The sequence below is a fragment of the Bos indicus x Bos taurus genome, chromosome 28 (genome assembly GCF_003369695.1).
Source record: "Bos indicus x Bos taurus breed Angus x Brahman F1 hybrid chromosome 28, Bos_hybrid_MaternalHap_v2.0, whole genome shotgun sequence".
Lineage (NCBI taxonomy): Eukaryota > Metazoa > Chordata > Mammalia > Artiodactyla > Bovidae > Bos > Bos indicus x Bos taurus.
Window position 1 is genome coordinate 6,485,871 of NC_040103.1, and position 144,179 is coordinate 6,630,049.

Consider the following 144,179-nt stretch of genomic DNA (forward strand, 5'->3'; position numbering starts at 1 on the left):
CAGAAGGGAAAATCCTAACATCACTAAGATCATTAACTAGCTCATCAACTCCAAGAGCCAGAACTATAGGAGCCAGTGCATCCCCTCACCCACCCCCAGCTCTAGGCTCCACCCAACAGATCTCACTCTTCAGGGAAGGTGTCATACCACATGTATGGTAATTTCATTTCTATATGTAGTGTGAAAGCAACAGGTAATTTTGTTTTTTTGGATTTTTTAATTTAACATTTATGTTATTTTAAAATATAGTGGATTTACAATGTGGTGTTAGTTTCAGCTGTCCAGCAAAGTGATTCAGGCTGCTGCTGCTGCTGCTGCTAAGTCGCTTCAGTCGTGTCCGACTCTGTGCGACCCCATAGACAGCAGCCCACCAGGCTCCCCCATCCCTGGGATTCTCCAGGCAAGAACACTGGAGTGGGTTGCCATTTCCTTCTCCAATGCATGAAAGTGAAAAGTGAAAGTGAAGTCGCTCAGTCATGTCCGACTCTAGCGACCCCATGGACTGCAGCCCACCAGGCTCCTCCGCCCATGGGATTTTCTAGGCAAAAGCACTGGAGTGGGGTGCCATTGCCTTCTCCGGTGATTCAGGCTAGCTCGCATAAAACTCAACATTCAAAAAATGAAGATCATAGCCATCCGGTCTCATCACTTCCTGGCAAATAGAAGGGGGAAAAAGTGGAAACTATGACAGATTTTATTTTGGGGGGCTCCAAAATCACTGCAGACAGTGACTGCAGCCACAAAATTAAAAGACACTTGCTCCTTGGAAGAAAAGCTATGACAAATATAGACAGTGTATTTAAAAGCAGAGACATTACTTTGCTGATAAAGGTCTGGTGGTCAAAGCTATGGTTTTTCCAATAGTCATGTATGGGTGTAAGAGCTGGACTATAAAGAAGGCTGAGAGTTGAAGAATTGATGCTTTTGAATTGTGGTGCTAGAGAAGACTCTTGAGAGTCTCCTGGGCTGCAAGGAGATCAAACCAGTCAATCCTAAAGGAAATCAACCCTGAATATTCATTGGAAGGACTGATGCTGAAACTGAAGCGCCAATATTTTGGCCACCTGATGCAAAGAGCCAACTCATTGGAAAAGACCTTGATACTGGGAAAGATTGAGGGCAGGAGAAGGGGGCAACAGAGAATGAGATGGTTGGATAGCATCACTGATTTAATGAACATGAGTTTGAGCAAACTTCAGGAGATAGTAAAGGACAGGGAAGTCTCATGTGCTGCAGTCCATGGGGCTGCAAAGAGTCTGACATGACTTAGCAATTGAACAATTCTTTTTCAGATTCTTTTCCCACATATGTTATTACATAATGTTCAGTAGAGTTCTCCGAGCAGCAAGTCCTTGCTCTTTATCTATTTTATATATGTAATAGTGTGTATCTGTTAACCCCTAAACTCCAGAAAAAAACATAATTTGAAAGGATACATGCACCCCAATGTTCATTGCAGTGAAGACATGGAAGCAATCTAAATGTTCATCGATGGAGAAATGGATAAAGAAGATGTGGTACATACATACAATGGAATATTAATCATAAAACAGGTAGCTTTAAAAATTTTTGTTGTTGATTTCTTTTTGATATGGATCATTTTTAAAGTCTTTATTGCATTTGTTACAACATCGCTTCTGTTTTATGCTTTGCTTTTTGGCCACAAGGGATGTCGGATCTTAGCTCCTGGACCAGGGATTGAACCCACACCCCGTGTACTGGAAGGAGAAGTCCCCACCACTGGACTGCCAGGGAAGTCCCCAGAGAGATGATTTTAAAGTATTAATATTTGGTATCCCGGGCCTGGTTGTTATATGAAACTAGGCAAGAGTCTCAGCCAGATTAGTGAAATATGGGAAAGGAACAGCCAACACATTGGCAGAAAACATCTAATGACAAGTTTTAAAGTTTGGTATCATCCAGATGCATGCTGTCCAGGGTTTTTTATCATTACGTGAAAAGCTCCCCCAAAACTTCATGGCTGAAAACAACACCCACTTCATTACAGCTCATGATTGAAACCAAATTAAGCTGGGGGACTTTTCTGTTGCGGGGGGCACTGACTCCCTGGGTGGTGTTCAGGCAGATGACCAGATCTGGAGGGCTGAGCCAGGCTGCACTCATGTCCCACGCCTCAGTGAGGATGGTGGAAAAGCTGGTTTAACTCGAACTGTCACCTGGAACACCTCCAGCTTGGCAGTTTACCTTGACTAACCTCAAGGTAACAAGACACTTTAAGTGGCGGCTTCAGGCTGCGAGAGAGGGGTGTTCCAGTGAATGATGTCTGAAGCTTGGGCCTTTTATGTGCCAACCTTGAAATCACCGAGCATCATCTTTGTTGATTGAGTCACAAGCCCACACAATTTCAAGAGTAGGAAACACAGAACTCTACCCTTTGACGAGAAAAGGGTCCAAGAATTTGCAACCATGTGTCAAAGCTGGCATACATGTGTGTGTATATTTGAGTGTGCGATGATCAAACCACACTTGTGTTATGCAGTTGTTAACCCCATGTATGCCACAAAATGTAGTGTTCCAAGGGTCCTAGGGACTTCCCTGGTGGTCCAGCTGCTCAGAAGCTCCCAGTGCAGGGGGCCTAGGTTTGATTCTTGGTCAGGGAACTAGATCCCACATGCCACAACTAAGAGTTTGCATGTTGCAACTAAAGATCCCGCATGTTGAAAGTAGGACTGAGGATCCCATGCACAGCAACTAAGACATGGTATGGCCAAATAAATATTTAACAACAACAAAAAAAGGATTCTGTGGATTGGGTTGTTGTTCACTCAGCTGTGTCCAACTCTTTGTGATCCCACGGATTGCAGCACACCAGGCTTCGCTGTCCATCACCATCTCCCAGAACTTGCTCAAACTCACATCCCTTGAGTTGGTGATGCCATCCAACCATCCCATCCTCTGTTGTCCCCTTCCCCACCCGCCTTGAGTCTTTCCCAGCATCAGGGACTTTTCTAATGAGTCAGCTTTTCACATAAGGTGGCCAAAGTATTGGAGCTTCAGCTTTAGCATCAGGCCTTCCAATGAATATTCAGAATTGATTTCCTTTAGGATTGACTGGTTTGATTTCCTTGCAGTCCAAGGGACTCTCAAAAGTCTTCTCCAACACCACAATTCAAAAGCCTCAATTCTCTGGTGCTCAGCCTTCTTTATGAGGAGGAAGAAATCACATCCCCTCGGGGCATTGGCAGTGTTGTGGATGAGGTATGGCATTTAAGCTGGGCACTGAAGGACAGGTACATGCAGTACGTTACAGATGGAGATTGGGGCAGGGACTGTGTGAAATACATGAGCAGAGACATTGAGGCCAAACAAGACAAAGAAACAAAAACCGAGAAAATAATGACACTGGGAGAAAAGCCATCATGATATACAGAAGGACAACGAGTGTGCTGCAGGAGAAGGTGACCTCAGGAGTAAGGAGGTCCCCTGACATGTCACACTGGCAGTGATCGAGAAGAATGGGGTAGGAAGAGCAAGCATTACAAAGCAAGTTGGAGAGCATGTTACAAGATAGTGTAGACTTGAGGTGATATTTTGCAGAGAAAGGAGCTAGCAGACCAGGAGGGAATCAGGTTCTGAAAGAGCAGGGGACTGACTAGGGAGGTCACAGTTCCTGGAGACTGAGGAGCTCAGAGTGGTGGGTTAAAGACTTCACCTTGAAAATAAGCAGGAGCTGTTTTCCTCAGGGGTAAGAGGACAGAGGAGCCTGGAGGACTACAGTCCATGGGGCCACAGAGTCAGACATGACTTAGTTTTTAAACAACAACAAGAGGAAAGAAAAGAAGTGGATTACTGATTAAGACATTTTGAAGTGCAAAGAAGTAAAGGGGAGAGATTGTTTCAATCCTCTGAGTAAAGTAGGAGGTAAAGCTCACTTATTGAAAGCAAAAAAACCAACAATAATAACAATTAAAAAAAAAACTGATGAGGATGTTAAAGATTTCCATGAAAATTTCTAAGTAAGTGAACACAAAATGTTTTTCATTTTGTTATTTTTTATTAATTTCTTAAAGTAGGCACATAGGAATTCTACTAAATAATTTTGTTTACTTTTAATGTTTCTTTGAATTATAAAAATAGGTTCACTGTCAGGAATTCCCTGGTGGTCCAGTGGTTAGGACTCTGTGCTTTCATTGTTGAGGGTGCAAGTTCAATCCCTGGTCAAGGAACTAAGATCCTGAAAGTCACATAGCACATAGCTTTAAAAAAAAAAAAAAAAAAAGGTTTTTCTAGAAAATTTGAAAAATAAAAAAATGTCAAAGAAATAAATGTCACCTATATACTCCACAGTTCCACTCATCTCACACGCTAGTAAAGTAATGCTCAAAATTCTCCAAGCCAGGCTTCAGCAATATGTGAACCGTGAACTTCCTGATGTTCAAGCTGGTTTTAGAAAAGGCAGAGGAACCAGAGATCAAATTTCCAACATCCACTGGATCATGGAAAAAGCAAGACAGTTCCAGAAAAACATCTATTTCTGCTTTATTGACTATGCCAAAGCCTTTGACTGTGTGGATCACAATAAACTGTGGAAAATTCTGAAAGAGATAGGGATACCATACCACCTGATCTGCCTCTTGAGAAATTTGTATGCAGGTCAGGAAGCCACAGTTAGAACTGGACATGGAACAACAGACTGGTTCCAAATAGGAAAAGGAGTACGTCAAGGCTGTATATTGTCACCCTGTTTATTTAACTTATATGCAGAGTACATCATGAGAAACGCTGGACTGGAAGAAACACAATCTGGAATCAAGATTGTCGGGAGAAATATCAATAACCTCAGATATGCAGATGACACCACCCTTATGGCAGAAAGTGAAGAGGAACTCAAAAGCCTCTTGATGAAGGTGAAAGTCGAGAGTGAAAAAGTTGGCTTAAAGCTCAACATTCAGAAAACAAAGATCATGGCATCCAGTCCCATCACTTCATGGGAAATAGATGGGGAAACAGTGGAAACAGTGTCAGACTTTATTTTTCTGGGCTCCAAAATCACTGCAGATGGTGATTGCAGCCATGAAATTAAAAGATGCTTACTCCTTGGAAGGAAAGTTATGACCAACCTAGATAGCATATTCAAAAGCAGAGACATTACTTTCCCAACAAAGGTTCGTCTAGTCAAGGCTATGGTTTTTCCTGTGGTCATGTATGGATGTGAGAGTTGGACTGTGAAGAAGGCTGAGCAGTGAAGAATGGATGCTTTGGAACTGTGGTGTTGGAGAAGGCTCTTGAGAGTCCCTTGGACTGCAAGGAGATCCAACCAGTCTATTCTGAAGGAGATCAGCCCTGGGATTTCTTTGGAAGGAATGATGCTAAAGCTGAAACTCCAGTACTTTGGCCACCTCATGGGAAGGGTTGACTCATTGGAAAAGACTCTGATGCTGGGAGGGATTGGGGGCAAGAGGAGAAGGGGACGACAGAGGATGAGATGGCTGGATGGCATCACTGACTTGATGGACGTCAGTCTGAGTGAAGTCCGGGAGTTGGTGATGGACAGGGAGGCCTGGAGTGCTGCGGTTCATGGGGTCGCAGAGTCGGACACAACTGAGCAACTGATCTGATCTGATCTGATCTGATAATGTATTTAACCATTCCTCTATTTTGGAATAGTTCAGTTGTTCCTGACTCTTCATTACTTCATATATAATATAGATATACATTGTTTATGTATCTATATATAGCCTTGTCTATAAATCTTTGCCTCCCAGGTTATTTTTTTCTTAGGACACATCATGGAGTCAGAGCACATAATTGAAACCTGTCTTCAAAGGGCCTTTGTAAAAACGGTACACGGACTTTGACTCTCACCCACAGTAAGGGCGTTCCCTTGAAAAGAAATGCCACTTGGGAAAGCTCAGTTGCTTCTGGTAGTTGGCATACTGGGACCTTTCTTCACTCTTCATGTTTTAAAGAATTAGGATTCAGAAGTGTGACGTCCAAAACTCTGCCGTACTCTTCAGGTTCAAGGTGCCTGCCAACCTTGAGATTCCAGGATGCCGGTATTTTCACCATCATCAGATCGCTCAATCCTTAGGCCAGTAAAAGAAGAGGCAAAGTATCCATCCCAGCACTTGCTTTGTTGTAACTGTGGCTTTGATTAAGAAGAAATAGGTGGGAAAGTGTGTAGCTGGGAACCAGGGGCCTGGGTCCACAGAGCACAGCCCAGAGGTGTACACGCACCCACACACACACCGACACCCACACTGACCTCCAACGCGGAGCCTATAAATGTACACCACCCACACTCCCTCCCTTCGTTCCTCCCACCCCGCCGCGTGCACTCTGGTGCGCCGGGGTGGGTGAACCCCGGCGGGTAGCTGGAGGAGCCCGGGGGCGGGGCTCCTAGAGGCCCGGGGGGCGGAGCCCAGGGCGGACGCTGCCAGGCAGCGCGCGCAGCCCCCAGCTCAGCCTCCAAGTTTGCCGGGCGGTTTGGGGCGACTCTCTGATTACCTGAGCCCGTCACCACGTCAGCGCCACATCATCTGGGCCCTTTCTGTTTGCAAGGAAACAGGAAAAGAAGGGAGGAAAAGCTCTCCAGAGCGGCAAGCCAATCGCGGGCAGCAGGCGCTGCGGGCGGAGCGCGCGCGCGAGCAGCGGGGCGGGCCCGAGGGGGCGGCGGGCATCCGGCGAGCGGCGGTCCGGTGTGCAGCGCGGGCCTTGCGGCAGGGCGGCGGGGAAGATGCTGCAGTCCCTGGCCGGCAGCTCGTGCGTGCGCCTGGTGGAGCGGCACCGCTCGGCCTGGTGCTTCGGCTTCCTGGTGCTCGGCTACCTGCTGTACCTGGTCTTCGGCGCGGTGGTCTTCTCGTCGGTAGAGCTGCCCTATGAGGACCTGCTGCGCCAGGAGCTGCGCAAGCTGAAGCGGCGCTTCCTGGAGGAGCACGAGTGCCTGTCGGAGCCGCAGCTCGAGCAGTTCCTGGGCCGGGTGCTGGAGGCCAGCAACTACGGCGTGTCCGTGCTCAGCAACGCCTCGGGGAACTGGAACTGGGACTTCACCTCCGCGCTCTTCTTCGCCAGCACCGTGCTCTCCACCACAGGTAGGAGGCCCGCCCCGCGCCCCCGACCCCCGATCGGCCCTTCGATCCGCCTGCCCCTTTCCGCCCTCTGTCCCTGTGCTCCTCCGGCGCTGCTCGCGGGGGACCGGCTCCGCGGCGCCGGAAGCCGGCGAGGTGGCCTTAGAACTTGGGGGTGGCCTCCCGGAGCTCTTGGATCGTGGTCCCTAAACCTTCAGCCTGGGCAGCAGCAGGGGTCCCCTCCCTGGGCTGCCTTCTTTGGTTCGCGACACTCTACCTCGAACTGCCCTCTTGGAGTCGTGCAGTCCTGGCGGCCGCGCGGTGAGGCCGGGGCTGATGGAAACTCTCGGGTGCTCCGAGGGCGCTCACCTTCCTCCCGCCCGCGTCTCGGCGGCGGAAGGCTGCCGAACCTTTAACGCGCTGAAGGGTCACTTTCCTGAGGGAGCCTGTCTTTTCATGATACGGTGGTGTTTCGGCTCTTTCCTACGTGGGGGCCCTTTCAGGGTAAGCCGAGTGACATCATTCTGCTCTTCGCAGGTGACCTTTGAGCGCAAAGGCGTATCCGATTTCTTTTCGGAGCGGGAGGAGGGGTGAGGGAAAGGAGCATCCGATAGCCCGTGAGCAGGCAAAATGGGGGCACCCTGATTCAGCAGTTTTGGGGTTTTCCAACTTTTCGTGTCCGAGGCCACCCTTCAACTTCCAAGCACCACTTGGTTCACATGGCTCACCTGGCGGCACATTGGCGAATGGTGGGTGTCCTGGGGGCGGGCGAAGGCCGTCCCTACGCCTCAGGGCGTCGTAACTGTGCCACGTTGGGTGGAGAAGGCTGAGTTGTCCCAGCCATGGCTAAGTGGGGCACGGACACCTAAGGGGAGTTGTTATCCATTGGAATTTGGACCCCGGAAAGTGGTCTCGAGCATCCAGCGCAGATCAGTTCTTTGAACAGTCTGTCTTGGCTTCCACAAGGTCACCGGCTTCCTAGTTGCCAGCGACGTCCTGGAACCTAAGCCTTGTGATTTCCCTGCCAGGGACGTGTGGTACCCCACCCCCACCTTTACAGGTGAATCAGCTTTCCGTTTCTCGGACTCTTCCTTCTCCCCACCCCCTCTCTGCCTCTCGCGGTTTATTTCTTTATAATCCCCTTGGGCTAAACCCAGCTGATTGTTCTGGTAGTTATTTGGTAATGAATAGTGGTAAGCCATCCAGGTATCCTGTGAAACAGTGATTCAGAAGTGTGGGGTGAATTACTAAACTGATTTGAATTTGCCCTGCAATAAAAAGAAGTAGAATTCTAGTTTGTATTGAGACACTTTTTAAAAGTAGCCTTAAGACAGACCTGTTATGTTACTTTTTAACTTTTCCAGCAGTCCTCTTGAGCTTTTTTTTTTCCCCTCCCCTCCTCGACCAGTTCTGCTTTCTTTGTCTTTCCTGGCTCTGTTCCCCAGAACTCAGGGTGCCTTTCCTTGGAGTATGTGCTAAATTGGGAATCGTTTTTTTCTGTGCAAAAGCAAGTGGTTTCACAGAGCTGCAGAAGATCTACAACTGGGTCACAATGTTGGGTAAATATTATGGAGAATGATGATAACTTTTAGTACTTTCTAAGTAACAGAGTAAGGACAGTGTTATGAGGAAAAGGACAGGTTTGCTGCTCCTGGGCAGCACACTTCATCACTGACACAGCCCATGTATAATCTCAACATCACGGGCACGTAGTTAAATGTCAAATATGTTAGTTTACATCTTGAACAGACTATTATTTCCCAGATTCCCTTCTGTCCCTTTTTTCAATTACTAAAACCCACAGTTCTTGTTAAAAAAAAAGATGGAGAAAGATGTCTTATTATTGGTATTCAAATTGCATTGTAGTTCCTAAGAAAGTATGTATTCAGACAAAACAAGAGTTCATTTAGGAAATCAGTGCAAGGAGCACTTAAGGATAAACTAGATGAAAAAGGATTGCCTCTTGGTTTGTAAAATTAGCAAAGCAATGAATTCTTGTTATTGATAAAATAGAAATTATTGATTCAAATAGAATTCTATTAAAATGTAGAATTGTATTCTGAATCAGATACTCTTCTCTTGGCTTGTATTGACCCATCCCCTGGTTTTGTATTGACTCATCCTCTGCCATGTTTGATGTTCCATGTGTTTACTGGTTTTGTAGCAGAGGATCAGGTGATTTTTAGTCAATACATTATACTTCCTTACCAGCAAAGTGTTTTCCAGAAAAGTACCAGGCAATTCAAATCAATTGGAATTGTGGTTTATGCTTTTCTTCAGGTAGTTTTTTTTTTTTTTTAATTTTTAAAATTTATTTTTTATTTTTGCTGTGCTAGGTCTTTTTTAAGGCACTTGGGCTTGGTTGCCTCATGCCATGTGGGATCTTAGTTCCCTAACCAGGGATTGAACCTGCATCTGCTGCGTTGGAAGGCAGATTCTTAATGACTTGTCCATCCCCTAGACATGCTGTAATTTTTTTTTTTTAACTCTCCCACCATAGTGGATGGCATCTCACAGAGATTATCATTGCCCAGTCAATCAGTGTGGTCAGCTCTTGGCCTGGCCAGAATGATAACAATTCCTGTTACAAAAATGTGGTTCTTGGTAGTCATCGTCATAATACGGAACATGAACATTTTATGGCAGAACCTTCTCATCCCAGAAAGCACAAGCTTCCATTTATGGAAAGAAGTGGGTAAAGTCTTCATGGTCTGTTTGGAAGAAGCCTTGAGTTGATAATTCAGTCATGTTCTTTTCATTCTCTTCTCTGCCAAAGACTCTGAATAATTTCCAGAAAATCATTTAACATCTCTTTATTTTTTGATTTAGAAAAAAAAAAGATATAGCAACGTCCACATAGAAATCATGAGGATGGAAAAAGTACAGTTTCACTTTTTCAAAGGGAAGGAGATGTGGACTTAAGAAATATTCACAATCTAAAAGTTGAGAGTTATGTTTCACTTGGTGGGAATTTTTAGGACTTCAAGCCCAGGAGACAGCATCTCAAGCAACCGTGAGAGAACTGCTCTGAGGAGGCAAGAGGGGGAGCCAGGTTATGCAGAAGTTTTGCAACCAAGGGCCTTGAACATCAAAAGATTAATGCTATGAGTTAAAGGAAAACTAGATATCTCAGGTTAAAGAATTTAGTGCTTGTCTAGGTATGGGAAGATGCAAGAGTCTGGGCTCATGGAAATCATGACTTTGATATGTGCCTCATCTATCTCGGGCCAGTACCCTGTACTCCCATCCTGAGTTTCCTCACTAGCTCACGCTCCATGCTGGCTGCAGTGGCTGATGATGTCCTTCTTTACTGTTATGGCAGGAAAAATTCCATTTCTCAGAGGTTATTTTAGACTCAGCTATTTCCCACTTAGAACTTCCCAGGTGGTACAGTGTTAAAAAATCCGCCTGCCAGTGCAGGAGATGCAACAGACAGAGGTTCCATCCTTGGGTCAAGAAGATCCCCAGAAATAGGAAATGGCAACCCACTCCAGTATTCTTATCTGAGAAATTCCATGGACAGAGGAGCCTGGCGGACTATAGTCCATGGGATCGCAAAGAGTTGAACACGACTGAGTGTGTGCATGCATGTGTTGAGGTGCACGCACCTTTGAGGTGATGCTTGGAGAGTGAGAAGTCACTTTTATTAAAGTTGTCTTTAGTAGCCAGATAAAATGATGATTGATCTCATTCGTTCTTAAGAAGAGTTTGTCATGTCAGTTACTATGATTTGCTTCTTTTTCTTCCAATTTTATTTGTTTATTTATTTATTTGGATGTATCAGGTCTTAGCAGCACATGGGATCTTCTTTTCATCATGCAGGATCTTTCCCTGCCACCCATGGACTCTCCAGTTGTGGTGTGTGGGTTCAGTAGTGCAGTATTTGGGTTTAGTTGCTCCTCATGTGGAATCTTAGTTCTTTGACCAGGGATCGAACCCCAGTCTCCTGCATGCAAGGCAACTTCTTACCCACTGGACCACCAGGAAAGTCCCACATTTGTTTCTTTATTCATTCCCCTAAACAGGGGTCTATCATGATGGTGGATGATGGAAATGCAGTTTACGACCTTTGCTGCTTTGTGAGCCTGGGGCTTACACGATTGCTGAGTCCCCCTTTCTGCCATTGGTAGCATGCTGCCTTATCAGTGTTTACGAAGAGATGTTTTGAAACTTGTTATTTAAAGAACTCAGAAAAGGAACTTAATTTACCTTATTTTACAGTGGCCTTTGTTTTAGCCAGGGTGATAGCATTGGTATTTTTCAAAAAGAGAAAGACGGAAAAGGTAATAGGAGATACTTGATGGATCCTTAGTCTTCAAATTATTTTCAGAAGGAGAAATGTATTATCACTAACAGCAAATACTTAATTGAGCCTTTAGAATAGAATCAGTTCAGTTCAGTTCAGTCGCTCAGTTGTGTCCGACTCTTTACGACCCCATGAATCGCAGCATGCCAGGCCTCCCTGTCCATCACCAACTCCCGGAGTTCACTCAAACTCACGTCCATCGAGTCCATGATGCCATCCAGCCATCTCATCCTCTGTCGTCCCCTTCTCCTCCTGCCCCCAATCCCTCCCAGCATCAGAGTCTTTTCCAATGAGTCAACTCTTTGCATGAGGTGGCCAAAGTACTGGAGTTTCAGCTTTAGCATCATTCCTTCCAAATACTCCCAGGGCTGATCTCCTTCAGAACGGACTGGTTGGATCTCCTTGCAGTCCAAGGGACTCTCAAGAGTCTTCTCCAACGCCACAGTTCCAAAGCATCAGTTCTTCGGCGCTCAGCCTTCTTCACAGTCCAACTCTCACCTCCATAGGGATGGGTAAACTGTGACTTCTGGGCCAAGTCTGACCCATCACCTGTTTTTGTGTCTCCTAAGAATGGTTTTTACATTTTCAAACAGCTTTCTAAAAAGTCAAAAGGAAAAAAGTACTTCCTGATCTGCTAAAGTTCTATGAAAATCACATCTCAGTGTCCATAAACAAATTTTACAGATGCACAGGCACATACCCATTTTCTTCTGTATTACAGTTGTTTTCCACCTGCAGTGGCAGAGTTGAGTAGTTGTGACAGAAACCAGAGGGCTCCGGGACATGAAATATTTACTGTCCAACCTTTTGTAGAAAGTTTGCTGCTGCTGCTGCTGCTAAGTTGCTTCAGTCGTGTCCGACTCTGTGCGACCCCATAGACGGCAGCCCACCAGGCTCCCCTGTCCCTGGGATTCTCCAGGCAAGAACACTGGAGTGGGTTGCCATTTCCTTCTCCAGTGCATGAAAGTGAAAAGTGAAAGTGAAGTCACTCAGTCGTGTCTGACTCTTAGTGACCCCATGGACTGTAGCCTACCAGGCTCCTCCGTCCATGGGATTTTCCAGGCAAGAGTACTGGAGTGGGGTGCCATTGCCGAAAGTTTGCTAATACCTGCTTAAAATAATGCTTGGAAGAAACGGTTCAGTCAGAGGAGTTCTAAGTGCCTGACTTCTTTTTAGAAAACTTTCTAGAAGACAGTTTAGCTCTTCAGGTTTCTTTGTGGTTTTTTAAGTGGTTTGCTATATTTAAATTACGTACTGCCACCCACAGCTGCTTCTAGAACAAATGATTATTATAGGATGTCACTAGGTTTGGTCAAATTTGTGACACTTTTTTAATGGTAACAAAGTTACACTTCCCATTGGGATTACCTTATTTAAAATGTGTGGTGAATCTATATATTTTGTCCAGAGAAGAAATGACAAGGACAGGAATTCCACCAGAAACAAGAAGTAAACTGGCAGTCAGAAGAGAGATCTGACATCCCACACACAGAAGTTTCTGTTCTTTCTTTGCAGGAAAGGCTTTGGCCTTGCTTCTGAGCCTTTATACTAATTCTAACAAGTTAAATGATCTGGTTTTCAAGCCTGTAACAGCTAAAGACAGGAAAGGCACAGCTCTAGGCAAATCTAAGTGAAAGGTCATGAAAAGGTATATACCTTAAAAACCAGGAAAATAAAAGGATCCTGTGTGCCAGGGAGTGTTTCCACGGATTACCTTCCGTGTATTGCCAGGAAGTGATGAGGTGTAGTCATTATACTCACTTTACAGAGGCTGAGGCAGAAGTTTTGCTTGAGTGACGTCTCTAACTAGGTCACAGAGCTAGAAGTGATTGGCCTTGATTTGAATCCAGTGTCCGACTCTTTGGACCCCATGGACTGTAGCCCACCAAGCTCCTCTGTCCATGGAATTCTCTAGGCAAGAATACGCTCACATTGCAGGCAGATTCTTTATCGTCTGAGCCACCAGGGAGGCCCTCTGAATCCAGACGTGTCTGAATTAAGAACTTGAGTTGCACCTGGTATCTGGGCATAGCAGGTTGTTTCCAGATGCATCCGGTTTCCCCAGATTTGGAAGTCGAAGTCATCATCCCCATAGTTCAACGTGTATGTTTAGAGGTAGGGCCTTTAAAGAGGTAATGAAGTTAAAATGAGGAGCCAGTGAGAAGGTGGCTATCTATAAGCCAAGGGAAGTGGCCTCAGAAGAAACCAACTTTGTAGACCCTTTGATCTTGGACTTCCAGCCCCCAGAACTGGGAGCAAATACATTTCTTGGTTTTAATCACCCAGTCTGTGGGACTTTGTTGTGGCGGCCCGAGCAAACTAACATAGAATTACTCAGGTAATTATTTTTTAGTTGCATAAACAGAAATAACACCCCTCCCACAAGGAAATCAACCTTGGATATTCACTGGGAGGACTAAAGCTGAAGCTCCAATACTTTGGCCACCTGTTGTGCAGAGCTGACTCATTGCAAAAGACCCTGATGCTGGGAAAGGTCAAGGGCAGGAGGAGAAGGGGACGACAGAGGATGAGATAGTTGGATCACCATCACCAACTCAATGGACATGAGTTTGAGCAAACTCTGGGAGATAGTGAAGGACAGGGAAGCCTGAAGTGATACAGTCTATGGGATTGCAATGTGCTGGACATGACTTAGTGACTGAACAATACAAATATATGAGTACAAAGATAAATAATTTTTAAACTTCTTTTTTTATTGAAGGATAATTGCTCTACAGAATTTTGTTGTTTTCTATCAAGCCTCAACATGAATCAGCCATAGGTATACATATACCCACTCCCTTGAACTTCCCTCCCAATCCTACTCCTCTAGGTTGATACAGAGCCCCTGTTTGAGTTTCTTAGCCATACAACAAATTCCTGTTGGCTATCTATTTTACATATGGTAATGTAAGCTTCCAGGTTACTCCTTCCGTACATCTCACCCTCTCCTCCCCTCTCCCCATATCCATATGTCTATTCTCTATCTCTGTTTCTCCACTGCTGCCCTGTAAGTAAATTCTTCAGTACCATTTTTCTAGATTATGTATATATGCCTTAGAATACGATATTTATCTTTCTCTTTCTGACTCACTTCACTCTGTATAATAGGTTCTATGTTCATCCACCTCACTATAACTGACTCGAATGTGTTTCTTATATGTACCACAACTTCTTTACCCATTCGTCTGTTGATGGGCATCTAGGTTGCTTCCATGTTCTAGCTGATGGAAATAGTGGTGCAATGAACAATGGGATATATGTGTCTTTTTCAATTTTGGTTTCCTCAGGGTATATGCCTAGGAGTGGGATTGCTGGGTCATATGGTGGTTTTATCCCTAATTTTTTAAGGAATCTCCATACCATGGTCTTCCACAGTGGCTGTATCAATTTTCATTCCCACCAACAGTGCAAGAGCTTTCCCTTTTCTCCACACCCTCTCCAGCATTTATTGTTTGTAGACTTTTTGATGATGGCCATGCTGACCAGGGTGAGATGATATCTCATTGTAGTTTTGATTTGTATTTCTCTAATAATGAGCGATGTTGAGCATCTTTTCATGCATTTGTTAGCCATCTGTATGTCTTCTTTGGAGAAATGTCTGTTTAGGTCTTTTTCCCACTTTTTGATTGGGTTGTTTGTTTTTCTGTCATTGAGTTGTATGAGTTGCTTGTATATTTTGGAAATTAATCCTTTGTCAGTTGTTTCATTTGCTATTATTTTCTCCCATTTTGAGGGTTGTCCTTCCACCTTGCTTATAGTTTCTTTTGTTATGCAAAAGCTTTTAAGTTTAATCAGGTCCCACTTGTTTACTTTTGTTAATGGCACCCCACTCCAGTACTCTTGCCTGGAAAATCCCATGGATGGAGGAGCCTGGTAGGCTGCAATCCATGGGGTCGCTAAGAGTCGGACACAACTGAGCAACTTCACTTTCACTTTTCACTTTCATGCATTGGAGAAGGAAATGGCAACCCACTCCAGTGTTCTTGCCTGGAGAATCCCAGGGACAGGGGAGCCTGGTAGGCTGCTGTCTATGGGGTCACACACGACTGAAGTGACTTAGCAGTAGCAGCAGTAGGAGGTGGATCTTAGAGGATCTTACTTTGATTTGTGTCAGCAAGTGTATTCCTGCCTGCATATTCCTATTAAGAGTTTGTTTCTGGTCTTACATTTAGGTCTTTAATCCATTTTGAGTTTATCTTTGTGTATGGTATTAAGAAGTGTTCTAATTTCATTCTTTTACATGTAGCTGTTCAATTTTTCCAGCACCATTTATTGAAGAGGCTGTCTTTGCCCAAGAGGCTGCTCTTGCCTCCTTTATCAAATATAAGGTATCCATAGTTACATGGGTTTATTTCTGGGTTTTCTGTCTGGTTCCATTGGTCTATGTTTCTATTTTTGTGCCAGTACCATACTGTCTTGATGACTGTAGCTTTGTAGTATAATCTGAAGTCAGGAAGGTTGATTCCTCCAGCTCCATTCTTCTTTCTCAAGACTGCTTTGGCTACTCCGGGTCTTCTGTGTTTCCATATGAATTGTGAAATTTTTTCTTCTAGTTCTGTGAAAAATGTCATTGGTGATTTGATAGGGGTCACATTGAATCTGTAGATTGTGTTTGGTAGTATAGTCATTTTCACAATATTGATTCTTTCTACCCAGAAACATGGAATATGTTTATGTCATCTTAGATTTCTTTCATTAGTGTTTTATAATTTTCTGTGTACAGTTCTTTTGTCTCTTTAGGTAAGTTTATTCCTATATATTTCTTTTTGTTGCAATGGTGAATGGGATTGATTCTTTAATTTTCCTAAAATCTTTCTGATATTTCTTTCTTAGTATATAGAAATGCAAGTGATTTCTGTGTATTGATTTTGCATCCTACAACTTTTTAAAATTCACTGATTAGCTCTAGTAATTTTCTGATACTATCTTTAGGGTTTTCTATGTACAGTATCATGTCATCTGCAAATAGTAAGAGCTTTACTTCTTTTCCAATCTGGATTCCTTTTATTTCTTTTTCTTCTCTGATGCTGTAGCTAGGACTTCCAGAACTATGTTGAATAATAGTGGTAATAAAATAATAATAAAAGTGGAAACCCTTGTCTTGTTCCTGATCTTAGGGGGAATGTGTTCAGTTTTTCACCATTGAGAATAATTGCTGTAGGCTTATCATCTATGGCCTTTATTATGTTGAGGTAGATTCCTTCTATGCCCATTTTTTGAAGAGTTAATCATAAATGGGTGCTGAATTTTGTCAAAGGCTTTTTCTGCATCTATTGAGATGATCATATGGTTTTTATCTTTCAATTTGTTAATATGGTGTATCACATTGATTGATTTGCATATGTTGAATAATCCTTGCATCCCTGGAATAAACCCAACTTGATCATGATGTATGAGCTTTTTGAAGTGTTGCTGAATTCTGTTTGCTAAAATTTTGTTGAGGATTTTTGCATCTATGTTCAACAGTGATATTGGCCTGTAGTTTTCTTTGCTTGTGCTGCCTTTGTCTGGTTTTGGTATCAGGGTGATGGTGGCCTCGTATAATGAGTTTGGGTATGTTTCTTCCTCTGTACTTTTTTGAAAGAGTTTTAGAAGGATAGGCATTAGCTCTTCTCTGAGTGTTTGATAGAATTCTCCTGTGAAGCCATCTAATCCTGGGCTTTTGTTTTTTGGGAGATTTTTTAAATCACAGCTTCAATTTCAGTGCTTATAATTAGGTTTTTCATAATTTCTATTTCTTCCTGGTTCAGTCTTGGAAGATTGAATTTTTCTAAGAATCTGTCCATTTCTTCCAGGTTATCCATTTTATTTCCATATAGTTGTTCATAACAGTCTCTCATAATCCTTTGTATTTCTGCATTGTCTGTTGTAACCTCTCCTTTTTCATTTCTAATTTTGTTGATTTGATTCTTCTCTCTTTTGTTCTTGATGACTCTGGTTAAAGGTTTGCCAATTTTGTTTATCTTCTCAAAGAACCAGCTTTCAGTTTTATTAATCTTTACTATTGTTTCTTTCATTTCTTTTCCATTTATTTCTGCTCGGATCTTTATGATTTCTTTCCTTCTACTAATTTTGGGTTTTTTTGTTCTTCTTCCAGTCGTTTTAGGCATAAAGTTAGGCTGTCTATTCAATGTTTTCTCTTGTTTCTTGAGGTAGGATTGTATTGCTATAAACTTCCCTCCTAGAACTGCTTTTGCTGCATCCCATAGGTTTTGAGTTATCGTGTTTTCTTTGTCATTTGTTTCTAGAAATTTTTTGATTTCCCTTTTTGATTTCTTCAGTAACCTGTTGGTTATTTAGAAACATATTGTTTAATCTCCATGAGTTTGTGTTTCTCACAGTTTTTTCTTGTAATTGATATCTAGTCTCAAAGCATTGTGGTGAGAAGATGCTTGGTATAATTTCAACTTTCTTAAATTTACTGAGGTTTGATTTGTGACCCAAGATGTGGTCTATCCCGGAGAATGTTCCATGTGCACTTGAGAAGGAGGTGTATTTTTATGCATTTGGATGGAATGTCCTGAAGATATCAGTGAGAGCCATCTCATCTAATGTATCATTTAAGACTTGTGTTTCCTTATTCATTTTCTGTTTTGATGATCTGTCCGTTAGAGTGAGTGGGGTGTTAATGTTGCCTACTATTTTTGTGTTACTGTCAATTTCTCCCTTTATATCTCTTCGTGTCTGTCCTATGTATTGAGGTGCTCCTATGTGGGGTCCATAGATATTTACAATTGTTATGTCTTCCTCTTGGATTGATCCCTTGACCATTATGTAGTGTCTTTCCTTATCTCTGGTAATCTTTATTTTAAGGTCTATCTTGTCTGATATGAGGATTGCTACTCCAGCTTTCTTTTGCTTCCCATTTGCAGGGAATGTATTTTTCCATCCTGTCACTTTCAGTCTATACATGTCTTTAGGTCTGAAGTGGGTTTCTTGTAGACAGCATATAGATGAGTCTTTTTTTTTTTTTGTATCCATTCAACCAGTCTGTGTCTTTTGGTTGGAGCATTTAATCCATTTACATTTAAAGTAATTGTTGATATATATGTTCCTATTGGCATTTTCTCAATTGTTTGGGGTTGATTTGGTAGATCTTTTTCCTTCTCTTGTATTTCTTGGCTATATAAGCCACTTTAACATTTGTTGTAAAGCTGGTTTGGTGGTACTGAATTCTCTTAACATTTGTTTGTCTGGCAAGCTTTTGATTTCTCCATCAATTTCGAATGAGATCCTTGCCGGGTACAGTAATCTTAGTTGTAGATTATTCCCTTTCAGGACTTTAAATATATCCTGTCATTCCCTTCTGGCCTGCAGCATTTCTGCTGAAAGATCAGCTGTTATACGTATGGAGTTTCCCTTATGTGTTACTTGTTGCTTTTCCCTTCTGCTTTTAGTATTCTTTCTTTGTGTTTAGCTTTTGTTAGTTTGGTTAGTATGTGCCTTGGCGTGTTCTCCTTGGACTTATTCTGTATGGGAGCCTTTGCACCTCTTGGACATGATTGGCTATTTTTTTCCATGTTGGGGAAATTTTCAACTATAATTTCTTCAAAAATTTTCTCATACCCTTTTTTTTTCCTCCTCTTCTTCTGGGACCCCTGTAATTGTCCCAGAGGTCTCTGTGACTATCCTCAGTTGTTTTCATTCTTTTTACTTTATTCTGCTCTTCAGAAGTTATTTCTACCATTTTATTTCCAGCTCACTGATTCCTTTTTCTGCTTCAGATATTCTGCTATTAATTCCTTCCAGAGTATTTTTAATTTCAGTAATTGTGTTGTTTGTCTTTGTATGTTTATTCTTTAATTCTTCTAGGTCTTTGTTAATTGATTCTTGTATATTTTCCATTTTGTTTTCAACGTTTTTGATCATCTTTACTACCATGATTCTGAATTTTTTTTCAGGTAGTTTGCCTATTTCCTCTTCGTTTATTTGGACTTCTGTGTTTCTAGTTTGTTCCTTCATTTGTGTAATATTTCTCTGCCTTTTCATTTTATATATATATATATATATATATTTTTTTTTTTTTTTTTTTTTTTTTTTAACTTATTGTGTTTGAGGTCTCCTTTTCCCAGGCTTCTAGGTTGAATTCTTACTTTCTTTTGGTATCTGCTCTCCTAAGATTGGTCCAGTGGTTTCGGTAAGCTTCCTATAGGGTGAGATTTGTGCTGAGTTTTTTTGTCTGTTTGTTTTCCCTCTGATGGGCAAGGCTGAGTGAGGGGTAATCCTGTCTGCTGATGACTGGGTTTGTATTTTTGTTTTGTTTGTTGTTTAGGCGAGGCGTCCTGCACAGGGTGATCCTGGTGGTTGGGTGGTGCCGGGTCTTGTATTCACGTGGTTTCCTTAGTGTGAGTTCTCACTATTTGATACTCCCTAGGGTTAGTTCTCTGGTAGTCTAGGGTCTTGGAGTCAGTGCTCCCACTCCAAGGGCTCAGGGCTTGATCTCTGGTCAGGATCAAAGATCCCACAAGTGGTTTGTTATGGCATTAAATGGGATTAAAACAAATACCCCAAAATGAGAAACTAAAGATGAACCTCAGACAAATGGCAGTTACAAAATCAGGCAAATAGTAATTAAAATAATGGAATATATGCATATACATATACACCCATAAGCAAAGTCAAAACAGTCCAACAAAAATAAAGTACAGTAGATTGATGCATTGAACAGAGAAATCAAAAATTATATCTATCAGTTAAGAATAAAACTAACTAAAGCACAAAATGGAAAACAAAACTAAAGCAAGGTGCCAAGTGGGGAATGAAAATAAAACTAACAAATATGTTAAGAGGAAAGGAAAGAAAGAAAAGAAAGAAAGAACAGATGTGCAAAGTTAAACAGAGGTAGATAAAGAAGATTTATATACATTAAAGGTTAACTGCACCAGAAAAGAATAGTAAGAAAAGCAAACAAAGGAATAAATATAGAAAAAATAATAAGAAGTTTAAAACTTTAAAAAGGAGAAAGAAAGAAAAAAGGAAAACTCCACAGAGCTGCAAAAGCCCAACATAGAGGCAAAGTTTTATAACTACAATAAAAAAAAAAAATGTGACTGAGGGGGGAAAAAAAAAAGCTCAAAAGGTTAATTAGATTTCATAGTGCCAAGAAATTCGACAACTACAACAGAGGGAGAAAGAAAAAGGAAAAAAAAAAAATCCAAAAGAATCTATAGAACACGTACAAACATAGGAATAATAAATGTTTTTCTTGAGTCACTGCTGTCAGAGTCCTTCCCCTCGCTGGGAGTCACAGTCCGCCTCACCTCCCCAGGATGCTCGCCAACACTGTGCTGATCTCTGGACCTGCTGTGGGAGCAGCTCAGATTCTAGTCTGGTCCTACTTCTGTGTGTGCTTGCCTCCAGTGTCCACAGCTATCAGAACTAGTGCGTTTTCTTTTGTGGGAGCTCTCAATGTCCTTTTATGTATTCCATAGACACAGAGTCTGCCTAGTTGATCGTGTGGATTTAATCTGCAGCTTGTGCAGCTGATGGGAAGGTTTTGGGTCTTCTTCCTTAGCCACACTGCCCCTGAGTTTCAATTGTGGTTTTATTTCCACCTCTACATGTGGGTCATCTACTGGGGTTTGCTTCTGAGGCTGCCCTGGAGGGCTTGGGTCTGCCCCTGTGAGGGCCAGGTGTGGAGGTGGTGCAGCTGCTTGGGTTGCAGGGGTTCTGGCAGCACCAAGTACTCAGGGCTGTTGGCAGCTACAGCAGCAGAAAATAATAGTGTTCTAGAAGGGTATAGGAACCAGTACTGGCCAATGCGCTCCAGTATTCTTGCCTGGAGAACCCCCCTGACAGAGAAGCCTGGCAGGCCACAGTCTACAGGATTGGAACAAGTTGGACACGACCGAAGCAATCCTGTGAGCACAGACTCAAGGGTTTTTTTTTTTGTTGCCTGTGGCAGCTCTGCATGAAGGTGATACAGCTGCTTGGCTTGCAGGGACCCTGGTGGTGCAAAGTGTGCAGGGACATGGACTGCCTCCGCTGCAGGAGTTATGGCCCTTTTTTTGAGCCTCTTGTAGCTGGTGATCAGAAGGCCTCTTTGGCCAGTCTTTCTCTGTAGCTCCCCTCATTCAGACACTTAGAGGGCTCCCTTGCCTGGGGTCCTTCTCTGTTGTTCGGCGCATCAGGCCCATAGAGGGGCCCCATGGCTGGGGTCCTACTCTGTAGTTTGGCGCATCAGGCACTTAAAGGGGCAGCCTGGGTGGGGTCCTACTCTGCAGTTCAGTGCTGGCGTGTGGGCTCTGAGAGGCTCTGGTGGTGGCTCATGACTCAGCAGTATTGCCTTGCTTCCATGGCTGCCTGGTTTTCCTCCACAGGCATTTCCCACCACAGTCTCCTCCCTCACATCCCCTTGATCTGTCTCTCTGTGGTCAACAGCAGCGCTAGCCCTGGGATTGCTCCACAATCCCTAAACTCCAGCTCCCAGCCCTTGTGCCTTCCAGGGGATCTGCATCCCTATCCAGGGTACGTATGGCTGCGTCAAGGACTGTCTGATTCTCATTCCATTTAGGCTGCCACAGATCAGCTGTTTCACTCTCGGCCTTAAATGGTTCTCCTCTGACTCACACAGTTGCCCCGATGTGGGGATCGGACCCCTGCCTCAGTTCCCCAACCGCTGAGGGCAGGTCCAGTCCTACTAACACTCCTGTTTTTCCCCCTAGATCCTTCATCCTACTGAGTTTTGCATGGTTCTATATATTCTTTCCTCTGGTCAGGTACTCCTGTCCTCTCTCAGCTGGTGTTCTGTATGCACTTCTGTGTCTGAAGATGTATTCCTGATGTATCCGTGGAGAGATGTACTCCACATCCACCTACTCCTGCACCATCTTGTTCTCCCTCAGAAATAACTTTTAATGTCCTTAGTATTGTGGCCAACATTTTCATATGCTTGGTTTGGACATCCTTGTTTTATTATAGAACACAGTCTTGTAATTGATAGAACTGAAATATATTGAATTGATTATTGAAATCTCAAGAGCAATACTATAACGTGCTTAAGAAAGCAGAGATGCGTGTGATAAATTTTAGAAACATTTCCACCCAGTGATGATCAGAGTAGATACCAATGTTTAATGTGTAAACTCAGACCTGTCTATATTACATCAGTCCTTTAGTATTTTTTTTCAAGACTATAAATATGCTGTTATCTGTACCTATTTTATGACATCTGGTTATAAATGACAGTATCTTCAAAGAAATGATGTGTTGCTTTTATGACATAACTGTACGTCTTGGGAAGGATACAATCTTCAATTATCCCAGGAGCCTCGGCGGAAGTCTGATGCATGTTAGGGCAGGTAGTTTTATGGCACCGCTTGTCAGATGACAGTTGGGGCGGTGCACCTGTTGTGTGTGGAGGAGGAGTGTGCTGGAAGGTTGAAGCAAGTGGGACTGCTGATGCTGAGCTGTTTGGACCCATAACAACGTCCACTTCACATAGGTCGACTCACTACAGTGTGGTTTGAAGCATAGAGACGAATCACCCACAGTCTCTCTTTGGCTGAGTGTCTCTCCCCTGAGTGTCCCAGGGTAGATTTTGTCCTCAAGAGACATCATCTGATCCCAGCTGTGGCCAAATCCATGTCTGCTGTGTCATCACACTGCCTGTTACTGGCGGGAGACAAAGGCTCGCTCTCTCTTGAAAAGCATGCAACTTTGAAGGTGTCTTCTTCACCCTCTGATGTTTCTTTTTCTCTTTGGGACTCAGTTGGTGCTCTGACTTTCTTTGTTTCTTCGAGATGGATTCCTTGTCCTTAGAGTTGGTGGCCACTCTGTGTCAGGGCAGGGCCATGCCCCTAACCTGAGGCTAAAATGGAGAAGCGGGGGAGGTTGTCAGATTACCTGTTCCACATTTTCAACAAATAAAAACTATAGTTTTCCCCAAAAATACCATATTTTTGCTTGACTCTCCTGGGTTTCTACTTGCTCTTTTCCGATAAATGTCTTTTTTTTTTAATTTAAATTTATTTATTCCGATAAATTTCTTTAATCATTTAAGTCAGGATAGTGGAGGTATAATTTATATATTGGAAAGTATATCCTTTTTTAAAAACTGGAGTGTAAGTGCTTTACAATGTTGTGTTAATTTCTGCTGTACAGCAAAGTGAATCAGCTTTATGTATACATATGTCCCCTCCCCCTTGGACCTCCATGCCATCCCTTTAGGTCATCACAGAGCACCCAGCTGAGCTTCCTGTGCTGTATATATAGCAGCTTCCCGCTAGCTATCTATTTTACAGACGGTAGTATGTATTTGTCATTTCCAGTCTTCCAGTTTGTCCCACCCTCCCTCTCCCCCCATGACAATATGTCTACATATGAGAAAATATATAAAGTATATACATAGGGCTTCCCTCATAGCTCAGTTGGTAAAGAATCTGCTTGCAATGCAGGAGACCCCGGTTTGATCCCTGGGTTGGGAAGATCCACTGGAGAATGGATAGACTAGCCAGTCTAGTATTCTTGGGCTTCTCTGGTGGCTCAGCTGATAAAGAATCCACCTGCAATTCAGGAGACCTGGGTTTGATCCCTGGGTTGGGAAGATCCCCTGGAGAAGGGAAAGGCTACCCACTCCAGTATTCTGGCCTGGAGAATTCCATGAACTGTGGGGTCGCAAAGAGTCAGACATGACTAAGCGACTTTCACTTTCACTTTTAAGTATAGCTGTATGGTGGGAAAATGCATACAGCTGTATACTTCAAAAGGATATATTTTCCCATTTGTATGGGCATGTGACATGGGGGAAAGGGAGGTTGGGAAGAGCTGGAAGTTTAGGATTTTCCCACCAGGGCCTTCCCAAGTGGTGCTAGTAGTGAAGAACCTGCCTGCTATTGCAGGAGACATAAGAGACGTGGGTTCCATCCCTAGGTTGGGAAGATCCCCTGGAGAAGGAAATGGCAACTCACTCCAGTATTCTTGCCTGGGAAATTTCATGGACCAAGGAGCCTGGCGGGGCTACCGGCCACGGGGCCGCAAAGTGCTGGACACTGCTGAAGCAACTTAGCACACACGCATGCCTTTGTTATGCCTGTGTGTGTGTGAGAGAGAGATGATGATGATTTTCCCACCAACATGATCAAGATACAGAATACATCCATCACCCTACAATTTCTTTACGCCCTTTTGTAGTTTACATTCTCTTACCCTAAGTCAGAAACTGGCAACTGCTTTGCTTTATCTTTTCTAGAATGTCATATAGACGAAATTATATGGTATGCCAAAAAAAGTGCAGCAGCAAAAAAAAGTGCAGCAGGGGTTGGAGGTTTAGAGGGGTTGCATCTGAAAGGGTTGTATGATTTTTCTGCTTGAGCACAAATCAGACCAGCAGGGCTTGTCTGTTATTTTTTTTTAGCTGTGTTCATGTTTCCCTTCTTGATCCTATAAAACAGAATCAATTCTTATATTAAAGAGATTAATTGGGTTCTGTTAGACATGGGTAGTGTTTTTTAATTGGCTTCCATATGCTCAATCCCAGATCAGAGTCTCATTGTTTGCCTTAACTACTTGGGCTCAGGTTGACTTGTTCTGTGAAACCAAAGCCTGCCCTCTGAAGCCTGGGTGGATTGGTAGCCAGTGATGAGATTTAGGCAGAAAGCTTCTAGGGGGCTCAGAGACCCAATTCACACAGTGTCAGTAAAATCCTGACTGGTGGGTGCACAGCAGAGACAACAAAATCACACAGAATTTTAGAAAGTGCTAGTTTTCATTTCTCTTGCGTGTCATCCATAGATTACTCATGAGAATAAGAGTTGGAGTCTCTGATGATAAAGTCTGGCCCTTGATGCTGTGGTGCCTCCATGAAGCAAGTTAAGCTGTTTAATCAGGTCAGTGCCTCAGCACCCCCTGGTTTATTTGGATCTTCTAAAGCCGAACATGCCTGATTGGTGAGCCCTCTGCTTCCTGGCTCCCAAAACGCCCTGTGTACCACCTGTGTGTGTGTGTGTGAGTGCGTGTACACGTGTAGTAACGTGTACCACCTTCTATCTGAATCTTCCATTCTTCTGTTACAGCACTTACCACCTGGTACTGACATCATTTGTTTTCCTATCTCACCTCCCCCAAGAGCCGTCTTGAGGATAAGCACATTCTCAGTCTCCTTTGCATCCCCAGCCTCAGCAGGTCCTCAGGAAATGGCAGCCCACTCCAGTATTCTTGCCTGGAGACTCCCATGGACAGAGGAGCCTGGCGGGCTACTGACTTAGCAGCAGCATGTGCAATTTAAGGCACACTTCACGCATCAGAGCCCATTTCCTCTTCTGGAAAATGAGGAAGCTTCTAAAGATGTTTCAGGAGACCTTAGATATAATCTTGTTGCCTTAATGGGGAAACAATAGTCCCAAAGTGCTTTAATAACTTTTGAAATTATTCATATTATTGACTGTAAAGTTTTACACCATCTGAAAATTGAGAACTGTGTTTTATTCTGTGGTCATATTGAGGACTTCAAGCCTGGGGCACATCTCAGATAACTTTGAGAGACCACTCTGAAGGAGGAACCAGGATATAAGGGAGTTTTTGCAACAAAGACCAGGTGGTCAGAACATCAAGAAGTTACCGTTAATTAAGGAAAACCAGACACCTCAGGTTAAGGAATTTAACGCTTTTCTTTGTATGGGAAGATGCACAAGTCTGGGCTCATTGAAATCATTCCTTTGATTATGATCTCAATTCTCTGGGGCCAGAATCCTGTGCTTCTCTCAAATCCTGAATCACCTCCAGGGTGCACGGTTGGGCGGCTGTAATTGATGGCTTGATGGCTGCAACAACCTTTGTTTACTGATATATAGCAGGCAACATTTTTTACCCACAATATAAAAGCAGTTGTATTATAATATTGTACCTATTATATTACTGTATCTTGTGTCTACTCAGTGCCCTGTGGAGGGCCTTAGCTTATCTATAGGAAAGACAAGGGGATTCTTCACCCAGAGTTTTTTGTTTCTTGGGTCTTTTTTTTTTGGCTGTGCTAGGTCTTTGTTGCAGCTCTCAAGCTTGCTCTAGTTGGAACACGGGTTTAGTTGCCCCGCTGCGTGCGGGATCTTAGTTCCCCGACCAGGGATCAAACCCACATCTCCTGTGTGGGGATCTTGCCTTCTTAGATGTGTCCGTCTAGCAGCGGGAGAAATGCAGGAAACAAGATAACTAAAATACGTAGTACTTCTTGTGGGGAAATCCAAGGAGAGCCACCCTGCAGCAGAGGAGACCAGGGTGCATTAGTGTGTGCTCCAGGTGGAGCGGGGTCTAGGAAATGGGGTCTGTGATGAGGAAGCCAAAAAAAAGCCTTACCGAGGAGGTGGCATTTGAGTAAAGAGCCGAAGGAGGTGGGAGGGCATTATACAGCTATTTGGCGAACTGTGTTCCAGGACCAGGTCCCCATGTAGGAGGGGCTGGAAGCCACTGTGACTGGAGCCCAGTGTGCAGGGAGTGATGGGGCACATGATGAAGGATGTCATGTTATTGTTTAATTGCCAAGTCGTGTCCAACTCTTTTGCATCCCCAGGGACTGGAGTCCGCCAGGCTCTTCTGTCCATGGGATTTCACAGGCAAGAATGCTGGAGTGAGTTGCCATTTCCTTCTCCAGGGGATCTTCCCGACCCATGGATCGGACCCATGTGTTCTGCATTGGCAGGTGGATTCTTGACCACCGAGACACCACAGAAGCCCTGGAGGATGGCACAGGCCACTGCCAAGCCTTGGGCTGTTCCCTCAGCGAGGTGGAGAGCCCTGGGAGATTTTGAGCAAAGGGCGGTGGAAGTTGGTGGTGAGAGTGGTTGGATTCTGTGTACCTATTGATAATAGAACCAAGAGGGTTTGCTGATGGATTGGACATGATTTGTGAGACAGAGTGGTCAAGAGGGACCCCAGGGTTTTGGGTCTGAGCCCCTGACCATATGGAGATGGAAGGAAAGCTGGGGAAGGATTAGGTGTTGGGTAGAGCTCAGATGTTGGCCTGCTGAACTTGAAATCTCTCCTGGTTGTCCAGGGGTCCCCAGGAAGCATGCTCTCACCCTAGCGTTGGTGGTCCTAAGGAGAATGTAACTGTGTTTGCTCAGTGGGCCGAGATTTTAGGTTACGTTGGTTTATCTGATGGCAAGAGGTTGTAGACTTGGACGGGGTGATATCTGAACTTGTCCTTGAAGGAGACAGAGTATCCTAAAATAGAAAAGAGGGAAAAGAACTCAGATTGAAAATGTGAATTCTTTGGGCTGAGTTATCCTTTGATGATTGCATTTAACCTTAGTTTAAACTGTGTACTTCAACCACCAGGCTAGGAAAGAGCATCTAAATTATCATATTGTTTTTTTTTTTAATTTATTTGTTTTCTACTTTAGTATTGCATGTGGGAAAATGAGGGGGAAAGGGCAGAAGGATTTGCTTCATATTTTCTTAAGTTTAACAATAGTATATTTAGTACTTGATAATAGTTCAATGGAAAATTTGTTATATATTTTCAAAGAAACAACACATACAATGTACAATCTTTAGTACATTTTTTTTTCTTTTAGGAGCAGCTAACATCAAAGTTAGATGATGTTAACCAACATCAAAGTTAAGATGATGTTAACTAACATCAAAATTAGATTATGTTAACTAACAGTCAGCTCCCGGTCTTGTTTTTGCTAGTCAAGGCTATGGTTTTTCGAGTAGTCATGTATGGATGTGAGAGTTGGACTATAAAGAAAGCTGAGCATCAAAGAATTGATGCTTTTGAACTGTGGTGATGGAGAAGACTCCTGAGAGTCCCTTGGACTGCAAGGAGACCCAACCAGTCCATCCAAAAGGAAATCAGCCCTGAATATTCATTGGAAGGACTGATGTTGAAGCTGAAACTCCAGTACCTTGGCCACCTGCTGCAAAGAGCTGCTCATTTGAAAAGACCCTGATGCTGGGAAAGATTGAAGGCAGGAGGAGAAGGGGACAACAGAGGATGAGATTATTGGATAGCATCACGGACTCAATGGACATGAATTTGAGTAAACTCCAGGAGTTGGTGATGGGCAGGGAGGCCTGGCGTGCTGCAGTCCATGGGTTTGCAAAGAGTCGACTGAGCTGAACTGAACTGAACATCAAAGTTACTGTTCTATCAAAGTTACTAGGTCATTTCTGTTTTTAGGAAGTAAATAAGAAAAAAGTGAATTTTTTTTTCCCCACAAGGGATCTAGACATTTTAGGAGTCTATCAGCTTCAAATAAACACATTTTCAGTTTGTAACAGATGGGAAAATTATCATGTGACTCTGAAAACCACAAGTAATTTTCACTTCTTCAGAGTATTTTGTTTTTATGTTTACTGAATTACCACTCCAAATGATCCCATTTGTATAATATAGCTCCCTGCTCATGGCTGATCCTGGTCTAAGTATCCTTTTCTTTTTCTAAAAAAAAAAAAAATTTTTTTTGATGTCTCCTTCACTTGTGCATAGCAGGAAGGGAAATGGAAAGTTTGAAACTAGAATTAAAAAGTTAAAGCAGTCTTGTAACTAAAATTCTTCAAATATTTGAATACCAGTTGCCAAGGCATTCAATTATTTAAAGACTGGTTAGGTGGATTATGTTAATTAAAGCAGCAGGAGAGGCTGTTCCACAGCTGCCTGGGTGTCAGACGCCCCACTGAGAAGTTCTGGAGCCCCCAGGTCACAACCTACCTGCCCCCAGTGCTGTGACATGAGCCAGGGCAGCAAGATAGCGCCCGGGGCAGTGACACATGCAGCGCCTGCCGGGGTATGCAGAGCCCAACCTCACCCCCACCAAGGGGACCGGAGTCTGCCACCTCCTGTGCCCCACCTCCATGATACATCTTGTGTTTAAAGATGGAGAGAAAGGACAAAACTGAAATTAACAACAGCAACAAAAGTGCAAACTCCTATTAGTTTATGGAACACGATCTACATCTGCATTTGTTCTCGCGGCTCTGGCTGAACACCTGTGACTCGAAAAAAATCATCTGAAAGAGGCTAAAAAGACATATTTGCCCCTGAATTTCCTCTCTTACTTCAGTCACAGCTGTGTTTTGTGTGTTGATCATCGCTGGCCATCCCCTGCCCTCTCAGGGCTGTTTCATGCCACCTCGGGCTGGTGGGGGAGAAGGCAATGGCACCCCACTCCAGTACTCTTGCCTGGAAAATCCCATGGACGGAGGAGCCTGGTGGGCTGCAGTCCATGGGGTCGCTAAGAGTCGGACACGACTGAGCAACTTCACTTTCACTTTTCACTTTCACGCATTGGAGAAGGAAATGGCAACCCACTCCAGTGTTCTTGCCTGGAGAATCCCAGGGACAGGGCAGCCTGGTGGGCCGCCATCTATGGGGCCGCACAGAGTAGGTCACGACTGAAGTGACTTAGCAGCAGCAGCAGCAGGGCTGGTGGGGGGAGTATGTGTCCAGGAGTTTTTCTTGCTGACCCTGTGTGACCCTCTCCAGTGTCCACATGGCCAGCCAAGGGCAGGGGCACCTCTGGGCAGTGTCCCTCGTCGTCACAAGCAGGGCTGGCTTTCCCTTACTAGCCCGGGGAGTGGAGCTGTGGAATAGGATTCTCCTCGGTGATACCAGACTGAATGAATATGACAGAGTATTAGAGCAGTGAGTGAAAAAGTGAGAATCGCAAATTATTTAATACTTTTAGGATTTTTCAGATGTACTGAGTGACTCAATATAGACTTCAGTTCAGTGTTTCTTAAAGTGTTCTTTGAAGAACTTTAAAAAGTGAGCCCAGGGGCTTGAGTGAAAGGTGATGGGATGGGTGGTGCAAAAACCTTGATCCGGAGAACAGAAGGAGTCATCGTTAGCAGGAATCCATTGATGATTTCTCCAGAGGTCAGTTGTTTCTCTGTGCAATGAAGGGGCTAAGCTTCTCCTCCAGCTCTGAAGTCCTATATGGTCCTAGGTCTTGGGAGTGTCTACTGAATGCTTATATACTGCGCCCCACATGTGGAGCCACATACAAATGCTAAAAGTCGGGCTTCTCTGGTGGTCCAGTGGTTAAGACTGCCTTCCAGTGCACAGGGTGCAGCTTCAGTCCCTGGTTGGGCAGCTGAGATCCCACATGCCTTAGGGCCAAAAATCCGGAACATAAACAATAGAAGTCACATGGTAACAAATTCATTAAAGGCTTAAAAAAGATCTTAAATGGTCCACATCACACAAAAAATTCTGAAGAAACAAAAAAGACCTCAAAGGGACAACCACTGGTCTCACAAAGCCTGCAGCCCAGCTATAGAGGCAAAACTCAAACATAAAGTCCTCAGAGAGCCAGACTGGTGTAGACACCTGACTATTGAATTGGGTGGGCCCTGGGGGCATCTGGGCTTTTCCAGTGGCTCAGCTGCAAGGAATCGCCCTGCAATGCAGGAGCCACAGGAGGTGCTGGTTTGATCCCTGGGTTGGGAAGATCCCCTGGAGGAGGGCATGGCAACCTACTCCAGTATGCTGGCCTGGAGAGTTCCATGGACAGAGGCCTGGTGGGCTACAGTCCACAGGGTCACAAAGAGTCAGAGACGACTGAGCAACTTAGCATGCGTGCACAATGGGGGCAACTGCAAGATTTTGCGGAGAACAGGTTGGGCTTAGGTGTTCAGAGAAGCCTTATGTAGGTGACTGAGATGAACAAGCACGTTGTGTGGCCCAGAGGAAAGGGGATCAGAAGGAAAGGCGTTTGTGCTCATGCAGGTGCCCAAAGAGGAACTGAGCCTGGCCTTCAAGAGAGTGTGGGTGGCCAGTCTCTTCCAGTCCAGAGCCATCTGTGGGCAAGGGGCTGAGAAGGACCTGCAGGTGGAGGCAAGAGCCTCAAATGTGAGAAGCCGAGTTTGCTCTGGACTCTGGGGGTTAATAGGGAGCCACTGCCAGTTCCTGTGCCTGTGCTGTGATGAACAGCCTGGTCTGCAGACTGGCTTACAATGGGGGAAGCTAGATGTGGGGACCATGGCTCTGAGGCTTCTGCAGACATTCAGACATAGGTAGGTTGCACTGAAGCAGAGACAGAAGTGTCCAAAGGACCACCAGAGTATGGAGAGTTGCAGGCATGTTGTATCTTCCTGGACCATGGATCGAACTGATATCCCCTGCATTGGCAGGTGAATTCTGGACCCCTGGACCACCATGGAAGTCTGCTCATAAATGCTTGGAGGCAAATGCACCCCTTAGTATACGACTTTAAATTCATGATCTTACTCTGTTTTTCTTCCTCATCAGATGTGAGATAGATAGATAGATAGATAGATATTTTTTTTTTAACCACACACGTGATCACATTTGCCAAGTCTACTTTTTCTTGCTGCCGCCTTATTGGAAAGCTGTGAACTCAAGAAATGAGTTCCATGTTGTTCTCGTAGCCAAGATAGTTCTACAGTTCCTAGGTGAGTCTGAAAGAGATTCCCATACATGGAAATGTTAAAAACTAAAGCAAAGTTTATCACATTTTTTTATTCTTTTCAAAGTCTGCCAAGACAAAGTTATGGTTACTAAGGGGGAAAGGGATGGGCGGGGGGAGGATAAACTGAGAGTCTGGGATTAATCTATGCATGCTGCTGCTGCTGCTGCTGCTGCTAAATCGCTTCAGTTGTGTCCGACTCTGTGCGACCCCATAGATGGCAGCCCACCAGGCTCCCCCGTCCCTGGGATTCTCCAGGCAAGAACACTGGAGTGGGTTGCCATTGCCTTCTCCAATGCATGAAAGTGAAAAGTGAAAGTGAAGTCACTCAGTCGTGACCGAGTCTTCGTGACCCCATGGACTGCAGCCTACCAGGCTCCTCCGCCCATGGGATTTTCCAGGCAAGAGTACTGGAGTGGGTTGCCATTGCCTTCTCCGCTATGCATGCTACTATATATAAAATAGATAAACAGCAAGGACCTACTGTATATAGCACAGGGAATTCTACTCAGTACTCTGTAATGACCTATACGGGAAAAGAATCTAAAAAAGAGAGGATATATGTATATGTATAAAGAATTCACTTTGCCAAACAGCAGAAGCTAATACAACATTGTAAACCAACTATACTCCAATAAAAATTAATTTTAAAAAAGAATCTGCCATTTAACCCCTGAGGATCCACCCTGGTGCATTTCAGGGTTAGACACCACTTCAGCTGCACCTCCCTACCCCACCCCCCACCCCAACCAGCTCTCCTTTGTCATATGTGCTCTCAGGGCAGTAAGAGCCCAATAGAAAGTCAGTACAGAGCTCTCCTGGGAGTTCTCTGGTGGTCCAGTGGTTACAACTCCATGCTCCCAACACAGAGGGCTCGGGTTGGATCCCTGGTTGAGGAACTAAGATCCCACATGCCACGCAGCATGGCCGAAGCACACACACAAAAATAAAAGTCCAGAGCTCTCGTGCAGCAGGTGAGAGGCAAGGCTTGCTTGTTTCCAGAAGACTAAATTAGCATAGGTTAAATATTATTCTTACAATAATGTTACCCTTGCTGCTAAGTCACTTCAGTCGTGTCAGACTCTGTGCGACCCCATAGAAGGCAGCCCACCCGGCTCCCCCGTCCCCGGGATTCTCCAGGCAAGAACACCAGAGTGGGTTGCCATTTCCTTCTCCAATGCATGAAAGTGAAAGCTGAAAGTGAAGTCGCTCAGTTGTGTCCAACTCTTAGCGACCCCATGGACTGCAGCCCACCAGGCTCCTCCGTCCATGGGATTTTCCAGGCAAGAGTATTGGAGTGGGGTGCCATTGCCTTCTCCCAATGTTACCCTTACTTCCATTCTAATATGCTTTCTTGAGTAGGAAAAAAAAGTGTTACCTCTGGCCCGGAGAATTTTGCACCATCCACAGTTTGTTTTGTTTATACTAGTGTTGAGAATTCAAAATTCTAAAAGACACAATGGTTACTGATTATCAGTGCTTCCTTCCCTGTGTCACCAATTGGATATCACGTCAGGATGTATGCCCATGAGAGTGTGCTGTTCACTGGGTAGCTGATGTCTGTTTAGCTGTAGGGGAAAAGGAGAAGAATCATTGCTGGAAGACATGAAGTTTGATTAGCCCCACCTCATTATGTTTCTTCTTAATGCATAGGCTTTTAAACCCAAAAGTTATCAGCTCAAAAGCAGAAAATACTAACTCTAGCTTGTGCCCTGATACCTTAAAGAGGGTATGCAATGTGTTAACTCAGCGTGAATGTAATTGAATTCCCCCTTGCTTGTACACATGATGGTTTTCAAAGCTACTTTCTCTTTTACCGAAAAGTGCAATAAAGCCACCCATCTTCATCTACCCACTTGGCATGTTTTAGAAGGTGAGCACATTCAGGAACCCAGTGAGACAATTCCTTTGTTTCTGAGTATTTCCAGCCTCCTGTCTTTCCCCCTCACCTGTGCAATGAGTCTGGGCTGGGATCTAGCGATGTGTTCCTGTAGAAGAATCCTCACCCTTCTCACACAGCCTGCTCATTCCTATGTGTGGTCTCATCAAAGGCTGATGTTGTTCGGTTGCTAAGTTGTGTCCAACTCTTTGCCACCCCATGGACTGCAGCACACCAGGCTCCCCATCCTGCACTGTCTCCTAGAGTTTGTTCAAATTCATGTCCATTGAGTCGGTGATACCATCCAACCACCTCATCCTCTGCCACCCCCTTCTCCTGCCCTCAAACGTTCCCAGCATCAGAGTCTTTTCCAGTGAGTTGGCTCTTTGCATCAAGTGGCCAAAGTTTTGGACCTTCAGCTTTAGCATCAGTCCTTCCAGTGAATATTCAGGGTTGATTTCTTTTAGGATGACTGATTTGATCTCCCTACAGTCCAAGGGACTCTCGAGTCTTTTCCAGCACCACAGTTTGAAAGCATCACTTCTTTGGCATGCAGCCTTCTTTATGGTCCAACTCTTATATCCATACATGACTACTGGAAAAACCATGGCTTGGACTATACAGGTTTCATAAAAGGCCGATAGGTTCAGCCTTTTCCCTAGCAGGTAATCTGCATTTCCCCTTCAATGCAGAGGTAGTGAGAGTGTGTCTTCCAGAAGCTTCAGTGACTGATCCTGTCTTCTGGTTTGATGATCCCCTCAGATTCATGCAGAGCCCTGTCCTGGACCCTGGAGAGGGACTGTAGCTCAGCTTGTCTCTGCACCTGAAGCCCACTCTGACTTCCAGTCCCACAGACCAGTGTCTGCCCCAGATGCCGGGACCCTCGAATCTTGGCATGTGTGCTGCTGTGCTCATTGCAGGAGGAAAGTCTGGCTTTGTGGACTAAGTAGGAACCAGACATTTGAAACAAACTTGAAACACTTAATACGTGTTTTGTCTCCTTAGTTCAGGCCAGGTTCTTTTCGTTCCCCTCAGGCCTCCTGCCAAAGTTAATGATTCCTCTCATGATACGTTCTGCATGACTTCACTTTTACATGGACATACTTGACCTGTTTCCTACTTTTTTCCCCTAAAAATACTATAACTTGAAGCTAATGAGTTTTGACATGCATACAACCCAGTCAGGATGATATCAGGAGAATGTTTTTTAGTGCTATTGACCAGGTAGGATGAGAAGGTCAATTCGTGGACGAGAAGCCTCAAGGGTCCATTTTTTCATAATCCTCCAGTACTGACACTCATCTTTTCTTTTTTAACTGCCTGCAGTCCCTGCTGAGATCCATTGGCAACATTGCTGTGGGCTCTCCTGGCAACGATTTGTCCTCTGTTTGCTGCTTGGACTTCACCAGTGGATCTGGTTTGATGGCCCCGGTAACTACTGCTGCTTGTTGACCACATTCTGCGGGCCGTACACAGAATGTGGCTTGTCTTGCACTTAACTGGGTCCTTCTGCTGTTCTACTTGGTGGTCTTGGTCACCTTTCCTGATTATCCTGGGTTTGTACCTCATCCCAGAAGCAACTCACTGTTTCGTTGTCCTGACCTGCCTGCCAGCTGCTCTCTCTGTCCTCCAGGTTTTCTTCCACACCAGATTCCTTTGCCATTCAGCTCTCAGAACTTAGCTTTTGGAAGCTTCTCATCTCTTAAAGGCAATGGCACCCCACTCCAGCACTCTTGCCTGGGAAATCCCATGGACGGAGGAGCCTGATAGGCTGCAGTCCATGGGGTCACGAAGAGTCGGACTGAGCGACGTCACTTTCACTTTTCACGTTCATGCATTGGAGAAGGAAATGGCAACCGACTCCAGTGTTCTTGCCTGGAGAATCCCAGGGACGGGGGAGCCTGGTGGGCTGCCGTCTATGGGGTCGCACAGAGTTGGACACGACTGAAGCAACTTAGCAGCAGCAGCATCTCTTAAAACAGTCTTTGCATTTGAAGATAAGAGCTGGGAGACCATACTGTCTGTTCTTAGAGATATTTTGAAACCTATCTTTCCAGGGTCCAGTGTCTGCCTGTAGCTCAGCGTCAGAGCTTCCTCCTTGGCCTTTACAGAGTTAGCTCTTTCTAACTTTGGTTCGATTCCATGTATCATTTCAGTGGAAACTCTATTCCTTGCCAGTGAGTGAATTGTATGAAAATAGTTGTGGGATCCTTGAGACACGGGGGTGCAGGGTTGGGGGGTGGGAGGTAGAGAGAAGGTTGTAAGCAATTCAGGTTCATTTTGTGACTCTTAGAAAAATCTGCCCTGTGGTAGAGGGACTTGTCATTTGCATCCTCTGTCAAGTATGAAACAGTAAAAGCACTGTAATGAAAATTAACATTTTAAGAGGAAAACTCCATTTAGAGTATGTATTTTAGGGCTCTTCCCCAGGGCATTCTCATGTAGGTCAGTACATTTTAAAAAGCCAGATTAACATAATGTACTTGGGAAATGTTGATGGCTCATTAAACCTACTGTTTGGAATTCAGAAATATTCTTGAATCTAAGAATATTTACTGCTTTCCTTAAGCTGCCAATTTTATAAGACAATTTGGATGCCCATTTGATCCTTCTCTATAGAAGAACAAAAGTGTACTGCCAATTTATCTAAAATCTTGAATAATACCCTGTAAAATATTAAATTTCCTTAGTGTTTAGGGACAGTCTGAGAAGGAGACACATTTTGGTAGTTTCCAGTGTCTAAAATTCTGTGTTTTGTTTTTTGGGGCATACATTTTTTGTTTATTTTTGTTTGAGGGTGGGAAAGACAATTTGAAATGAAATGAAATCAGATGCACAAGATTTACAAAGAAAATACCCAGCCTCATTAATGGTAGGTGTCAAGGGAGAACCATTTTAGCTTTTTGTACCCAGAAGGAGTTTTAGAATAGTCCAGTACACAGCAAAACAATAGCTCCATTTATTCATTCATTTACTGAGTGTTTGCTGGTACAAGAAATTGTAAAGACCAGTGTTCAGCAGTGACAATGAATTAAATCTGGAGATAGCAAGAAACACAAACACTCAATAAGGATATTTACATTTTTTCCTTTGCAGTTTGTATATTGTTTTTCAGTTTTCAGAATTGTTATCACTGTGTTGCCTCCTTAAACCTGGGTTCTGTAGACTTAAAGATGTGAATGTAAATATCCTGTTTAACTGGAAGCAGTTGGGAATGGAGTATGGGACTCAAACCCCAGTGCCCAGACAGTCCTGGGGGCTCTTTGAGAGAGTGAGGTGTGAGCGCCTGAGTGTCCAGAAGCAGGACTCATGGGATTGTTACGGCCATGCAGTACCTTGTGTATAGTGACTTCAAGTTCCTCCGGTTCTTCTTTGGAAACTTCTGCTAAAGATCCTGTGTTTACCCTTCCTTCAAATCCCTAGTGTCTTAGCTGGTAAAGAATCCACCTGCAATGCAGTGGAGACCCTGGTTCAAATCTTGGGTTGGGAAAATATTCTGGAGAAGGGATAGGCTACCCACTCCAGTATTCTTGGGCTTCCTTGGTGGCTCAGCTGATAAAGAATTCGTCTGTAATTCGGGAGACCTGGGTTCGATGCCTGGGTTGGGAAGATCCCCCGGAGAAGGGAAAGGCTACCCACTCCATTATTCTGGCCTGGAGAATTTCATGGACTGTATAGTCCATGGAGTCACAAAGAGCTGGACACAACTGAGCAACTTTCACTTTCACACTTTCACTTTGGAATCACTTAATGCAAAGCTGAAAGAAAATCCAGACCATCTCTTGAGCATCTGAGTCTGAAGTGGTCACTTTGTCCAGATGGAACACTTTAAATATTGATAGAAAGAAAGAATTGTTTCTTTCCAAAGTTAAATTGATGTTTCATAACCCTTATTAGTACTTAAGACTCCTATCCTTTGTTCTAATGAGGAAGGAAGAGTGTTTAAATGGAAATGGTTCTCTGACCCAATCTATCCATTGTTTAGGCCAAGTCTTTAAAATGGAATTGTCTTTTGGTAGGGGGAGGGGTGAATGCAGCAAAGCACAGAGGATTTTTAGGACAAATAAACTACTCTGTATGACTCTCTAATGATGGACTCATGCTCAAACCATAGAATGTACAGCACCAAGAGTGAACCCTAATGTAAACCCTGGGTGTAATTTAATGTAAACCCTGGGTGGTGATTTTATGTGAGGGATGATGATGCTCGGGGAGGCTGTGCATGTGTCAGGGCAGGAGGTATGTGAGAATCTTTGTACCTTATGCTCAATTTTTGCTGTGAATCAAAAGCGAACAGCTTTTTAAAAAAATCTTTTTAAAAAAATGGAATTCTCAACAGCTGAAGTAGGTAAACACCCGTATTTTATTCTTTTTCAGGGACCACTTTAATATTCTGTTAATAGCAATTATCAATTTGTGAATGGAAAAATAATCACCTTTCCCATATAAATGGTTTACATATATACCTACTGCGTTGTATATAATATAATACCTACCTGAGGTTGTATTCACCCTGGCATAGCTCAATAAATAATGACACTGTATTGTAAAATAAAAGCCTTATTTAGTGTTCATTCAGGCCACAGATATCTTTTGAGTTCCTGCTGTGAACCATCCTCTGCTAGGCTTGAAATATGGGGGAGAAACAGAGTAAATACAATCCTTGCCCAAAGGGAACCCAGAGTCTATCTCCAGGACCGTTAAATTTTGTTGCTTTTCATATTTTTGAGTGGTTGAATAAAAATGGAAAATTTAAGCCAGTAGAACATCACAGCTATGTATTTTTTACTTGACATTTTGAAACATCACATATGATCTGGTTAATAATGTACTAATGAGCCAACAAAACCAGTACCTTGGTTTTTTGTTAAAGATTAATCTATAAATGTGCTTCTGCCAAGTGAAGTATTATTTCATTTGCTCATTTATTCATTCATATGGAACGAAATACCTTTTGGATACCTGCCATGTCCCAGGAACATATTTAGGTGCTGAGGGAACATCAGGGAACAATGTAGACTGAAATTCCTACTGTAGGGTATACAGTCCAGAAAGGATGAATGATAATAACTAATATAAGTGACTTACAAAATTATAAGATATTTTACATGAAATAAGTAAGAAGGAAAAATATAGTAGAGCAGAGAAGGAAGATACAAGGTTCTCGTTGAGGAGAAGATATTTTATTTTTTAAATATTCATTTAATTCATTTATTGTGGCTGCACTGGGTCTTGGTTGTGGCCGGCAGGATCTGGTTCCTTAACCAGGGACTGAACTCAGGCCTCCTGCATTGGGAACATGGAGTCTTAGCTACGGGACCACCAGAGAATTCCCAGCATTATTTTACATAAGGTGCCTTGCTGAGGCTCCTCGAATAGGCCACTTTTGAATAAAGACCTGAAGTTGGTGACTACACCAGCCAAATGGATACTAGAGGAAAGACCATTCCAGACAGCCAGGACTGCACATGCAAAGGCCCTGAGTCGGGACTGAGCCTATCATGGAGCTAGGAGGCTGGTCTGGCTGGAGCTAAGTAAAAGTAGGGTGTAGTAGCAGATGAAATTGGAGAGATATGGGAGTCATATTAGGTAGGACCATATGGGCCATAATAAAGACTTGGGTTTTATTGTGAGAGAATGAGGCAAAGAACTGCTGGAGGATTGGAAGCAGGAAAAAACACCACGTGTCTCGTTTCCCAGAGTCACCGTACTGCTGTTTGAAGAGCAGAGTGTATGGGTCTGGACAGAGCAGGGAGTCCAGTTGGTGGACCATTACTGTGATCATCAGGAAGATTTTGGTGACTTGGACCATAGTAGTAGAGTGGAGAATGGTGAGACGTGTCCAATCTGGGCATCCTTTAATGATAGAGACATATGTAAGATTTGCTATTAGATTGGATGCATGTGAAAGGGAACACAAAGAGATGAGCATGACTGTAGGGCTTTTGACCTGGATACAGGGAAGTGGAGTTGCAGCTGCCACCGACAGAGCGGGTAAACCCATGTAGAAGCAAGGTGGAGCTCAGCTGTGGAAGTGTTAAGTTTGGATGCCTGTGTAATGGCCACATGGAGATACTAGTAGGTGGCTGGATGTATGAGTCTGGGCTGTTCCACATTAGAGGTCAGAAAGAGGAGGAATCGAATGAAAGACTCAGAGGTGGTCAGTGACGTCATAGGAAAACCAGGTGATTGCCGTGGCCTGGAGGTCAAGTGATCAGTGATAGAGTTGTTGTGAGGAGGTGAAGGCTGAGACTGGCTGTCGTATTTAGCAATGGCAAGGTCAGTGAGTCGGTGTGGAGCCCAACCTGAGTAAGACTGGAAAGAAAATGAGAGCGTGTCCTTCAGTGGGTGAATGGATAAATCGTGGAACCTCCAGACAATGGAACATGATTCATTACTAAAAAGAAATGAGCTATCGAGGCATGGAGAGACATAGAAGAACCTTCACTACATATTGCTAAGTGAAGGAAGCCAATCTGAAAAGGCCACATACTGTATGATTCCAGCTATAGGACATTTTGGAAAAGATGAAACTATAGAGACAGCAAAAATTAGTGTTCAGGGGATGGGAAAGAGGTGAATAGGTGAAACACAGGATTTTTAGGGCAAGGAGCAGCTATTCTGTATGGTACTATAATGATGGATACATTTATCAAACCCACAGAATGTGCAACACCAAGAGTGAACCCCAGGGTAAACTCTGGATGTCTGATCATAATGATATGTCAGTGCAGGTCCATCAGTTGTAATAAATACATCACTCTGATAAGGGATGCTGATCACGGGGGAGCTGTGTGGAATCAGGGCATCTATGGGGACTCTCTGTACCTTCTGCTCAAATTTGCTGTGAATGGTCCTGCTCTACAAAGTAAAGTCTATTAAAGAGAGAGAGAACATAGGAATTGGAGGTAGGCGGTGGATAATGGTTTATAGTTTTGCTCCAGAGAGGAGCAGGAAACTGAGCAGTAGCTGGCAGGAAAGTGGAGGATCAGGTGAACGGTTACCTGCTTCTTTTGAGATGAGAGAGCAGCAATGTTTGTGGAAAGAAGGTCGACCTGCTGTGGCGGGTACTGGTAGGTGCATGGGCCTGGGACCTCCTACCTGGGTGGAAAGCTAGCCTCAAAAACAGAAAAATTGGCAGTCATTTTCCAGGTGGGGAAATATGCTTCTGGGTTTTTGTGGGAAGTCTTTTCTGTTGGCTTATGTTTGCTCAGTGGGATGAAAATGTAAGGAGAATGTGGAACAAAAGAACTTAAAAACTCATGCTTAACCAGTGTTTCTGCCTATCTCTCAGTTTTCACCAAGCTAGCCCCCTCAGGTCATTCAAATTAAAATTTCCATTTGGCAATGTTTGTTTATCTTTTCCTGAGCACAGAATTACCAAGCTTGCAAAGGGATCTCTGTGACTGTGGTGTATTTCCCAGGGCTGACCAGCGATGAGATTTCACCTTTCCAAAACCTGCACAGTAGGAATTCTGCTTTATCATTTAGTTAGGAATAGTTAGAATGTAATATTGCTTTGGGAAAATCTGGATTAAAAGTAAATCAATTCAGGACTTCCCTGGTGGTCCAGTGGTTAAGACTCCTCCTGCCAATGCAGAGGACATGGGTTCAATCCCTGCTTCAGGAAGATTCCACATGCTGTGCGACAACCAGGCCCATGTTTCACAACTGCAGAGCCCACGCTGTACAGCCCATGAGCCACAGCTACTGAAGCTCATGAGCCCTGGAGCCAGTGCTCTGCAAGAAGAGAAGCAACTGCAATGAAAAGCCTGTGCACTGCAACTAGAGAATAGCCTCCAATCACCAAAACTAGAAAAAGCCGCACGCAGCAAAGAAGACCCAGTGCAGCCAAAAAGAAAAAATATATATACACAAATACATATTAAATTCAGTCATTTGGGGAACAAGAAATTCATTTTGCATTTTAAGTGGTTCTATTTATTGGACTGATTAGAAACAACATTTAAGGCCTTTAAGAGCAGAGATTCTCAGTGGCTACATAGGGAGAGAGAGATACAGTTTGAATACTATTGTATTTTATAATTATTATTTATCATGCTGTTAACCAACTCAAAGTTCATACTACTTACCACACAACAGGGCATTAAATTGAGAGAGAAGTTGTTGGGACAAGGAACATTGACTTTATTTGGAAAGTCAGCGGACTGAGAAGATGGTGACTAGTGTCCCAAAGAACCATGTTGATTAAGTTAGAATTCAGGCTTCCTTTATACCAAAAGGGGGTGAGGTGGCTGATTGGTGCAAACTTCTTGGTGTGGGAATCCTTTGTTCTTGCAGCTATCCACATAGGTCAGGTTGTGATGTTCCTGTAAATCTCCAACAAGGCAAATTTTGTGTTCTACAACTTTTTATCTCTTTAGAAATGGGAAAGTATTAGCTTTTAAGGGTCAGAGCCTTGGGTTGTCCTGTGTATTTCAGGGTATGAGACAACATTCTTTAACTTGTAGCAAAAGCAATAGAAGACAAAGGTGAAAGTAAAAAAAAAAAAAAAAAATCCAGGTCCAAATGGAGTCAGATTTGTTCTTCCCTATTACAATACAGATTACAGAAATTAATGTTTGAGGGAATATTCTGGGCTGTGGAAGAACACAGTTATCCCTTCCCTCCCCACCCCATCATGGATTTCTTATCCTAGTTTTGTTTATCCAAAGAGGGCATTGATTTTTCAAATTAATGAAGCCCTGATTTGGATATTCACTCTTACTGTCTTAAACAGTAAAACAAAGCCAAGTTAGCGTCAGATTTGAGGTGCTTAAAAGTGGGGGGACTGCAGACTACGGTGAATGTGCCCACCCTAAACAGGAGGCTCTCTGCTTCTCTTTAATGAGGTCATACAAAGATGTGGGTTAGGAAGACAAAGTGACTCTTTCTCTCTTTGTGTTTTATTTAATGGTGTTTCCAAAAAGAAATCTATTGCGGAAATGATGGCTTAGTAGAAGTGAGAATGTTTGCTAAGACAGATGGGCGGAAGCACTGCAGAAGGAACTCTGTGGCGCAGTGCTGTGAATGGTGACAGATTCTGCAGGCTGCTGTGCAGCGGGGCACCGAGACCACCCGCCTCCACCGGCTCCCGGCCTCCCGGGCCTCCTGGCCTCCTCTCCACGAGGCGCTCTGTGCGCTTTCTGGCCGAGCCGCCCTACTGCGCAGGTGCAGGCCGTGGGGACCCAGCTGGTGGGAAGCAGGACATGATGACTATCCCAGCTCTGCTCCGTCGGCTCCATGACTAAGTTGAACCACACTCGGGAAAGTGTTTTATGCCAGAAACTAATATTTTTAGAAAGGGAAGAATTCATGTGATTCTGTCAAGCAGCTTGTCCTTCCTACGTCTGGCTCTGTGCAGTAGCGTATGTGTCCACAGAAATGGCAGATACATCTTCCTGCTCCCTCAGGGTAATTGCCCATAAAACAAATGATGCTTTCATTTGTTTTATGGGAATAAAATAGAAACTTTTGGGGAAAATAAAATAGAAACCCAGTGATGATTAGTTTCCTCTGACCAAAGTCTTCCAAAGTCTTTATGTATTTCACCCAGGTATATATTCACTCAAGACCGTTGACTCTGGGATTGGGCTTCAATCCTGAGGCACCAAAAGCAGAGGTAAATGTGTAGGATTTGAGCTTTTCAGCCATATAACCCTAAATCGAGTTTCCCAGGTGGCACAGTGGTAAAGAATCCACACGCCGGTTCACGAGACGCGGGAGTCGAGGGTTCAATTCCTGGGTCAGGCAGATCCTCTGGAGGAGGAAATGGCAACCCACTCCAGTATTCTTGCCTGGAAAATCCCATGGACAGAGCATCCTGGTGGGCTACAGTCCATTGGGTTGCGGAGTCGGACACAACTGAACGACTGAGCGTGTCATGGGCTTCACGTGCCTACCTCTTTTTTTCCTTATATAGAGCATTTCTAACCACTCACTTTTCCCCTAATAATAGTTTTTTGTTTTCAGTGTTCTCTTTCGTTTCAATAACTATATCTTTCATAAGACAAGAAGAGTGTAGAGTCGTTCCTGTGTCTCTTTGAACAACCTGTAGCATCTCTGTGTGTTTGGTATATAACAGGTGTGTCATATAGAAAGAACATCACAACCAAAGCACGGTTCCTGATTTTTTTGAGCCATTTATGAGAAGGGTTGATTTTCCACCTTTTATGTTGCTTGGTTGAATCGCTCTCTCCCATTAGATAGCTATACCTTGTATTTTAACACCAAATTGCTTCTCATTTATCTGCCAAGAATATTTAAAGTAGGAGAATCTGAGAGATTATAATCATTCCCTGTGTGTTTGTGTTTGATACTTGATCCTTTTCCCGATAATATCTAGTGGGGGAATCAATGCTTTTTAGACTGTCCAGTGTTTAAAACGGAGAAGGCAATGGCACCCCACTCCAGTACTCTTGCCTGGAAAATCCCATGGGCGGAGGAGCCTAGTAGGCTGCAATCCGTGGGGTGGCTAGGAGTCGAACACGACTGAGCAACTTCACTTTCACTTTTCACTTCCATGCATTGGAGAAGGAAATGGCAACCCACTCCAGTGTTCTTGCCTGGAGGATCCCAGGGACGGGAGAGCCTGGTGGGCTGCCGTCTATGGGGTCGCACAGAGTCGAACACGACTGAAGTGACTTAGCAGTGTTTAAAAGAAGAGAGGCAGTCAACTCATGAACTTGGTATTGTGGTTTTGTTACTGACCAGGGGTCTTGGCCTCCTTAATCAATAGAAATTGATCAGAGACCAGACAAATTCAGGCAAGGCTTTATTGGGGCCCCTGCTGAAGCCGGTGGAGGGGGGAGCAAGAAGAAACAACATGTTCTCTTGTTTGTTCACTCCCCAAAGGACGGTGAGGGTAGGGGTCTCCAGGAGTGTCCAGTGTCCAGGGGTGGAGCTGGAGGGTGACTTAGGTTGTTTGCCCACGCTTAGGTGGTGGTGTATGCAGGGGGAATGAGAGATACCCAGCTTTTGCTCCCAACCCCTGCTTTTGCTCCTGGCTCCTCAGAAGTGGCAGTTGGGTTTTTGGCCTTTTTGTATCTTGTTGTCCCTGGTTCACCCTTACTGTGCAGGGTGCAGGCAGCTATTTTTATTCACTTACAGTTTCTTTGTATTCTGTCTCTCGGGGAGCCCAGGAGGCATCTGTCCAGATGCAAGCACTGCACCAAGGCATCCCAGGTCCCAGCCGGTCTCAGTTTGTTCCTGTTCGCTGGGTCGTGGTTTGGGTTTAGTTTTGGTACTCCTAACTTTTATCCTGAAAAATCCTTCCTGAAAAGTACTGAATGCTGGTTCCTTCCTCTAGGTCGCACTCCCCTGACCAGATCCTCTGTGCCACTCTCCCTCTGCCTCATTCTTGCCCTCTGCAGCTGCTGACCTGGGGTTTCAGGGTGGATGGGGAAAAACTGACTAGAAATTGAGCTCTGGCTGGGGAGGAGTAGGTGATGAGTCGTGCTATTTTTTCACTAGTCTCATTTTTTCAAGGAGGATTTGCAAAAGGGACTGTAAGCTCTCTTTCCAAAGAGAGATCTGAGATAAGAATTCTCTTGTCCAAACAGAAAAACAAGTCTCCCAGGTGTGTGGAAAGCAATAAGGAGAGAAAACCATATGATACTGGTTGGAAGAGTTTTTGATAACATTGGAAATATGCTCCTCTGATAACATAGAACTTTTTTGCATCATGAATAGTTTTGAAAAGGTGAGGAAACACTTATAAGAACTACCCATTGTGCAGTATTATCAGTGTGGGCTGAACTCTGAGCCTGATTTATTGTAGGTGAGTAGATAAAGGTGAGGAATAAAGGAGCAATTGGAATTCTCAGTGCTGAACTCTCAGAAACTGTGTGGAAGTCCAGCTTGGCTTCTGACCTAGTAGACCCATTCTAGTTCTCATTTATTCTCCATGGAAAGACAAAACAGGCTTGGAAATCATTAATTAGAGCTAATGAATTGGCTCCAAAAGTTGTTTTCTTATCCAGTGAACTAATATCCCTATGATGGAAATTTGGTAATAGTGTACATACATATTTTAAAATTTTATTTTATTGAACTATGATTGATTTACAATGTTGTGTTAATTTCTGTTGCAGCAAAGTGGTCTAGTTGTACATATACATTCTTATTCTTTTCCATTACGCTTTATCACAGGATAGTGAGTATAACCTGTGCTGTATAGTAGGACCTGGTTGTTCATCCATCTTATATATAATAGTTTGCATCTGCTCACCCTGAAGTCCCAATTCATCCCTCCCCTACTTCCCTCCTCTGTTTTGGCAACCACAAGTCTGTTCTCTGCATATGTATTTTTAATCTCTGAAAGTACTCTTGTAAATTGCTCTGAAAGAGGTGATTTTCTGGGAAAATGTTGAGAATATGTGTCAGTTCCATCTCGTGTCTGCCTGGAACAGCCTCTTCTAACTGCTTTCCCCATAAGCAACACCTCTGAAGTTTCAAAGCCTTCATTAGATTGCCTTATGCAAGGCCTTGTGCTAGTATTTCAGAATTAGAAGAAAGCGAACATATCTTAGAGAAACATGTAGACTGATTATTATAATACAAGTGACTATCAATTAAGATTGCTTTCAGCTTCAGTAAATAAAAATCCCAATTTATAGTGGCTTAAATTGGTGTGTTGGTGGGGGGCGGTGATTTTTCTCCTAGCATCTGGCGGTGAGCAGTTGGTCTAGCTGGCACTGGTCTAAGCTGTTCAGCAAGGCAGATCCTTCCTGCCTGTCTCCCATCACCCTTGGGCCAGGCCCTCAGCATCACAGGATGGCTACCCGCTATTGGTGATAAAGCAGGAACAAAGGTCAGCCAGACCAACTTCCCTCCAGCACATTTCCATGTGGATCTGATTATGCAGAACTATGCTGTGAGGTCACTCCTGGCTTGCAGGGTGATGAGGACAAGAACTGGGTGCCTCTGCCAGCCTCTAGTAGGGACAGTCACGGGGGAAGGGCTGTGTGCCTCGGGGGTTGGCACAGCAATGCTGCAAGCACAGAGCAGAGACAAGGCGTAAGGGGACAGATCAGAAAGACGAAAGGGAGCAGCCATGTGAAATCAGGCAAGAGTGAAGGGCAGGAGGTGTTCTGGGAGCATTTCCAGGTTCTCTTTGATCAGGCCTGAGCAGGCAGTGAGGCTGCACTGATGGGCCCCAGGCGTTCACCCCGGGGTCTGAGCCTTCGCCTTTTGCAGTGAGAAATGGCAGCAAGATGGGTGGCAGAGTGGGAGGAAAGCCACCGAGGGCTCTGGGCACAGAGCAGGGATGATAAGTCCTCCACCTAATGACGACAGAAAAAGCAAGGAGCCGGAGCACTTCTCCCAAAGCCAGGGGCTCTGGGTGCCCCCTGCATGGTGGTGGCGGGCCATGAGTTGGGGATTATTCTCAGGCAGCTGGTGGGTGGACAGTGGAGCCGTCCCCAAGCTGGTTTGAGGGGTGAGCTTTCTGGTTCATTCGTGCATTTGCTGGGTCAGAGGTAGTCCAAATCTATTCGCCCCTGGGTGGTTGGGAACCGGCGACTGGGTTTGATGGGGGATATGTTGTTTCCCTATCTATTTGCCATAAAGTGATGAGACTGGATGCCACGATCTTCAGTTTTTGAATGCTGAGTTTTAAGCCAGCTTTTTCACTCTCCTCTCTCACCTTACCTTCATCAAGACTTGTACATTGATGGAATTCATGTCAACCTGAGTTCATAGTTTGACATTGCATTCTAGAGTATAAGGTTTTCTGATGAACTCCTGTTAGCAAACACTTTCCCCAGAGTGGGTTCCCTTTAAGCGCTGCACCTCCGCCCTAGCCGTGCTTCTCTTTCCTTACTGAGTATTCAGGCTGTGATACCTGTCATTCCTTGTTTACAGAATTCCTCTCTTACAGGGGAGGAGGCATGGAGACCTGGACTTCATATCTGGGTTCGGGCTGCTCATGGGGTCTTGGACCAGCTTGGCAGGAACCGTCATGACTCCTCCACACCCCTCTGCATTGCATGATGTGATGTGGTCAAATTCATATACATCACAGCTCAATGTCAACCCACTCCAGTATTCTTGCCTGGAGAATTCCACGGACAGAGGAGCCTGGTGGGCTGCAGTCCGTAGGATCACAAAGAGTTGGACACAACTGAGCAACTAGCACACACACATCGCTCACATCATCGTCTGAGTCCACCTGCTCTCCCCAGCCACTCTCAGTGTAGACTGTTTAGACTGCGGAGGGAGAGAATAAGACAACAGAATCATCTGTGCTGTCCCAGTCCCAAAGGAGCTTTCGCAGTTCGAATGTCTTGACAATAAAACTGCCGGCCATATCAGGGACATTCATGGTGCTTTTTAAACACATACGCTGTGAACTCCTATATATAGTCCACAAACGGTTATTCAGTGCTCCGTACTGATCAAGTGGCTCTTCTAGGCACTTAGGCTTGAAATAGTCGATAAGACATCTTAGTATGTAAATAAGTAAGATGATATTTGGTGCGATGGGAAACTGAGATGGGGTAGTGGCGTCAGAGTGATGAGAACGGGTGGGACCACGTTAGTGAGGGTGCCCTGAAGCCCTTTCTTGAGGCAGTGGTATTGGTCTGAGACCTGAGTGAAGAAAAGGAGCCGCTCCTGTGATAGACCTTGGACTTTTTGAAGAGGAGACAAAGGCCGGTGTGTCTAGAGGGTAGGATGTTAGGGAAGTGTAGTAGGAAGTTTGATCAGAGAAGTACTCGGGGTTCACATCCCATACAGTCCTATGAAAGTGAAAGTGTTAGTCGTTCAGTCGTGTCTCTTTGTGACCCCATGGACTATACAGCCTGCCAGGCTCCTCTGTCCATGGGATTCTCCAGGCAAGAATACTGGAGTGGGTTGCCATTTCCTTCTCCAGGGGATCTTCACAACCCAAAGATCTAACCCAGGTCTCCTGCATTGCAGGTGGACTCTACCATCTGGACCACCCAGGAAGTCCATGCAGTCCTGTATATCATGGCCGTGAATTTAAGATTGCGCTGTATTTCCAGTATTTGCACTGAAAAGTCGTTGGAGGAATTTAATCTGAGGAAAGATGGGATATGGTTTTCATTATAGAAAGGTAACCTTGGGCCTTCCCTCATGGTCCAGTGGCCGAGGCGCTGCACTCCCAATGCAGGGAGCCTGGGTTTGGTCCCTGGTCAGGGAACTAGATCGCACGTGTAGAAACAAAAAGATCCTGAGTGCCACAGCTAGGACCCAGCACAGCCAAATAAATAATCAATACTTTAAAAAAGACAACCTTATAGTACTGAAGTGGGATGAATGGTGGTCCCCAAGTGTACGTCAGTGTCCTCACCCTGGATCCTATCACCTTATTTGGAAGGAGTCCTTGCAGATGTCACTGGGTCACACATCTCACAGGGAGAGCACCTGGATGGGCCCTAACTGCCATGACAGGTGTCCTGATAATGACATAGAAGAGGGGATGAGGAGATGATGCTGAGGGAAGGCCCGATGGAGCTGTAGGCAGACATTGGAGCGACGTGGTCACAGACCTCCAGGAAGCTACCTTCCTGGAGCCCTAGGGCCACCAGAATCTGGGAGAGCAAGGAGGGAGCCTTCCCTGGAGCCTTTGGAGGCTGTACAACCCTGGCAGCATCTTGGTTCCAGACTTCCTGCTCCCAGAACTCTTAAAAAAAAGTACTTTTCTGCCATTTTAAGCCACCAAGTTGGTGGGAACTTGTGAAGGCAGCTACAGGAAAGTAACACAAGTGTCTCACAGCCTTGGCATACATCAGGGGCTGGAGGAGTGGAAGCGTGGGGAGGAGTGGGAGGTGGGTAAAAGGCTCCAGGAGAATAACCACGTGGCGTGCATCAGCAGCAGGGAGGATGATGAAGAGTGTTCTGATGTAGAACCCGTTTTGGAAGTAGAACCAATCAGATTTGCTGATAGATTAGAGGTTGGGGACACAGAAAAAAAGTTCTTAAAAAGATCTCCATGGTGTTTGGCCTGAAGAACCAGATGTCAGTCCTGTTACCTGAAACACGGAAGACTAGACCAGGGGAGGGACTCCCAGGTGGCATTAGCGGTAAAGAATCCCCCTGCAAACGCAAGAGATGAGAGAGACACAGGTTTCGTCCCTGGGCTGGGAAGATCCCCTGGAGTGGGGCATGGCAACCCACTCCAGTATTCTTCCCTGGAGAATCCAGTCCCATGGACAGAGGAGCCTGGCGGGCCACAGTTCATAGGTCACAAAGAGCTGGACACAACTGGAGCAGCTTGGCATGCATGCAGACTAGGGGAGGCACCAATTTGGGCTGGGTTTTTCTGAGTGAGAGGTGCTGGTGGGGCAGAGGTGGTTCTGAGTATGACATAATGGAGACATCTTTTTGGATATATTAATTGAGATACCTGTGTCACGTCTCTAAAGATGGGACTTTGAATAGGATGTTAGGCATGAATTTAAAAGCTCAGAATAGATGGGCTAAGTCGCTTCAGTTGTGTCTGACTCTTTGCAACTCCATGAACTGTAGCCCGCCAGGCTCCTCTGTCCGTGGGATTCTCCAGGCAAGAATAACTGGAGTGGGTTGACGTGCCCTTCTCCAGGGGATCTTCCCAACACAGGGATTGAACCCACGTCTCTTATGTCTCCTGCATTTCCAGGTGAATTCTTTACCACTGGTGCCACCTGGGAAGTTACCAGAATAGAGGGGAGGACAAGTAAACCTGGGAGTCATTACAATAGTAAAAAACATATACCAACATCTGCACTCCATCCCAGGCCAATTGAAATGAAATCTCTAAGGTATTTAAGAGTTCCCCAGGTGAGGCTAATGTGCAGCCAGGTCGAAGAGCCGTAGGTATAAAGATGGAACTTACAGCCTTGTGTCTGGATGAGCTCATCCAAGACAGAACTACCTCAAAGATGAGATGCTGCTGATGAGTCATAAGCAGACTTGGCTTATGGCTCTTGGGTGCCCATAGTTTGGGGTTAGTAGTGAGTATAGTTGAGGGCTAAGTCCTGGAGGTCTCAAGTCCGGCAGGCTCACCACAGAAAAGGACCCTGAGGAGGGTCTGTGAGCTGGGAAACATTGAATGGAAGGGAGAAGCCAAGGGAAGAGAGTGTTTCAGGAGGGGTTAGTCAGGGAGTGGGGAAGGGGCTGTCAGCTTGATCCAATGGCAATTAGAGGTTGAGAAACGTGAGAATGAAGCTACTTGGGGATTTTCACAAAATGAAAGCCACTGGTGACCTACCTCTTCAAAGGAGACAGACTCATTTGAACACAATGGTTTGGATGGAGCTCATGTTGAACCACAGTTCAAAAGCATCAATTCTTTGGCTTTCTGCCTTCTTTATGGTCCAAAAACATCCATATGTAACTACTGGAAAGAATTGATGCTTTTGAACTGTGGTGCTGGAGAAGACTCTTGAGAGTCCCTTGGACTGCAAGGAGATCCAGCCAGTCCATCCCTAAAGGAAATCAGTCCTGAATATTCATTGGAAGGACTAATGCTGATGCTGAAGTTCCAATACTTTGGTTGCCTGATGTGAAGAGCTAACTCATTGGAAAAGACCGTGATGCTGGAACAGATTGAAGACAGAAGGAGAAGAGGCTGACAGAGAATGAGACGGTTGCATGGTATCACCGGTTCGATGGACATGAACTTGTGCAGACTCCAGGAGATGATGAGAGACGGGAGGCCTGGAGTGCTATGGTCCATGGCATCACAAAGAGTCAGATACAACTTGGCAACTGAACGACAACATATGGAACCAGTGGAAAGAAATGCATTTTTTTGTTTCTTTCATGTTTATTTGGCTGCACCAGATCTCAGTTGCAGCATGTGAGATCTAGTTCCCTGACCAGGGATCGAACCCTGGCCCCCTGCATTGGGAGTGTGGAGTCTTAGCCATTGGGCCACCAGGGAAGTCCCAGGAGATCTTAGATTGGGCCCATAGATCTTCCCACTAAACCTGGAGGGAGTGAGGGAGCCTCTGATGGGCTTTTTCCTTCTGTTTTCCCCTCCTAAAATCCAGCTTATTATCTGTGAGCTAGAAAATTCTATCCAAAATGAGTCTATTGAGCCAAGTATTTCATCATTGGGAATGTGGCACCTGAATCCCCTTATGAATATGTCATCTTTATAAATGGTATGTCATCTGTTTTCGTTCATTTATATCTTTGTATTTTCCATCTGCCTGAGCTACAGAGGGAGCCTCTTTTGGGCCTGGGGGATTGGTGAGCTTTGAGTGATTTCTTTTGAGTGAGATGGTTTGAGCTGAATGAATTCATACCTGAATGTAAATGGAGTTGTCAAACCTCACTGCCTGGAACACAGTCGGAGTTCAGCAAACATTAGTTGAAACTTAGAGCTAAAATCACCTTAAAGGCCATCACAGCTGCCCCACCTGAGGGTGCCCTGAGGGGAGGGCCTCCAAGCTGCCGTGGTGGGTGGGAGAGGCTGACCCTTCATATGCCCCCCACTCCCAATGCCCTTACCCCCCCTCTCCCCTGCTCTGCCCTCAGGGGTCCCACTCCCCTTGATGCTGAGTTGGGAGGGCTGCCATGCCTTTGGTTTCCGCCTTCAACTCCTCTTGTTTCCTTCTGGCACTCAGCACCCCAAGAATCTGTTCTGCCTCCTGCCCGCACCCTGGTAGTCTCACAGGATGATGAAGTCAGGCCCAGCATGTGTGTTGGAGTGTATTGCGCTTCCTCCAGCCTCAAGGAGATAGCATTTTCCGGAACACTGCTCATCAGTGACAGGTTGGCAGGACCAGGAGGTGCTCCATGGGCTGTGATCCACCCCCACCCCCAGCCTGGCAGATGGACCTGAGAATTGTGTCCCCCCATCTAGGAGCAGACAGTGGATGTACATGGACCCCTGGAAGCTCACCTAAGGAAGCCCTAGAATTGAACCCTCCTCCTCATTTCAGCCCCTGCACATCTGAGTTGCCTACAGCCTGGGATTCTGTGCTCTCAAAGAACAATTGGAGGTGTTAACCCCTTTATCTGAGGGTATTAAGGAATTGTTGTTTAGTTGCTAAGTGGTGTCTGACTCTTTGCAAAGCTATGGAGTGTAACCCACCAGGCCCCTTTGTCCATGGGATTCTCCAGGCAAGAATACTGGACTAGGTTGCCATTTCCTTCTCCAGGGGACCTTCCCGACCCAGGGATCGAACCTTCATCTCCTGCATTGCGGGCAGATTCTTTACCACTGTGCCACCTGGGAAGCCCAAGAAATTGTTACAGATCTGTTAGCAATTTAAAAAGTACATTTGGCTGTATCTTAACATTTGTGAGTGCCACACCTTGGTGTCATAATTCATCTTCTGGTTCATGTGCTAACTTCCTGCACTGTCCTGTACCAAAGCAAGATTTCAAGGAGTAAAGAAAGATCTAGAATATCCTTCTTGATGTTGTGTAGCTGGAAAACATTTCTCACACCCACAAGTCAAAGCCCTAACTTTTAAGTGTGTTGTTCCAGGTTATTTTCAACTATTGACAGAATTAGAGTTGCATAATGCATCCTCCGTGTGCCCACAAGCCAGCTGTCAGCACACTGACTCTTCCCATTCTTGTCTCCTCCATCCCACATGCCTCCCTCGTCTGCTTTTGAGTTTTCCCAGGCATATTGTGTTGGTAAATTTTGGCCAAGCAATGTTGTGGTGATGTGACTCCAATCTCTGTGGCTTCCAGTAACCAAGGCACATGTTCTTAGTGATCACACGTGGCTTTACTCTGCAACCAAAGCAGCAAGATGAGCCTCACCCTGTGGAAGAGTTCCTGAGGCAGATCCCACACCCACTGGGCCGTGACCCAGAGCTGAGAGAAGCGAGATTTCCTAGAAGGAAAAGTCAGTCATGTTGTCAGACCCTAAGAGGAGTAAAAAGATGTTTTATATTCCCACATCATGGTGTGGTATTGTTCCTATAAGTTTATCTGTAGTCCAATGGCAGGGAGTTACCATATAAAGTTCCCTGGTTAGGAATGAAAGAAAACTTTGACAAACCTAGACAGCATATTAAAAAGTGAAGACATCGCTTTGCCGACAAAGGTCCGTGTAGTCAAAGCTATGGTTTTTCCAGTAGTCCTGTGCAGATATGAGAGTCAGACCGTAAAGAATTCTTTGGCTGCGCACCAAAGAATTAATGCTTTCAAATAGTGGTGTTGGAGAAGACTCTTGAAGAGTCTCTTGGACTGCAAGGAGATCAAATCAGTCTATCCTGGAGAAAATCAACACTGAGTATTCATTGGAAGGACTGATTTTGAAGCTGAAGCGCCAGTATTTTGGCCACCTGATGCTAAGAGCCAACTCATTGGAAAAGACCCTGATGCTGGGAAAGATTGAAGGGGGAGACAACAGAGGATGAGATGGTTGAATGGCATCACCAACTCAGTGGACATGAATGAATTTGGGGAGACTCTAGGAGATAGTGAAGGACAGAGGAACCTGTCATGCTTCAATCCATGGGATCACAAAGAGTCAGACACCACTTAGCAACTGAACAACAGCAACAACAACCCCAGGGGAAGTTAGCATTTGAAAGACCCCAGCTTGGAATTCATTCTCCTGAAGAGGTAGCAGCAAGGGCCTAAATATAGACTAGAATCCATGAATCAGCATAAGGGAGACTAGGTGTATTTTCAGGGATAAGATGGATGGTTTTTCATTCTAGTTATGAAGATTGACAAGATGTTTTTTTGCTCTTGCATGAAGAGGTATAAACATCTCTGTGAATCCAGCAAATGGATATCCTTCACTAAGGCATTCCAGCTCAAGGATTCTGCCCTGTTTAATGCTCTGCCACTTCACGAGGGATCCTGAGGATTCTGTCACCTGATTGGACTAGAAAGTGGTTGATATCTGGCTTCTAAAAGAATGTGGCATCTACCTCCATGCAACCTTTCAACCTTACTGCTTGTTGCAGTACCTACAGGAAAGGGAACTTAAACTTCCCTAAGCTTGTAACAGGTTGTGTGACTATTTTGTGCCTCTTTTCATTGTAATATACCACCTAGTAGAGAAATTTCATGGGACCTACAGTTCTCACCAACCTTTTTTTTAGTTAATTTTTATTGGGATATATTAGATGCTTTACAATGTTATGTTAGTTTCACTGTACAGCAAAATGAATCAGCTATACATACATCCCTCTTTTTTGGATTTCCTTCCCATTTAGGTCACTACAGAGAAGTAATTCATTGTGGTATACAGTAGGTTCTCATTAGTGATCTGTTTTATGTGTAGTATCTTTAGTGTGTGTGTGTATATATCAATCCCAGTCTCCCGATTCATCCCACCCTCTCCTCCTCCCTTAGTATCTTTAGTGTGTGTGTGTATATATCAATCCCAATCTCCCGATTCATCCCACCCTCTCCTCCTCCCTTAGTATCTTTAGTGTGTGTGTGTATATATCAATCCCAATCTCCCGATTCATCCCACCCTCTCCTTCTCCCTTAGTATCTTTAGTGTGTGTGTGTATATATCAATCCCAATCTCCCGATTCATCCCACCCTCTCCTTCTCCCTTAGTATCTTTAGTGTGTGTGTGTATATATCAATCCCAATCTCCCAATTCATCCCACCCTCTCCTTCTCCCTTAGTATCTTTAGTGTGTGTGTGTATGTATCAATCCCAGTCTCCCGATTCATCCCACCCTCTCCTTCTCCCTTAGTATCTTTAGTGTGTGTGTGTATGTATCAATCCCAGTCTCCCGATTCATCCCACCCTCTTCTTCTCCCTTATTATCTTTAGTGTGTGTGTGTATATATCAATCCCAGTCTCCCGATTCATCCCACCCTCTCCTTCTCCCTTAGTATCTTTAGTGTGTGTGTGTATGTATCAATCCCAATCTCCCGATTCATCCCACCCTCTCCTCCTCCCTTAGTATCCATATGTTTGTCTTCTATGTCTGTGTCTGTATTCTTGCTTTGCAAATAAGACCATCTGTACCATGTTTTGCGTTTCCCTGGTGGTTCAGACGGTCAAGAATCTGCCCGTGGTGCTGGAGACATGGGTCAGGAAGATCCTCTGGAGAAGGCAGTGGCAATCCACTCCAGTATTCTTGCCTGGAAAACTCCATGGACAGAGGAGCCTGGTGGGCTATAGTCCATGGGGTCATAAAAGAGCTGGACATGACTTGGTGACTCAGCAGCAATACTGTTTTCTAGATTCCATACATATACATTAATATACAATATTTGTTTTTCTGACTTACTTTACTCTGTAGGACAGTTTCTAGGTCCATCCACGACTCTACAAATGACCCAATTTCTTTCCTTTTAATGGCTGAATAGGATTCCATTATATATATGTGCCATCCCTCTTTATCCATCCCTCTGCTGATAGACATTTAGGTTGCTTCCATGTCCTGGCTGTTGTGAATCACATAGTTTTAATCATGGAAATCCAGTAGGATCTACCCGTAAGAATGCGACTGTGGTGAGTGGCCACCTTATTGGGTCTCTTTACAGTGAAGGGAGTGAAAAATTGAGAGGGGCCCTTTGGATTTTTCTGTTGGTGTTGGGGTAATCAGTGTTCTCCCCAGCCACAGAGAGGCCACAAAGTTCCTGTGTATCAGTTTGTTCCCTGAGTGCTCTTGTTAGGTCTTTGGATGTTACCCGGAACTGCTTTAACCACCAGTTTGTAAGATACCTTGAAGGATAGAGGGAAGATTAAAATGTGTGCAGAAGACAGAGGAGAGAATACACATCTTCTAACTAGGATGCCTGGTGGCCAGTCTGGAAGAGTGTACACATTGACAGGATAATTCAGCTAGTTCCTTCAACATGCATAGGAGAGTTTACTCTCTCTGCTTCTTGTATACTGGCAACTGTACTTTGATGTAACCCTCACAACACCTCCTGGAGGTAGGAAGTGTTATTCATATTTGACAAATGAGGAAATGAAGGCGTACAATTTTGCAGGGCCAAACAACTAGTAAGAAGCAAAGCCAGCAAGAATTTCACAGTGTAAAAAAGATATTTGTATTGTGACTCAAAGAAAATCTCAGGAAATTTAACTATATTAAAATAATGTAATTTACCCAGCTCAAATATGACATGGTTCGACTCCTTGCGACCCCGTGGACTAGCCTGCTAGGCTCCTCTGTCCACAGGATTTCCCAGGCAAGAATAATTGAAGTGGGTTGCCATTTCCTTCTCCAGGGGATCTTCGTGACCCAGGGATTAACCTGCGTCTCCTGCATTGCAGGTGGATTCTTTACGATCTGAGCCACCTGGGAAGCCCAACTATTAAATGGTGTATTTGTCCAGTTTCTTTTATGATTGGATTCTGCATAAGGTGCAAAACATAGGGTACAAATAAAATTAATAATAAACTCCAATATTCTTTTTTTTAAGTAAAGCCAGGATTCAACTTTAGGACATCATATTCCTCCGCCCATTCGCTAAGCCCTGCCTTTAGTTTCAGTTCAGTTCAGTCGCTCAATCAGTCCAATTCTTTGCGACCCCATGGACTGCAGCACACCAGACTTCCCTGTCCATCACCAACTCCCAGAGCTTGCTCAAACTCATATCCATTGAGTCAGTCATGCCATCCAACCATCTCATCCTCTGTCGTCCCCTTCTCCTCCTGCCTTCAATCTTTCCCAACATCAGGGTCTTTTCCAATGAGTCATTTCTTTGCATCAGGTGGTCAAAATATTGGAGTTTAAGCTTCAGCATCAGTCCTTCCAATGAATATTCAGGACTGATTTCCTTTAGGATTGACTGGTTTGATCTCCTTGCAGTCCAAGGGACTCTCAAGAATCTTCACTAAACCACAGTTCCAAAGCATCAATTCTTCGGCGCTCAGCTTTCTTTATGATCCAGCTCTCACATCTATACATGACTACTGAAAAAACCATGGCCTTTAGTTTACACGTGTGATATACCGTAAAGGACTTTTTGTTTGCACCTTCCTCCCTGTGTTCTCAATGTGCAAGAGCCTCTAAGTCTTTAAAGCCTGATGAAAGAGAAAAAGAAGTTTGTTCCAGGAACCTCTGCCTTTAAAAGGTACAGAGATTTTCCTATTAAGGGGAAGTGGACACCTGTGTTTTCCTTACATAAAACCTTAGGACATCACTGCTTAGTCGGATACGACTGAGTGATTAATTAACACTTTTTAGTTCTTCACTGGTAGCTCTGATGATAAAGAATCTGCCTTCAATGCAGGAGACCCTGGCTTGATCCCTGGGGGTCCCCTGAAGAAGAGAATGGTTACCCTCTCCGGTATTCTTGCCTGGCAAATCCCATGGACAGAGGAGTCTAGTGAGCTACATTCCATGGGATTGCAAGCAGTTGGACATGACTTAGGAATTAACACTTTCACACTTTTTTCAAAGGGAGGAGTAGTTTAGTCCAGCAGGTGCCCACAGCTCCCACGCCTTTCTACCATACAACAGTTTAGAACCACTGAGAGTCTGGAGTCAAAGTGAAAGTGCAAGTGACTCAATTGTGTCCAACCCTCTGCAACCCCATGGACTGGGGCCTGCCCAGGCTCCTCTGTCCATGGACTTCTCCAGGCAAGAATATTGAAGTAGGTAGCCGTTTCCTTCTCCAGGGGATCTTCCCAACTCAGGCATCGAACCCAGGTCTCCCGATTGCAGGCAGATTCTTTACTGTCTGAGCCACAGTCTGGAGTCAAGCTTGGGATCAAGTAAGACCAGTGCTGATTACCTGCAGGGCTAGGGGTTGGAAATTCAGAGCCAGGTAAATGGTGTGTTGTCTCCTTGTCATCCAGCACTTTTTCCATTACCTTTTGAGCCTGCCTTCCACAGGGCAAGGTACCCACTTGCCCTGTGGGTAAAAGAAATAGAAATCTGGATGTCTGCACAGCATCCATGCCCGGGGGAAATGCCTACACAGATTTTCAAACCCTGTTGTAAAGGCGCATGACTGGGAAGCATTTACAGTCTAAGAATTTTAAACCTCAGGGAAGTGATGGCCGCAAGATAATTATGTCAAACCTGAAGGCACACTCCAAGTGGCAGGTGCAAAAATCAGTGCTTTGGTGAATAGATCAGAAAGCCTCCTTTAACATATTGGAAGTTTTGGAAGAACCAGACTCTTGTTCTGATGCTTTCTTTGGTTTTTCTTCATCTTATTGTCTCATTGTCACAAATATCTAAGACATGGTCAAAATGAGGGAGAGAGGAAACTAACAATAATAAAAAAGACTAACTAGGGACTTCCCTTGTGGTCTAGTGGTTAAGAAACCACCTTCCAGTGAAGGGGACACACCTTCATTCCCTGGTGTAGGAAGATTCTACATGCCAAGGGGCCACTAAACCCACGTGCCACAACTACGGAAGCCCAGTCCCCCAGAGCCTGTGCGCCTCAAAAAAGAAGCCTCCACAATGAGAAGCCTGAGCACATGGCTAGAGAGGAGCCCCTGCTTGCCGCAACTGGAGAAGGCCCTCATGCAGCAACAGAGACTCAGTGCAGCCAAAAATAAATAAGTAAATAATTGAAATAAATAAAAGATCGGTAAACACGTAGTTCAAATCCCGCCTCCCTTTTGCACTTACTGTTAGGACTTTGGTAAACAATTTAATCTCAGAGTTTCTGTTTCTGGTAAAAAAGTATTAGTCACTCAGTCGTGTCTGACTCTTTGCGACCCCATGGACTATAACCCTCTAGGCCCCTCTGGCCATGGAATTCTCCAGGCAAACATACTGGATTGGGTAGCCATTCCCTTCTCCAGGAGATCTTCCTGACCTAGGGATCTTCCTGACCTGGGTCTCCTGCATTGCAGGCAGATTCTGTACCATCTAATCCACCAGGGAAGCCCTGGGTAAAATAGAAACGTACGTGCTTATCTGAAAGATCTGATATAAAGATGAAAGAAGATGATGCTTGTAAAGCAAATGCCTGGGTCAGAACATCCCAAATGTTTTACATTCATTTTCTCTTTGGAACACTCTTCCCAGGACTGCAGGGGAGATGAGAGTTAACAAGGAACAAAAAAGAGGGTATTGTAAAGATTCTGTAATTGTGTGTACTCCCTGACTCTTTCTACAGATCCCAAGCTCATCTCCTCTTTCCTGTGTCTACTGTGCTAGGTTCTTCCCGGTTTGGTTGCTAGAATAAGTTCAAACTTAGTACTGCTTGTAAGTCAGCCCGATGGGCATGCTTTCCTAGAGCTCAGCTCTGGTTTTGTTCTCCTTCTGTAGGAAGTGTCCTTTTATTGTGCTGCTCTGGCATCTTGGGGCCTTGCTGACCCTGCAGAAACTGCCCCTCTCAGGCTTAGCCAATTCCTAGATGGTAAAAGGCCCACCTGTCAGCGTGCTTTCAGATTCCAACCAGCCAATCCAGAACCTCCTTTATCAGGCTGTTGCTCTGAGATCCTGTCCCTCTGCCCTAGTGCCAGGGGGTTACTTAAGAGCTGGACGCCACACAGCTGGGCCCCATGAAAGTATGTCGACTAACCAGTCCTAAGCCTGTTTCCCCTGCCTTGTCTGCTCCCTCCTATCAGAACCCACAGTACAGGGGGCTGCTTGGAATTCTGGGAAAGCTGTACTAAAAACCCAGACTAGTCTGGTAATGATCTTGTATCGGATAATGGGCCATGTGCTCCCTTCTTCTGCCTCTGGTAACCTAACGAGGGCATGGAGTGACAGTGTTCAGCGGATGGCCACTTGAGCAAGCTGGTGTTAGGAAAGGTGTAGAGAGATTATGACCTGATGCTTTTTCACAGGAAACACGTAGAACTATGATGGTTAGTGAAAAAACTGCCCTTGGCCACTGTTTCCTGGGCAGCACTACTACAGCATGTATTTAACATGTTCCTGCAAGTTTACTGAATGATGGCTGACCAGCACGAGCAGACCTGCTAGCATCTTGACCAAGTAAGGCTCTAGCTGAGTACCAGGTGGAGCAGAAGCCAGGCTACAGCCAGGTATCCACCAACTCAGCGAGACTAGTGGAAAGGAGGAGGAACAGTTTGCAAAAGTGTCTGCAGCGTATTTATTCCTCTGAGAAATCATTTTCATGAAGCAGGGCTTCACAAGGTGATTTTGGCTGGTGAGGATGTGCAGAGGTGTGTGGGAGAAGACATTATAAGGATCTGTGTCTTAAAAATAGATTGAGGAACAAATCTGAAAATATGAAAAAGGGAATATGGAAAAGATCATGGTAAATGTGAACTTTAGAGCTAAAAAGACCATTCAAGAAATTTAAAAATTAAAATAAGCAGTGCAAGGGAAAAGAAATGAAATGGTTGGGATCACTTAGATAGAATTCATATTACTAGTGTGAGGGTAAAATGAATAAGCACATGCTTATTTTTTGTATGTTTTAAAATTTCATCAACACATAGTTGATTTGCTGTGTTGTTGTGTTAGTTTCAGTCGTGTCCGACTCTCTGCAACCCCATGGACTGCAGCACACCAGTCTTCCCTGTCCTTCACTATCTCCCAGAGTTTGCTCAAACTCATGTCCATTGAGTCAGTGATGCCATCCAACCATCTCATCCTCTGTCACCCCTTTCTCCTCCTACCCTCAGTTTTTCCCAGCATCAGGGACTTTTCCAATGAGTCAGCTCCTCACATCAGGTGGCCAAAATACAAGCTTCAAGCATCAGTCCTTCCAATGAATGTTCAGAGTGGATTTCCTTTAGGATTGACTGAAAGTTATTAATGCTTAGAAAAGAAAGCATTCATAATAAGAATCCCTAAATTGGCCAGGTGGCTCAATTAAACATTAAACATTTTTGATTGAACAGTTTGGAACAAATGGTCAATAAGAGGGTAGTAAACAGTGAAAAATTGCTTTTTGAAGCAGAGTCATCAGAAAGAAGACAATAGAACACCCATACATGCAGTATACTATTTATGACAGAAACCAGCTGTTTTTCTGGAAGTCTATGTCTATGAAGCTAAGTGATTAGAAAAATTTCAGGAACTGTTGGCTACAAACTCATAACAATAATCCTCTGGAGACCTAGAGCTGAAGAGACAGTGGGTGGTTGAAAAGACCTTGGCTTCACTGGTTTCCTTTAAAGTTTCCCAGAGCACTTTTTACAGTGTATAATTTTGATTGAAATGTTCAGCTGACATTTATATTAGCCTCTTAGGAACCGAACTCATCCTCTGGGCCAGGGGACAGCCTATCTCATTTGACCGGTGTCTCTGCCATTGTGTGTTTATTTGCAGACAGAATGCCAGATGGAGTTACCCACATCTAACAGTTAAGGGACTTCCTGGTGGTCCAGGGGTTAAGAATCCACCTTCTGATACAGAGGATGTGGGTCTGATCCTGGTTGGGGAACTAAGATCCCACAGGCCGGGAAGTGAAAAAAAGTTTTAGCAAGTAAGCAGGAATATAGGAGTTCTATTAGACCTTATTCTGTGTTTGTATCACTGATATTAGTGCCACAAAAACAGTACTTTCCAAGGTCACCACTTGTTTGTTATTTCATGTTTTCATGTCCTATTTTTCATTGATGACCATTTATCATAACGGTTCACCCATGTGGCTTCTAACTTAAATTCAAGAATCTGGGGCTCGCAGTGTGGCTTGTGCTCACATTCTCCAGGCCTTGAGGGTTTACATGCTGACCTGCCTCTTGACTCTGGCGTCACCCCTGGCTCTGCGCTCCCCTGCCATCTTTGTGTGTGGGTCACACAGTCCTTTGCCTGTCCCTCTGCTTCCAGAGTCTCATCTCATGTTCAGGTCCACAGAATCACTGGGAAAAACCCAGTGAGCTCAGGCGCCTGTCCCTCTGCTTCTAGAGTCTCATCTCATGTTCAGGTCCACAGAATCACTGGGAAAAACCCAGTGAGCTCAGGCGCCTGTCCCTCTGCTTCTAGAGTCTCATCTCATGTTCAGGTCCACAGAATCACTGGGAAAAAACCCAGTGAGCTCAGGCGGCTCACAGTCTAGTGGGAAAGAGATCTGAATAAGCTGAAGTCCAGGATTGCAAATGCAAGTCTTTTTAGGAAATATTGAGATCTCTACCAGGGTTGACTTCAAAGGTGGATATTCTTCTTGTGTAGTTTTCTTTTTTTTTTAAAGTATGTGTCAAGCTAACTTAATGGGAAATGAATATGTTGTACCATACTATAGTAAATAATGTGACTAAATGACAGTATTTTTTTTTCTGTTTTGGCCATGCCACATGGCTTGTGGGAGTTGAACCCTGGCCCTGGGCAGTGAGAACTTGGAGTCCTAACTACTGGATCGAGAGGAAAGTCCTAAGACTATTTTTAATATGGGCAGGGTAATGGTGAGCATCACTTCTCTCAAAAGTATCAGATACACATGAAGAAATTGCACATTTGTGACTTGCTGTAGTGAATAAAATAGGAGCCCACAGAGGGCCCTGATTCAGGAGGGCCCTGAAATATATAAATACGAAAACAACCAGAAGGCCCTCTATCCAGCACAGTGGGGCCCCAGATTGGATGTTAGCTAGCCTCCTGTCAGGACTATTCTAGTTAAAGTGACAGAAACCAATAGAAAGCCCAAAGATAAATCCATGCACCTACGGACACCTTATCTTTGACAAAGGAGGCAAGAATATACACTGAAGAAAAGACAATCTCTTTAACAAGTGGTGCTGGGAAAACTGGTCAACCACTTGTAAAAGAATGAAACTAGAACACTTTCTAACACCATACACAAAAACAAACTCAAAATGGATTAAAGATTTAAATGTAAGACCAAAAAATATAAAACTCCTAGAGGAAAACATAGGCAAAACACTCTCTGATATAAATCATAGCAGGATCCTCTATGACCTACCTCCCAGAGTAATGGAAATAAAAGCAAAAATAAACAAATGGGACTTAATTAAACTTAAAAGCTTTTGCACAATGAAGGAAATTATAAGCAAGGTGAAAAGACAGCCTTCAGAATGGGAGAAAATAATAGCAAATGAAGCAACTGACAAAGAATTAATCTAAAAAATACACAAGCAACTCCTACAGCTCAATTCCAGAAAAATAAGCAACCCAATCAAAAAATGGGCCAAAGAACTAAACAGACATTTCTCCAAAGAAGACGTACAGATGGCTAACAAACACATGAAAAGATGCTCAACATCATGTATTATCAGAGAAATGCAAATCAAAACCACTAGGAGGTACCATTTCACGCCAGTCAGAATGGCTGTGATCCAAAAGTCTACGAGCAATAAATGCTGGAGAGGGTGCGGAGAAAAGGGAACCCTCCTACACTGTTGGTGGGAATGCAAACTAGTACAGCCGTTATGGAGAACAGTGTGGAGATTCCTTAAAAATCTGGAAATAGAACTGCCATACAACCCAACAATCCCACTGCTGGGCATACACACCGAGGAAACCAGAATTGAAAGAGACACGTGTACCCCAATGTTCATTGAAGCACTGTTTATAATAGCCAGGACATGGAAGCAACCTAGATGTCCATCCGCAGACGAATGGATAAGAAAGCTGTGGTACATATACACAATGGAATATTACTCAGCCATTAAAAAGAATGCATTTGAATCAGTTCTAATGAGGTGGATGAAACTGGAGCGTATTATACAGAGTGAAGTAAGTCAGAAAGAAAAACAGTACAGTATACTAATGTATATATATGGAATTTAGAAAGATGATAACAATGACCCTATATGCGAGACAGCAAAAGAGACACAGATGTAAAGAACAGATTTTTGGACTATGTGGGAGAAGGCAAGGGTGGGATGATTTGAGAGAATAGCATTGAAACATGTATATTATCATATGTGAAGTAGAGCACCAGTCCAGGTTCAATGCATGAGACAGGGTGCTCAGGGCTGGTGCACTGGGACGACCCTGAGGGATGGGATGGGGAGAGAGGTGGGAGGGGAGTTCAGGATGGGGAACACATGTACACCCATGGCGGATTCATGTCAATATATGGCAAAAAACACCACGATATTGTAAAGTAATTACCCTTCAATTAAAATACATAAAATAAAGTGACAGAAGCCAATCTGGGCAACTGTCACTTGGGAAACTGCATCAGTTTGACCCCCTATCTCCTACCCTCCCCTACAGGTATAGAATCATAACAGGAAACCCAGACATGGGAATTTCATTCCAGAACCCTGTTTTTTTCTTTTTTTTTTAATTAAAAAAATTTTTTGGCATATAGTTGATTAGTTATTATGTTAGTTTCTGCTATATAGCAAAGCGAATCAATCATGCATATACATATATCCACTCTGTTTTAGATTATTTTCCCATATAGGGGGGACCCTGTTTTTTAAGTTCTTTTTTAAGCAGACCTAGCCATGCTCAATCTATTGTGCCCCAAAATTATATGAAAAATTTAAGGAACACCAAATACGTAAGGTATTGACATTTTGCTAATTAATTCCTAGTTTGTAAAAAATTTTAACATGGTTCCAAGATTTTAAAATATGAGCATTGCTATATGATTTATCTGGGGATTCAACCAACATAACGAGTAAATTATTCACCACTTCATTACAATTCACTGGGACTGAAGGTTTCCATCTGGTGCATTCAACTGTCTATCGCAAAAAAATTGCTGTGTGCTCAGTAGAGCATTGCAAGTGTAGAGACTGCAGATGAGATGTAAATTTTACATTGTACTGTCCATTAACAAAAATTATTTGTATATTATTTATTTTAACATATTTATCTATTCATTTGGATGTGCTGGGTCTTAGTTGCAGCATGAGGGATCTTTAGTTGCGGCATGTGGGATCTAGTTCCCTGACCGGGGGTTGAACCCAGTCTCTCCACTCTCTCAAGTGTGGAGTCTTAGCCACTGGACCACCAGGGGGGTCCCAGCAAAAATTATTTATGCAAACAGAAGGAGAAACTGGCTTTCAAGAAGCATTGCACTTCAATGATATTTAATCTCTTAGTGGGAACATACTACTGACCGAGATAAGGCATTACCAAAGAGAGCCATCCTAAAGTCTTGGAATGACTATCGCCAATTGCTTGGAGATGACATTTTAGTAAATTTAATAAGATTCTGATAAATAAAACTCTAATTCTGTTGTCATTTAGGAATAAAAATGATAGCCTAAAGTATTTTAAGGCTAGAAATTATTTTTTCCCCCTACTATTAGTGAAATCATGTAGTTTATTGAAACAAATGATATACAGAAGAGGTGGGCTGTGTGATATGGGAATGTTACACTTTTGGTGAAGATAATTCATAACAATGCCACCAAACAGTAATAAAATCATGGGCTTCAAGACTTTTTGGTAGTCTAACAGATTTAGCCAATCTTATGTTTTCTCTGCAAAAATGCTACCAAAGTAATCCATCCTTTACAGCCTGTGCTTGATTCCCATTGTCTCCTGGTACGTTCAGTCAGAGGTTCACTACCAAATTTGTGAATCACTTTCCAGTTGCCTTTGTTATGTTAACCACAATTTCATTATCCTATTCTATTTCCAGATCTCTGACCATTAAAATATCCTTTCTCATTAATGCCTGGCCTGGCTCCAATTGGCCCCAATCTCTGTGATGTGAACTGCTTTACTCACAAACTCTTAATTCCTCTAATTTTTTTCCTCAAAAGTAAAGCTTTCACATTTCTCATGCTTCTTTCTTTTGCATGAATATTATTCAGCAAGTTTTCTCCATCCTCCATACTACTCTCTGGAAACCCTAACTGGCTCATCTCCCTCTTTAACCGTGCCTGGAATCAACCGAAGCATTCCAGAAGCAGCTGTGTGTTCGAGGACCAGATAGATTCGGGAACTAATGCTCAGAACAGTGGTTCTCAATCCTTCTGAACGCCTGAGCTTTGGCATCTCTTTACAGAAAAATGCACACGTGTGGAGATGTTCAGTTCAGTTCAGTCACTCAGTCATGTCTGACTCTGCAATCGCAGAGACTGCAGCACGCTAGGCTTCCCTGTCCATCACCAACTCCCAGAGCTTGCTCAAACTCATATCCATTAAGTCCGTGATGCCATCTAACCATCTCCTGTGTTGTCCCCTTCTCCTACCTTCAATCTTTGCATCAGGTGGCCAAAGTATTGGAGCTGCAGCTTCATCATTAGTCCTTCCAATGAATATTCAGGATTAATTTCCTTTAGGATGGACTGGTTGGATCTCCTTGCAGCCCAAGGGACTCTCAAGAGTCTTCTCCAACACCACAGTTCCAAAGCATCAGTTCTTCAGTGCTCACCTTTCTTTATGGTCCAACTCTCCCATCCATACATGACTGCTGGAAAAACCATAGTTTTGACTATATGGACCTTTGTCAGCAAAGTAATGTCTCTGCTTTTTAAAATGCTGTCTAAGTTTGTCATAGCTTTTCTTGCAAGGAGCAAGCATCTTTTAATGTCATGGCCGCAGTCACCATCTGCAGTGATTTTGGAGCCCAAGAAAATAAAGTCTCTCACTGTTCCCATTGTTTCCCCATCTATTTGCCATAAAGTGATGGGACCAGATGCCATGATTATAGTTTTTTGAATGTTGAGTTTTAAGCCAGCTTCTTCACTCTTCTCTTTCACTTTCATTAAGAGGCTGTTTAGTTCCTCTTCACTTTCTGCCATAAGGGTGGTGGAGATGTTCAAACTGATGCAAATTTAGTAGATTCCTCAGACTCCCTATTCATCCATAACCTTCTAGGATTAACCACCCTGACTATTGTGCTGAGGTCATGCATGGGAATAACCAGAGCAGTCTCTTAGAAGCCACATAGACCAGGGCCTCACCTAGAAATTGGTAGAAAGCAGACAATCATGAGGTCTGAAGCTGAAGTTTTTTCTGAGTTCTTTCTAAGCAGGATATTATAGAAATCAGATTTGAAAACCACTTTTCAGTTATAACCCCATGAGTGGGGTTTGGTTTTGTTTTGTTTGTTTTCCCCAGAAGCCAATTTCACAAAAAAAGAAAATTCATTTAGTTGGCTTTTTCCTGAACTGACTTGTTCAGACATGTTAGTCCTTTCAGGATGAAGGCCTTGTGAAATTTTAAAAACAGTTCACTGGCTTCTCTTTTGCTAGCATTTATCAGATGAAGCATCTCTTGACTGGCTTGATTTGGGAATGTCTCAATTCTAGTAGAAAATAAAAGAGAAATATGTTGCGACCACTGGCCCTAATATGTGGATTTTGGGGAATCTGTGGCATCTTGAAACAGAAATGACAAGGGGGAGACATAGTACAGTTTCTAAATGTGCCATTTAACCAGATAATTGAACGAAATATTTGGGAAGAAGTGCTCAGCCATGTGACACAGCATCCTTTGATGTTCATTTATCTTCCTCTTCCTCTTTCTTTTTTAAAAGTATTGTTTGTTTACTTATGGCTGCGCTGGGTCTTTGTTGCACACGGGCTTTCTCTAGCCTTGCTGAGTGGGGCTGCTCTCTAGTTGCGGTGCAGGGCTTCTCATTGTGGTGCCCTCTCTTGCTGGGGAGCACGGGCCGTAGCACGCATAGGCTTCAGTCCTTGGAGCACGGGGGCTCAGGAGTTGTGGCTCTTGGGCTGTAGAGCACGAGCTCAGTAGTTGTGGCCCACAGGTTTAGCTGCTCCACAGCATATGGCATCTTTGACCAGGGATCAGAGTTGTGTCCTCTGCACTGGCAGGTGGATTCTTAACCACTGGACCACCAGGGAAGTCCTATCTTTCTCTTTTTCCTTGTCTGTACTCTCCTCGAGTCTTCCCTATCTTCCCACTGTCCCCTCATCTGCCTGGTGCTAGTGTTTTGAAAGCAAGTGTGTACTGGCTTTGGATCCTAATGAGGCTCCTTGGGTGGGAGAGTGGAAGGGGAGCAGGCTGGGGAGGGGAACACCCTCCTGGCAAAGTAGGTACCCCTGTCATGAATTTTCCCTGATGGCCCAAGACAGGGTTAGCTCCTTCACACACAGAGCTTCTACTTCAGCCTGGCAGTGAACTCAAAACAAGGCTTGATGCGTCAGGAAGAGCTGGGAAGATTTGATCCAGATCAAATGTATGGCACCCATTGTTGAATTGTACTGCAGGGACAGGATAGAGCTTTTATGTTTGCTTGTTGTTTTTGGCTGTGCTGGATGTTCATTGCATACACAGACTTCTCTAGTTGTGGCACACAGGTTTAGCTGCCTCATGGCATGTGGAATCTTAGCTACTGGTCCAGAGATTGGTCCCCTGCATTGGAATGTGCATTCTTTACCACTGGACTTCCAGGGAAGTCCCAACAGGATAGAGCCTTTGAAGCACCAATCTGAATTTTATCTGGCTTTTCTCTTGGGTGTGAGGGGCATGTGGGTGTGAACAGGAGGCATGTGGTTTGTTTTTTCTATTTTTTGGCCATGCCACAGAGCATGCAAGGTCTTGGTTCCCTAATCGGGGATCGAACCCTTGCCCCCTGCAGTGGAAGCTTGATGTCTTAACCACTGGACTGCCAGGGAAATCCCAGGTGTGTGTGATTTACGAAGGTGTTTTCTACCTCCTCTCCTTGCAGGTTACGGCCACACCGTGCCCCTGTCCGACGGGGGCAAGGCCTTCTGCATCATCTATTCCGTCATCGGCATACCTTTCACCCTTCTGTTCCTGACGGCAGTGGTCCAGCGTGTTACCATCCATGTCACCCGCAGGCCAGTCCTCTACTTCCACGTCCGCTGGGGTTTCTCCAAGCAGGCAGTGGCCATCGTCCACGCGGTCCTCCTCGGTGTGGTCACCGTGTCCTGCTTCTTCTTCATCCCGGCCGCGGTGTTCTCTGTCCTGGAGGATGACTGGAACTTCCTGGAATCCTTTTACTTTTGTTTTATCTCCCTGAGCACCATTGGCCTCGGAGATTATGTTCCCGGGGAGGGTTACAATCAAAAATTCAGAGAGCTCTACAAGATCGGGATCACATGTGAGTATCCGAGTTCACGGACTCTGTCCCAGGGCTCTGTGCTTCCACTCTCCGCCTCGCCTACTCGGTGATCAGAGGCACTCGTCAGAGCCCTAACTGCTTTCCATGGATGAATTTTCCATTTTGCCACCTTCCCATAACTTTCGTTTCATCATGATTCCCTTCAAAATTCTGTGTGAAAACGTCCTGTTATTATTGAGAGTTATTTTTCCCAGGCACAGAAAAGTACCTATCAGTTTCTTACTAGTAATGTAATAGTCATTTTATTTTATTTTTTGTAATAGTCATTTTAAATGACAGTAGAGGACTGCACCTAAGCACACACATAAGAATGCACCACACAGAATAAGTTGCTACTGAACTTTTTAAATTTTAGCAAAGTTGCTCTACTTTATTAAATATTTTAAGCTCAAGGACACCAGGGCTAGGATAGCCGGTTAAACAATCCATCACATTCTTTCATTAACCAGGAGAATCATAAAGCAATTGCTTATTTCATTTGTCCATCTGGTTCTTTTTTGAAGTTAAAATATGCTTGCCGCTTTCAGAATTTTTATATGTGTAGGAACAAAACGGTGAATACATTGTTCAATGAAGTTCTTGGTGAAAAAAAAAAAAAAAGAATTTTATACATGGAAAATAGGCATTAAAATTCAGACGTCTAGTGACATTAAACTTTGAAGCAATTTTTTAAAATCCAATATAATACCATGGAAAAGTTAGAGATCCATTCATAGAAAAGTATTTATTTTTGTGTGTTCCTCTCCTGTCCTTTCACACTGCATAAAATTACATTATACTGTACATACAGTTTCCATTTCTGCCTTCCTAAGTATTTTTCAAGACTCAGCTCATGCCACGTCTTCTTGGAAATCATAGTACATACGCAGGCAGTCAGATGTTCTGTCCTGGCTCCGTCCTATGGTCTTAATGACAACAAAATGTGCAGTTGAACTACGCGTATTTTTAGCATTTCCATTAAACCATGCTCACCCAGGACACAGCCTTCACTCGTAAGTGCCCAGTGCTTTCAACAGTGCCTGGCTACCATGCAAGTTCAATAAATACTGAATGGTTACCAGGGTGATTTCGAGTTTCCTCTATTACCATATTTATCTTTACTATCCACATATTATTTTACAAGGTGACTGTGCCATCATCTGGGGCTTCCCAGGGGGAGCTAGTGGTAAAGAATCTGTCTGCCAGTCTAGGAAACATAAGAGATGCGGATTCGATCCCTGGGTCAGGAAGATACCCTAGAGGAGGGCATTACTCCAGTATTCTGCCTGGAGAATTCCATGGACAGAGGACCCTGGTAGGCTGCAGTCCATGGGGTCACACACAGTCGGATACGACCGAAGCAACTTAGCACGCACGCATGCATACTATCCTCTAGTCCTACTTCTATTGTCAAATATTTAGATTGCTTCCAATCTAAATGTTAGGAGGCATTATAAATTACATTATGACTTGAGGCTTTCTTGATGGCTCAAATGATACAGTCTGCCTGTAGTGCATGAGACCTGGGTTTGATTCCTGGGTTGAGAAGATCCCCTGGAAAAGTGAATGGCAACCCAGTCCAGTATTATTACCTGGAGATTTCCATGGACAGAGGAGCCTAGTGGACTGCAGTCCATGGGGTCATAAGAGTCAGACACAGCTGAGCGTGCACATACAGCACAGCAAACTTACCTAAAAGCCATTTTCTCATTCTGTGTCACCACATACACCTTCACAGTGATCTGAAGACCAGGCGGGTCCTGAGGATGCTCGGTGTCCTGGGCTAGAAGATGACGGGCGGGGAAAACTGGCCCCATTCTGCACCTTTCTCTTCCCACCTTTGGTTCCATTCTGCCCTACAGGGTCCTTACATGGGGGTGTGGACACACTGCCTAGGTAATACAGCCATGTTCCATCAACATCCTCTTACAAACATTTGCCCCTGGGCCTGGGTGCATGTAGGGGTACACACCAGTGATGCAATGCCCTTTCGGGATGGTGGACCCAAGATAGAGACCCTTGCAGGTACCATCACCCCTATGGGGTGGGGACATTGTGCAGAGAATTTCCAAGTTTTAAATACATGAAACATAATCTGGAGTAAGGGTTGGCATGGGGTCCCAGAGGGCAAGCCCCACTGGCCCTGCAGAATCCTCATTCCATAGAAGAGGCATGATCAGAGTGGAAGGGCCTCTATATCCTAAGGCCCAGGTTAGGTCCATCTGCATTGGAAGGCGGATTCTTAACCATTGGACCACCAGGGAAGTCTGGGAAAACAGTACTTTTAAGTTGGTTCCAACATGTTTAAAATCAGTTTTCAGGAAAAAAAAAAAATTCATCAGAGAAAGGAACAGAAAAGTGAAAACTCTAAGAATAATAGAAGTCCCAATTTCATATCCCAGTGGTAAAATGTTTGAGGAAGATTTTCAGAAAATAAATGAACTTGGGAAGCCAGAATTGGTAGCAAAATAGGAACAAGGAAGTCATTTATGGATGCAAAGTGACAGTTTTCTTAGGCTTTAATAATATAGCATATTTTAGAAATAGCAGTGACATTGTTAGCTGAGCTAATTCACAAATCTCCTTTTCCTTTATTCATTATTTAGTCAAACTCTTCAGTGCTGACAAAAATATCCATAGGATTTCAGACAAAAGCTGTGGAATTATAGCCTATCCACAAACTAACATACCTTTGGAACATTTATTTGTTCCACCCAGTACATCCCCTATGTAGAAATCCTAAAAAAAAAAAAACACAGCAAAGTGATCTTTTACATACATGCACGCGTGTGTGTGTCCTAAGTCACTTCCATCGTGTCAGATTCTTTGTGACCCTATTGATTGTAGCCCGCTAGGCTCCTCTGTGCATGGGATTTCCCAGGCAAGAATACTGGAGTGGGTTGCCTTTCCCTCCTTCAGGGTATCTTCCCAACCCAGGGATCGAACTTACGTCTCCTGCATTGGTAGGCGGTTCTTTACCACTAGCACCACCTACATATATATACGTGTGTATACACACACATACACACTTCATTTCTATTGTGGTTTATCACAGAATATTGAATATAGTTCCCTGTGCTGTATAGTAGGACCTTGTTTATCCATCTTGTTGTATATACTAGTTTGCATCTGCGAATCCCAAACTCCCAATCCATCCCTCCCCCAACCCTCCTTCTCCCCCTTGTCAACAAGTCTGTTCTCTATATGGGTCTGTCTATGTTGTAGATAAATTCATTTGTGTCCTATTTTAGATTCCATGTATAAGTGATATATGGTATTTGTCTTTCTTGTTCTGACTTACTTCAGTTTGTGTGATAATCTCTAGGTCCATCTGTGTGGCTGCAAATGAGAGTTTCATTCTTTTTGATAGCTGAGTGGTATCCCATTGTACACATGTGCCACATCTTCTTTATCCATTCATCTGCTGATGAACATTTAGGTTGTTTCCATGTCTTGGCTATTGTGAACAGTGCTCCTATGAACACTGGAGTGCATGCAACTTTGCAAATTATAGTTTTCTCTAGATATAAGCCCAAGAGTGAGATTGCAGGGTTATATGGTAGCCCTGTTTTTAATTATTTGAGGAACCCCCATACCGTTTTCCAATTGTACCAATTTACATTCTCTCAAACAATGTAGGAGGGTTACCTTTTCTCCTCACCCTCTCCAGCACTTGTTATCTGTAGACGTTTTAATGCTGATGATTCTGACTGGTGTGAGGTGGTACCTCATTGTAGTGTAAATTTGCATTTCTCTAATAATGAGCAATGAGACGCATCTTTTCATGTGCCTGTTGGCTCTCTGTATGTCTTCTTTGGAGATATGTCTCTTTAGGTCTAGAAGGTTAAGTCCCTCTTCATTTTATTCTGGATCATCCCACTTTGAGCCATGGAATTCAAAACATGCCCAGAAATCAGAGGAGGCAATGGATGGAATCATCAGCAGAAAGGTTGTGTCGTGACCAGATCTCACTGAGTCGCTGTCATTTCTCTCACACAGGTTACCTGCTCCTTGGTCTTATTGCAATGTTGGTGGTTCTGGAAACCTTCTGTGAGCTCCACGAACTGAAGAAGTTCAGAAAAATGTTCTACGTGAAGAAGGACAAGGAAGAGGATCAAATGCACATCATAGAACACGACCAGCTGTCCTTCTCCTCCATCACGGACCAAGCGGCGGGGGTGAAGGAGGACCAGAAGCAGAACGAGCCCTTTGTGTCTCCCCAGCCACCCGCCTTGGCCGATGGCGCCTCAGACCACTAGGGTAGGGCTTTGCTGGGCCGTGCCCGGGCACGGGCTCAGGGCGGTGGGAGGAAGCTTCTCTTGTTCATTTTGATGAGGTTGTAAAAGCAGTACTTTTTGTAAAATGGAACAAAAGAAGCTTTTATTCCAGAAGACTGTCTAAAATATGAGAAAATGGCATCTGTACCTGTAATTCATATGTGACAGAATTATCGCGGCTTTACTAACAGGAGAAGAAGAATACTTGAAGCAGGGTACCATTGTGGATAGAAACAGATTTTATACTTTTCACTGGGAACTTTGGGGTTTGCATTTAAATCGTTTAGCTGATAGTTAAATAGTACATTTATATTTAAAGCAAAAAAAAAAGGCATAGAGATGTGTTTTATAAATAAGTTTATGTGTTCTGGTTTGCATGTACCCATCCAAAAATCATTATTTTTGTAGACTCTTAAGTTAAACCTGCTATTTATAATGACTAGATAACCATTAACTGTACATACAAATATAAATATGTTTATATTCTGTACATACGGTTTAGGTCACCAGTTCCTGGTATACTTCTTAACCCAAGATTGTAGAGATTTTCCCTTTTGATTTCTCTTTATACTGAAGAATCAGAAGTTGCTGCAATAAAATAAGTGGAATAACACACTTATGTGTGAATTACTTTAGTATTCTGTTACAATAAATATTTCTGCTCACTTGGAATAGCTTGATCTCAAATGTCTACAATGTTTGTAAACATTTCTCTGGAGGTAAACAGGTAACGAAGCATATGATTTTGTTAAAAAGTTAGGATACTCTATTTTGAAAGTACGTGATGATTTGCAGTCAGCTAATACTAAAGCATCGGAGAAGGCGATGGCACCCCACTCCAGTACTCTTGCCTGGAAAATCCCATGGACGGAGGAGCCTGGTGGGCTGCAGTCCATGGGGTCGCAATGAGTCGGACACGACTGAGCGACTTCACTTTCACTTTTCACTTTCATGCATTGGAGAAGGAAATGGCAACCCACTCCAGTGTTCTTGCCTGGAGAGTCCCAGGGACAGGGGAGCCTGGTGGGCTGCCGTCTCTGGGGTTGCACAGAGTCAGACACAACTCAAGTGACTTAGCAGTAGTAGTAGCAATACTAAAGCATAGCACCCAAACACAGAAGCCCCAAATGAACATATTCTGTCAGATTAGTCTGAGAGGTTTTTTTAGTTTATAAGCTGAAATAAGTAAAAATTGTAGCTGGTTGCAATCTTACACTTTAATATATCAAGAAAAGGTTCCCCCACATAGATAATATATATGCACTCCTTTGTAGAAACCATACAGGCAGCATTCAAATGCTGTACGCAATCCAAATACAGGGCGCTATTAGGATTTTTTTCCTCATCTTTTGGCTGAGGCATGCAGGCATGTTAGTTCCCTGACCTAGGATAGAACTCATGCCCCCTGCAGTGAAAGCATGGTGTCTTAACCACTGGACCACTAGGGAAGACCCTGCTAGGAATTTTAGAAGAGAAAATTAGGCCTTGTATGATAATGAATGCTCAGTGACCTGCTAACCAAGTCCCGTCTCCCATCAGAGCTGCCCAGGAGGTGGTGCTTGAAGTGTTGGTAAAAGTCAGCATTCTGCCGGTGAACAACTGAGCAGTGCCGGTGAACATCCTTGCCATGGGGCTACCTTGGCAAGCTCTCTACTGCCTCCTTAGCCATCAAACATTGTATCCCCTGACTTAGAACAAGGGCCTTCTTTATAGTATAAAATCCCGTCTCAGCAACAAAGCCACAAGAAGGAATGACATCCCCTCTGTAGCGCCTGGGACCCCAGCTCCTGTGATGGGGAGCTGTCCTCAGTGGGTCCTTTCTAGTGTTTAATTCAAAACATGTGCTCCTGTCCCTCTGACCTGGGTTGTGCTGCCCTGTTAGCATGTTTCTGCCTATGTTCCTGGCTGGCTGTCTCCACAGTGGGAGACTGCTCACACTGGTTAGGTAATTGGTAAAGGGAGGAACTAGAGACTCCTTAGAGGATACATGCTTCATGGGCAGGCCCGAATTTGAGAAGTTCATGGGATCAGAATGCTTGGTACCATGCAAAGATGCTAAAGAATATAAATTGGAAAAAAGGTAGATTATACCCACGGAATGCCATTACATTTTAGTCCAAGCAGAAAACTGATGGGCCACCACTGCTTCACTCTAATCTGAGAGGGGAGTGCAAAATACAAAAAACAAGGAAGAGCCTGAAGGGAAAATTCTGAGTCTGGGTGTCAATAAGCAGTTGAATGTAATACTTCACTTTCAAAGCTTCTGTGAATCGGCAAAGAATATACTTACTAGGCCTTAATACCCTTCACATTGTTTTTATATTTTAGTATTTGTTTGCTTCCCTGGTGGCTCAGATTGTAAAGAATCTGCCTGCAATGCGGGAGACCTGAGTTCGATCCCTGGGTCAGGAAGATCCCTGGAGAAGGGTATGGCAATGCACTCCAGTATTCTTCCATGGAGAATTCCATGGACAGAGGAGCCCAGCAGTCTACAGTTCTTGGGGTCGCAGAGTCAAACACAGCTGAGTGACTAACAGGCAGTATTTATTTATTTATCTGGCTGTGTCACGTCTTGGTTGCAGCACACAAGATCTTGGCTGCATCACGAGGGATCTTATTTGCTGTGCACAGACTCTAGTTGTGGCTCGAGCTCAGGAGTTGTGGTGCATGGGCTTAGTTGCTTCCTTGCAAGGGGGATCTTAGTTGCCTAACTAGGGATTGAATCCACATCCCCTGCATTGCACGGTGGGCTCTTAACCACTGAACCACCAAGGAAGCTTCCTGTTTTTGTTGTTTTTAATGTGAAGCATAAGGTTTAAAAATGGAGCAGGTTTTGCCTCCCTGTCAGATATGAAATGTAAGGGGAAATATATTCCCCGGACTTTATTTCTGTCACTGGCCGGGGGACAGATGATGCACTGGGCTTCTGAGGGAGGGGGAAGCTCTGTCCTGGAGAACAGAAGCAGGATCCCCTGGGCAGGGGGTAAGGAAGTGGGAGGCTGGGCAGAGAGGCTCCTTCAGAATTGTCATTGGAACCTTCTGGTTGGAGATGAGTGACTGTGAAGTTGAAGGTCAAAGAAGGTGGATTCTGAAAAAAAGAAAAGAATCGAAGCATGAAAGAGTATAAACTGAAGGACTGAAGTCCTGGGCAGTATTTGAGACTGAGTTCTTAAGAATCCCACAGAACGCCCTGAGGATAGAGATATGGCAGAAATCATTGTCCTTTGTTGTGTGTGAATTTAAAGTCACACGTGTCCAGTAGGTATGTTGATTTTGGAGCAGCAGATACACTGAACATGAGGACAGAACTGTGTCTCAGAAAAATAGCTGCCCAGAAATCAAAGGGACTAGAGACCAAAGCTTCTCCTGTGGCTCAGCGGTAAAGAATAAACTTGCAATGCAGGAAAGACAGGAGAATTGGGTTCGATCCCTGGGTGAGGAAGATCTCCTGGAGAAGGGAATGGCAACCCACTCCAGTATTCTGGCCTGGAGAATCCATGCACAGAGGAGCCTGGTGGGCTACAGTCCATGGAATCAGACACAATTGAAGCGACTTTGCACTCACATAGACCAAGGCATTAGAGTCTCCAAAAGAATCTTTTTTTTTTTGGCATGGATAAAAGTATTTTATTTTATTTTTTTCTTGTTTTTATTTTTTTTTATTTTATTTTATTTTTTTTTTTTTTATTCTTCCAATTTTATTTTATTTTTAAACTTTACATAATTGTATTAGTTTTGCCAAATATCAAAATGAATCCGCCACAGGTATACATGTAATTGGAGGCTAATTACTTTACAATATTGTATTGGTTTTGCCATACATTGACATGAATCTGCTATGGGTGTACATGTGTTCCCTATCCTGAACCCCCCTCCCACCATCCTCCCCATCCCATCCCCCTGGGTCATCCCAGTGCACCAGCCCCAACCATCCTGTATCATGCATTGAACCTGGACTGGCGATTTGTTTCACATATGATAATATGCATGTTTCAATGCCATTTCCCAAATCATCCCACCCTCTCCCTCTCCCACAGAGTCCAAAAGACTGTTCTATACATGTGTGTCTCTTTTGCTGTCTCGCATACAGTGTTATCGTTACCATCTTTCTAAATTTCATATATATGCATTAGTATACTGTATTGGTGTTTTTCTTTCTGGCTTACTTCACTCTGTATAATAGGCTCCAGGTTCATCCACCTCAGAACTGATTCAAATGTATTCCTTTTAATGGCTGAGTAATATTCCATTGTGTATATGTACCACAGCTTTCTTATCCATTCATCTGCTGATGGACATCTAGGTTGCTTCCATGTCCTGGCTATTATAAACAGTGCTGCGATGAACACTGGGGTACACGTGTCTCTTTCAGTTCTGGTTTCCTCGATGTGTATGCCCAGCAGTGGGATTGCTGGGTCGTATGGCAGTTCTATTTCCAGTTTTTTAAGGAATCTCCACACTGTTCTCCATAGTGGCTGTACTAGTTTGCATTCCCACAGAGTAAGAGGATTCCCTTTTCTCCACACCCTCTCCAACATTATTGCTTGTAGGCTTTTGGATAGCAGCCATTCTGACTGGCGTGAAATGGTACCTCATTGTGGTTTTGATTTGCATTTCTCTGATAATGAGTGATGTTGAGCATCTTTCATGTGTTTGTTAGCCATCTGTATGTCTTCTTTGGAGAAATGTCTGTTTAGTTCTTTGGCCCATTTTTTGATTGGGTCATTTATTTTTCTGGAATTGAGCTGCAGAAGTTGCTTGTATATTTTTGAGATTAGTTGTTTGTCAGTTGCTTCATTTGCTATTATTTTCTCCCAGTCTGAAGGCTGTATTTTCACCTTGCTTATAGTTTGTTTTGTTGTGCAGAAGCTTTTAATTTTAATTAGGTCCCATTTGTTTATTTTTACTTTTATTTCCAATATTCTGGGAGGTGGGTCATAGAGGATCCTGCTGAGATTTACATCGGAGAGTATTTTGCCTATGTTCTCCTCTAGTTTTATAGTTTCTGGTCTTACATTTAGTCTTTAATCCATTTTGAGTTTATTTTTGTGTATGTGTTATGTGTATGTGTTTAGAAAGTGTGCTAGTTTCATCCTTTTACAAGTGTTTGACTAGTTTTCCCAGCACCACTTGTTAAAGAGATTGTCTTTTCTCCATTGTATATTCTTGCCTCCTTTGTCAAAGATAAGGTGTCCATAGGTGTGTGGAATATCTCTGGGCTTTCTATTTTGTTCCATTGATCTATATTTCTGTCTTTGTGCCAGTACCATACTGTCTTGATGACTGTGGCTTTGTAGTAGAGCCTGAAGTCAGGCAGGTTGATTCCTCCAGTTCCATTCTTCTTTCTCAAGATTGCTTTGGCTATTCAAGGTTTTTTGTATTTCCATACAAATTGTGAAATTATTTGTTCTAGCTCTGTGAAGAATACTGTTGGTAGCTTGATAGGGATTGCATTGAATCTATAGATTGCTTTGGGTAATATACTCATTTTCACTGTATTGATTCTTCCAATCCATGAACATGGTATATTTCTCCATCTATTAGTGTCCTCTTTGATTTCTTTCACCAGTGTTTTATAGTTTTCTATGTATAGGTCTTAAGTTTCTTTAGGTAGATATATTCCTAAGTATTTTATTCTTTTTGTTGTAATGGTGAATGGAATTGTTTCCTTAATTTCTCTATTTTCTCATTATTAGTGTATAGGAATGCAAGGGATTTCTGTGTGTTGATTTTATATCCTGGAACTTTACTATATTCATTGATTAGCTCTAGTCATTTTCTGGTGGAATCTTTAGGGTTTTCTATGTAGAGGATCATGTCATCTGCAAACAGTGAGAGTTTAACTTCTTCTTTTCCAATTTGGATTCCTTTTATTTCTTTTTCTGCTCTGATTGCTATGGCCAAAACTTCCAAAACTATTTTGAATAGTAGTGGTGAGAGTGGGCATCATTGTCTTTTTCCTGACTTTAAGGGAAATGCTTTTAATTTTTCACCATTGAGGATAATGTTTGCTGTGGGTTTGTCATATACAGCTTTTATTATGTTGAGGTATGCCCCTTCTATGCCTGCTTTCTGGAGGGTTTTTATCATAAATGGATGGTGAATTTTGTCACAGGCTTTCTCTGCATCTATTGAGATAATCATATGGCTTTTATTTTTCAATTTGTTAATGTGGTGTATTACATTGATTGATTTGTGGATATTGCAGAATCCTTGCATCCCTGGGATAAAGCCCACTTGGTCATGGTGTATGATGTTTTTAATATGTTGTTGGATTCTGATTGCTAGATTTTTGTTAAGGATTTTGCATCTCTGTTCATCAGTGATATTGGCCTGTAGTTTTCTTTTTTTGTGGCATCTTCTTTTTCAGGTTTTGGTATTAGGGTGATGGTGGCCTCATAGAATGAGTTTGGAAGTTTACCTTCCTCTGCAATTTTCTGGAAGAATTTGAGTAGGATAAGTGTTAGCTCTTCTCTAAATTTTTGGTAGAATTCAGCTGTGAAACCGTCTGGACCTGGGCTTTTGTTTGCTGGAAGATTTCTGATTACAGTTTCAATTTCCGTGCTTGTGATGGGTCTGTTAAGATTTTCTCTTTCTTCCTGGTTCAGTTTTGAAAGTTGTACTTTTCTAAGAATTTTAAAAAGAAACATATGGGACAGATAAAGTTTGGCCCAGACTGCACTGATGAGTGGCTTCAGGGAAAAAATGCTTGCAAATGCCTGGAAAACAGTCAGTCATGCTCACATTTCCTACAGACCAGCTTTACGTGCCTTTTGGGAAATGAATGAGGAGATATTTACGAATCTGGTCAAGAAATGAAAACTGAAACAGTCCATGCAAAACCTTTTTAACCCTTTACAACTATCAATAGCACACTGGTTTCTTACTAAAAGCAGCTATTATTTGCTCCAAATAAGAATTCATTTTAAATTGGCACAAGTGTGCATTGGAGGGTGATCTCTTACTCTGAATTCGATGAGTAGACTTTCCCACTTGTGTGTCATGGTACATCCACTTGGAGATCTGCTGCTAAATCTTCCATGCTGAGGAGAGCTGTGATGTCCTGATATCCTCAATTCAGGAAGGCAATCTTTTGGGGGTGTACTTTCAGAAATGTGTACATAGTCAAGCAGATTTAAAAACAACCCTTAGGAAGCTGAAACTGAAATAATACAATAGTTACTATTTACTTTATTCAAATGTACCCAGTAAGATTGCAGATCTGTCTCTTTAATACATTTAAACTTTTCCCCCTAAGTGATGTATTATTTTTCAAGAATTTTATTTATGAATATTTGGTACATCAAAGGCTTCTCTGTGAGGTGAAACATGGGATTGTTTGCTAAAGACTACATTCCGGTATCTCACTTGTCTCACTTGTACTGTCAGATGTATCCCAACTGTAATATGTACTGTCAGAAAACCTCAGCTTTCTAAAATGCAATAATGAACCCAGAAGCAAAAACAATTTTAAGTATTTTCCCAGCCTGGCAGTCAAGTACACTTCCTAAGTTCCCTCTTCACTTCCCTCCAAGTGTATACTTACTTTACACACAGGTCTGATAAAATTACTTCACTGTTTTCCCAACCCACTGAAAATAAAGCAGCATTTTGCTTCCCAATAGTTCACAGATTTTGTGTTAGCATACTTTCCATGTTATAATTTTTGCTGGTTCACTACAAAAAGAAAATTAAAACTATCAGGATGCAAATTGGCAATAATGACCGTGTAATTGCTTGGACAGCCTTAAATTAGCAGTTTCTCTGGTCCTGTAAAAGCATTCTGTCTTTGGTCTCCTGCACACTACACCTGGGAAGAAGCATTTACTTCCTGGTAGTTCAGTGGTAAAGAATCTGCCTACCACTGTAGGAGACTCACATTCAACCCCTGGTCTGAGAAAATCCCCTAAAGAAGGGAATGGCTACCCACTCCAGTATTCTTGCTATGGACAGAGGAGGCTGGTGGGCACAGTCCATGAGGTCACAAAGAGATGGACACGACTGAGTGAACAACAACAACTCTTAGGAGGGCCACTTAGCAGGAAAAATGGTCAGACATTCCAGGAATTCGACAGTTTCTCTGCTGTTCATAGCAAGTTGTATTAATAAAAATCTGCTTGGCGCTTGTGTGAGGTTTGTGGCTCTGAGTGCATTACTGCTCTAGCTGAGAACCTCGTGTTAATTGCTGGTAAGACAAGCAAAGAGAGCAGGCTGCTGGGAGCTCAACACCAGCGACAGACCTGGATTAAGAAGAAAAGACCTGCCTTCTACAGCCTTTACAGGCTGAGCAAATAGCTCCTGGGATGGTACAATATTTTTTATTAATGTTGCTTCAATCACACAATTCTCATTAACAATGTTAACTGTGTTTAATATGCTCTGTTTAAGGAGATAAAGGAAAATGTATTCCCATACAAAATGATTAGAATGAGTTTTTAAGAGGCTTGTTTTTCAAGTGATTATTCCCACTATATAGGAAATTCACTTAGACTAAGGATCCAACATGAAATATGAAAGTCAGCATGGTAACAAATGCATAGCTTTGCTGTCATTGACATGTGAAGATGAGATCACTGCTAACATCTTCTGTAAGTAAATTACATATCTGGGTTCAATCCCTGGGTTGGGAAGATCCCCTGGAGGAGGGCATGGCAACCCACTCCAGTGTTCTTGCCTACAGAATCCCGTGGACGGAGGAGCCTGGAAGGCTGCAGTCCTTGGGGTCGCTGAGGGTTGGACACGACTGAGTGACTTCACTTTCACTTTTCACTTTCATGCATTGGAGAAGGAAATGGCAACCCACTCCAGTGTTCTTGCCTGAAGAATCTCAGGGATGGGGGAGCCTGGTGGGCTGCATAGCTCCAGACAAAATTAGAATTTGAAAAGATATATGCACCCCTATGTTCATAGCAGCACTATTTATAACAACCAAGGTAGGGAAACAACCTAAATGTCCATCAATAGATGAATGCATAAAGAAGGCATGGTACATATATACAGTAGAATATTACTTAGTTATAAAAAGTAATGAAATCATGCCATGTGCATAAATATGGGTGGACCTGGAGATTATCATATTAAGTGAAATAAACCAGACAGAGAAAGGCAAATACTACATAATATCACTTGCATATGGGATCTAAAATATGACACAAATGCACTTGTCTATGAAACAGAAACAGACTCACAGACACAGAGAACAGACCTGTGGTTGCCAAGGAGGGGGAGGGGAGGGGAGGATTTCGAGTTTGGGATTAGCAGATGCAAACTACTATATATGGGATGGATAAACAACAATATCCCATTGTATAACAGAGGAAGCTATATTCAGTTCCACAACAGAAAAGAATATGAAAAAGAATGTATGTGTATAACTGAATCACTTTGCTTGTCATCAGAAATTAATGCAACATTGTAAATCAACTATACTTTAATAAAATTTACTTTAGTACTAATACTTTAATAAAATTTAAACAATCTAGTGTCTTAGCAAGTCAAAATAAACTTAGAATTCTGTGTCCAGAAAAATGAAATAGAGGTACTTTTCCCCACTCCTCCCATTAATTCAACCCTGCACATAATGTATAAAATAAAAACAAGAAGACTCTGAGAAGTGGAGCCCGCTATGGAACTTCACCAACCAGATACCATAGGGAAAAAAAAAAAAAAAAAAAACAATATAAACTGTGGTCCTACCTCTTCCATGCCATACATGCCAGCAAAGACAGAGTGGGGAGCCTAAACTTCTACCCTCGCCAGGCTATAAAAAGGCACCCCATGTCCTCACTCAGGTATTGTCAGAAAAGGCCAAGCAGGGGCTACAGACTGCTCACCAAACAGAAACGAGCCTCCACTTCTGCCCAGTCACTCTGCCACACACACAGGATTGGCAGACTTAAGACACTTCTGTTCTTCAGTGTCGGGAAGTAGCACTCCACAGACATTTTCAGATTTGTACACAGTATGAGCCTTCTGAGAAAAACCTACTGGCAACGTGGGTCATGATGCTTGAACAGCCAACATGCTTTGAAACTGAGAGCATATGTATTGCTCTGTGCTTAGTCACTCTGTCGTGAGTACTGAAGTGGGTTGCCATGCCCTCCTCCAGGGGATTTTCCCAACTCAGGGATCAAGCCCAGAACTCCCACACTGCAGGCAGATTCTTTACCGTCTGAGGTACCAGGGAAGCCCAAGAATACTGGAGTAGGGAGCCTATCCCTTACTCAGGGGGAACTTTCCAACCCAGGAATTGAACTGGGTTTCTCCTGCACTGCAGATGGCTTCTTTACCAGCTGAGCTACCAGGGAAACCAAACAAAGAGCTGAACCCTTCATTGAAGTCCCCCCCACCCCCGACCAAAGTATTTGTGGGTAGAGCCTTAGGAAGGGACTGGACCCACAAATCACAAGACTGGGCTGTGAAGCAAGGTGGTTCAGCCCAGAGATGCTACGAGGGGGAGGAATTTAAAAAGTCTTCTCTCATCTGGAGACATTTGAAAAGTGAAAGTGTTAGTTGCTCAGTTGTGTCAGACTCTGCAACCCCATAGATTGCAGCTCACCAGGCTCCTCTGTCCATGGAGTTCTCCAGGCAAGATTACTAGAGTGGGTTGCCATTTCCTTCTCCAGGGCATCTTCCCGACACAGGGATCGAACCCAGGTCTCCTGCATTATAGGTAGAATCTTTACTGTCTGTGCCACCAGGAAAGCCCTGGAACGTGTAGCTATTCCCTTCTCCAGGATATCTTCTTGATCCAGGGATGGAACCTGCATCTCCTGCATTGCAGGCAGACTCCTTACTGTCTGAGCCACCAGGGAAGCCCCCTGGAGACGTGTGCTTACATTCAAAAAGGTGAAAAAAAAACAAAAAAAAGCTGGGGGAATCTCCTCTCCCCAGAGAGTATTTATTTGCAATGCAAAGCAAAGGCTTTTCTAGCTCTTTCCCTCTCTTCTTCCTCTCCCAACTTTCTTACCTTCACTTACCTTGCCCAGAGAAAAAAAGGACTGATACCCCAGCCACCATGCCACCACACAGATGCTCTGAGTTTCATAGTTCGGGGGTTCCTCTCCTGTGGTTCAATCCTGCGTGTGCAGGTGCATCATGGGAAGCTGGTCCTGCTACGGTGCTCTGTGAGCAACAATCTGTCCTGTGACCCAGAGACCTCGTGTTTCCTGTTCTGATAAATAAAGATATAAAAACTTAACAGACTGGTTCTTTTGCAAGGCAAGTCTCACCTTCTGACAGCAATGCTTTTTCTAATGTCTTATTTCCTTTTTTCCAAAGTTGAGGGTTAGCAATCCAATTCTCTAGCAGGTGGCATGTTCTCATTGATCACGCCTTGCAGACCTCCTCCTTCCTCCCGTTTCTTTGAAGCTCTGACGCACTTTGTGATTCATCCCACACAACAGATCTGCCCCTAGAGAGTCTTGTTATGGATACAGAGACATCCTATTAGGGGGTCCTGCTGTTCCTACAGAAACAACTTAGTATTTGACATCCCCCTCAAAACTGTCATTTCTTCTTTTGTTTACTTCTTTTAAATATTTAGGGAGAGTATATGCCTGCTGTTGAGAGAGAAAGAACATGCCATGTAAACCCTTCTACTCTATCTTTTTTAAAAATTACTTTATTTATTCACTTTGGCTGTGCTGGGTCTTTGTTGCTGTGCATGGGCTTCTCTTGTTGTGGAGCACAGGGTCTCTGGCACTGGGGCTTCAGTAGGTGCGATTCCCAGGATCTAGAGCTCTGGGCTTAGATCTGGTAGTTATGCCTAGTAGGCTTAGTTGCTCTGAGGGATGTGGAATCTTCTCGAACCAGGGATCAAACCCATCCATTGGCAGGTGGAGTTTTAACCATTAGACCACCAGGGAAGTCCTCAACTCTATAGCTTATCAATAAAGTTCCAGATCCCCTGCAGGACATGCCACCATATTACTATTGAATATGCACCTGTATGAATGAATGGGTCTTACGCTTCACATTCAGCCCTCTAACTTCACTTTTACTGCCATTTCAAGTTCTACTTGTTTCCTGTTTTATTTACTGACCTTGTAGGCACCAGCTCGGTGCCCATTTGTCTTGACTGCAGTCAGCTGCTGTTCTAATAGCCTCATTCTGCTAAAGTGCCAGCCTTCACCCCAGTGCTTGTGCTGGTGCCAGGCATAACTCTGTCCCTGCTGTTTCTAATTTTCTCTTCCTTCCTCCTTTTTTCTGCCCTGCCACCTGCTACGTACCAATATGGCATTCACTTCTAGACTCTTCTGTTGTTTCAAAACTGCTCGCATGAGTCACTCTATTCCATCACAACCTTTTCTCTTATCTTCTTCCCCTCCATGGCTTGGCAACATCTCACACTCTGTCTTCCTTTTTATCCCAGATGGATTTTTATATTTTGCTATTAAGTGATTTTGTCAGGCCATTGAACAGGAGCCATGGCTAATCCTGCCTTATTTCTAGTGTCTGGCAGAAGTGAGCTGAATATATGCCCAAGACAGGTGAGCTATGAGGGGAGTAGAAACTTCTTTTTACTTTACTTATTGATTGGCTGAGTCTTAGTTGCTGCACATGGGCTTTCTCTAGTTTCAGTGAGAGGGGGCCACGCTGTAGTTGTGGTGCCCATGCTTCTCATTGCTGTGGCAGAGCTCAGGCTCTAGGCGTGCAGGCTTCAGTGCTTGCAGCACATGGGCTCAGAAATTGTGGTTCACAGGCTTAGCTGCTCCATGGGGTCATCCCAGATCAGGGACCAAACACATGTCCTCTCATTGGAAGGTGGATTCTTAACGACTGGAACACCAGGGAACTCCCAGAAACTTCTTAACGCTTTGTTTATAGGCAGTTAAAACGTGGAAGTGAGGTTAGGGAACTAACATTTATTTTACAACACATTATGTCTTGAGTTCTTACAATGCAGCAGGCACAAGTCTAGGCATTTGGGACATATCAATGAACAGAAGACAAAAATACCAATACTTGCCCCTCAGAGAGCTTACTTTAAGAGCATGCTTACTCTGCACTAGGTCCCATTTAGAGAATTACATACATTATCTCATTTTATCCTCTCAGCAACCCCATAAGCCAGGTACCAAGCCCAGAGTGGCATTGGCAGTGTTCTTTGATTGTCCGAGTCTTTGTTCTCTCATCTGTGATAAGTGGCCCATGCCTGTCTCGTAAAGTAAATACTAGGTGAGGGCACTAAAATTATTGAGCACCTACTGTGTGCTTGGCATTTTTTTCTAGTTACTTTGTAAGCTTTTCCTCACCAACTCTACATCAAGTTTTAGGTTTAAAAAAATCTCAGTTATCAGAATAATAGAATAACCTGTCTAAAGTCACATCACTACTAAGTGGCAGAGATGAACTCAAAGCAACTCCTGTCAGATTATGTATGCTTACTCAGAAATAATTCAGGGGTAGAGATGGAGGAGGAGGGATAAATTAGGAATTTGCTAGAGTAGTGAGATATAGTAGTGTGTACTATATCTTATACAAACTATACTATATTCTGTGTACTACATAAAATATATAAACAAAAAGTCCTACTGGGCAGCACAGGGAAATATATTCAACACACTGTAATAAACCTTAATGGAAAGGAATATGAAAATATACATGTGTGTGAGTGCTCAGTCACTTCAGTCATGTCCAACTCTTTGCAACCCATGGACTGCAGCCCACCAGGTTCCTCTGTCCATGGTGCTCTCCAGGCAAGAATACAAGAGTGGGTTGCCATTCCCTTCTTCAGGGGATCTTCCCAACCCAGGGATCAAACCTGAGTCTCCTGCATTACAGGTGGATTTTTTACTGCTGAGTCATGAGTGAAGCCTATATATAGATATATAGATATATAGATATATATAACAAAATCATTTTGCTATACTGCAGAAATTAACATACCATTGTAAATCAACTATACTTCAATTTTTAAAAGCACAGCATTCAGGTGGGAAGTTATTGGTTTATCAACTATCTTTTATGTAAAAAGTAACAATGCAGTGCAAGGTAGATTTGTTGCTGTTCAGTTGCTCACTGGACTTTGCAACCCCATGGACTGCAGCACACCAGGCTTCCCTGTCCATCACCAACACCTGGAGCTTGCTCAAACTCATGTCCACTGAGTCAGTGATGCCATCCAACCATCTCATCCTCTGTTGTCTCCTTCTCTTCCTGCCTTCAATTTTTCCCAGCATCGGGGTCTTTTCCGATGAGTTGCCTCTTCGCATCAAGTGGCCAAAGTATCAGAGCTTCAACTTCAGCATCAGTCCTTCCCATAAACACCCAGGACTGATCTCCTTTAGGATGGACTGGTTGGATCTCCTTGCAGTCCAAGGGACTCTCAAGAGTCTTGTCCAACACCACAGTTCAAAAGCATCAATTCTTAGGCGCTCAACTTTATTTATGGTCCAATTCTCACATCTATACATGACTACTGGAAAAACCATGACTTTGACTAGATGGACCTTTGTCAGCAACGTAATGTCTCTGCTTTTTAATATGCTGTCTAGATTGTTCATGGCTTTTCTTCCCAGGAGCAAGCGTCTTTTAATTTCATGGCTGCAATCACCATCTGCAGTGATTTTTATTTTGGAGCCCAAGAAAATAAAGCCTCTCACTGTTTCCATTGTTTCTCCATCTATTTGCCATGAAGTGATGGGACCAGATCATTCTTTTTGAATTTTGGGTTTTAAGCTAGCTTTTTCACTTTCCTCTCTCTCTTTCATCAAGAGGCTCTTTAGTTGCTCTTTGCTTTCTGCCATAAGGGTGGTGTCATCTGCATATCTGAGGTTATTGATATTTCTCCCAGCAATCTTGATTCCAGCTTGTGCTTCATCCAGTCTGGCATTTCTCATGATGTACTCTGCATATAAGTTAAATAAGCAGGGTGACAATATATAGCCTTGATGTACTTCTTTCCCGATTTGGAACCAGTCCATTGTTCCATGTCTGGTTCTGACTGTTGCTTCTTGACCTGCATACAGATTTCTCAGGAGGCAGGTAAGTGGTCTGGTATTCCCCTCTCTTGAAGAATGTTCAATAGTTTGTTGTGATCCACACAGACAAAGGTTTTAACATAGTCAACGAAGCAGAAATAGATGTTTTTCTGGAATTCTCTTGCTCTATCGGTGATCCAATGGATATTGGCAATTTGATCTCTGGTTCCTTTGCCTTTTCTAAATCTATCTTGAACATCTGGAAATTCTCAGTTCATGTACTGTTGAAGCCTAACTTGGAGAATTGGGAACATTACTTTGCTAGCATGTAAAATGAGTTCAATTGCACGGCAGCTTGCAGAAATAAAGTTCCTACCATAAATAACTTTACAACCTATTGGGGAGATAAGTTTCATCCAACTGTTACAATTAAAGCAAATTTTGAGACTATGGAAAGTAAGATAGAATCCAGATAAGTTGATTTGGGACACATGGAGATTTGTCTTCCATTCTGGGACTGATGCATCTCAGTTTTAGGGACCCTCAAGACATTTAATAGTTGATGGCCACAGAGCAATTTGACATGTGGTTGTAGATCTCAGACAGGAGAACCAGGCAGAGCTGTGGCTATGGGCATTGGAGCTGTGAGGTGGGTGGAATGGTCCTGGACAATTCTGTAGAGTAGTAAGAAAAGATGCTGGCCAGGACAGGAGAATCCAAGGGACAGCAGCATTCAAGGCAGCAGTCTTCAAACTTAATGGTGCACAAAAATTACTTCAGGTATTGTTTCCCAAACTCTCTCACCTCTTGGCATCCAGAGAAATGATCCTATTGATAAGAAACCTGGAATCAATGAATGAAGCCATTCTTGTAGGAGGATAACCAGCCCAGAGCCTGTGACTTTCTTTGCCACTAGCCCTAGAAAGCTGGGGGGAGGGGGAGCTACATCTCATTTAATTCATCTGTGGTTCACTGGTTGGGAAGTTCTGATGGACAATGTATGCTAAAAACTCAGATTCTCAACCTATGTCCCCTGCAGTTCTGGTTTAGTAGATCCGGGGCTCTAGATTTTCCATTAGCACCTGCCTTGAGTCTGATTCAGGTAGGCTGATGATCTTCCTTTAAGAGATATAATTCTCTTAGGATCACAAGGAAGAGGGATGGCTAATTCTCTGAGAAGCAGTGTCCAAAAAAAATGGGGAAAAACAGAGAGAGGGATGTGGTATTGTGAGCCAAGCAAAGAGTGTTCCAAAATAGAAGGAGAGGCCAAGAGTTATGATGCTTCCAAGAAGCCTGGGAAGCTATGAGCTGAAAGGATGCACTCAGTTAAGAGTAAAGGGAAGGGATTGTAAGCTTAGAGAGCCTGGAGGAACAGTGAGCAGAACACAGAATAAAGAAATAGAGCCAGGGACTTCCCTGGCAGTCCAGTGGTTAAGACTCCGTCTTCCAATGCAAGTGCTGTAGGTTCCAACCCTGGTCAGGGAATTAAGGTCCCACATGCCTTAGGATGTGGCCCAAAAAACAGTAGACAGTACTAGTGGAGGGAGGTATAAGTTTGAGGAAAGATTTTTTTTAACTGCTTTTAAAAGATGTAAGACACTTGAACACCTTCAATATTTGAGAAGGAACCAGTAAAAGGGAGGAGGTTATCACTTATGAGAATGATGGGATAATTTGATCTCTCCAAGTCTCTGAGGGAGATGAGAGGTGGGAAGGTTGAAGGAGCATAATTTCAGAGAACAGCTGTAATCATTTCAAGAGAGCTGTTCAAAGTTGTACTTTTCCCCAAATGTATAATCATCAGAATTACTAAGGAATATAGAAAAAAATTAAATTTCTCTCATTCTCCCCACTCCTGGAGAGTCTAATTTAATAAATATGAAGATTTCAATATAATAAAAACATAATAGCCATATTCTTTAAAAGCCCACTAAGGAAGTCTGATAATTAGTCAGGCTCTAAAACTACTGACAATGTTCATTAACTCATGAAAGATCACTTTCTCTTAGTCCTTCCCAGAAAATAAAGACTGAGCACTTCACTGGGATGAAAACAAAATATCCTGGGTTTGAGTATTTGGAGGTTGAGAGTAGGTTCAGTTAATCTTTGTCCAAATAGCTTGCAAAGACCAAGGCTCATCTCTTTTCAAAACTTAGTAATAGCTTTTCATTATCTGAGATGCCGCTGACCTTGAGTATGCTTGTATGTTGTCATTTATAGTGGTGGGAATATAAGAAATTAGAAAAGTCTGTTTCAGAAAGTAGAGGATGCAGATGAACTTACCCTTAAGTTCACTTTAGAAACACAAATAGGGCATAGAGTTTGGACAATGACAATACAGAAATCAGAGCCAAGGGCTTGAACAACTGGGACAAAGAACCAGGACTGAGATTGCAGATACCTGGTTCAATTTACAGTTCTGAAGTATCTGCATGTGTCATTCGGAGCCAGACATCAGTTTTCTGATCTATATAATTATAGGTAATAGTTCCAGTCCCTAAATGCCTTTTGGAAAGGTCCTAGCGTTAAAATGACATAATAGATGCAATGGCACTTGGTATAAACATACCATATAGACACAATTATTGCACTGGCCAATGACCTCAATGAAAAATGTATCACCCTAAATAGTTTGTCTGAAAAATTGGGCTATAAATCGTGAAGGAACTTGGCTTCCTACGTGACACACCAATTCCATTTACTTCCTATTAGAATGAAAATAATGTAGCCGTATTTTCTGGCACTTTAAAAGTTTACTGATTATGGTGCCATGATACATGGATGATATAAAAATATGTGTAAAACAGCAATGTTAACCTTACTCAATGTTTTAAGCTATCAATTTCGAAGATCCCTAATTTCCCAATACACATGGAACAAAAGCCTTTTTTTATAAGCCTTGAGTTTTAAATGGGTATTAAATCCCCTTTTAACCCTCCTCCTCTTAGTTGCCACTTAAATATATGAGAGGTCTAAAATGGACGTCTTGTCAACCCCAAAGCCTCTCCTATCTCAGCAGAGGGCACCATTATCATCCCTTGCTGCTTAAACCCCAAACCGAAGATTTATCCTTTTACCTCCTGAAACCTCATACCTTTTTCTCCTTCAATTCACTAGCTACAAACATATCAGATTCTTTTCAGCTGCTCAAACAAGACAAACCTTTTTTCACGCCTAGGCTTTTGAATTGACACGTTCCATTGATGCCAAGGCATATATTTTAACACATTTTAATATCTCTGGAATCAAAATGTGTTTTACATCAATGAGTGTTTACAATGAAAATTACATTGCCACTTTTCTTTCTTAGAGGTACAATGCATGCATGCGTGTTCAGTCACTTCAGTTGTATCTGATTCTTTGCGACTCTATGGACTGTAGCCTGCCAGGCTCCTCTGCCCATGGGATTCTCCAGGCAAGAACTCTGGAGTGGGTTGCCATGCCCTCCTCCAGGGGATCTCCCTGATCCAGGGATTGAACTCACATACCTTATGTCTCCTGCATTGGCAGGCAGTTTCTTTACCCCTATTTCCCCCTGGGAAGCCAAAAGTACAATCAGTTCAGTTCAGTTCAGTCGTTCAGTCGTGTCTGACTCTTTGAGACCCCATGAATCGCAGCACACCAGCCCTCCCTGTCCATCACCAACTCCCGGAGTCCACTCAGACTCACGTCCATCGAGTCAGTGATGCCATCCAGCCATCTCATCCTCTGTTGTCCCCTTCTCCTCCTGCCCCTAATCCCTCCCAGCATCAGAGTCTTTTCCAGTGAGTCAACTCTTCGCATGAGGTGGCCAAAGTACTGGAGTTTCAGCTTTAGCATCATTCCTTCCAAAGAAATCCCAGGGCTGATCTCCTTCAGAATGGACTGGTTGGATCTCCTTGCAGTCCAAGGGACTCTCAAGAGTCTTCTCCAACACCACAGTTCAAAAGCATCAATTCTTCGGCGCTCAGCCTTCTTCGTGGTGTCTTAAATCCAATCAAAAAACAAAAGCATCAGTGCCCTCCTCTTCCCCCAGATCCTGTGCTCTGGCTCAGTCCTAGCCTCTTGTTACAACTCCAGCTAACTCACCTCCTGCTCAGGCAGATGCTCTGAGCCATTTTCCCTGAAATTCTCCTCCACCTCCCATCTCATCACAAGTTCACTTCCATTGCAGGGGGCCCAGGTTTCATCCCTGGCCGGGGAACTAGATGCCATGTGCCACAACTAAGACCTGGCACAGCCAAATAAGTATTATTTTTAATTTACTATTTGAAATGTCTCTATCTTTAAATCCATCGTTGGGATGAAGGACAAGGGAGTCTCAATTCCAAGGTTTGGGTAGCAGCATGGGTGAGAAAAGATTTCCTCCTCTAATTTTGTGGTATTGTGACAGAGAAGAACAAACCTGACTCCACATTGAATCCAGTCCTTTAGCTCTAACCCTTCTGCTCTGTTGCCTATACTTAGTTATGCTGGCTCAGCACATTTGTAAAAGAATGTTGCCTATAGCCTGAAATATACCTAATAGCTCTTTTTCAACTGCTCTGCCTCCCAAGTTTGACCTTTAAAGGTAGCAAAAATACTTTTCCATTCAATAGAGATAAAAAGTTCAATAGAGAAAATAACAGAAATATAACAGAAAATAACAGCCTTGAAGGTATACAGGAACTTCCTGACCAGAGGTACATGGACAGCTGCAAGAACAAAGGATTCAGGCGCCAAGAAATCTGCAATGAAAAGTCATACTTCCTTCCCTTTAGTATAAAAGAAACCTGAACTCTAACTCAGGTCAGATGGTGCTTTGGGACAGCTCTCTGCCATCTTCTCTGTCTTCTGGCTTTCTGAGTATAGTCACTATTTCTGGCCCCAATAACCTGTTTCTTAGTGTGTTCGCAGCTGTACTAGAAATACTAGCTTGAACTCAGTAACAATGTGTTAGTGTAAAAAAAAAATGTTGCTCACCGTTCCAGTTCTACAAGGATCAAGCCATTACAGCTGCCCACTGACACTGCACCCTGGGGCGAATTCAAGATAGAAAACACAGGAAACTCTGTGCTTTGGATAAGTGGGCCCCTGGTACTTAAGATGCATATTTAAGGAAGAATTTCAATGGCCTTAGATCCTTGCATCTTTCTATATGTAGAAAAGACTGAAAACATTAAGCTGATGTATCTGTTCTTTGTTTTAGCAGTAATCTTTTATATATATAAAATCTTTTATACATATAAAATCTTTTGTATATACATATACAAATCTCACATATAAAAATATGACCATATATATATATACTGGCTTCTCCCCTACCTCTGCAGAACAGTTCCTCAACCATATAAGAGAACTGTCTCCCAAGCTATAGTCCTCAGTAAGATCTCTGAATAAAACTGAATCTCACTGCTCTATTTTTTTTCTTACATGTTTTTAAATTCTGTAACAATTTTGATGACAATGAAGGGATCCAGAGCATCTTTCCCACCATCTGAACTCCACGAAGACCTGGAGCCTTGGTGCCAGAAAGGGCCCTCATGCCTATCTTCTTGGCAAGCTCAGATGAATTTGGTTGAGTCTCTCTCTCGATTCTCCCATGATTGGTTAATAATCCTGAATTTTTTTCAGTGGTGGATAAACTCCTCTCTGTGAGGGTTAGATTTTCTTTGTGCTTATGTTCCAAAAGGGGTACCTGTATCCGCCAGCTGGGAGACACCGGGAGAGTTTGCTCAGCTGAGAGGCACTGAGGTGGTGGGTTGGGTGATACAGTAGGAGGCTGACCTGACATCTTTCATCAGTTCAGCTACCTTAATGGAGTTTATTGGAATAAAAGTGAAGATGCCATAGGAGAGGGCTTCCCTGGTGGCTCAGGGTAGAGAATTTGCCTGCAATGCAGAAGACCTGGGTTCGATCCTTGAATCTGGAAGATTCCCTAGAGAAGGAAATGGTTACCCATTCAGTATTCTTGTCTGGGAAATCCCATGGACAGAGGAGACTACAGTCCATAGAGTCACAAAGAGTTGGACATGACTGAGTGACACACACACACACACACACACACTACTATAGGATAGCTCTTAGTTCCAAAGGTAGGGGACACTGCTCCTGCTAGCTGGTAACGGCTTTCTCAGGCAACTAAGAAATTTACAGGAGTGGTGGCAGCGAGTCCTCACACAGGGCAGTGGCCCCACGGAGAAAACCAGTCATTGCTTTAAAGAAGTGCGCCCGCCTGGGGACAAACACGGGCTTGGTCATCCAGGGCTCCGGAGTGTGCATGGTCTTATCAGACTGCCTGAGGGAGAAACAGAGATCAGAAAAAAAAAGAAAAAAAAAAGAGAGAGCTGACATGACTCTATAGTGACACCTAGAGGAGTTAAGCTCAAAACAGCACACTGGCTCACCACAAAATTTCGTTAGCAATTTTATTCTGATAAACCAACCCTAAAGGGAGAATAGAGATTCCAAAACAGAGAAACAAGGGTTGCCAGATAACCTCTGACAACACCCCAGATGCATGCATGTTCGGGTTCAGTTGCTCACTTGTATCCAACTCTTATGACCCCATAAACTGTAGCCCATCAGGCTTCTCTGTCCATGGAATTCTCCAGGCAAGAATACTGGAATGGGTTGCCATTCCTTTCTCCAGGGGATCTTCCCTACCTGGGGATCAAACCCCGAGTCTCCAACATTGCAGATTCTTTACCAGCTGAGCCACCCGGAAAGCGCCACATCCCAGACCAGTTTATGGAATTTACACTAGCAAGTACTTACTGGATTTGGAACTAAAGAAATCTCGCCCTAAAAATGGCCAAGATGAGAGTCTTTTGACATCCCCAAACTAGTTTTTTGTGTGCAATTACAGAAAACCAGACTGATAAAACATCGGTTCAAAATTCTGACCCTAAGCGAACAGAAGTTCTTCTAGGAGCATGCCTTTGAGATGTAAATATCCTACCAAAGCTCTCAGAAACTCTTAACTTCCTCTTATCTAGACTACCTATGGGCTTCCCTGCTAGCTCAGTTGGTAAAGAACCCACCTGCAATGCGGGACACCTGAGTTCCATCCCTGGGTTAGGAAGATCCCCTGGAAAAGGGAAAGGCTACCCACTTTACAGTATTCTGTTCTGGAGAATTCCATGATCTGTGTAGTCCATGGGGTCCCAAAGAGTTGGACACAACTGAGCAACTTTCACTCAGACCAGCTCCAATTTCTGAGACTGAGAAGAAAAAAAAATAGAGAGAGAAAAGATCTTTTTAAATTCAAATGAGTAAGGTTAACTTAATTCAACTATTATTTTTAAACTAGCAAGTTTTCTATTGTGATACCTAATTCATTACTATATTTTTTTAAATTTATTTTATTTTTAATTGGAGATAACTACTTTACAATATTGTATTGGTTTCAGCTGTACACCAACATGAATCAGCTATAGGTATACATATGTCCCTCCCTCCTGAAGCTCCCTCTTGCCTCCCAGCCCATCTCTCCCTTCTAGGCTGTCACAGAGCACCTGATTTGTGTTCCTGGCACCATATAGTAAATTCCCACTGGCTATCTACCTATTTTATGGGTTTCCCAGGTGGTAAAGAACCCACCTGCCAATTCAGGAGACATAAGAGACATGGGTTTGATCCCTGGGTGGGTAAGATCCCCTGGAGAAGGGCATGGCAACCCATTCCAGTATTCATGCCTGGAGAATGTCATGGAAAGAGGAGCCTGGTGGGCTACAGTCCATAGGTGTCAGGAAGCACTTAACAGGAGGCTTCCTGTGTGCTGTTTTGAATCTGTCAGAAATTCTCTGTTCCTTATTAATTCCTGAATATTCAGGAATTAAGAGGAGAGGCAAGCCTCTCCCAGGGGCTGAGGAATCCAGGCATTTCCTTTGTTAGTTTTTCTATACAGTGATAAGTACCCTCTTCCTTTTTATGAACCATATGGTAAAAGTGATTATTTACAACTCTCTCTCTAATACGGATCGCCTATGTTTTGTAAGTCTGGAATTTTAATCTTTATCTTTGCTGAGAATAACTACAGTATACATGCCCACACCATGTTGATTAAAACATCTTTGCTCCATCAGAGCTTTGGTCCCCTTGTCTTTCCCTCTCTCTCTCCCTCTCTCTCTCTCCCTCTCTCTCTTTTTCAGACTGATCCCCTGGAGTACAGAGGCTCTCTAAGTTCACTTTCCTGCCCAGGCTTCTAAGACCCTCTCGAGAAGGCTTTCTGCACCTTCACCCCATTGAGAGGGCCCCTGAGGCCTTCGTGAACACAGCAAGCCCCGTGCAGGGGCTTTATTGGCTTTCTGCGTAAACCATGGACTATCAGCCTCTTTCTCTCTCCTTTCCTTTCTTGTTGGTCAACTCCGGACCACCAGGTTCCAGTCCATTAAAGGACATTAACACGTAGGGTCACAAAACATCAGATACAAATGAAGCACAGCACATTTGTTTTGCATATGGTAATGTATATGTTTCAGTGCTACTCTCTCAAATCACCCAACCCTCTCCTTTCCCCACTGTGTCCAAGTCTGTTCTTTATGTCTGCATCTCCCATGCTGCCCTGAAAATAGATTCATCAGTACCATTTTTCTAGATTTAATATATATGCGTTCAGTCAGTTCAGTTCAGTCGCTCAGTCATGTCCGACTCTTTGTGACCCCATGGACTGCAGCATGCCAGGCTTCCTTGCCCATCACCAACTCCCGGAGCTTGCTCAAACTCATGTCCATTGATCAAGTTGGTGATGCCATCCAACCATTTCATCCTCTGTCATTCTCTTCTCCTTCTGCCTTCAATCTTTCTCAGAATCAGGGTCTTTTTCAATGAGTCAGTTCTTTGCATCAGAGGGCCAAAGTATTGGAGTTTCAGTTTCAGCAGCAGTCCTTCCAATGAATATTCAGGACTGATTTCCCTTAGGATTGACTGGTTTGATCTCCTTGCAGTCCAAGGGACTCTCAAGAGTCACCTCCAACACCACTGTTCAAAAACATCAATTCTTTGGTGCTCAGCTTTCTTTATGGTCCAGCTCTCACATTCATACATGACTACTGGAAACACCATAGCTATGACTAGATGGACCTTGTCAGCAAAGTAATGTCTCTGCTTTTTAATATGCTGTTTACGTTGGTCATAGCTTTTTTCCAAGGAGAAAACGTCTTTTACTTTCATGGCTACAGTCATCATCTGCAGTGATTTTGGAGCCTCTCACTGTTTCCATTGTTTCCCCATCTATTTGCCATGAAGTGATGGGACCAGATGCCATGATCTTCATTTTTTGAATGTTGAGTTTTAAGCCAGCTTTTCCACTCTCCTCTTTCACTTTCATCAAGAGGCTATTCATTTCCTCTTCAATTTCCGCCATAAGGGTGGTGTCATCTGCATATCTGAGGTTATTGATATTTCTCCCAGCAATCTTGATTCCAGTTTGTACTTCATCCAACCTGGCATTTCCCATGATGTACTCTGCATATAAGTTAAATAAGCAGGGTAACAATGTACAGCCTTGATATGCTCCTTTCCCAATTTGGAACCAGTCCGTTGTTCTATGTCTTGTTCTGTTGCTTCTTGACCTGCATACAGATTTCTCAGGAGGCAGGTAAGGTGGTCTGGTATTCCCATCTCTTGAAGAATTTCCAGCAGTTTGTTGTGATCCACACAGTCAAAGGCTTTGGTGTAGTCAATGAAGCAGAAGTAGATGCGTTGCTAAGTTGCTTCAGTCGTGTCTGACTCTCTACGACCCCATAGATGGCAGCCCACTAGGCTCCTCTGTCCCTGGGATTCTCCAGGCAAGAATACTGGAGTGGGTTGCCATTTCCTTCTCTAATGCATAGAAGTGAAAAGTGAAAGTGAAGTCGCTGAGTCGTGCCTGACTCTTAGCGACCCCATGGGCTGGAGCCTACCAGGCTCCTCTGTCCATGGGATTTTCCAGGCAAGAGTACTGGAGTGGGGTGCCATTGCCTTCTCCGTGATGCGTTACTATATGGCATTTGTCTTTCTCTTTCTGACTTACTTCATTCTGTGTAATGGTTTCTAGGTTCATCCACCTCATTAGAACTGACTCAAATGTGTTCCTTTTTTATAGCTGAGTAATACTCCATTGTATATTTGTACCACATCTTCTTTATCCATTCATCTGTCAATGGACATCTAAGTTGCTTCCATATCCTCCTATTGTAAACAGTACTGCAATGAACATTGGGGTACATGTGAATGACTACATTTTTAAATAAAGCTAAAAGATTTATGGTAGTGTTTATTTATATTCTTTGTGGATGTTTTAGATAAGACATATTCCACCTTTGGAATGTATTTCCAAAATTAATTTGTAAAAGAACTCTATTTGATTGGCTTAAAGAAAATTAGAACTTCTCTGATGGCTCAGTAGGTAAAGAATCTCCCTGCAGTGCAGGAGACACAGGATTTGATCCCTTGGCCAGGAAGATCCCCCGAAAAAGGAAATGGCAACCCACTCCAGCATTCTTGCCTGGGAAATCCCATGGATAGAGGAGCCTGGCAGGCTACAGTCCAAAGGGCTTCAAAGAGTTGGACATGACTGAGCAACTAAGCTCACAAAGAAAATTAAGTGTTTATATAACTTCTTAAAAATAAAAATTTACAAAAAATGTAACTTGAATTTCAGTTTCATGTGATATGGAAATATTCAGTTTAAATTAATATTTGGTATCAAAGTTAGTTTAAATTTATTGATTTAGTTAATACAGACATGTTAAACTCATCAACATTAAGTATAATGCTTTTATTGTACCTAGGTTTATTAGAAATCAAATATTTGATCATATTTGTAATAAAAATAACAGAGATTCTGTAATCTCTGTTACAAAATTTATCATCAAGAAAATGAACTTGGTATGATGAAATTTTTATAAGTAAATTAAATATAAATAAATAAAATTTTTAGGTAAGCTCTTTAGGAATAATTATGTTTCATGGCATGTCTACTTCAAAATAGTTGCCCCAGATTTTTAGTAATTTAAAGCTTTAAAGTTTTGCTAAATTAAGTTAGATGATGAAAATTTATTGCTTTTCTAGATCATTCCTGAGAAACAGGGGCCTGACTACAAGGCAAAGGGTCCAGAACCTATAAAGTGGGACCAGTCCTTGTGTAGACCACAATTAAATGAGTGGACTAGAGCTGAAGGCAGAAAATCTAGGAAGGAAAGGAGTATTCCTGTCTTTAGACAGAGGGAAGGTGAGATGGGTGGCAATGAGGTCTCTTTATAAAGTTAGCAAAGGTGATGATGCAATGGTACATGTCCTTACTCCAAGGTACATGAAGATGTCTCATCCTCAAAAGAAAAATGAGGAACTTTCCTGGTGGCCCAGTGGCTAAGACTCTGTGCTTCCAATGCCAGGGGCCCAGGTTCGATCCCTGGTCAGAGAACTAGATTCTGCATCCCACAACTGAGAGTTTGAATGCCACAACTAAAGATCCTGCACGCTGCAGTAAAGACTGATGCTCCCACGTGTCACAATGAAGATGAAAAATCCCATCTGCTGCAACTAAGACCTGGAGCAGCCAAATAAATAAATAAGAATAATAATCAGTTTCCAAATTCCTTAGAGTGAAAACTCTTAGGAGACAAGGCTGCATGCCTCTCATCCTTGCTGCTTTATCCTGGGGGGTGGAGTCAGCCCTCCCCATTCTCCTGTGTGCAACAAGCCACAAGGACAGCTAGGAGCATCCAAGGCTCCCAGGCTGCAGGAGCTGCTCCCAGCACAGAGCTGCATGCTTCTTGTCTGGCTGGCCTGTTTCCCTCTGAGTCATTCTGAGTCCTATGAAATGTGTACATAAGTCACATTTGAAAAGAAAATGTCCTGGGAATCGTGCCACATGTGAAGTCAAGCAAATGGTGCCGAGCCTGTGTGAGTGACCTGGGAAGGCTGACCTTCGGCCAGTGACACCCCAGGTTGACTCTTCATCCATTCGCACCCCAACCCTCGGAGGCCCACAGCTGAGAAGTGCTGATTCTCACCCCCTGGGGCCCTGTGTCAAGGGTTTCCAGGTCTTGGATTTTCTTAACAAAACCACATGCCAGCACTGCCTGCTCTAAGTAGAGGAAAGCGATTCAAGCCTGATTTGTTTGTTTTTCAGGTAACAACATTTCTTCCCACCCCCTGAGGTATTCCGACTCAGTCCTCCACTCTTGTTTACTCTAACACTTAAAGTAAGTGTTTTTTGCGTTTTACTTTAAAGTAAATCATTTGAAGTTTTGCTCTGACATTTAAAGTAAAATGATGTCAGACTCATAGACACAGAGGACAAACTTGTGTTTGCCAAGGGAGAGGAGGTTGAGGGAGGGATGGACTGGGAGTTTGGGATTAGCAGATGCAAACGATTAAGTTACATAGAGGAAGCATAAACAGCAGGGTCCTACTGTATAGCACAGAGAACTATATTCAATATCCTATGATAAACCATAATGAAAAAGAAAATTTTAAAAAGAATGTAGATATGTGTATGAGTCACATTGCTGTATAGCAGAAATTAATATAACATTGTAAATCAACTACACTTCAATAAAAAATAAATAAAATATAATTTGTAAATGAAAAAAATTTTTAGAAATGAAGACAAAAAAAAAATTGATTTTGTCAAAACAGAAGCCCAGGATGGAAAAGGAAAAGAGTCTTCTTGACCAAAAGCTTCACTTGAGGCTTGGCAGGGATGTGACAGTCTAGGCTCTGGCCTAGAAGCTGGAAGCTGTGCTTTTACATAAAATTAAATGAAGAATCTTCTCCTTGTAGCGGAATCACCAGCTTCTGCTAGCAGAAGCAGAGGGAGGCTGGCAGTGCTGGGAAGAGGGCTTCCCAGGTGGTGCTAGTGGTTAAAGAACCTGTCTGCCAATGCAGGAGGTTTAAGAGACACAACAGGTTCGATCCCTGGGTTGGAAAGATCCCCTGGAGGAAGGCATGGCAACCCACTCCAGTATTGTTGCCTATGGAAAGAGGAGCCTGGCAGGACACAATCCATGGGGTCGCAAAGAGTTGGACACAACTGAAGAGACCTTAGCACACACAGTGCTTGCTGGGAGGACTCCTGGTTCCTCTGAGACCTTCACTTGGTCCTTAGCTCTGTGCTCCTGGAAGCCCAGACAAACTCTCCTGCTGCTTACAGTGGTCCCACATGCTTACAGAAGGAGCCAGTAGTGCTGCAGACCCAATAAAATCTTTCATTACATGGACCAAAAAAACCCCTTCAAATTCCTGACTCCCTTGTCACAGGGCTTCTACAACCCAGGAGCCACTGGGCAGTCAGATCAGTTCAGTTCAGTTCAGTGTCTCAGTCATGTCCAACTCTTTGAAACCCCATGAACTGTAGCACACCAGGCCTCCCTGTCCATCACCAACTCCTGGAGTTTACTCAAACCCATGTCCATTGAGTCAGTGATGCCATCCAACCATCTCATCTTCTATCGTCCCCTGTCTCCTCCTGATTTCAATCTTTCCCAGCACAAGGGTCTTTTCAAAAGAGTCAGCTCTTTACATCAGGTAGCCAAAGTACTGGAGTTTGAGCTTCAGCAGCAGTCCTTCCAATGAATATTCAGAACTGATTTCCTTTAGGATGGTTGGATCTCCTTGCAGTCCAAGGGACTCTCAAGAGTCTACTCCAACACCACAGTTCAAAAGCATCAATTCTTCAGCAGCTTAGCTTTCTTTAGCTCTCACATCCATACATGACTACTGGAAAAACCACAGCCTTGACTAGACGGGCCTTTGTTGGCCAAGTAATGTCTCTGCTTTTTAATATGCTGTCTAGGTTGCTCATGGCTTTTCTTCCAAGGAGTAAGCATCTCTTAATTTCGTGGCTGCAGTCACCATCTTCAGTGATTTTGGAGCCCCCCCAAAATAAAGTTTGTCACTGTTTCCACCGTGTCCCCATCTATTAGCCATGAAGTGACTGGACCAGATGCCTTGATCTTAGTTTTCTGAATGTAGTTTTCAACCAACTTTTTCACTCTCTTCTTTCACTGTCATCAAGAGGCTCTTTAGTTCTTTATTTTCTGCCATAAGGTGGTGTCATCTGCATATCTGAGGTTATTGATATTTCTCCCGGCAATCTTGATTCCAGCTTGTGATTCCTCTAGCCCAGCATTTCTCATGATGTACTCTGCATATAAGTTAAATAAGCAGGGTGACAATATAAAGCCTTGACATACTCCTTTCCTGATTTGGAACCAGTCTGTTGTTCCATGTCCAGTTCTAACTGTTGCTTCCTGACCTGCATACAGGTTTCTCAAGAGGTAGGTCAGGTGGTCTGGTATTCCCATCTCTTTCAGAATTTTCCACAGTTTATTGTGATCCACACAGTCAAAGGCTTTGGCATTGTCAATAAAGCTGAAGTAGATGTTTTTCTGGAATGCTCTTGCTTTTTTGATGATCCAATGGATGTTGGCAATTTGATTTCTGGTTCCTTTGTCTTTTCTAAATCCAGCTTGAACATCTGGAAGTTCACAGTTCACATATTGCTGAAGCCTGGCTTGGAGAATTTTGAGCATTACTTTACTAGCTTGTGAGATGAGTGCAATTGTGTGGTAGTTTGAGCATTCTTTGGCCTTGCCTCTCTTTGGAACTGGAATGAAAACTGAGCTTTTCCAGTCCTGTGGCCACTGCTGAGTTTTCCAGATTTGCTGGAGTATTGAGTGCAGCACTTTCACAGCATCATCTTTTAGGATTTGAAATATCTCAACTGGAATTCACTGGCCAGTGCTCACTGGGCAGTGTTGCTGGCCAAAACCTTGGCTTTCTCTGTCCACTGAAGCCAAATAAAAAAATACGGAAACAGAGTTTGGAGGAAATAGAAAGGTGGTTTTAGTTCTCAGCCAGCAGAGAGGGGAACACAGTAGGCTCATGCCTCAAAAACTGTGTGCTGCCCTCTTCAGCGCCCCCAGCTCCATGAAGAGTCTGGGGGACTTTATATAAGATGGGGGCTTGAAGTCAGGAGTCAGTGATGAGGAACAAAGGTGTTTGGATCTTGACAAAAACAATTATAGGCTGGGCATCAGTAACTCAGTAACTGAGTCCGTTACTGGCAGTTTGGTGGCTCAGCGACCTTCTTTCTGACCTGTAACTACAAGGGAAAGGGTGTTGTAAGGGTAAACACCAGATACAGGATATATTTAGCCTAGAGTCAAAGCATCACTACCAACAAAGCTAGCGGAGGTGATGGAATTCCAGCTGAGCTATTTCAAATCCTAAAAGATGATGCTGTGAAAGTGCTGCACTCAATATGCCAGCAAATTTGGAAAACTCAGCAGTGGCCACAGGACTGGAAAAGGTCAGTTTTCATTCCAATCCCAAAGAAAGGCAATGCCAAAGAATGCTCAAACTACCACACAATTGCACTCATCTCACAAGCTAGCAAAGTAATGCTCAAAATTCTCCAAGCCAGGCTTCAGCAATACGTGAACCATGAACTTCCAGATGTTCAAGCTGGATTTAGAAAAGACAAAGGAACCAGAAATCAAATTGCCAACATCCATTGGATCATCAAAAAAGCAAGAGCATTCCAGAAAAACATCTACTTCAGCTTTATTGACAATGCCAAAGCCTTTGACTGTGTGGATCACAATAAACTGTGGAAAATTCTGAAAGAGATGGGAATACCAGACCTGCCTCTTGAGAAACCTGTATACAGGTCAGGAAGAAACAGTTAGAACTGGACTTGGAACAACAGATTGGTTCCAAATAGGAAAAGGAGTACGTCAAGGCTTTATATTGTCACCCTGCTTATTTAACTTATATGCAGAGTACATCATGAGAAATGCTGGGCTGGAGGAAGCACAAGCTGGAATCAAGATTGCCGGGAGAAATATCAATAACCTCAGATATGCAGATGACACCACCCTTATAGTAGAAAGTGAAGAGGAACTAAAAAGCCTCTCGATGAAAATGAAAGAAGACAGTAAAAAAGTTGGCTTAAAGCTCAACATTCAGAAAACGAAGATCATGGCATCTGGTCCCATCGCTTCATGGCAAATAGATGGGGAAACAGTGGAAACAGTGGCTGACTTTATTTTTCTGGGCTCCAAAATCACTGCAGATGGTGACTGCAGCCATGAAATTAAAAGACGCTTGCTGCTTGCAAGGAAAGTTATGACCAACCTAGACAGCATATTGAAAAGCAGAGACATTACTTGGCCAACAAAGGTCTGTCTAGTCAAGGCTATGCTTTTGCAGTGGTCATGTATAAATGTGACAGTTGAACTATAAAGAAAGCTGAGCGCAGAAGAACTGATGCTTTTGAACTATGGTGTTGGAGAAGACTCTTGAGAGTCCCTTGGACTGCAAGGAGATCCAACCAGTCCATCCTAAAGGAGATTAGTCCTGGGTGTTCATTTGAGGGAGTGATGTTGAAGCTGAAACTCCAATAGTTTGGCTACCTGATGTGAAGAGCTGACTCATTTGAAAAGACCCTGATGCTGGGAAAGATTAAGGGCAGGAGGAGAAGGGGAGGACAGAGGATGAGATGGTTGGATGGAATCACCGACTCAATGGGCATGGGTTTGGGTGGACTCCAGGAGTTGGTGATGGACAGGGAGGCCTGGCATGCTGCGGTTCATGGGGTTGCAAAGAGTCGGACAAGTCTGAGTGACTGAACTGAACTGAACTGAACAAAGGAAAATTAGCTGTGAATTGTAGCTGCTGCAGAGCTGAAACGTTTTAGTTGCTTATTTGTGTCTGATTCTTTGTGACCCCATGGACTGTAGCCCGCCAGGCTCTTCTTTCCATGGGGTTTTTCAGACAAGAATACTGGAGTGAGTTGCCATTCCCTTCTACAGGAGATCAAACCGACCTAGGGATTGAGCTGACCCAGGGATCGAACCCGGGTTTCCTGGATTGCAGAGAGTTTCTTTACCGTCTGAGCTAGCAGGGAAGCCAGGGCAGAAAAGCAAACTTACTTACAGACATGCAGAGTTAGGAGCAGTTAAAGTGAAAAATAAAGGAATGTTCAGGCCTGCTCACTGTTCTTTTTATCTTCTTTGTTCTCAAGAAAGGAAAGAAAACATCTCTTTCCTCTTTTTTTCCTCTCCACTGCAAAAGCAGGACATCAAAAAGCCTGTGTTTACCACTACTTCCCAGGCAGAGTGGTCCCTTGAAGTCAGTTTCTGATCTGCTTAAACCCTGGATTCCCAGTAATAAATCATACTGTTACCATTTTAATTAAGTCATATGAGAATGAGTCATTTCTCTCCAAACTCATCAGTCCCCTATGTCAGCAGGCAGATGGCAGGAGAAGGGCTGTCCACGGGCACAGAGCGCTGACTGATAAAGGGCTTCTTGTTTAATGATGAAGGGGACCCAGGAGAGTCAGGCTTATAATGGTTGAGTAAAAGAGGCCTGTCCGTGCCTCAGTGACTGGTCGAGGTGACCAGGTAAGTGCCCTGCTCTTCCAGCAGCCGCTCTGCAGCTGTGAGTCAAGGTCACCCTGCAAACCGAGATGTCCTTGGGAAAGGAAGCAGAAACTCTGAACAGATCCATCAGTCACTTGTGCCTCCTGTTTTGTTTTTTGTTGTATTTTTGATAGGCTCTGAGATCAGAAAAATAAGAAAGTTGGAGATGTGTAAGGGAAGGGTCTTGCCCTTGACAAGGAAGCAGAAGTGATTACAGAACCAGCCAGACAGCCTGTGAGGCCAGACATAGTGTGGGGAGCACCTGGCCAGATGCCTGGGGGAACAGGCTGGCATTTCGGTGACTGCTCACACATTGGCAGAACTGTGCGTCAGGTCACAAGTCTAACGGCCTCACAGGTGCCCCCGCCAGGAGTCCAGTTGAACAGGTAAGCCCCTGCTCGTGTGCAGGCCAGCTGCTTCTCTGATCGTGGTCCTCTCCTGTCCTGAAGAAGACCCCAGTGTTGTCCCTGGAATCTTCCATGAATCTCCCGTTACTCTGGCTGTTGTTTCCCAGACCAGACAATGCCTCCCCACAGGTCTCTTCTCAGAGTCCTGGCCCTCCTTGTTCCCCAACATTAAAGTGAAAATTTTAAGATGTTTCCATCTAGCTCAGGAAACCTCAGGGCTTCACAGGCCCTGGTGAGAAATGGAATATCTCCTGCCATATCAGGAAACAAAGATGCCTTAGTCATCAGCGATTGCAGCCCTCCAGTGTAAGCCAGTGAGCCCCGAGGACACTCAACAAGAAAAAGAATACCCGCCAACTAGCAGCCATCAAAATACCGTCACTCCCTGTGGTAAGCCCTGAGGAAACTCAGGACGCCAAAACACAGGATACTGGCCCCAGATAGCTGCAGTGCATATCAAAGGAATGATTTCCCTGAGTCCAGAATCTTTCATCTTCCCATACACAGAAATGCACTAAACTCCTTAACTTGAGATACTATCTGGTTTTCCTTTAATTTATAATAATCTTTTGATGCTCAGACTACCTGCCCTTTGTTGCAAAACTTCTATATAACTTGGTTCCTGCCCTCCCCTCCTCTGAGCATTTCTCTCGCAGTCACTTGAGATGCTACCTCTCAGGCTTAAGTCCTAAAAGTGAACGTAACTCTCAACTTTTTGGTTGTGAATGTTTTTTAAGTCCATGCTGGCTCAGGAGGCTCAGGCCTAGAGCGCAGGCTGCCTAGCCTCACCCTCACTGATTTTTCTCTCAAGCCCTCCTGAAGTGCACTGCTCACCTGTCATAATCCCTGATAGCAGATGCCTAGACATAGCAAAGGATAGATCCATCACTCCCCCTGGGCTCTTGAACCCGGATGCAGAGGCCTCTGAAGGGGCTGAATCTGTGGCTGTGCTCAGGTATACCGGGAGCCAGAAACATATCCAAAGATCCTTCTCTCACACAGGACACAACTATTGCCTCCAGGATGGAAAGCTTGGCTTGCATAAACCAGTCTCCCTTCTTAGTCCTGAGTTCCCAAATGTCTTTCCCCCTCTGTCCAAAGAGGAGGAAAACTTCCTCCAGGAATTTCCCTATTGAAACCTTACATGAAGAGACCAGCTCTCGGTCCTGAAGAAATGACTTTCCACTACTTTGAAACAAAGTACTGGAGGTCTCCGGGTAATAATGTACCAATGGAATGATACTATTTGGAAAACAGAAGTTTGCTTTAGGGATAACACTCTTACTTAAACCTGGTTCAGATGGAAAATTCTTCCCTGAAGTTGATTACATAAGTACAGAAAAATATTTGATAAGGAAATAAAATACAATTAGAAATGTATATATACATATAATTTTTAATATATATAATGGTTTCAATTAAGATGCTAAATAAGAAACTTTCCTCATGATCTGTTTGTATTCTAATTCTTTCTTTAAAATCTTAAGTCCTTCAAAATTGTTAAATTTAGTTTAATTATTTAAAAAATAAATTTCAGTTAAGTCACTCAGTCATGTCCAACTCTGCGACCTCATGGACTGCAGCACACCAGGCTTCCTTGTCCATCACCAACTCCCGGAGCTTACTCAAACTCATGTGCATTGAGTCGGTGATGCCATCCAACCATCTACTTCATCCTCTGTCGTCCCCTTCTTCTCCCGCCTTCAATCATTCCCAGCATCAGGGTCTTTTCCAATGAGTCAGTTCTTCACATCAGGTGGCCAAACTATTGGAGTTTCAGCTTCAGCAACAGTCCTTCCAATGAATATTCAGGACTGATTTCCTTTAGGATTGACTGGTTTGATCTCCTTGAAGTCTAAGGGACTCTCAAGAGTCTTCTCCAACACCATAATTCAAAAGCATCAATTCTTCAGTGCTCAGTTTTCTTTATAGTCCAACTCTCACATCCATACGTGACTACTGGAAACACCATAGCTTTGACTAGATGGACCTTAGTTGGCAAAGTAATGTCTCTGCTTTTTAATATTCTATCTAGGTTGGACATAGCTTTTCTTCCAAGGAGTAAGCATCTTTTAATTTCATGGCTGCAGTCACAATCTGCAGTGATTTTGGAGCCTAAGAAAATAAAGTCTCTCACTGTTTCTACTGTTTTCCCATCTATTTGCCATGAAGTAATGGGACTAGATGCCACAATCTTAGTTTTCTGAATGTTGAGTTTTAAGCCAACTTTTTCACTCCCCTCTTTCACTTTCATCAAGAGGCTCTTTAGTTCCTCTTCAGTTTCTGCCATAAGGCTGGTGTCATCTGCATATCTGAGGTTATTTCTCCCAGCAGTCTTGATTCCAGCTTGTGCTTCCTCCAGCCCGGCATTTCCCATGATGTACTCTGTGTATAAGTTAAATAAGCAGGGTGACAATATACAGCCTTGACGTACTCCTTTCCCAATTTGGAACCAGTCCGTTGTTCCGTGTTGCTCCATGTTCTATTGCTTCCTGACCTGCATACAGGTTTCTCAGGAGGCAGGTCAGGTGGTCTTGCATTCCCATGTCCTTAAGAATTTTCCACAGTTTGTTGTGATCCACACAGTCAAAGGCTTTGACTTAGTCAATAAAGCAGAAGTAGATGGTTTTCTGGAAATCTCTTGCTTATTCAATGATCCAGTGGATGTTGGCAATTTGATCTCTGGTTTCTTTGCCTTTTCTAAATCCAGCTTGAACATCTGGAAATTCACAGTTCACATATTGCTGAAGCCTGGCTTGGAGAATTTGAGCATTACTTTGCTAGCGTGTGAGACGAGTGTAATTGTGCAGTAGTTTGAACATTCTTTGGGATTGCCTTTCTTTGGGAATGGAATGAAAACTGAGTTTTTCCAGTCCTGTGGCCACTGCTGAGTTTTCTAAATTTGCTGGTATACTGAGTGCAATGCAATGTACTTTAACGGCATCATCTTTTAGAATTTGAAATAGCTCAACTGGAATTTCATCACTTCCACTAGCTTTGTTTGTCGTGATGCTTCCTAAGACCCACTTGACTTCACATTCCAAAGTGAGTGATCACACGATTGTGGTTATCCGGGTCATGAAGATCTTTTCTGTATAGTTCTTCTGTGTATTCTTGCCACCTCTTCATAATATCTCCTGCTTCTGTTAGGTCCATACTATTTCTGTCCTTTATTGTGCCCATCTTTGCATGAAATATTCCCTTGGTATCTCTAATTTTCTTGAAGAGATCTCTAGTCTTTCCCATTCTGTTGTTTTCCTCTATTTCTTTGCATTGATCACTGACGAAGGCTTTCTTATCTCTCCTTGCTATTCTTTGGAACTCTGCATTCAAATGGTATATCTTTTCTCCTCTGCCTTTAGATTCTCTTCTTTTTTCAGCTATTTGTAAGACCTTCTCAGACAACCATTTTGCCTTTTTGCATTTCTTTTTCTTGTGGATGATCTTGATCACCGCCTCCTGTACAATGTCATGAACCTCCATCCATAGTTTTTCAGGCACTCTGTCTATCAGATCTAATCCCTCTAATCTGCTTGTCATTTCCACTATATAATTGTAAGGGATTTGATTTAGGTCATACCTGTATGATCTGGTGGCTTTCCCTACTTTCTTCAATTTAAGTCTGAATTTGTCAATAAGGAGTTCATGATCTGAACTATAGTCAGCTTCCGGTCTTGTTTTTGCTGACTGTATAGAGCTTCTCCATCTTCAGCTGCAAAGAATATAACCAATTTGATTTTGGTATTGACCATCTAGTGATGTCCATGTGTGGAGTCTTCACTTGTGTTGTTAGACAAGGGTGTTTGCTATGACCAGTGCATTCTCTTGGCAAACTCTGTTAGCCTTTACCCTGCATTGTTTTGTACTCCACGGCCAAATTTTCCTGTTACTCCAGGTATCTCTTGACTTCCTACTTTTGCTTCCAGTCTCCTATAATGAAAAGGACATTTTTTTTTGGTGTTAGTTCTAGAAGGTCTTGTAGGTTTTCATAAAACCATTTAACTTCAGCTTCTTCAGCATTACTTGTCGGGGCATAGACTTGGATTACTGTAATACTGAGTGGTTTGCCTTGGAAATGAACAGAGATCATTCTGTCGTTTTTGAGATTGCATCCAAGTACTGCACTTCTGACTCTTTTGTTGACTATGATGGCTACTCCATTTTTTCTAAGGGATTCTTGCCCACAATAGTAGATATAATGGTCATCTTTGTTAAATTCACTCATTCCAGTCCATTTTCATTCACTGATTCCTGAAACGTTGATCACTCTTGCCATCTCCTGTTTGACCACTTCCAATTTGCCTTGATTCATGGACCTAACATTCCAGGTTCCTATGCAGTATTGCTCTGTACAGCACCAGACTTTACTTTCATCACCAGTCACATCCACAGGTGAGTGTTGTTTTTGCTTTGGCTCCATCTCTTCATTCTTTCTGGAGTTATTTCTCCACTGATCTCCAGTAGCATATTTGGTACCTACTGACCTGGGGAATTCTCTTTCAGCGTCCTATCTTTTTGCCTTTTCATACTGTTCATGGGGTTCTCAAGGCAAGAACACTGAAGTGATTTGCCATTCCCTTCTCCAGTGGACCACGTTTTGCCAGAACTCTCCACCATGACTCATCCATCTAGGGTGGCCCTACATTGCATGGCTCATAGTTTCATTGAGTTAGACAAGGCTGTGGTCCTTGTGATCATTTTGGTTAGTTTTCTGTGATTGTGGTTTTCATTCTGTCTAAAAATGGATTTAGCTTTCCCCCAAAAAAGTGTTTTTGTTTTTTGTTTTAGCTTGAAGTGTTCTGGGCTTCCTATTTTTATAGCACTTCAAAATTAAAACTTAAAAAGTAACATGCTAGAGTTGAAAACCCCAAAATAGATATGCCTTGATATTATATCATAATAATGTGGCATTCTCAAAGCTCATTCATTAAGTGTCTATAAATTTCCTAGAATGTATGACTTTAGAAAGCAAAACTGTTTAAGCGAAACCTCAGAGATTTCATAGCTTTCTTATAAACTTTAATAATTTCCTGTACAAGACATGAATTTGGAGTAGAACACAGTAGGGCAAGAGGCATCCATTTGGCTGCAGTAATTCTGGGAGCCCTCTGGAACTTTCTGTCCAAAGATTGCGGCCAAAGTAGTATTATCCTGAAGCTACCAATTAGGATTTTGGCTCTCTAATTCTCCAGTTTCCTGGCTGTGGCAGACTTAGCAGTTATTTGGGGTGTTGTTCTGTGGGTCTTGCTGGCAATTCTGTAAGAACTTTGCTCCCTGTATTAAGCCCCTTTTGATTAAAATCCCTGGAGTGGTTTGGAATCTCCTTCTGACTAATGCAAAGCTAATCCTTCCCTTTATATCACAAAGTAGATATTATTTCCCCCATTTTATAGGGGAGGGATGTAAGGTTTCCTGATCATTTATTTCAGTGAGTTATTCCTACTTCTCTTACCCTCTTGGCTTAAGGAAAAATAATTATATGAAGAAATGTGGCTTCTCCCATGTGAGAAGCATGGGATGTACTTAATCATAGATAAGAAAATACGTGAGATGCTTATTAAATAAACTGAAGAAGGCAGTCTTGGACTTCCTCTTTATTAATCTTCAGGTCTACATATTTGTAAGATAATCATACCTGCCAAAACCCATGATGCAGGAATTGTTTTTGTTATATGTTGATGCAGAGCAATTATACATGCTGTGGGCTATGAGAATGCATCTCACAAATCTCCAGTCACAGGGAGTTTAACTGGGCAGAGGATGTGGTTACTGTGCCCTAAAATCTATCACTGATAGGTTTGGCCTGAAGCCATGATGCTCAGTCAATGACTGAGAGCAGCAGGGTCAATAAGCAGGGCATTTCCAGGAGCCCCTTGATACTCTGACATCTGATTTGAGTACTTCCTCATGGTCCAACCGAACCTTTCTCAGATGGAACCATCCTACCACACTCTCTTCTCTCCTTCACTCAGCATTAGATTTGCATTAAGGACCAGCAATTTTCCTGGACTTCCACAGGTCCCTCCCATTTCCCCTCATGTGTATAGCTCCTAGTAAATTCATTGGTGTTTAATCCCACTGTGGCATCAGCTTCTCAGAGCACCTGCACTAACACATATACTCAATACCAAAAGGAATACAATCTCATTCTCTGCAGTTGACCCCTAGGAATAAAGACACATTTCTAGGATAAACTATATATTATAGTCCGGCAGAGGATGAGATGGTTAGCTAACATCATTGACTCAACAGACATGAGTTTGAACAAACTCCTGGAGATGGTGAAGGACATGGAAGCCTGGAGTGCTTCAGTCCATGGGGTCACAAAGTCAAGACACGACTGAGTGACTGAACAACAACAAATGTTTTAATACTTGTAGAAGATATCTTAAAATGCCTTTATAAGCATATACTTGGCACCAGGTACTGGTATAAATTTTTTATATATATATTTCTAGTGAGGTCATAATTTCACTAAAGCTGAAATTGTATAGGCAACATATACATGTTAATTTTGGTCTTTCTATTGAGCCCTACCTACCAAGTAGAAATAAAAATTTAACTTTATTCATATTTTAAAAGTTAGACTGATCTTACAATTTGTGTCATCCTATTAGTGCCAAATTTCTCTTGAATTAAAAAAAAAAAAAACAATGGTTTCTCTGACAGCTTCTCCCATTCCCCGCCTCCAGTCCTGAAATGGTGGCCAGGCACACAGAGAGGATGTCACAAGGGAGCCTGCAGAGGAGGCAGAGGCTCTGGGTTCCCAGTTCCTCGCTTTCTCGTCTCTCCCTGCTTGCTCAGAATCCCACGGGGCCAGTAGTGACTGGCTTGGTTTCCACCGATGCGAGTCCCTGTCACATCCTCCATTCAGCCCGTAAGTCTGACAGTCCGTTGCCAGTACCTCCCTCGGAGTTCACCTGGCGCTGCCACACCTGGCATCATGATCGGACCCCGGGTCTCATCTCAGTGTCCACACTGTGTGGGGATTAAGGGTGGCTGCAGCAGATAGTACTTCCAAAGTGACATGGCCATGCCCTGGTAGAAGAGGTAGGACTTTCAGGGTTTGAGTGGGAGGCAGGAGCATCAGTGCCTCCAATCCCACCCTTTGTGAAAGTTTTAAAAAGTAATTTACTTATTTAATTTCTTTGTCTGCATCGGGTCTTAGTTGAGGCGCATGGAGTCTTTGCTGCATCATGGGGGATCCTTTGTTGCCATGCACAGGTTCTCTAGCTGTGGCTCACAGGTTTAATTGTTCTGGGTCATGTGGGATCTTAGTTCCTGGACCAGGGATTGAACCTCATCCCCTGCCTTGCGAGGCAGATTCTTAACCACTGGACCACCAGGGAAGTCCCCCTCCATGTAAGTTTCACCTTCCTAAAACTCCTCTCCCTGTTGCCCCACACCTCCTGCTCATGTACCCCCACACACACATAGTTGACCAAACCTCTGAGGGGTGATGTCTACTTTCATCCTCCTTTGCTCCTTTCTTCCCCCATGTCCCCAAGCTTTCTCTCATGTCACATCCTTTCCAGACTTGAGATATTCCACTAAGCCTTAATGGAGAGTGGGGAGCCCCAACTTCAAGATGTACATTGTGGGGAAGTAGGATGCAGAGTGTACAGTCTGCTTTCACAGGTCAGTACAGAGGTAGAGTGTATTTGGAACCGGTAGCTCCCATCCCTCACTTTGTCCAACAGCCTCCCGGTTCTACAGCTCCCTATTATATCAGGGGATAGTCTTCACAGAAGCTCAGCTGGAGTCTATTCTTCCATCAGTGAGTGAGTAAACCATGTAACGCCCTGAAATGAATCTCCTGTCACTTAGGATAGCAATAGTGGATTCTGTTATCTGCTGCTGAACACTGACGAAATCAACACCATATGGAAATTGCTTAGTTGTCTGTCTTTCTCATTTCGCTATGGAGTTCCTTAAAGACAAGGGCAGAGATTTCATTTCGGTAGCATCACTGATGAGCACCACACCTGGGCTCTAGTAGGAACAAGGAGGAGTTCTTCCTAAGGACGAGATACCATGGGGATGTGGATCACAGTCAACCAGCAGCTTTGTTGAGAGTCATAAACTTTTCATTCTTCATTCAAGGCCACCAGGATCACTGGGCTTCTCATTCATAGCTTCTCATTCTTATTTATTTTTATTAAAGTATAGCTGAAATCAGTATAATACTTTTCACCTGAGTGATTAGTCAAATCGGATTTTAGATCACTTATAAAAATATTTGAAGAAAATTCTGTGAAGAAGGGAGTGGCAATCAACTCCAGTATTCTTGGTGGAGAATTCTCTGAATAGAGGAGCCTGTGGGCTAGTCCATGGGGTTGCAAAAGAGTCGGACATGACTGAGCCACCAACCAACAATAGCAACATAGCTGATTTACAATGTTGTGTTAATTTCAGGTGTACAGCAAAGTGATTCAGTTATACATACATGTATATATATTTCAGATTCTTAACCTTTAGGTTATTACAGAATATTGAGTATAGTTCCCTATACAATTGGTCTTTGTTGGTTACCTGCTTTACATATAGTGCCTTAGCATTTTATCATTTACTGTTTTTGTTCTAGCCATTATCTTCTGGGTAAAAAGCCAATAAACTATATTATTTCCATGATATGCTATTTGCTTACCATATTTCCTTGAATTTGTGAATTTGTGATGTTTTGTTTTCTGCTGTATTGTCTATGCCAAAGCCTTTGACTATGTGGATCACAATAAACTGTGGAAAATTCTGAAAGAGATGGGAATACCACATCACCTGACCTGCCTCTTGAGAAACCTATATGCAGATCAGGAAGCAACAGTTAGAACTGGACATGGAACAACAGATTGGTTCCAAATAGGAAAAGGAGTACGTCAAGGCTGTATATTGCCACCCTGCTTATTTAACTTCTATGCAGAGTACATCATGAGAAATGCTGGGCTGGAGGAAGCACAAGCTGGAATCAAGATTGCCAGGAGAAATATCAATAACCTCAGATATGCAGATGACATCACCTTTATGGCAGAAAGTGAAGAAGCACTAAAGAGCCTCTTGATGAAAGTGAAAGAGGAGAGTGAAAAAGTTGGCTTAAAACCCAACATTCAGAAAACTAAGATCGTGGCATCCAGTCCCATCACTTCATGGCAAATAGATGGGGACACAGTGGAAACAGTGAGAGACTTTATTTTTGGGGGGCTCCAAAATTACTGCAGATGGTGACTGCAGCCATGAAATTAAAAGATGCTTACTCCTTGGAAGGAAAGTTACGACCAACCTAGATAGCATATTAAAAAGCAGAGACATTACTTTGCCGACAAAGGTCCGTCTAGTCAAGGCTATGGTTTTTCCAGTAGTCATGTATGGATGTGAGAGTTGGACTATAAAGAAAGCTGAGCACAGAAGAATTGATGCTTTTGAACTATGGTGATCAAACCAGTCAATCCTAAAGGAAATCACTCCTGAATATTCATTGGAAGGATTGCTGCTGAAACTCCAATAGTTTGGCCACCTGATGTGAAGAACTGACTCATTTGAAAAGACCCTGATGCTGGGAAAGATTGAAGGCAGGAGGAGACAGGGGACGACAGAGGATGAGATGGTTGGATGGCATCACCGACTCAGTGGGCATGAGATTGAGTAAACTCCAGGAGTTGGTGATGGACAGGGAAGCCTGGTGTGCTGCAGTCCATGGGGTCACAAAGAGTCAGACACGAATGAGCAACTGAACTGACTGACGGGTTTTCCAGTATGGTGCTTTTTTTCCCCAGGATGTAAGAGTTGGACTATAAATAAAGCTGAGTGCCGAAGGACAGGTGCCCTTGAAGTGTGGTGTTGGAGTAGACTCTTGAGAGTCCCTTGGACTGCAAGGAGATCAAATCAGTCAATCCTAAAGAAATAGTCATTGGAAGGACTGATGCTGAAGCTGAAACTCCAATATTTTGGCCATCAGATGTGAAGAACTGACTCATTGGAAAAGATCCTGATTCTGGGAAAGATTGAAGGCAGAAGCAGAAGGGGATGACAGAGGATAAGATGGTTGGATGGCATCACCGACTCGATGGACATGAGTTTGAGCAAGCTCCGGGAAGCCTGGCATGCTGCAGTCCATGGGGTTGCAAAGAGTGGGGCATGACTGAGCAACTGAACTGAACTGAGGGTGCTTTAAATAGATATGCTATTTATATGAATTTCTTTTGTCTTTTGTGGGTTTTTCAGCTTATCTAAAAGTGATTTTATGACAGTTGTATCAAATGTTAATCTTTTTTGTAAGAAATGTCAAACTCAGATGAACGAACATGGTAAGCATTTCATAAGGTGTAAGAATCTTTATGGAAACAGTCTGATACATTCTGGATTGTTGTTACTATCAAATGAAATTGTCCTCAAATTTTCTTTGAAGAAGACAGTTACTTTGGGGAAGCTCTAGGGACTTGTTTTCTGTCTCTTTTTCTCTCTTTAAATATTTATTTATTTGGCTGCAGCAATTCTTAGTTGCGGCACGTGGGATCTAGCTCCCTGACCAGGGATTGAACCCAGATACACAGCACTGGGGTAGTGCAGAGTCTTAGCCATTGGGTCACCAGAGAAGTCCCAGGATTTTCTCTCTATTGGTGATAGATACAAGGGTCAGTCTTCTAGATGGTGGTTGAATATAACGTGTAAAACATTTCATCTTGAAGAAGAACATTTATTTGTTCTAAAACTCTATTCACAACAATCCTGTAACTTTAATGCTAAATCACTAGCTTTTAATCAAGACCAAATCCTCTGCTCAGAAGGCAGTATTAAATCACCTTTCATGCTGCAATTTCAGATTTCTCCATTGTGTTGGGATTAAACCCATGTTACTATGCTAATGGATTTAAAGATTTTAGAAGAGGGAGAGAAAAAAGGGAAAACATATTACGAAATTATTAATAACTTCTTGGTCTCCTTGACTACACAATTCATGGTGCTAATCTCCTGACTACAAGAACAGTTGTTGCAAAACCGATCTTATCGACACGTGCATGCCCGCGTGTCAGTCTCGGTTGTGTCTGACTCTTTGCAGCCCCATGGCCCCACCAGGCTCCTCTGTCCATGGAATTTTCCAGGCAAGAGTAGTGGAGTGGGTTGTCGTTTCATACCTGCATACTGTTAAGGAGAATGGCCGAGTTTGTTATGTTTCTGTAGAGAAATTGATTATATGTGTGTCAAATTACACACATGCTTTACACACTCAGTCATGGAACGTCCACAGCCTTTTCCCATCCTTCCCTCTGTGAGTTCCTCTTCCCTGCCCACTTCATCTTCCTTGCTTCCTTCTTTTTACTTTTAATCTTATTTTTTACTACAAAATGTGGTTTTACTAAGCCCCCTTCAGATCCTCAAACTAAGCAAATGAAATTTTGTCATCTTTATATTTTGCCTACTCTCTGCCATTGATCAACAAAAGATTTTATAAAAAGGCATATTTGCATATATATTGAAAACTAAACCCATAGAAGTGTGCACAGTGGAAAAAAACCAAGTTTTTTCTTCATGCCCCCTTATACTTTCTCAGTATCGCTTACTAGAAATACCATTATTAACTTTAAAAACATATATTGCATATGTATATGTATTCATATGGATGTCTATGTATATTATATGTAAGAATTAGACGTATATGTATATATAGGTAAGGAAATAGATTTCTATTGTGTGTGTGTGTTTGTATAGATAGATACACATACAGATTTAGATCTATATATGTGTGTGTAAGGATTGATGTATATTTTAAAGTTAATAATGATTGTTATTACATAGCCTTGATGTTTTCATCTAAATTATAGTTTGGACTGCTTTTAATTCTTCTTAGTATCATTGTATAGATAGACCATAATATGGGCTTCTACTTTCTTTTATTAGGTGTTTTTTCCTGTTTTCAAGATTCATTTGTTTGTTACTGCAAAGTATTAATCATTTTTAGCTATCAAATTATGCTTGATTGTATTTATTGTTAATTCATTGCCTAGGTTAGATCATGGTTAATTGTCACCTATTATTTTGAGTTCTGCAGAGATTATGCTTTGTTCTTTACACGCAGTGGACTGTATTGAATAGAAATTCTATCACTTACTAGGTAAGTAACTTGTTTGATACTAGTGAAATCAAATCTATAAATTCTGTAATGATGTTATCTTAGAAAGACCCTTGATTTGTGAAGGATATTATCTAGGTTGAAATTTGTTGTTGCTGTTTTTCAGTTACTGAGTTGTGTCTGACTCTTTGCAGCCCCATGACTGCAGCTCACCAGGCTCCTCTGTCCTCCACTGTCTCCTGTAGTTTGCTCAGATTCATGTGCGTTGACTCAGTGATGTTATCTAACAGTCTCATCCTCTGCCTCCCTCTTCTCCTTTTGCCTTCAATCTTTCTCAGCATTGGAGTCTTTTCCAATGAGTCAGCTCTTCAGCGTTTTGGCCAAAGTATTGGAGCTTCAGCTTCAACATCAGTCCGTCCAGTGAATATTCAGGACTGATTTCCTATGGGATTGACTGGTTGGATCTCCTTGCAGGCCAAGGGACACTCAAGAGTCTTCTCCAACACCACAATTCAAAAGCATCAGCTCTTTGGTGCTCAGCCTTCTTAATGGTCCAACTCTCACATCTGTACATGACTGCTGGAAAAACCATAGCTTTGACTATACAAACTTTTGTTGGCAAAATGATGTCTCTACTTTTAAATAGCTGTCTAGGTTTGTCATAACTTTCCTTCCAAAGATAAGCATCTTTTAATTTCATGGCTGCAGTCACCATCTGCAGTGATTTTGAAACCCAAGAAAAGAATATTTGTCACTGCTTCCACTTTTTCCCCTTCTATTTGCCATGAACTGATGGGACTGGATGCCATGATCTTAGCTTTTTGAATGTTGAATTTCAAGCCAGATTTTTCACTCTCCTCTTTTACCCTCATCAAGAGGCTCTTTAGTTCATCTTCACTTTCTGCCGTTAGAGTGATATCATCAGCATATCTGAGGTTGTTGATATTTCTCCCAGCAAACTTGATTCCAGCTTGTGAGTCATCCAGCCTTGCATTTTTGCATGATGTACTCTGCATATAAAGTAAATAAGCAGGGTGACAATATACAGTCTTGATATTCTTCTTTCCAATTTTGAACCAGTCAACCAGTCAACTCTAACAGTCCAACTCTAACTGTTGCTTCTTGACCTGCATACAGATTTCTCAGGAGATAAGTAAGGTGACAGGTAAGGCTGAAATTGTACAACATCACTATTTTTTAGCTTGTATGTCAATGTGCTTTCAAATGTAATAAACCAGTTTGGAGAGTACCTTCTATTTCCTGTATGCTGGCTGAACAGACAGGAGGAGGAGACCCACATCCACATGCATCATGTTTGAGTTATTTTACGACAATGTCATTTGCCACAATAGACTCTTTTTTTCTTTTCTCCCAGCCCACCACCTTTCCCAACCCAACTATCAGATGTGGGAAATAGGAGGAAGAAGCTGTTACGCTTAAGAAGATGAGGGCTTTCTAGGTATATCAGCTCAAATAATGCAAGCTTCTGTGCAAGCAGATCCCAATGCCAGAGATTTACCACAGTGGAATTTAATTTGTACTGCTGTCAGTTCAGTGTGTGTGGAGGGGGTGACTTTCCACACAGTGACTAAAGATTTGGTTCCTTCCATTTCGTGACTTTAGAGTCCTTTAGTTCTGGCCAGAAGACAGCAGTAGTATTTTAAAGAATGTCCGATGTTGTTTCAAAGTCGGTAGAAGCTGAACAATCAGCAGATTGCTGGAGAGGGAAGAATGAAAGCAAGGCTGGCTGTTATGTGAGATGAATATTCAGTGTCACCATGCTCTGGCGAGCTGACCTTCACTGTGGGGTTCTCTGCAGGAAGGTGAATTTTTCCTTACAGATAGTGGTTGGTGAACACTGCCCACTCTGAGACTCTCCTTTTCCCATGATTCCATTGCTAACCAACTCCTTCTGACTCACACATTTTTCTTCCTAGCATAAGCCTGCCATATCCAGGAGGCTGCAGGCCATACTGATTCAGGATGGAGTTCTAAGCAGTGCCCTAGAGCAAGCCCTAGTTCCTCTGCCAACCCCACCCCCCTCCAACAGTGAGGGCCCCTGCACAGTGCTCACTTTGAGTACCTGGAGAATACGGCTCACACTTTAAACTTAACAAGATTCATCACTGAAACAATTCTAAAGAATGCAGAGAAGATGGAGACATACAACAAAGAAGCTTCAATGACTCTTATATCTTGTAGATGATGTATGTATCCACAACACATCAATATGTCTCATGAGCCTATTCAGGGCTGGATCATTAAGGTTCCCATTTCCAGAATCACATCCCCTCCCTTCAGTCAAGGTATTCATGTAACTTTTAAAAAGTGCTAATTTGTTTATTTCTTTATTTATTGTTTATCTATATTCCTACTTGTTTTTCCTCTCGTATTATTTTGATGTAAATCATTTCATCTGTGAATATGTCAGTGTGTATCTCTAAAAGATAAGGATCTATTTTAAAACATTTTTCCTGGAGTACAGTTGATTTATAATATTGTGTTAGTTTCTGCTGCACAGCAAAGTGAGTCAGTTATACACATACATATATCCACTCTTTTTAGATTCTTTTCCATATAGGCCATTACACACTATTGAGTAGAACCTGTATAGCAGGTTGGTTCTTCTGCATTGTTTATTTTATATATGGTAGTGTGTATCTGTCAATCCCAGTCTCCCAATTTATCCCTCCCACTCTTATCCCCTGGTAAACCATAAGTTTGTTTTCTACATCTGCAGTTCTACTTCTGTAAACAAGTTTATTTGTGCCCTTTTTTAAGATTCCACATATAAGCAGTATCACATGATATTAATCTTTGTCTGACTTCCTCCACTCAGTATGACGCTCTCTAGGTCCGTCCATGTTGCTGCCAATGGCATTCTTTCTTTCTTTTTAAGGCTGAGTAATATTCCATTGTATACATGTACCACATCTTCTTCATCCATCCCTCTGTTGATGGACATTTAGGTTGCTTCCATGTCCTGGCTATTGTAAATAGTGCTGCAATGAACACTGAGGTGCATGTATCTTTTCAAATTATGGTTTTCTGGGGGTATGGATCATATGGTAGCTCTATTTTTAGTTTTTTTAATGAGCCTTCATACTATTCTCCCTAGTAGATGTACCGATTTACATTCCCACGAACAGTGAAAAATGGTTTCCTATTCGCCACACCCTCTCCAGAATTTACTGTTTGTGGATTTTTGGATGATTGCCATTCTGACCATTATTCTGAGTTGATACTTTATTGTAGTTTTGATTTGCATTTCTCTAATTATTAGCAATATTGAATGTATTTTCATGTGTCTGTGGGCCATCTGAAGGTTTACTCGAAACCCATTTTTAACATCTCCACAATACCATTATCACATCTAAAATATTACTAATAACATTACCAAGTATCCAGTAGGTATTAAAGTCTCCAATTATCTCATAAATGTCACGAATTTTTTTTACAGTTTTTTGAATCTGGATCTGATTGGTTCATCAATTACAATTAGTTGATTTATCTTTTAAGTGTAACCCCTATGTTTCTTTTTTCCTTGTTATTTATTTGTTGAAAAAGTCTGAATTCAATTTTTTAAATTTTTAAATGCTTTTGCATTTGACTTTCCGTAGGGTTCCAAAAGCCTTAGCTCTCAGAGCCCTTTGGTCTCTTTAACAGGAGCCCATGTTTCTCTACCTCGGGATAAGAGGTTGGTTTCTAAGGGCTTCAGACACCTCACCGTTGCCCACTTCTCCCCACCATCCCTCGCCCACTCCCTGTCCAAGTGACACAGAAGACATTCACTATTAGTCATCATTAAGGATGATTTATTGTAACATTTTGTAAGGTGTTCTATGCCAAGCAAACAAAAACTCTGCAAATGTTTCTGGTAGGAAATTAAGTAGTTTTGTGAGAAATGGTTGGGTTAAAGAGAGCCATTTTCCATGAAGTGAATGCATGGCATTTATGAAATAATAGAGAAAATATATATTGGTCTCTTCTGGTTCCTGACATAGAGCTCTTAAAAGCCTAAGTAATATGACCATTGGGAACATCTTCAGTTCTTCTATTTGGTCTCTGACCCCCGTTCTTGACACAGGGCTCCAAAGCCCCTGAGAATCCCCTGAGTAACAGCAGTGTCTTTTGCTCTATTGAGGTCACTCCAGGTGGGCTCCTGAATGGCTCCTGATTGAGGGCTGATCATCAGCAAGCCGAAGCCAGGATTAGAATTTTGGAATGTTCAGCCCCACCTCGGATCTCCTGAAAGGTAATTGAGGCTGGAAAAGAAGCTACTGACTCATCATGCCTACATGAGGAAGCCTCTATAAAAATCTCCAAAGTTGCCAAGCTTTCAGGGTGGGGAACATATGCTGAGGGAAGGGCGGTGAGTTCAGACAGGCATGGAATCCCTGTGCCTTTTGCCACATACCTGGCCCGAGGCATCTCTTCCACATGGGTGTTCATCTGGATCCTTCATCATACCCTTTATAGTAAATTGGTAAATGGTAAGTAAAATTCCTGAGTTCTGTAAGCTGCTCTAGCCAATTAATTGAACCTGAGGAGGAGTTCCTGGGAACACAGGTCCAGATGACAGCTGATTTGCACAGATATCACATTTTAAAAAATATTTATTTGTATTTATTTAACTGTGCAGGGTCTTAGTTGCAGCATGTGAGATCTTTAGTTTTGGCATGCAAACTCAGTTGTGGGATATGGGATCTAGTCCAACTACAGGAATGGAACCCGGACCCCCTGCATTGGGAGTGCAGAGTCTTAACCACTGGACTGCCAGGGAAGTCCCAGACATCATATCTTTATTCTAAAGAATTTTAAAAATAAATTACCACACTGATAATGTAACAGGAGCACTGTTCAGGGATGGCCCACGATTTTTGGTGAAATGATACTAGAGATAGGAGGGAAAGCTCCCTGAATTTGCACAGGTATCAGAATTTTACTTATATGCTATGTCTCACATCACTCACCAACCCTCAGATATAGAGACATTTTCATAACAATTCATTTGACGACTGTATATAGTTCCCACAGGTGCACTTCAGAGATTCTGAGAATCTCCCAACTTACCTCCCATCCCAGACTAATCTCTGAAGTTTTCCATTACCCACACGTGGCTGTATCCAGCAGAAGGTCAATGACTATGACTTTGACCATTGTTCATTGTTCAAAGGTTTGATCCACAACTTTAAAAAAATATGTACAAATGTGCTTTACTCCTCATATCCTGTGCTTGGGCAAAACTCTCCAAGATCACCTGAAACAAGGGCAGGCTTGTCACATGCACTTAGTAACATGACACATCTCCACCTACGGCTGCTGGCAATCACTCTCTCTGTCAAAGAGAACATTTCTCCTCCGTATGACTTCATCTGCCGGCTGCAGCTGAAAAGCTGATCCCACAACTCCATGGGTTCCAGAACCTCTCATCTGAACAGGACACGTGCCAAGTGCACAGGAATGAGGCAACACTGAAGATGCACAGATGACCAAGTGTTGCCCCGGGGAAGCTCCTCTGGGGGGGTAATGGCAGCATCCACGGCTAGCGGAAGCTTGGGTTACTCTACACAAGGACTTAGCAATAGGACTCTGTGTCACAGGAGCACCAGGCCACTGTGACCTGACATCTCAGACCCCAGACCGCCCCATCTCTCACCAGAAGCCCCCTGATTGCTAAATGTGTCAGATGTGCAGACACAATAATGGATATTAATAGGTGAGTGTTGCTTTCATTCATTCACAGGACACCTTTCTTTGGAGCATCTCTTTTGGTTTTACTAGGAACCAGGTGCTCTGAATCAGAGGTGAATAAAACCTACTTCCTTCTCTGAAGGAACCCAAGGTCCAGCGTAGGGGAGGCGACATATCCAGGATGCGGTGACAGAGGTATCTGTGGGGAATAATAAGACCAGAAGGCGAACCCAGAAATCAGGTTGGGGAGGCAGGGAAAGCAGCCCAGAGACAGTAAGACTGGTACTGTCTGAAGTTATGATGCTTTTCATTTCCTGGAGATGACCCTAGTGGAGGAAATCATCAGCAGAATGGGACAGGTAAATTGAGTAAATATTTCAGAGAGTGGGGAATTGGGGATGATTCAAATCACAATAATTGAGTGATTTTTTTTGGACAAAAAATTATTTTTAGTTTTACATAGAATCCACAAGAAATACAGTGAACTCTGTTAGAGGAATAGAAACTCCTAAGATGCTTTCTCATCTTGAGGTAGAAGTAGATAGATGACATTATTCCTCTCTCACCTTCCATCTCTGGGCGTGTGTGCATGCTAAGCTGCTTCAGACGTGTCCAGCTCTTTGTGACCCCTATGGACTGTAACCTGCCAGGCTCCTCTGTCCATGGGATTCTCCAGGTAAGAATACTGGAGTTAGTTGCCACTCCTTTCTCCAGGGGATCTTCCCGTGGGACCGAACACGTGTCTCCTGCATTGGCAGGCAGATTCCTTACCATTAGCGCCTCCTAACCAGCAGCTCTTCTGTTTATTTCTGTTCAGCTGGCAGGAAACAAGGCTGGGTGGTTTGAGGCCTGAGTCCTTCTTTCCCAGAGAAGCCCTTGAAACGCCCCCTAGTGGAGAACCAAGGATGATTGTGGTGAATGCAACCCAGCTCAGCCCGTGGTGCAGGGAAGACTGAAGGCCATGGCATCTTTGGTTATTAGCACTGCCTGTGGGCTGAGTGGGCACCAGCATTTACACGCTGGCACTACTTGCAGTGGGAGGAAAGTCTGTGTTGTTTTTATTGTTTTCTGAAAAATGGAGTTGTAGTAGGGCTACCATTTTAATACTCAATTATGTCCCTTGGAAGATGCAGGCAATCCAAGATAGATGTAAAAGATCTGTAAAAGAACCCTGAAGGGGTTTATTCACATGGTGCAAAGAGAGGCTGCTTAAGAAAATGAGTCATCTTAAGACACAAGAGGGCCATGGTATTGAGGTTTATTCTAGGGCCAAAGAAAGTGTGGGAGGGAGGGAAGATTTTGAGAATAGTATAATATTTGCCATCTGAATTTTTTTCTAATCTTTTGGCCACTCTTTATGGCATCTTAGTTCCCCAACTAGGGATCGACCCCTGTACCCCTTGCCTTAGCAGCACAGAGTCTTAACCACTGGACCACTAGGAAGTCCTCATCTAAATTTTCAATAAGAATCTTAAGACAAGACCGCAGGGAAGCCCTAAAAACATGTTGCTGCTGCTGCTGCTAAGTCGCTTCAGTCATGTCCAACTCTGTTCGACCCCATAGACGGCAGCCCACCAGGCTCCCCTGTCCCTGGGATTCTCCAGGCAAGAACACTGGAGTGGGTTGCCATTTCCTTCTCCAATGCATGACCCAACAATAAAACAGCAACCCCATTAAAAAATGTGCAAAGGACTTGACTAGATATTTCTCCAAAATATGGATGGCCAATATACACATGAAAAGATGCTCAAACATCACTAATTATCAGGGAAATGTAAATCAAAATTGCAATGAGATAGCTCACACCCATTAGGATGTCTACCATCAAAAAACCAGAAAACAAGTGTTGGAAAGGACACCAGGAAATTGAAACTCTCTCAATCGTGAAAAAGAATGAAATAATGCCATTTGCAGCAACATAGAGAGACCCAGAGATCACGCTGCATGGTTCTTTCTTATCCAGAGGCTTCGCCACTTTCTGGCCAGGCTGGAGGAGGCAGAGTCTTTGGCAAAAATGGGAATTTCACAGCTAGGTCATTCAGTCATTGTCCCCAGAGGCACTGTCCCCTTTCAGAGATGTTAACGGAGCACCTAGCAAAGGTCCTCCTGCTTCTCAAAGGCCCTCTCACCCTCTCCTCTCCTCAGGCGCCTCCAGCGACACAAAGGAACCTAGCCTAACCCTTCGAAGCCAGAGATTCCAAAACCTGACTGTTCAATCGATGGGGTAGCAGGGAGTGGGTAGAGGCAAGACAAAGACAGTATAACTTTTGTTAAGGTTGATTTATTTCTGTATTTATATTTGGCGGCACTGGCTCTTTATTGCTGCATGTGTGGGCTTTCTCTGGGTGCAGTGAGCTGAGGCTACCCTTCACTGCAGTGCGCAGGCTTCTCTCTACAGTGGCCTCTCTTGTTGCAGAGCAAGGGCTCTAGGCCAGCAGGCTTCAGTAGTTGCTGCTCGCAGGCTCCAGAGAGCTGGTTCAGTCATCGTGTGGGTGAGCTTACCTACTCTGTGGCTTGTGGGATCCTCCCAGTCCAGGGGTGGAACCTGCATCCCCTGTATAGGCAGGAAGATTCTTAACCACTAGACCACCAGCGAAGCCCCAATATAATTTTTAAAATAAAGTATTGTAAATAAAACAAGACTACCTTATCATCTCAGTAAACAAAGGATACTACAGCCATCAAGCCATCAGTTTACAGCCCCCCATCCTGTCAGTGAGCCTTGAGGGAAATCAGCGTGGAAGCAACACCCTGCCCACTGCCAAGCCCTCAGCCACTTCAGCCACCCCCAATTGTGCACCTGAGGGGGCTCCTGATGGAGAAGAACGGGATGCACAGGCCGGGAGAGTTAAGGTGCAAATCGAACAAATGATTGCAGTAAGCCCAGACTCTTGCATCTTCCCATTCACAGAAAAGGGCTAAATACCTTAACTTGAGAGGTCTGTTTTTCTTTAATTAACAGTAATCTTTTGATGTTCTGACTACCTGATTTTTGTTGCAAAACCCCTATACTTCCTGGCTCCTCTTTAGAGCAATCTCTCGGAGCTATCTGAGATTTTGTGTCCCAAGCTCAAAGATCTCAGGATGTCCACTGAATAAAACATAATTCTCAACGTTTAGGCTGTTAATTTTTCTTTTTTTTTAGGTGACAGTATCTTGCCATGATGGATGGTGGGCCCGGTAGCAACAGTGTTGTCTCCTCAGCACAGCTGTCATTAGCCCTTGATCACTGAGCTCCCTGGAGAGTCCAGATCCGTGTTATAGGAGGAGCTGGTGATAATTCTACTCTTAAACAATACTGACAACCCCTGCATGCTTTTCCGAGATCCTCTCCCAAGGGGGAGCTCAGCAAACTTCAGAGATGTAGCAGAAGAAATTGCCTTGTCAACAGTTATGTGGAGTAGACTTTGAGATCTATGAGTGAATCACTCAGTATACATGGTACTTTCCAAGTAATGGGCCTAGAAAATGGAAGTTTGGTATCCTAAAGAATTATTAGGGGAACCACTGATGGAACCCACTGTCAGTGGGGACCCACCCTGGCTAGGCCCAATAGTAACCACTGGCATGAGTTATTTTTAACAGGAGGTCCTGATAAGGAATGTGGAACTAACAAGCTACCACTGTTACAGTGAAACTGAAAAAAAAAGAAATGAGTTTTTTATTTTCCTTTTCTTAGAACAAGAAGAGAGCAGTGAGTAGGCCTGAGCATTTCTAGTTTTTTTTTTTACTTTAACTGCTCCTAACTCTGCATGTCTATAAGTAAGTTTGCTTTTCTGCCCATAACTGCAGGAGCTCCACTTTGCACCTATTTTCCTTGGACTCTATGCTAAATACATCCTGTATCTGGTGTACCCTTTCCCTTGTAGTTACGGAAAGAAAGCTGCAGAGCCATGGAACTGCCAGACTCAATTACTGCGCTAGTGATGCCAGTCTATGACTGGTTTTGACAAGATCCGAACACCTTTGCTCCTCATCACTGACTCCTGACTGCGACCCTGTTACCGGCCAAAATATTGGCCTTCTCTGTCCACTGAAGCCGAATGAAAAATACAGAGACAGAGTTTGGAGGAAATAGAAAGGTGGTTTTTATTCTCAGTCTGCGGAGAGGGGAACATAGTAGGCTTATGCCTCAAGAACTGTGACCCCACTCCATGAGGAGTCTAGAGGCTTATATGAGGCCAGGGCTCCCAGTCAGGAGTCGGTGATGAGGGGGAAAGGTGATAGGATCTTGATTTTTGCCTCTTGCTTTGTTTCAAAGACAGTCATAAACTGATGTCAGTAACCTAGTAATTGAGTCTGGCAGTCAGGTGGCTCTGTGGCCATCTTTCTGGTATATAGCTACGAGGGAAAGGGTGTTGAAAAGATAAACACCAGATAGGGGGTGTGTTTAGCATAGAGTCAAAGAAGAAAATGTGACCTGTAGCTCCTGCAGAGTTAGGGGGCAGAAAAGAAAACCTAGTTACAGACTTGCAGAGTTAGGAGCAGTTAAAGTTAAAAAAAAAACAAACTAGGAATGTGCAGGCCTGGTCACTGTTCTCTTTATCTTCTTTCTTCCCAGGAAAGGGAAAGAAAAACTCATTCCTCTTTTTCCCTTTCACTGCAACAACCCCTCATCTTATATAAGCACCGAGATTCCTCACGGCGGGGCACAGGAGGGGCAGCGGGCAGTCTACTCTGTTCCCCCCCTCCACCGGCTGAGAATGAAAACCAGCTTTCTATTTCTTATCCAGCTTCAGTGGGCAGAGAAAGCCAAGATTTTGGCCAGCAACACCCCCAAGTGGAAGAATTTGAGAAAGGTCAAAAGGAGAGAGGAGATCTCAGCCCAGATCCCAGAATCCTCCTCGCTGGAATCAGTCTTGGCTGAGAGATGCTCACGCCACCAGGAAGGACCCTGAGTCAGAATGATTGGCCAGAGACAACCTGGAAACTAATCCTATCACCATAAAACCTGACGTGGGAGCCACTTGGCAGAGCAGTTCTCCTGGGTTCCCTGATCCTGTTGCTCTCTGCCCAGGCTCCATTTCCCCAATAAAGTTTCTTGCTTTGTCAGCACATGTGTCTCCTTGGATAATTCATTTCTGAGTGTTAGACAAAAGCCTACTCTTGGGCCCTGGAAGTGGTCCGCCTTCCTGCAACACAACCTTGTCCCAGAAGCCCTTCCCAGAGATACCATCACCTTGGTCCCTGTATTAAGAACTGCTCCAGGACTGCCTGGCTGCTGGGTGTGCCTTTATTGGTGACTGTTTTTAGAAGCTGGATATCTTGCCAAAGAAAATTTGAGCCACAAAAGTACCTAGCCCAGTGCCTTTTGAGTAGTCAGCACTGAATCTGAATTCTTTGGGTGAATAAATGCACAGATGTCCTTAGGGTTCCTGTGTTTGGAATTCTATTCAGGGCCCTTATCCTACTTTTCCAGGCACCGTTTCCCTGAGTGAAAGCAGCCTCTCTGCCGGGAGGAATTACTGACTCTCTTGTTCCATCTGATTTTCTTTCTGGAAGGCACAGTGCTAAGGACAAAACAATCAGCGCTCTGCCTCCCCCACTGCCCCCCCTTGCAGGGACACAGATTCAGCCTGTCTGCCCTGCAGTGCCCAGGAGGACTCAGCAGCTCTGCTGCGCTCCCGCTAAAGGCTTATCTGCATGGCCAGGCTGCACCCACTGCTGCCACCAGGAACCTGACACCCCAAGGGAAGCTTATGAAAAATGCGTCAAAATTTTGACATTTGGTCCAGAGTCAGACCAGCCCCATCCCTTCTGGGAAGTTACCAAGACCCTAAACACCTGAGCTTAGGCATCCTCAGGCTTATTGCCTCTGACCAGATCCTTAAAGTTCTCCAGGAAGAAGGAACCAGGTCCTAGCAAATAATGGGTCAGTACATATCAGCCTGATATGTTCATGCAAAGAAGAGGAATGCTCTGCCAAGCACACTCAGTACCCTGGTGCCCTTAGAGTCTGGTCATGTTTGCCTGAGAGAAGCCAGGGCAGCCCTGGACAGCTGGGCCTAGCCTCTGGTCATGCGTGACTGCAGGAAATGCCATTTCCTCCTGGGCCTGTCCCCATCTGTACCATTCTGCACACCTAAGGTCCTAAATTACTTCTCTTTCTGCGTTCATAACCAGCTATTTAACAACTATTTTCTATGAGTTGGGCCTGTTCCTGAATACTTTACATGTTATCGATTCACTTGACTTTTAGAATGTCTACTAAAAAATTATTTGCAACCTAAAAACCTAAAAAGAAAAAAATTATGGTTTTTTTTTTTAATTATGTTTTATTCGGTGGGAATTTTTAGGACTTCAAACCCTGGAGGCCACATCAAAATTAACCCTGAGAAAATTTCTGGGAAGATGCAAAAGTATAGGCTCACTGAAATCATTCCTTTGCTATGCACCTCAGCTCTCTGCAGCTAGAATCCTGTTTTCACATCCTGAGCTTCCTTTCTTCAGGGTTCACTATAGGGAGTGGCTGCCATCTGATGACTGCTAGATAGCAAGTATTCTCCTTCCTGAGTTCCCTTCGGGCTCACCAGCTCAATGTCCAGTGGTAGCTGCAATTGCTGATAGCCGTGAGATGGTCTGTTTACTGGTATGGCAGGAAATATTCCCTTTATCAAGAACAACCCCAGGAATGAGCACTGTTATTGCCTCTGTTCTCCACATGAGGCATAGAGATTAAGTAACTTGCCCAAGGTCACCCTGATCATGAATGATGGAGACAGACTTAAAGGGAAGACCCCAGACACCAGAACTCACTACTCAGTGAAATCTTGTCTTTCACAGATGCATTTTTATCTGACCCACAGAGTGAGTGAAGTGAAAGTCGCTCAGTCGTGTCTGACTCTTTGTGATCCCATGGACTACACACAGTCCATGGAATTCTCCAGGCCAGAATACTGGAGTGGGTGGCCTTTCCCTTCTCCAGGGGATCTTCCCAACCCAGGGATCGAACCCAGGTCTCCCAAATTGCAGGTGGATTCTTTACAAGCTGAGCCATTTATCTGACTCACAGAGTATGTCTGTCCAAATTCCTTTGCACAGAATTTAGTGCAGTGATGTAAGCTTCAATGCATGCAACATATATTTTTAATTTTTATAGTAAACAAGCTTCATCTATCTTGGTGAAGATTCTTGGACAACCTGCAGTCTCCAATCAGACTATTCTCTTTATCCTCTGGCCCAACTGTGTTACTGAGTCCAAGCTCATTCTGCTCACTGCACTATAGGCCATAAATCCAAGAGACGAGGTCTTGAGGCAAGGAATACAACTTTATTTGGGAAGCCAGCTGACCGAGAAGATGGCAGACTGAAGTCTCAAAATATCCCTGTTGTCGGGACCTGGATGCCAGGTTCTTTTATGGATGAGAAAAGTGGGGAAGTGAGCAAACAAAGTAAAAAGACCGTTTATGTTTTGCAAATATCTCTTAGAACGGCAAGCCTCAGGCAGGGAGATGTGCTAGTTTCTTTTTCTGATAGTCATTTCACAGGTGGTGTGAAATGGGTTATCTCCTGCCATATCAGTAATCAAGGATGTCTCAGCTATCTGCGATTCCAGCCCTCAAAACAGGAATTTCTGAGCCGTGCTGACAAGCGGTGCCACTTCCTACACAAGGAACTTAAGGATGTCACAGCTGTTAGTGATTAAAGCCCTGTGAGCTAAGCAAAGGCAATTTAAGAGTCAGGCAGAGGAGGCGGGGTTCTCTGAGGCAGGGCATTGTATATGATTATTTGGGGCTTCCCTGTTGGCTCAAGTAGTAAAGAATCTGCCTGCAATGTGGGAGACCGGGGTTCCATCCCTGGGTCAGGAAGATCCCCTGGAGGAAGGAATGGCTACCCACTCCAGTATCTTGTCTGGAGAATTCCATGGACAGAGGAGCCTGGAGGGCTACAGTCCATGGGGTCACAAAGAGTCAGACACAACTGAACAACTAACACACTTTCACAATAACAAAAGCAACAAACACAAAGGTTAGAGTCAAACAGATGCAGCATGGAGTCAAATTAGAGTTATACCTGTAACTATGGAGTCCAGTTACAACTGGACCACTAAGAAAGCTCACCTCTCTGGCTTCAACTCAGTGCTTTTCCTCTGGCTTTTGGTGTAGGAGTCACTTGATAGGCTAGGTGGTAATGCTGCCAATTGTAGAGAAATGATTCCCTGTCAATTTCCAGTTTCTGCCATTACCTAAAGGGACTGCCCAGAGTGATGCTTGCTGGCCTAGATCAGCCTCAGCTGGCGAAGAATTTGCTTTGCTGGCTTCCAGACAATTTATTGTCATTAAGAACATTCTGCTCTCTCTTTGCTGTGGCCCATCATTTTGTGACAAAGCTCTTAATTCCTGTGACATTATTTCTTTTCTCCTAGAGACACCCTCTTCCCCTGAGATCCCAGGGAATGCTTGGGGCACTGACAAAAAGTCTCAGTTCCTTGTCTATAAAACCGTGTTAGTCCTGCTTCCAGGGCTTCTGCAAAACTGTGATAAAAACGGTTCTGTGGCCACCTGCAGAGAAATTAAGCCGAGAGGCAACATGTCCATAATTAGCTCTGATAATTTTCCAGGGATAAGTCACAGATGATCTGTTTCAATTCCATATAGGTCCTTGCATCCGCCTACCATCTAGAAAAAGCTCATCCTTTGCCCTTGGCAGTGACAGACAGGTCTTTTCAGAGACTCGGAGAAGCCAAGATTGCATTTTTCAAAGTGCCAATCTATATTTAGCTGGATGAACTGCCTGGGGCTCTGTACCTGCACCATCTGAAAAAGCTCCCCTTCACTTTTACAAGGTCATATGGATCAAGCAGACATTGATTCTGCTACCCAGGGGACCCAGACTCACTCCAGGACAGAAAATGCTACACTGGGGACAAAAAAGCAGATGTCATTCCATTCAACTTTGGCAAAGTGCAGACACAGGAAAGAATTTTCCCAAGGTGAGCATAGAGGTCCTGGCCTTCTCCTGGTAAGTGAATTTCAAGTCAATGTTAGCCAGAACGCAGAAGGAAGTCTCTGAATCAGAGTCTTTGCCAAGACACCTTCAAGCTCCCACTCCAACTTTGCTCTCCTCTCCTCTTTGAAAAGTGAAAGTGTTAGCCATTCAGTCATGTCTGACTCTTTGCAATCCCACGGACTATAGCCCACCAAGCTCTTCTGTCCATGGAATTCTCCAGGCAAGAATACTGGAGCGGGTTGCCATGCCCTCCTCCTGGGGATCTTCTCGACCAGGGATCGAACCTAGGTCTCCTGGATTGCAGGCAGGTTCTTTACCGTCTGAGCCACCAGGGAAATCCTCTTCTCTTTCATCTGGCTTCTATTATTGTTCTTCCTTTTTCTCCTTCCTTCCTTTTATTTTATTCTCATTCATTAAGCTCTCATTCTATTTTGTGCAGTGTACAAGACATCAGTACTATTATCCTCAAAGATTATTCAGTAAAAAATTACTGCTTCTGTTAGAGGGTTGGACAAACCGACAGGCAGTTTTAGGAAGTATCATAATAGGATGGCACCGAAGGAGGGAGGGAAAGAGGGAAGGAAGAAGAGAAGAAGGGAGAGACGGTGCTCAGCCAGTCTGAAAGGGACCTAAGAAGGCTACCCAATGAGGGTAGCACAGAACTGAGTTATTGCTCTTCCCAGCCGATAAAGCCTCCCAGTCTTAGACTACCCCGTACACAGGGAGCACTTTCCTTCTTGCTCCTCTGTAAAGGTCACGTGGGGACCAAGAAAGCGATGTCAGTGACTGACAATATCTCCTCCTGGGGGGCCATCACCAGCTCTGCCGGGCATCACTTCTGGCTTCCTTCTACTCTTCACATTCTGGCCTGGGGTGATGAAACCTGCATCTCTTCTTAGAGGTTAAGAGAAGGTCTATAACTTAGAAAACCACAGAAACTAAACAGTCATACTCCATTGTTGGTGTTCAATTGCTAAGCCATGTCTGATTCTTTGCAGCTCCATGGACTGCAGCACACCAGGCTCCTCTTCCCTCCACTATCCCCCAGAGTTTGCTCAAATTCAAGTCCCATACATACTCCATTATACGAGGCAAGTATTTCAAAACTTATTACCCACCTGTTCAAGGCATAGGAGTTCTGGGAATCCATACTATGCCATCAGCCACAAATATAAACTGCTTAACCAGGGAATGGAGATGTCTAGTACTGAATGTGCCTTGTTAACCCAAAGAGAGTCTTTTAAATAAGAGATTTTGCCCTTGGCTAAAAGCTGTCTTGCAAATGAAAAGGTGTCTTAGGGAATCTGTACACAGTCACAGATTAGATCTGACGCTGAGAAGAAGGAGCCAGGTGGGTCTCCAATATCTTAGAACTCTGCGAATGAATTACTGTGTGAATTATTAGAGACGTAACTCTTCTTTCTGAAAGTGAGCTCTAGATGCCACATTTGGGGTCTTGATCTAGATCACCGGGTTTGCACCCCGGCCCACTCAGCTGCGGGATCTTGGCCAGTCTTTCTGTGTTTAGTGCTCTCACTTGTAAAATGAAGATGACAGTTGTTCCTGAGTCATAAGGTTGTTGGGAGAATGAAGTGAGTTAATACATGTTAAGGTCTTAGAACAGCATCTGACAATGATGTTTAATAAATATTAGCCAATCTCTACTTGGAGGTTGTTTTTCCATCGTGAATAGAAAATACTAGATTTTTAGCTACTTCTGTTTGACTGAATTCCAGAATCTGATTCCAGTTAATTAGGGTCATATTAAATGATGTAACTTTTACTGGTTCCTACTCCAGTATATTGTCCTTGACATAAATGATATTGTATATATACTTTTCATGCCAACAGAGCTCTTATGAATGAATGAAATAAGCTCATTGATTTCTTTTATAGATCTTTCCCCCTAATTTTCAATTGAAGGCATATTTACTCTGCTTCTCCCTTCAAAATGTATATTTAGAAATCTTCAAAGCTTATGGTTTATAAACAACACACCAGAAATAAACAAATCATCACTTTTTTATGCCTCCTTTACTTTTAAAAATAGAATCAAGGTTATGTTTTTGAACTTTTATTATCTCACTGCCAAATTGGGAGTTTTTCCTTTTATCTCCAAACGAGCACTTTTTTTCTTTTGAACTAAACTGAAGTGCCAATGAGTCACCACATCAATAAAAGTGGTTGCAAATCCAATCAGAAAAGTCAACCAAATATACTAATGTGGTAGCACCTGAAAGGTAGCAGAGTATGCCATCCCAGAATATGACTATAGGATACCCACCCCAAATTATGCTGGTTTGATATATTGATTATTTTGAGCTATAGGTACTTAAAAGACAAAAAATGAAAGAGCAGGCTTTTTCTGAACTCCTCTTATCTGCCTAAAGGCAAATCCTCCAAAAGTGACTCAGTTGTCATAGATCACCTCCCTCAGGAGTTTTTTCGACCAGGAATGATTGACTTTTGTCACAGGAGAGGAGACTAGAAATGATACTATATGGGAATGGAAATTGATACAGCCACTATGGAGAGCAATATGAAAGTTCCTCAAAAAACTAAGAATAAAGTTGCCATATGATCCTGAAATCCCACTCCTGGGCACACATCCAGACAAAACTATAATTCTGAAAGATACACGCACCCTAATGTCCACAGCAGCATTACTTAAAATAGCCAAGGAATGGAAACACCTTAAATGTCTATCAATGATGAGTAGATGAAGAAGATGTGGTACATGTATTCAATGGAATATTACTCAGCCATAAAAAAGAATGAGATAATGCAATATGAATGGACCTAGGGATTATCATACTAAATGAAGTAAGTCAGAAAGAGAAAGACACATACAATATGGTATCACTTACAAGTGAAACCTAAAACACAGTACAAATGAACATAAGAACAAGGCAGAACGAGACTCACAGACACAGAGGACACGCTTGTGGTTGCCAAGGGGGTGGAGAGATGGATGAGGAACTTGGGATTAGCATATGCAAACTATCATATAAAGGATGGATAAACAACAAGGTCTTACTGTATAACACAGGGAATTGTATTCAGTATTCTGCGACAAATCATAATGAAAAAGAATATATATGTGTGTAAATGAGTCACTTTGCTGTATAGCAGAAATTAACATAACATGGTAAATCAACTATACTTTAATAAAACTAGAAAAAAAATTACACCACACTCAAACTTTGTCACAATCTATCACACCTCCCATCTGTTTTTCCAAAGGCCCACTCATCTTCCCTAAGAATTACTTACTCTCCTCCAAAAGGCCTATATTCCCCTTTACACATCCTTATTCAGCCTAAATTCCAAGCCACCACAGAGAGTTAGTCTCTGGGGTGTAACTTCAGAGTATCTTCCGTAAATATATGCAGTACATGTCAGTAAACTTCTGTTTGCTTTTCTTTCATTAATCTTTTACAGGGTTCTCGGCCAAGTACTGAGAAGGGTGGAGGGAAAGTTATTTTTCCTCCCCTACACATGTAAATTATGTCCAGCTGGAAATCAATATGGAAATTTGACTTGACTATGTAAACAGAAAAGCTTAGGAGAGAAATTATTTGTTTTTTTACTTTCACATTGGAGAAGGGTCTCTCTAGTGTCTAATGCATGAAATTGAATTATGGTTTTTTTCAGATTGCTCTTTCGAGTATATTATTATAATACAAACTCAGATCAGTCCCCTCTTTTTACTACATGAACTTGTCACTGTCTTCATTAGGTGCTACTTTCCCAAGGCCTGTATTTCACTCTGACTTTTCCCCCACTCACATAGAATCGGGCTTCCCTGGTGGCTGAGACGGTAAAGAATTTGCCTGCAATGCGGGAGACCTGGGTTCAATCCCTGGGTTGGGAAGATCCCCTGTAGATGGAAATGGCTTACCCACTCCAGTATTCTGGCTTAGAGAACTCCATGGACAGAGGAGCCTGGCAGACTACAGTCCATGGGGCTGCAAAGAGTTAAAGACAACTGAGCAATTAAGCAGAGCACAGTGCGTAGAATCAGGTTGCCAGGTACAATACTGGATGCCCTGGGCCTATATACAGAAAAAAACTCTAATTTGAAAAGAAATATGCAGCTGCTGGGGCTTTACAGGTGGCGTTAATGGTAAAGAACCCTCCTGCCCATGCAGGGGAGGTAAAGAGACTTGAGTTCGGTCCTTGGGTAGGGAAGATCCCCTGGAGGAGGGCATGGCAATCAACTTCAGTGTTCTTGCCTGGAGAATCCCATGGACAGAGGAGCCTGCGGGCTACAGTCCATGGGGTCACAAAGAGTCAGACATGACTGAAGCGACTTAGTACATATGCATGCATGCAGCCCTATGTTCATAGAAGCACTACTCACAATAGCCAATATCCCAAACAGGATAAACCCAAGGCGAAACACCCCAAGACACATATTAATCAAATTAACAAAGATCAAACACAAAGAACAAATATTAAAAGCAGCAAGGGAAAAACAACAAATAAAACACAAGGGAATTCCCATAAGGATAACAGCTGATCTTTCAATAGAAACTCTTCAAGCCAGGAGGGAATGGCAAGACATACTTAAAATGATGAAAGAAAATAACCTACAGCCCAGATTATTGTACCCAGCAAGGATCTCATTCAAGTATGAAGGAGAAATCAAAAGCTTCTCAGACAAGCAAAAGCTGAGAGAATTCTGCACCACCAAACCAGCTCTCCAACAAATACTAAAGGATATTCTCTAGACAGGAAACACAAAAATGGTGTATAAATTCGAACCCCAAACAATAAAGTAAATGGCAACGGGATCATACTTATCAGTAATTACCTTAAACGTAAATGGGTTGAATGCCCCAACCAAAAGACAAAGACTGGCTGAATGGATACAAAAACAAGACCCCTACATATGCTGTCTACAGGAGACCCACCTCAAAACAGGGGACACATACAGACTGAAAGTGAAGGGCTGGAAAAAGATTTTCCATGCAAATAGGGACCAAAAGAAAGCAGGAGTAGCAATACTTATATCAGATAAAATAGACTTTAAAACAAAGGCTGTGAAAAGAGACAAAGATGGTCACTACATAATGATCAAAGGATCAATCCAAGAAGAAGATATAACAATTATAAATATATATGCACCCAACACGGGAGCACCACAGTATGTAAGACAAATGCTAACAAGTATGAAAGGAGAAATTAACAATAACACAATAATAGTGGGAGACTTTAATACCCCACAATAGCCAAGACATGGAAGCAACCTAAATGTCTATCGACAGGAGAATGGCTAGAGAAGATGTGGTATATATACACAATGAAATATTACTCAGCCAAATGTGACATTCAGACAATGAATGATTATTTAGTATTAAGTACATCCCATGCAATATTTGGCTTTGGGTTTTATTTTCTAAATCTGGCAACCCTAATTCAGAGGCTTTGCTGATCCTGAACAGGTAAATCAAGAGAGCTTAGGCAATCAGGACCCAGAACATAAGCAGGCTAGATTTTATCTTACATTCGATATTTACTTTAATTTTTTTAAGTTGGAAAAGGACAACCAAGCTAGGAGAGTAACAAAGTGTGAAAATTAAATATATATGAACAGTTTAATATTTAAATAAAACAAAATTATAGTTAAATGATTCTGGTGTAGACACTGGTATTCTACAATCCAGTAACTAGAGTTTAGTAGTAAATAATTCATCATAATGGAAATTATTAATATTGTATTGATATAATGAAATGAAATGTTTGTGCATGTAGTTGGAAGACATCATTTTTGAGATTGCTGTGGGGATAAGGAAGTGGTGGGGAGACTACTTGATCTCTGGGCTCTCACTAGAGAATGTGGCTGCTGCTCCCATTTCCAACTATCTGAACTTAATGAAGATGCTCTTCTGCTTTTCTTTAAGCCACACTGACTCCAAGATTTCAGTGATTAATTTTCTAAAATTCTAAATAGTTGGAAATAAAAGACTTACCCCCAAATTCCCTTAGCTGGGTCTCTGAGAAGTTGGGAAATAATTGGACCCCTCACCCCTCATAATGGCTGTAATAGTTCTTTTCCGCATGTTCATATCCTATCGCCCTATGACTCTGCAGCTTTTTCTATCAAGAGCTTATTTCCCTGTGTCTTGATTCTGGCTTAGGATTGTCTCTTATTTTTCAGCAGAATTGCAAAAATAAACAAATGGGACCTGATCAAGTTTAAAAGATTTTGCAGAGTGAAGGAAAACATCAACAAAACTAAAAGATAAGCTACAGAATAGGAGAAAATCTTTAAAAATTATGTGACTAACAAAGGGTTAATACCAAAATTATACAAACAGCTCATACAACTCAGTAACAAGAAACAACAACAAAACCATTGCAATCAGAAAATGGACAGAATACCTGAGTATACATTTCTCCAAAGAAGACATACAAATGGCCAATAGAGAATGCAGATCAAAACTACAATGCAAACAGAGACTGCAAATCAAAACACCTCACGCCAATCGGAATGGCTATCGTCAAAAAGTCTTAGACAATTAGTACTGGGGAAAGTGCAGAGAACAGGGAACACTCCTACACTGTTGGGGGTATGTAAATTGGCACAACCACTATGGAGAAGAGTATGGAGTTTCCTTAAAAAACTAAAAATAGAGCTACCATCTGAGGCAGCAATCCCTCTCCCAGGCATATATCTGGAGAAAACTCTAATTCAAAAAGATACACAGATACTAATGTTCATTGCAGCACTATTTACAATAGCCAATACCTAGAAACAACCTAAATGTCCATCAATAGACGAATAGATAAAGAAGATGTGATACATATACAGAATGGAATATTACTCAACCATGAAAAAGAATGAAATAATGCCATTTGCAACAACACAGATGAACCTAGACAGTACTGTGTTTCGTGAACTGTCAGACGGAGAAAGACAAGTACTATATGGTAACATTTATATGTGGACTCTAAAAGATAACACAATTAAAAGAGGCTTCCCTGATGGCTCAGATGGTAAAGAATCTGCCTGCAATGCAACTACATGATACCATTTATACGTGGACTCTAAAAAACAAGACAATTGAATCTATCTACAAAATAAAAACAGATTCACAAACTTATGGTTACCAAAGGGGAAGGGGGGAAGGGACAAATTAGGAGTATGAGTTTAATAGATATACATTATTGCATATAAACTAGATTGAAAACAAGGATTTATTATATAGCACATAAAACTATATTCAATAGTTTATAGTAACCTATAACAGAAAATAATCTGAAAAATATGTATATAATTGAATCACTTTGTTATACACCTGAAACACACAATATTGTAAGTCGACTATATTTCCATAATAATACAAAATGTTTAAATGCAGTAGAACTGATGTCCCAGTTCCAAGTTTGATCTCGAAAGGCCTTGTGTGCTCTGTTCTCTTCCTCACAGCTCTGCCAGCTGCCGTGTGAGCCAGTTTCGGTAGGCTGGAAGATAATGGAGGATGAGAGCACATGGACCATCAAGGAGCCTTTCCAAATGAGGCCTCCTTAACCAGTCTCCCCTAGATGAGCCACCAGCTGACCAGAGATACAGGAGCAAGACGAAAGAGATGCTAGTTTGATCCCTGGGTTTGGAAGATCCGTGGAGAAGGAAATGGCAACCTGATCCAGTATTCTTGCCTGGGAAATCCCACGCACAGAGCACCCTGGGGGGCTACAGTCCATGGGATCGCAAGGAGTTGGACACGACTGAGCACATATACATGCACAAACACACCTAGCATTTAAGATTGCTGCATCCTCAAGACTACAGTTTGAACTCTGAGTTATGAAGCTCACTTTTCTGCAATAGGCATACTAACTTCCATAAGATAAAAAATTTCCCACAACCAGTCAGGAAAGGGTAATTTAAAGGCAATATCAACAACATATGTTCTTAAAACTAATGTCTCAAGAAGTACACTGTATATATTAATAAAAATTTTTTAAATTAAAAAAATAAATAAAACAAGGTCATCAAAAAGAAATTTTCTCTAATAGCAAGGATTAACTTGCTCTCCTATAAGTGTTATCATGGGACTCACTCTTGAAGCTGTTTATGTCCTCTTCCTTGTTTTTTTTTTTTTTTTTAATTAGATTCATTTCTGTAATCTAGGAAAAAAAGCATGACTCAATTTTGTCAAATGTGACCCAAATCATGCATTTGTGAAATCTATCCTTTGAAGACAACCAGAAACAGTCACAAAAGTAGAGTCCTGAATGATTGGCAATTAATTTTGTCCTTGTGCCCCCAAAGTCCTTCAAGATGGGAAAGGAATTAAGACCTTTCACTGAAACAGCATCAGTGAAGGGATAAAAATGGCCAATTACAGTCAGATACTTCATATCCTTGGCCTCCAGGCACCGCTTTTCATCAACCTCTGCTCTGACTTCACTTCATTCTCACTTACCAGAATGAAATTGGCCATTTCCAAGAGGGAGACCTAGGGCTGGCTCAGAGCTTTAAGAATGAATCTGCATTGGCATACCAGGCAAGGCTCAGCAAAATTGAGGCAGCCTGCGGGCCTGTTTTTCATTGACCGCATTTTTAATTACTTCCATTTTGCATCTAGTCCAAATGGAAAGGAGATGAAAATACAGTATAAACCACAGTATCATAATTTTAGGAATTAGAAGAAATGGCAGCAGGCATCTCATTATAGCACTGTCTGTAGGAGGAGCAAATTCTCCCAGAGCAGACATTGTGATGGCTTTGATTCTGTCAAATAACAAATGACAATAGCCTAGAGAAAAATTTGAGTGAAGTTCAATTACCCTGTGTTTGCTAGAGGATCGATGTGTCAGAGTTAAAAGCTATGAAATAGATTTAAAATGATAAAATGCCATGTGAAAAACTCTGTTCAGTGTTATTTTAAATATACTTCTTATGAATTCCTATTTGTATCACAGTCGAATCCACAAACCAGCCAGAATTCAAATTTGTAGAATACATTTATGTTTACAAATCTACTCTCATTCTAATGATGTCTGGTTTCTGAATGTTTTGAAATATGGAATGTTTGACACATTTACGCCTAATAATTTGTTACTAATACTGGGGATAAATACACAAGTTACATTTATTGTGTTAAAGTTCTCAGACATACAATCTTAATAGTTAACAGCTTTATTAAGATATAATTCAAATGCCATACAATTGTCCCATAGGAAGTGCATCAGTCAGTGATTTTCAGTATATTCACAGTTTTGCAACTATCACTGAAATCTAATGTTAGCATATTTTTATCAACCAAAAAGAAACTTTGTATCCAAGAGCAGTCACTCCTTAATGTCCTCTCCAATCTTCCCTACTTTTGATTTAGGCAGCCACTGATCTACTTTCCGGAGAAGGCAGGGGCACCCCACTCCAGTACTCTTGCCTGGAAACTCCCATGGACGGAGGAGCCTGGTGGGCTGCAGTCCATGGGGTCGCTAAGAGTCCGGCACGACTGAGTGACCTCACTTTCACTTTTCACTTTCATGCATCGGAGAAGGAAATGGCAACCCACTCCAGTGTTCTTGCCTGGAGAATCCCAGGGATGGGGCAGCCTAGTGGGCTGCCGTCTATGGGGTCGCACAGAGTCGGACACGACTGAAGTGACTTAGCAGCAGCAGATCTACTTTCTGTCTCTATCAGATCAGATCAGATCAGATCAGTCGCTCAGTCGTGTCCGACTCTTTGCGACCCCATGAATCACAGCACGCCAGGCCTCCCTGTCCATCACCAACTCCCGGAGTTCATTCAGACTCACGTCCATCGAGTCAGTGATGCCATCCAGCCATCTCATCCTCTGTCGTCCCCTTCTCCTCTTGCCCCCAATCCCTCCCAGCATCAGAGTCTTTTCCAATGAGTCAACTCTTCGCACGAGATGGCCAAAGTACTGGAGTTTCAGCTTTAGCATCATTCCTTCCAAAGAAATCCCAGGGCTGACTGCCTTCAGAATAGACTGGTTGGATCTCCTTGCCGTCCAAGGGACTCTCAAGAGTCTTCTCCAACACCACAGTTCCAAAGCATCAATTCTTCGGCGCTCAGCCTTCTTCACAGTCCAACTCTCACATCCATACATGACCACAGGAAAAACCATAGCCTTAACTAGACGAACTTTTATTGGCAAAGTAATGTCTCTGCTTTTGAATATGCTATTTAGGTTGGTCATAACTTTCCTTCCAAGGAGTAAGCGTCTTTTAATTTCATGGCTGCAGTCACCATCTGTAGTGATTGTGGAGCCCAGAAAAATCAAGTCTGACACTGTTTCCACTGTTTCCCCATCTATTTCCCATGAAGTGATGGGACTGGATGCCATGATCTTCGTTTTCTGAATGTTGAGCTTTAAGCCAACTTTTTCACTCTCCACTTTCACCTTCATCAAGAGGCTTTTGAGTTCCTCTTCACTTTCTGCCATAAGGGTGGTGTCATCTGCATATCTGAGGTTATTGATATTTCTCCCGGCAATCTTGATTCCAGCTTGTTTCTTCCAGTCCAGTGTTTCTCATGATGTACTCTGCATGTAAGTTAAATAAACAGGGTGACAATATACAGCCTTAGTGAACTCCTTTTCCTATTTGGAACCAGTCTGTTTTTCCATGTCTAGTTCTAACTGTTGCTTCCTGACCTGCATACAAATTTCTCAAGAGGCAGATCAGGTGGTCTGGTATTCCTATCTCTTTCAGAATTTTCCACTATAGATTTGCCTATTCTGGGCATTTCATATAAATGGAATCATATAACATGTGGTCTTCTGTGACTTGTTTCATTTACTTAGCGTGTGTGTGTGCTCAGTCGCTTCAGTTGTACCCAACTCTTTCCAAAGCTATAGACTGTTGTCCACAAGGCTCCTCTGTCCATGGGATTCTCCAGGCAAAAATACTAGAGTAGGTTGCCATGCCCTTCTCCAGAGGAACTTCCCAACTCAGGGATAGAACCTGCAGCTCCTATGTCTCCTGCCTTGCAGGCAGATTCTTTACCCACTGAGCCACTTGGGGAGCACCCATTTAGTGAGCATCATTTATTAAAGGTTCATCCATGTTGTAGCATAAATCAGTACTTGATTCCACTCTTGAGGTAGTACTTATGGATGTGTATTTGTATATGATTAATATTACTCTCTAAAGAGCTCCAAGGGTGGAAAAATTTGACAGCTT

At 43.1% G+C, this 144,179-nt stretch overlaps 1 protein-coding gene across 1 annotated transcript; it reads left to right on the top strand.

Moving 5' to 3' along the window:
* Window positions 1-6,386: 6,386 nt before the first annotated feature.
* KCNK1 (potassium two pore domain channel subfamily K member 1) lies at window positions 6,387-74,218 on the top strand. The gene is made up of 3 exons (XM_027530680.1): window positions 6,387-7,052; window positions 68,931-69,326; window positions 73,326-74,218. The coding sequence occupies exons 1-3, from the start codon at window positions 6,698-6,700 to the stop codon at window positions 73,583-73,585; spliced, it is 1,011 nt and encodes a 336-aa protein (XP_027386481.1). The 5' UTR covers window positions 6,387-6,697; the 3' UTR covers window positions 73,586-74,218.
* Window positions 74,219-144,179: the final 69,961 nt, after the last annotated feature.

What these genes read in the sequence shown, in the direction of transcription:
- KCNK1 (XM_027530680.1), top strand. Translation starts at nt 6,698, where the DNA reads ATGCTGCAGTCCCTGGCCGGCAGCTCGTGCGTGCGCCTGGTGGAGCGG. An exon ending in CACCGTGCTCTCCACCACAG is followed by an intron (nt 7,053 to 68,930) that starts GTAGGAGGCCCG and finishes CTCTCCTTGCAG; the next exon opens with GTTACGGCCACACCGTGCCC. An exon ending in CTACAAGATCGGGATCACAT is followed by an intron (nt 69,327 to 73,325) that starts GTGAGTATCCGA and finishes TCTCTCACACAG; the next exon opens with GTTACCTGCTCCTTGGTCTT.